Source organism: Equus przewalskii, chromosome 23 (genome assembly GCF_037783145.1).
Source record: "Equus przewalskii isolate Varuska chromosome 23, EquPr2, whole genome shotgun sequence".
NCBI classification, from domain to species: domain Eukaryota; kingdom Metazoa; phylum Chordata; class Mammalia; order Perissodactyla; family Equidae; genus Equus; species Equus przewalskii.
In genome coordinates, this window is record NC_091853.1 from 11959097 (window position 1) to 12103275 (window position 144179).

Genomic DNA, 144179 nt, shown 5'->3' on the forward strand with positions numbered 1-144179 from the left:
GCCTGAAAAGGCAAATAAAAGAGTTAAAAGGGCACCATTAGAAAGGCAGGCAGGCTTTTCAGGTCAAAGTTCTGAGTGGTCAGACAAATATTAATAGGAGGGAGAGAGAGCAGAGGGCTGCGTTTGCAAAAGACCCTCGGACTACCAGGACAACAATGAAAATTCCGAACAATGAAAGCCAGGAAAACGGGGAAGAAAATACTGTTTCTAAGATTCCCAATAAGACCCTTTTTACCCATCTGGAGAGACCACACACACACACACACACAACTGATGAGACTGTTTCCAGGCCTTGGTAACCTTCCAACAACCATTGTTGCCAATGCTGTGCCCTTGGTCTCAAACCACCTGCTTGGTGTGACACAAGCCAGCTATTCCAGCTGAGCATCCCAGGACTCTCGGAGTTCACATTTGCCAGGTGACTTCTGAGCCTGAGGAAAGAGCCAGCTCAAACATTTCACTTGGGATCATGCCAAAAAGCAGCTGCCTGAATAACAGCCCCATAACAAGCTCCAGGAATATTTTCCCACTGGATGAGAAGGGTCATTTATGCTGCCAGGATATGGGTTGCAAGGCAAGAAGAGATATTCATGTAAAAGAGGCTGACAATGTGATAAAATCTCTCTCTCTCTTCCTCAGAAATTTCAAACCTTCTTGGAACAAAGACCTAGAGATGTCCTCTGACATGGCTACGCTCTACCATTATACAGCTAACTCACTTTTCTAAAACAGCCAGAAAACATCCAACATTCTATGTGCCCAGTGCTGTTATAAGTATTCACAAGTATTAACTCATTTAATAAATGCAAAAAATTCTATAAGGTGAGAAATATCATTACTGCCATTTCACGGATGAGGGAACTGGCCCTGGGAGGTTAACTTGTCCAAGATCGCATGGCTCCGGGACCCTCTCTCTTACCCACTGCACTATACTGTGTCTTGTATTAGGATCCCAGGGAAACTGTCTTAGATTTTTATCTCACAGTCATCGGCACAGAGTGACCCCTTGGTCTTTCCACTGGGAATATATATGTCTTCCTGAGGATTTATTCAATTCAGCAAATCCACTGAAACCTTTCAGCACGTGCTAGGTGAAAATCAGGGCTAGATGCAGGGGCAGGCTCCCTCTGGTGTGGGAGACAGGGCTCTCCACACTGCAGCTCCCTTCCAAGGAGGAGCTGCACTGATGTGGGATATGGTTTAGAACCCCGCTGGACCGTAAGGCAGGGTGGCACATTCTGTGCGATGAGCAAGAAGTTAAACGCGCATGCATCCCTGACCTGCTCTCTCCCTTCCTTATTTAGTCCCTGACTTTATTTCCAGATTGTGTCCTCATATTTGGTGAGGGTGGTAAGTTAAACCTTCGGCTTCCTACCAACGTGCTTCTCTCAAGTCCCTCGGGGGATGACTTAGGCCAGCTCTGCTCTAGGCTGTATTTCCCCAGAGCATCTCTCTGATAGATTCAGTTGTCCTTGCCCTCTTACCTTCAGATTTGGTCAAGATTTGAGTGGGGGCCTCAGAGAAAGGGACCAAGGAAACAAGTTTTCAGTCTAGTCTTTGAGCTCTTTGGAAGGCCAGAGAAGCAGCTGTGACTCACACGGTGAAGCCTGCTCACCCGAGCTGTGGGTTCCGCACGGGGGTTTGGCCAACACCCTGTAGTAATCCACAGTGTGCTATTGTCTCTCCATGTCCTCCATGCAGGTCTACTTCAAAACCAGTAGTGGTGAACTGTGCCTGATTGAGGATTCTGGTTTTCAGGATCCCATCTACATCCATCTCCATCTTGGAGACATCTTAGAGATATAAGGATCAACGAACCGTGGTCCTTTCCCACCTTCAAGGAACTTACAATCTAGTGGGGCTATAGACACAAATGCAAGAGGTCAGCTATAAGGTAGACAGGGAACACACAGTCTGTCTAGCTGGGAACACAGAGGAGGGCATGACGGACTTCCACTCAAGCGTCAGAAGAGGCTTCACAGCCCTTGAAGAATGGACAGGATTTTGATGGCAAGGGAGGGGAGGCACACTCTAGGTCAAGAGAACAACGCAAGTAAGGGCTATGAAGCATGAAAGGGTGTAGGGTCTTGAAGAATATCAATGACTGAAGCTTCGCGTATAGAAGCTCAATAAGACATGAGGCTGAAACCAGCCCACAGAAAGACCTTAACGGTCACATTAAAGGGCTTGGCCTTTGTCCTTGAACAAGTAGGCAGAGATTACAGGCTGTGACTATTCGTTTTTCTGAAGACTTCCCCTATCCCTCCCTTGAGCTCTGGACTAGCAAATCCAGCTGCATGGACTGGGCACATCTCCACTTGTAATTCTCATACACATCTCAGACCTGATATGTCCAAACCAAACTCTCCATCTTCTCTCAACATCTGCTCTTCCTGCCGTCTTCCCCATTTTCCCACTGCAGAGCCAAAAACCCGGGGGTCAATCTTACTCCTTTCTTTCTCTGACATCCCACAGCCAATCCATCAGAAAATTCTAATAGCTCAACCCTGAAGATATACCCAGAATCCCACCACTTCCCACCACCATCTCCCACCGCAGCTACCACCATGGTCCAGCCGTCATGATCTATGGCCTGGATTATTGCAAGAGCCTCCCATCTCCCACCCCAAGTCTAGTTTCCACCCAGCAGCCAGAGTGATCCTTGAAAACTGTAAGTCAGATCATGTCAGCCACTTCTCTGCTCAAAACCCATCAGGAGTTTTCCTCCCACTCAGAGTAAATGCTGAAGTCCTTACCTTGGCCTCTCTGTCCTACATGCCCTGACCCTGCCCCCTTCTCTGAGCTCTTCTCCTACTGCGCCCACCCCCTGCATCTCCCCCCGCATGCTGGCCTCTTTGCTGTTACACACCAAGCCTGCTCTACCTCAGGACCTTTACACCTGCTGTTCCCTTGGCCTGGATCTTGAGATGGGAAGATTATCCAGGCAACTCCAGTGTAATGAAAAAGCTTCTTATAAGAGGGAGGCAGAGGGAGGTTTGACAGAGAAGAGAAGGCAGGGTGATGATGAAAGCAGAGATTGGAGTGATGTGGCCACAAGCCAAGGAATGCAGGCAGCCTCCAGAAGGAACCAGCCTGCTAACACCTTGATTTTAGCTCCCTCAGACTCATTTCAGACTTCAGGCCTCCAGAACTATAAGATAACAAATTTGTGTTTTTTCAAGCCACTGAGTTTTGGTAATTTGTTACAGCAGCAATGGAGAACCGATACACCTGGGGAACCACCAATGTCTGTCACAAGTATGAAGGGCACTGGACAAGTTTGATGGATCTGCAAGAATTCTTTTCCTGGATGTGGACCTAGCACCACTCATTAAGCCACGCTGTGACAGCATCCCACATAAAACATAGGTGGATTAGCACAGATGTTAGCTCAGTGACAATCTTCCTCAAGCAAAAAGAAAAAAAAGAGAAAGATTGGCAACAGATGTTAGCTCAGGGCCAACCTTCCTCACACACACAAAAGAAGAATTCTTTTACTCTTGAAATTCTAAGAAACTAAAGGAACTTTAAAAAATTCTTGCAGTCTCTCCTGCTCCTGTCTCCTTCCATGGCAAGACGGTGGAGGCTGAGCCAGCCCTGGGCCAGTCCCTGTCTACTCAGCTTGGCCTCTTTTGTAGCAGAAGCTTTAGGAAACACTGTTTCCAGACCTGGCATACAGAAATCATCTTTTTTTCTTTTAAGAGCATTAGCTCTCCTAGCTTTTTCTTTCTTTCTTTTTTCCCCAAAGGGAGGAGGAGAAAGAAAAGACTTGATGCCCTGAAGTAGAAATAATTACCTCAGGCCTTCGAGACCGCATTCCTGCTGCTTATGCCGTCCTCATCAAAGTCGACCAGGAACTAAGAGCAAACTGGAGCCTTCTATTCACTGTTTCTTTAAATAATCTTTCTGCCTCTCCTCCTTGAGAAAGAGAAATTTGAAAACCAAAGACTAGTATTACCCATAGTGATAATGGTTCGCGTTTATACTCCCAGAGAGCATCAGCATCATTAGGAAGTTAAACACACGACATTCTCTCGATGTGCCAGGGCAGTTCTGTTACTCCCTCTTAGCCACAGGGATCCAGCTGCTGGGAGACACAGCCCTCACTCCTACACTTGTCACCCATCAGTGACAGAGCCGAGGCTGGAAACCAGGTCAACAGGGTCTCAGAGCTTTCCAACATACGTAGAACCAGCAGCAGCCAACAAGATCCAGAAAAGACTGTGTTTACAAAAAGAAGTATCAATTAATAACAGGATTCAAGTAGAGTGTCCCCATTCTTTAGAGGAGATAAGACGTGAATAATAACGAGAGAACAGAAGACAGTGTAGAAACCACGGGCTATGCTGGGTGGCATAGACAGTAAGAGCTGCAGGAATTCAGAGAAAGGCGTGTGGCTGCCATTCGTGTGACTGTGGAGGTGTGTCTATGCCTTTTTTCCCCACGTTTCATACCAACTAGAATTCTCGTAGCTCAGGGAGGTGCTCCGTCCTTCCTCGGTCAGAGCACGTATATGTTCTCCCTAAAGACAATACAATAGATGAGAATGTGTTAGACATTAGGAGCTCGGGCCTCTGTGCTCCTCTGTTCTAGTGAGTGACCTGGATTAAAGAAATCTATTGCTTAGCAATGGCATTACTATAAGACTTAGGTGACCCAGCCCGGATCCCTGCTCCGAAGAGACAAGACAGAGAGGTACTTGTAGGACTGGAAGTGTCTTATCATTTGCCAAAATGAGCTAATTCTTTTAAGTAGCTTAGTGTCTCACTTAAGGCCAATAGGTGATTTCAGTGAATTTTTTTCAGAAGGACGGAAATGAATTAAACCAGTGGGTCCAGACTTTGGGATTTCACAGACCCATTAAACTTCCCCTCCTTCCTCGAAATAAATGTGGGGGACTTAGGAAATTTTTGTTTTGCCAAGTGAAGGCATTTAAAAAATTGCTATCATCTGCTATGACCATCATTCTGTAAAAGAAAGGGCGTTTTATGTCAAATAAAGTAAAAGGACCTAATCTCAGAATTCTAACAGAGAATTCATGTAGATCTACGAAAACACTACATTGTCCTTATTTTTCTCATTTCATTGCAGACTGTTGAAAACTTTGCAATATTCTAGCCCCAGGGCCAGACCTGTGTTTGGAAGTCTCTGGGTTAAATGCTCCTGAGCCCTCTGACGACTCTCAGTTTATAGATCTCATTTTACCGTTTGTATCCAGACTCAAGGAAAGCCGAGTCACGTACCTATTTTGTGCCTTGAAGCCACAGTGACAGGTAGACTGTGCTGGCACAGGGTAGTCTTTGGGGGAACAAATGCTTTCATCCATCCACCTACCCACTCATTCATTCACTCAGCATTTACAGAGCACCTGCTGAATGCCAGGAACTATTTTAGGAAATAGGGAGGGAAAGAAGAATTCTCAAGCCCTACTGGCACATAAATCATGAAACAAGGAGACAACGTTGCAAAATGCAGCAAGACCTGCAAACAGCAGTGCCAGGGCCCACGCAGGTGTGGTCAGAAGATGAGGGGCTTTGGGGCACAGGGAGGGAGGGGTCTGTGCGTGTGCTACATCCGCCGAAATTTCCATCTGCCATTGTACACGCCATGGTAACGATGCTGACAGCAGGCGTATCTTCAGATAAGGCAGACAATGATACATCCCACTGTTCTAATTCTGGAACTGCTATGCCACCTCATTAATACGTGAAAATGTGTTAAAAAGCTGCTGATAAACAGCTGCACGGAGGCAGAAATGGTGGCTCCCATCACATTTGCAAGCTTTATTGGCTCTCAAACATGGCATGAGAAGTGAAGCTTTGCCTGCATGTGTAAACGGGGTAATTTGCTGTAATACTCCATTTTATTGGTAGATGTTTTGCCAGATCATGTCTCCCCAACCACAGTTTAAGGACACTTCTGATTTGCACAGCTCTGTAAACTGCCTCTTTCTTAGAAAGAACTGTCATGTCGACTGGTATAGTTGTTTTAACATTCCAATTTATCAATAAAACGGAAGATTGACTAGCTTCCATGCACGCACAATTTCTAATAATGGAATTTCTGTTCCCTCAGACAACCTTTGATTAAGGAGTTAGATACAAATTACGTACAAATCAGTGCAAGCCTGGAGTCGAGTGGGGCAATGGAAAGTGCATTCTCAGGCGAGGGGAGTAAAATTTTATCCCGAGCCGGGACCAGACCGGGAGTTAGCAAAGAGGCTTGTCTGAAATGGTATAGTCAGAGCAGATTTTCATTTCTCACAGGCACTGTTGCCCAAGACCAGGGGCAAAAGGCCCAGTTTACCTTACTGTGGGGTTGGCTCTGCTCTGCATCTCTCTAGCTACACTTCCAGCTGGAGGAACAGGCCCCAGCGAACCTCAGTTCCAATTACCTCCTTTACCCCCCTCCTCTCCTCTTTCCAGTGACAGATTGATGGCCTCCTCAGGCACCTTCTGTATGCACCCGTGACAGGGGACAGCAACACTGAGCTCGCTGACTTGATTTCCACCGTGTCCCTTTTTAGACCGGGCCTGTGCAGTGATTTCCATCCCTCACCTCCCCTCGGCCTCCTCCAGCCCACAGAGAATGGCAGCCTGTAGGGGGCCCTCTCTTCTGTTGGAGGCCAGGTGGTGGCTGCTCCTTTCCTTCTGCGTTGGGGATGATGCATTTGCGTAATTTTTATACTGTGTTTGTTTTCTTGGCAGATGGCTTACTTCTCATTATTGGGGTGGCATGGTGGGGAGAAGAAGGGTGTAACTCTAGGGGCGTGTTCTGCCTGATAAAAGGCAGGAAAAAAGAGGATGGAGGTTTTTTTTTAACACACCGAGAACAAAACTATATAATTTAACCAAATGCAAAGAGCTTCGGATCCTGCAATTACCCAAGCAACTTCCAAGCGATGCTTGGAGCAGGGTAACTCAGAGAGGATTTTCTTTCTAGAAGCATTTAGATGATTCTCCTGGCACACACATCTCCTTTGGCCCAGCTCCCCTGGACCCCATCCCTACCCTGCCTCCTGGAAGAGTGCAAAAATGGGCTCTGGGTCAGGGTGCCCCCACGTCTAGAAAATGTGAATGTTTCCTGGCAGGGTCAAGAGTAGGGTGCCTTAGAATTGAAAATACAGCATTAAGCTATAGCCCTTGGTATTAAATTTGACCTAATTAAGACACTACCGGGGCAAAGCATTCCAATAACAATTACACAGATTGTAAAGGGGTGAAGTACCTTTTAAAACCAAGAAATGCTTCTGCCAGAAACAAGCACCCCTGAGGCTCAAGGGAGGAGTGTAAATGCAGGCCATCACTCAAGCAGGGTACCACCCTCCCGTCAGCTGCCACCAAGGCGGCCTGCCTGAGGGTCTCTGCGAGGAGCATGGGGCTCCCTCTTCTGAAGAACTGTCATCTCTCCTAGGGACACTTTCTCAAAAGCTGCAATGAGCCTCTCATTTGTGCCCCTTGCCTCCCTTACTAAGCCATTCATTCATTCATGGATTTTTTTTTTTTTTTTGAGCATTTACTATATATCAAGACCCATCTCAGCTTCTAAAGATGCAGAGATGGATCAAATAGGATGACCCAAATGGCAATCTCCTGGCAGAAATAATCTTAGACATTTTTCTGCAAACAGTTTTGAGGTTCTCCTGATGGGAAATTATTCATTCAGGTCTATTTTGAATATGGAGCCCTTATTAGGCATAGGCGTTGTGCAAGGTGCTGGAAATATAAAGATGAACAAGTTATATCTCCCCTGTCCCCCAGAAGTCACAAGTCTAATGGAAAAAACAGACATATGCATAAACACAAGATAGTGAGTAGCAGCCCTCAGCTGCAGGTGGGAAACAGAGGAACAGAGATTGGCCCCAGCTGAGACAGCACCATAAGCCTGGAATACGGCTCAGTGATCCTGCTTGCTTTGCAGAACAGGTACAACTGCTATGGATTTTAAACTAAGTCAACAAGAGGTAAGAGTCTAGGCTCTGGGGCCAGGGTTCAAATTCCAGTTCCTCCAATTACTGTGCACTCTTGGGGAAGTTACTTAAATTCTCTGTGCCTCCATTTCCCCATCTGTAAAGTGAGGCTAATAAAGCAACCTCTCTGAGTTGTTTTAGGATCAAAGAAGACAACATACGTGAGGCACCCAGCACAGTGCTCTCCCGGCTCCATCGTCAGCTGTGTGACGTCGTGCAAGTTGTTTAACTCTGTGCTTAGTTTCTTCAAAACACCTACCTCATAGCATGTTAAGAGAATTTAATGAATAAACACGTGGAAACTCTTGCAACAATGCCTAGCACATCTTAGTTATTATTATTGATGTTTTTATTACTACAAACACTCTCAATGAAATAATTTTAAAACTTTACATTTTAAATTATGTTCTCATATTCAAAGGAAAAGAGTATCAGCCTGGAAATCAGAAAGTTAATTAAGGGGATTTAGGAAAAATTGATTAACCTCTCTGGGCCGTGGTCTTTTGATGGATAAAGTTACCTCCTCCAGAACCCACCCAGTCGCCTGGTAGGCAGAATGAAGGCCTCCTCAACGGCGCCTGGAGCAAGGCCTATCCTGGGATAAGCCTGGCGGCAGTCTCCCCCCTCGCCTGTGAGCTTTGAGAGCTGGTGTTTCCTTTCACCTATCCACCTCATGAGAGGTCCTAATAAATGTTTACTGAATGAGCAAATCCAAGTTTTTAGCCGAGAACTTTGGGGACACTGAGAAATTCCACTAACTTCCTTCAAGTCACCAGTTTAGCTAGAGGAAGATGTGAGCCTAGAACTGAGAGTCTTATTCTGATTACAACGTCTTCCCTGAGACTACAAAGTCAGCCTCTACAGAGTGGAAAATTGGGAGCGATTGTTTTCTTTGCAAAGAATTCTTTATTTTCGGGCCTTAACATCAATTACTTTTAAATTGCAAGCTACTTTAAAAACTAATTTGATTTAGCAAATGTCAGTGTATCTGCAACTTGTCGGTGACAGACCTGTTGCACAAAGCAAGTGCGGCTGGATCCTGACTCACAGAATTAACGGGTGTACGTTATTGGGATGACTGGCACCATCTGTGGGCTGTTGTCGTTGTCTGCAAAGAGAAGCTGAAACATTACATAAAGAAGTCATGGCTGGAAGGCTCTGGTTTGTTCTTAATTCCTGGATATTTACCCAAATACCCAAAGAAGTGGAAACGAAATCTTGAAGCCCAAATCAAATTATTTCTACTCCAGGACAATGAGATCTCCTATGATCCCAAATGATGATCATAGAACACAAGAACAGTGAAAAAGAAACTGTTCTTTTATATTCCAAGCTGATGTCTTTTATATTCCAAAATTGCCTCTTAGAAATCAAAGACAAGTTTTAAAAGTCAAGGCCTTTGGGGGCTGGCCCCGTGGCCGAGTGGTTAAGTTCGCGCGCTCCGCTGCAGGTGGCCCAGTGTTTCGTTGGTTCGAATCCTGGGTGCGGACATGGCACTGCTCGTCAGACCACGCTGAGGCAGCGTCCCACATGCCACAACTAGAAGAACCCACAACGAAGAATACACAACTATGTACCGGGGGTCTTTGGGGAGAAAAAGGAAAAAATAAAATCTTTAAAAAAAAAAAAAGTCAAGGCCTTTGATTTCCAAGAACACAGTTCTGGGGAACATAAAAAAGTAGCTAAAATTTTCTAGCCAAAAGTTAGGATTTATTGACAGAGGATCTGTTACATCCTCTTCTGGTATGTGAGACTCCGTGGATATCTTACATAGTATCAGCCACTTGGAAGATGCTTACTGGAGAGGCCATCTTCTAGATAATCGTCTCTTAGTAGTAGTTGTGAAGAAGAGGAAATAAACAGATGGGGATGGAGCTTAGGTGAAAAGAGATTTAGATGCACTGCAAAGGGATCCTCAGGGAACGGCATCCATGCATGTGCGCACACACAATCACAACATTCCCCACCTTGGACCCTTCCCTTCGGAGAGTTCCACTGCAGTATTCACTGTCTTCTCCTGACTCAGAACTCAGTAAAGGGCAGGAAGAAGCAAGAAGGGATTCTGTGATAGCAGTTCAGCAAGATTAAATCGCATTACCTGCCTTTCAGATGCCGTTGCTCCGTGTTGTTCGTGGTCACAGTGCACCACTACCCTTGTTCCTTTAGACTTCATGTACATCCGCCACATAGTAACGCCACTTCAAACTCTGGCCAACAGGGTTGCTATTCTACACACTAGCAGTGAACTTAACTTTGATCTTAACCTACAAGAAGTGGTACAATGTGAACATATTACATGTTAGCCCCCAGATTATATAAATAGATGAAACCCCTATATTGTTAAGAGATATCAAGGTACAAAGTTCTTTGAATATATCTTTAAGTATAATAGTTCTCAAATTATGCAGTAATTTCTGTGTTTATATGTCTATCTCTCTCACTAGCCTACGAGTATTTTAAGTGTCAAGAGCATCTTGTTGGGAAAGCAGTGCAAAGCCTGACACATCATTCAGTTAATATTTGATGGATAAGTGAACCCATAAATGTACATATGTCCGGGGTCTATGTGGCTAAAAGCCCAGATTCGGAGGTCTGACTGCCCGGATTCTAATCCTAGCTCCACCTTAGTAGCTGTGTGACCTTGGACAAATTGCTTAATCTCTCTCTTGAGTTTTCAGATTCCCCATCTATGATATGTTGCAATAATACTATATACTTCATAGAATGCATACCACAGTGCCCAACACAAAGTAAATACTCAATAAACACTATTACTATTATAATTGAACTTCAGAATGTCTGGCCGAGGTAGCCACCAAAAGACAACACGCATTTAGCTCGTTTAATCCCCAACTTTAGTCAAGAAAAAGCCATTTTGTAAGCCTTTATTTCATAAGCTGAGACACAGCTTAATGGCCTTCCAGAACATGAAAGAGTTCCGGGTGCAGGTGGCAGTGAGCAGCTGTTTTCCATCTCTGTTGAAGACCAGCTGAGAGCCTTAAAGAGCCACAGGAGTGATTTGGGTATAAAGCATCAGGAATGGCATCCCAGTGTTTGAGAGTGCGGAACTCTAGGCGGAAGCTTCAAGGGAAGCCATGGAGTCCCCTCTCGTGAGATTCGTTAAAAATTGGATACTTAACCAGCTCGCTCAAAGATGGATAAAGACCAGGAGAGCATCTCACGTTAAAGTAACAAGCAGTTGGCTCGGGCAGTCAAGTTTGAGTTACTCTGCTGTTGACCTAGTTCCAAGGAAGTACTATCACCTGGAGATACATACAAAACGGAAAGAAAGTGGGGGAAGCAGATCCCTCTACTTACTGAGATTGTAACAAAAATATTTTAATATGCGGCTAATCCTCATTCAAAATAACTTCAAATCTCATTAAGAAACCATTTCCGAAGGACCTGGATGAATGGCGCCTGGTGTAGGTGCTTCATGATAGGGGGCAGCGCTGGGGGCCGTGTGCAGAGGAACCTCAGGTACATACTGACATCCTACTGTGTGCAGATCATGCTATACACAATTTCCAGGTTACGATGGCAAATAGATGAGGGGAAAGTCACTGCCATTCTACTCTCCGAGGGGGAAAGTGTCAGAGAAATTCCTGCAAGTGGAGAGACCCAAATTCCATACCTATTATTCTTTTCAAGCAGAAGAGTATTTTGCATATTTCCTCTTGGGAAGAAAATATTCTGATTTGAGTGAAGACGTGGATGCAGGCTGTTGCTCTTCTTCTTGGTTGCTCAGAGGAAGAGACCAAAGAGAAAGAAGATTTCTAGGGGGAAAAAAGCCAGCAGAGGCTTTGATCCTGAGCAGCCTGAAGCTGGAGTTAAGGCTGAAAGGGGAGCCTCTATAGGTGACTGAGGAATCAAGGCTTGTTTGCAGTTTTATAGCCATATAAGGGGATTAGACAGAAGGCTGGAATGTGATATGTGACAGACACAAGTGGAGTTCAACGGTTTGTTCTCTTCCAAATTATTAAACATTAAGTTTAAATGTTTTCGTATAAATATTAAACTATATGTATATAGCAGATGGCAAATTTTCACATTACCACTCAGTTTTTTAAGGAAAATGTAGCTTGTTTATTTCCTATAACCATTCTTCCTCCAAGCTCACACCCCACTGAGGAGTAAGGGAAAAAGACAAACTTGCCAATTAATAATATCTCAGTCTCTTCCCTTTTAGACAGTGTCTTTGGTGATTCCTTTTTTTTAAGAGAGAGAGAATTCTATTTGTTTTCTCTCCCCAAAATGGCTCATAGTGGTGGGAAGGAGGGCCAGTGGCCCATACGGGGGGCCCTATTCTTTGCAGTGGCTGGCCTGGCCCAGCGCTGATCCGGAGTCTGCTGGGGCATGACTGGTCCCTTGTGGCCTTTTGGGACACTGACGCAATCGTTCCCTGTCCACATACACCAGGCTGCAGGGAGCTAGAGGTTCTGCCTCAGACCATGGTCATCCCCAAGGTCAAGCTTCTACAGTTCCCGAGCCACGTTGGACAAAGTGCCAATGCAAAGCCAGCTTCTGCTCAAGGCTTGCAGCCTTTCCCCAGTCATGGATGCGGAAGGGGGCCACGAGCCCAGTGCTCTCAGGCTCCCACCCCTAGCAGCAGATTTCCATCACAACCTCCCCTACTCCCCAAGCTTCTACCTTGTAAAGCAGAAAAAAATTCTCCTCTTATAGCTGTACTTGCTTTGTTTCACCACAACTGGTTTTAACCAGCTGAAACTGTAAAATGGTCATGACCCTTAGCAACCTCACCACCACTAAAACTGACAAACAACTAAGAACTCCAAGTGACCCGGGTTCGTCAGACCCTTACTGGACCCAAATGACCAATGAACAACAGGACTCGTCTTAGCCAATCACACACTGATTCAGGGATGCACTCTGACTTTGCCAGAGTCCAAGCTTTCAGTCAAGAATTAGCATCAATACCGTGACCTCCTCCCTTTCTTGTGCATAAAACCCCCTGACATTCCCCCTCAGAAATTTCTTCACTGCTGTGTACCTTGCCTGGGAAGTAACTGAGCAGAGCGCTTGCTCTGTGGACACTGTGGCCACTGGTTTTCCATCAATCATCCCAACAGGAGGAGGAAGTGAGGACACAGGCATCGCACGTCTTTGCCCCGCTCTCTCGTCCTCCCTCTCCTCCTCCAAAGTGCTCCTTTGCAGGGGGTAGGTCTTCCCCTACGTCATTGTTCCCACGGGCACTGAGCCACATGGCCTAGCATGGGTGGCAGATGGGATGCAGGAAGAAAAACTGGCTTAGTAATAAGGACGCATATTGCAAAGCAGTTTTAAATTATTATTCCCGTTATACACCTATACCAGGAATGAAGGGTCCACAGTTTAATCTGGTGGGCAACAAGACAGTCAAGAGTTTACTCAGTAGATTGTATACTAATAATAAATGCTTAGAGTGCTCAGCACGTACCAGGAACTTTTCTAAGCCCTTGACTCACCTAATTCTTGGAAGCTCCCTACGTGGTAGGTATGATTGTAATTATCATCTCATTTTATACATAGCAGGACTGAAGCACAGGACAGTTAGGTCACCTTGCCCAACGCTGCAAGGTGAACTGTGGATGAGCCAGGATTCAAGTCTAAACAGCTTGGTTCCTACAAAACTCACATCCTACTGCCACAGTGCCACCACTGGGTGTCAGCATAACATCCCAAGGAGTAGCAGTCTGTTAAGGAAGCCTTTCCTGAGGGCCTTCTAAGTGCAAAATACTTATGCCTACATTTCCTAATTTAATCTGAGAGATGAATAAACTCTTTAGAGAACACAATAGGCACGGTTTAGTTAATGGAATGACTAATTTGCATCAGAGGAGCTTTTGTCCGTATTTTTTTTAATTGAAAAAACGACATTAGAACAGACTTGCAAGTTAAGAGACCGGTCCCTAGATTCTTTGTTAACAAAGGGCTCTTTCCAGCCATTCGCTCCTTATCACACAATGGAACCATTTCCAGAAAGACTTCAGAACACACTCACTCTGTCCTCTCCCTCTGCAAAAAACCAGCCAGAGACAAGCCTTTGCTATAAAATTATCTGGTTTAATCACCATTGACATCAGAACCGTAGTACATTAGAGTACAAAACCTGTATGTACAATTACACATGCAAAAAAATGTTCTTTGTGAGGAGCAATTTTCAGCAAATCTGACAAACAGCAAGAGTCATTCCTATTTTGGGTTTGAAAGGAGAAATGGAAATTTCCAAGAGGTCTCCCCCCTCCCTCTGGCTCCAGTGACCCTCCGAACATCAATTTGCAAAGGCCTGAGGTAGAAAGGGAGGTATTAACAATATCAGGCACTTATTCCTCCTCTCTTCTGGAAGGAGTGAATTTTTAGGAAACATTTTCCATCGTTTATTATACTGATGTTCCATCCATCTGCATCATTAGGTTCAGTAGTTACCATGACGATATGATGCCTACAGCAATCTAACTTGATAGCCAGTTGCCAGAATGTGAAAAAATAGGACCAGCTAAGAAAGTGAGAGAAATATAATTAATCTGAACCACATAAAAAATGTGCACAAAACTGGGACCAAGAGGGAAACTGCTGAAATGTCACTGGAGAGAGAATGATGACAGGATGTGCCAACCAAGTTTCAGGATAAAAACTTTGCTAACTAGAGCCGTGAATCAGTCTATAACTAAGACTGAGGGAGGAGGCAAAGTTCATTTAGAATATTGCTCTAAGCGCCTCCCCCTCAATAATTTCCTGCGGCAGAGCCCAGCGGTGTCATCGTTGATCCCAGCAGTGGTATTCGTAGGCTCTGACTTTCCTGAGGATCGGAAGCCACCACCCAAAAGCTGCCGCCATGGCATTCTGCTCACCCCCAGGCTGCTGCTATACTCAGCTTTTCCATCTGATGAAGTACCTTCCGTGGTTCTGAAGCTAATCTTAGGAGACTGGCCTGAGCTGTGTACTGGGAGACCCTGTCCCCTTGCCTTCTCCATGCCCAGGGGAGGCAATAGGCTAGCACCACCCTCTTGGGGGCCCCAGTATGGCAGAGGGGCTGGGAGGTTAGGAAAGGAGAGCAACATTAAAGTTGTGCCTCAGGGAGACCAGCCTGGGACAGGTGGCCGTTCTCCTCACGGCTGGGTTGGATAGCGGCGCTGAGCTAGGCGATTCGGCCGGTTCAGGCTGGTAGCTGTGGGGAGCTGGAAAACAACAAACGTTGCATCAGATTATTGCCCCAAGCATGACTCCACTGGGGCTGCCTGGCTGCATTGAGCTAGGGCATCCTGAGCGTCTAGAACAGCAGCTGCCTTTGGCTTCCCGTGGTGGTGTGCTAACTATTCACTTTCCCCCAACGCCGTCTTAAATATGGAGAAAGAAGGTGGATCTTATGAAGGGGGAGGCCAAATGATGCATTGGAGCGATCAGTCTGCCCCAGCTCACTGAGAAACAGGGAGTTCCGCTTCTCTCACAGTTTGCAATGATCCCTCCATGCCCAGGACAGAGGGACAACACAACCACTCCAGTGATACCAACACCAATTGTGTCTCTTGAGTCTTGAGACTTATGAAAGGTCAAAAGCAATATTAATCATAGCAACCTTTATGGAGCATCTTCTATGAGCCAGACCCTTCACATACATGCTCCCATTTAATCCTCACTACTACCCTGTGAGGTAGCAAGCACCAACCCCATTTTACAGATGCAGAAACTGAGACTTAGAGAGGTTAAGTCATTGCTCAAGAACTCACACGGAGGAAGTGATAAACTAGGATTGTAAACCCAGTTCTCCCTAATCTGAAGCCTGTGCCCCTAACCCCCCTCCCTCAGGGCTTCCTTACCTGGGGGACCTGAGATGGGTTGTAGAGAGGAACAGCCCCTTTCAAGGCAGGCGAGGGAGGTAGAAGCCCAGGGTTGAAGCAGAGCTCAGAGGAGACACCCTGTGATGGAAAACAATAGAAAGTGCCATCAGTCGCCACTTCCCAGATTCCAGAACGTCAAGGGCTTCCCTGAGCATCAACATTGGCCAAGAGATGCAAGTGGGAAGGGTTTCTTGATACAACTCAGGGTATCTCAAGCAAACGTGGCTCAATGACCCGGGCACCGCTGACCCCAGGGTGTGGGGTGGCATTGCAGAGGCTCAGGTGCTGCTGGAGCACATGAGAAGAAAGAAATTATATTAATAGCATCATAAAAAGTAATATCATATTCATGAAAGGCTTAATATACTACAAGAGTGCTCTAACCAGACCACAAGAAATAAAAACGTTTTCCTAACACTCAGCATGAAAACCATACCAGTGTGGACAATTCATTGAGAGTTTATCGCAGCCCTTGCTAAGGATGCCAGTGAACCCTGGCCCCTCCTGGCACAGGGAGAGAGGCCGTTCTCCAGACTCCACCTAAGGAAGCAGTAATGGGCTAAATCGTGTTCCCCCAAAACTTCCTATGTTGAAATCCTAACCCAGTACCTCAGAATGTATTTGGGGACAGGGTCTTTAAAGAGGTGACTAACGTAAAACGAGGTCATTGGGGTGGGCCCTAATCCAATGTGACTGGTGTCCTTATAAGAAGAGGAGATTGGACACAGACACAGAGGGAAGACCATGTGAAGACTCAGGGAGAAGACGGCCATCTGTAAGCCAAGGAGAGAGGCCTCAGGGGACACCAACCCTGCCGACACCTTGATCTTGGACTTCCAGCCTCAGACTGTGAGGAAATAAATTTCTGTTGTTGAAGCTGCATAGTCTGTGACGTCTTGTCATGGCAGCCCTAGCAGACTAACACAAAAGCTCTCTCCGTGTCCCCCGTGAGTCAGGCCCTCACAGGGTGGCACCTCCAGGCCAGGCTGAAAGTTCAGTCCTGACACACACAGGCATCTGGAGGGGCCGAGGCTTAGCCTACGGGTTGCTCACCTCAGGCCCAGACAAGCCTCCACTCCCAGTGGCCTCGGCTGTTCCCCCACTGGACGCTGATCCTCGGACCTCACCCTCACCTAGAAAGCAATGGGTCAGACCTGTTTCCACTGCTCAGGACTGAAGAGTCCCTACTCCCAGAAGGTACCCTCCACCCCCAGGGAGCACAGAGAGGACCACAGACAGCCCAGAGGACATGGGATTGGTGGTACCTGTGCCCCTGGAGAAGGCGCTGGTGCCCAGCAGAGACTGGGGCCCTGGGAGAGGTGTCAATGAGAGGCCCGGGCTAGCCTGGGGAGGAGAAGATGCTCTGGGGGTCTCCTACTTAGTGAAGAAAGAAAGGCAGCACTGGAGGTTAACAAAGTCACGTCCTCCTGCTTGGATTCCTGCAGCGCACACAACGGTGGCCTCCCCTCACAGCCTGCTGCTGGGTCCTCTCCCCAAAACTCCACTTTCTTCGCGCCACTTCTCTGCTCAACAATCCAAACTACTGCCAGCCCTCTAAAGTCAATATTCCTCATCCTAACTTGTAAGGCCTTTCGTCATCTGCCTTTCCCCTCACAGGACAAATTTATTTCCCACAATCTCCCATCGTAGAGTCTATGCCAGCTCTGGGTGCCCCAAGTGCTGAGGACACTTCATCTGAAGGCCCACAGGGGAGGAGGCTTCCCATCCCCCAGCGAAGCTACCTCCGAGTCGGGACTGTCAGATGAGTCTTCGTCTCCAGAGGGGGACACGACGCTGGTGGGCTTCGAGCGAAACCAGCTGAACCAGCCAAACCCTGAGCTCTGGAAGGGAAGGGGAAGTTTCATGGCCCACAGGTTTGCTTCTCCCCCTAAATACGAGACTAACCCCCCCAACATGATGGTGGTGAGACAGTGGGGGGACACAACCAAAGCCCAGGTTCCCACGTCCACTCCACCCTTTGGGAGGGAAATGAAGGGAGGAGAAGAGGAAGTCCCCCACCTTCGTGTTCCCTTTCACGTCTCCTGGCTTTTCGCTGTGTGCAGTATTTTGGGAAGATTTTTTATCTGCCTCATTGGAGGACTCCTCCTCATCCTCCTTGAATGAAATGGTGGAACTCTCGGAAATATTTCGTGCTCTGGGAATCAGTGGTGCCTGGAATTAAAGAAAATAAGAACTAACGTTTGTGTAACACTTGACAGGCTCCAAAGGCGCATTTCTGTGTACTCCCTCGCCTGACCTGCTCAATAAATTGGGGGAATCGTCTTACAGGATCATATTTACTGGTGACAGAGCAGGGCTCAGCCATGAGAGACGATCTGCTGACGGTCTCAGCACAGGGCCAGAGCCCAAACCCAGCCCTCATATTATCCCTAATCCTATGGGGTTTTGTTCGCTGTGCAACCTCCCCAGAAACAAGGTTTCCAGAACCACACCAAGGCCTGGAGCAGGGGGTGTGGAACTGCTAGGGATGAAGAGAGCCAGGAAACACTCCACAGGGACCCATGAACCCAAGCAGAGAATGCACCAACCACTGGACCTGACTCATCCGAGAGCTCACTTCCTAACAGACCTACTCCGGATCAACTGTGAATAAATGCACCAGAGGGGAGTACAGTGTGCCCACATCCCTTTATATTAACTTTTTTATTGTGGTAAAATATACATAGCATAAAGTTTACCAATTTAACCATTTTGAAGTGTACAATTCAGTGGCCTTGGTATATTCACAATGTTGTACAATCCATTCCCAGAACTTGTCATCAACCTCAACAGACGCTCTATTCCCATTAAACACCAACTTCCCATTTCCCCTCCCCCAGCCCCAGTCACCTCTACTCTTTTGTCTCTATAAATTTGCCTATTCTAGGTACCGCGTATAAGTGGAATCATACTACATTTGCCCTGTTGTGTTGTATTTACATTTCCCACTCTCAAAAAAAGGGTAATTGGGGGGCCGGCCCTGTGGCCGAGTGGTTAAGTTCACGCACTCCGCTGCGGCGGCCCAGGGTTCGGATCCTGGGCGCGGACATGGCACTGCTCATCAGGTCACGTTGAGGTGGCGTCCCACATGCCACAACTAGAAGGACCCACAACTAAGATATACAACTATGTATGGGGGGGTTGGGGGAGATAAAGCAGAAAAAAAAAAAGATTGGCAACGGTTGTTAGCTCAGGTGCCAATCTTTTAAAAAAAAAGGGGGGGTAATTGGTACAACCTTTGGAAAACACTTCGGCAAATATAGAAAAAGCTTTCGTTTTTATTCTGAGCAGAGAATTTCCTACGTACAAGCACTGTCCTAAGTGCTTTCTCTATAGTGACTCATCTAACCTTACAACTGTCCTGTGAGGTCAGTACCATTATTATCATCTCATTTTACGTATGATAAAACTAGGGCACAGAAAGGTTAGGGATCCTGTTGAAGGTCACACAGCTAGTAAATGGCAGAGCAAGGATTCAAACCTAAGCAGTCTGGCTCTCCTTCTAAGAATTTCTCCTAATGGAAAAATTCAAGAAATAGACAAGGGTTTATATGCTAGGATTCCATCACTGTGTTTTATATGAGAGAAAGGAAAGAAGGAAGAGGTAGATAGAGAGAAAGAGGAGGAAAGAAAGAAAAGGAAACAAGAAGCAACGCACTTGAAAGGTTTAACAATGTGAGAATGAGGAACTAGCATCAGAGCTCCGCATGTGGGAATGAGAATGAAAACCCGAGCTCCTCAGCAGGGCCCACCACGCCCTGGGTGGGTGGTCTTGCCTCTCCCCACCTCTCTGGCCTGGCTTCCTAGGGCTCCCCGCTGTGGCTTCCCACTTCTCAGTGCACTGAGTCCCTTGCTCTTCTTTGATGGCACCAGGTCAGTCCCATTTCAGAGCCTTTGTTCTTGCTGTTCCCTCTGCCTGAACACTTGTTCCTACACACTCACCTGGCTCATGCCCACGGCCCAGCCTGACCTAGCTGGAGGCGTCCTCCCAGACGCCTTCCCCCCGACGCCTCCCCCAGCCACCCCATCTAGGTAAACCCCCAGGAGTCAGCTGTTCACTTGCTGTCACCACCACTAAGTGGAGCACCAGGAGGGTGGACTCTGTCTGGTTCCTGTGTGTCCCCAGCACCTGTAACAGCGCGAGGCACACCGAGGAACTCAGCACGTGTGGACAAATGAATGAGCGGACGGCAATGCGTTCATACAATAGATTGTATCATTCCAACCTTAAAAATCATATTTATGAATGACATAGAAATCTCAGTATATAGTATTAAATAACAAATAGGAAATAAAGCTTCCACATAAACATGTTCTTAACAATTTAAAAACATGCGTAGAGGAATTTAAGTCAAGATGGCAGCGTGGGCAGACTCTGAACTCACCTCCTCCCACAGACACAACAAATTTACAACTACTCTTGGAAGAATTACCCCTGAGAGAACGGAAAACTGGATGAAAAAACCCCCACAACAAGGGACAGTGCTGACTGAGGTGGAAGAGGCAGAAATTCCCTTCTGGAGAGAAACAAAGTCCCCTTTGAACTGCGGCACCTCACAGCCAGCAGGGAGCAATCCCAAGGTACACGACGGGGGTGGGATCTGAGCCGGGGAACATCACCACAATAAGCAGCTTTTGGACTCAGCACAACCGAGATAAGGGTCACAATATCTGGCTTTTCTGGCTATTAACTACAATAGAGAGTACTCCTAGAAAATCTATCGGGCATATCAGGGGAAAAGCCAGTTCTTAAAGGGCCCACGGACAAATTCACCAGTTTCAGAAAGCAACCTAAAATCACAAGAAAGGTTCACAGTCCTTTGGTGAAAAGAAACTCACTTGACAGGCTCTGGAGGCATCACGGTGAGAGGTGGGACCTCCCCAGGGTCTGAGACATGGGTGGCAGCCATTATTGTGACCTAGTACAGGCATGCTGACACAGATGCTGGAAGATGCCATTGGAGTTCTTCCCCTGGTCTGTTAGCCCAGGAGTCTGCCCCACCCACTAGAACACCAATTTAATCCAGCTCAGACAAGGCAGGCAGCCCACCCTTAGGATGGCCCCGCCTAACAGCAAGCCCTCAGGCAACTTGTGGGCCCACATTGGCTGGATGCCTGGATCCTCTGCAGCCAGGTGAGTGGGTCTGCCTCTGTTGGCAGGGCATGCAAGAGGAGCCAGTCTGTGTTGGTGGAGTGTGTGGGGCTTCTGCAGTGGGTCAACTGGGTCTGCTTCAGTGAGTCGGGGTACACGCATGGGGCAGGACCGGGTTGATAGGGTGTCTGGCCCTGTGGGCAGTGGGGCTTATCAGCTGCAGCAGACTTGTGCTTCTCAAACAGCCATATAGCAGATCAGCCCCACCTTCCAAAGGCTGAAACAATGGGGTGCTCCCATGCCTGAGGTTGGCCCCACTCAGCTTCATCCTGAGAGAGCTGACAACAGCCTTGCAGGCCAGAGGCCTGCAGCAATTGTAAGCCCTTGAGCCTTGCACCCAGTCCCCCTGGGGCCTACTGACTTAACAGAAAAACTGCAACAGGAAAGTGCTATTAGACCTTGCAGTCAACTGTGCTGGGGCTTCCCACACACAATAAAGTGTTTGAAGGGTCCACAGCAGCCACATGCAACTGAGCATTACAACCAGCTGGCCAGGGGGACAGCCCAGCCTCCCCAGGCACCTGCAGCAAGAGCAACCCTGCCACAACAGAAGGACACACATAGCCGACACAGGGACACTCCTGGAACATTTGGAACTGGTGATGAGAGGGAAGTGCACTGTTGGGCCTCAGAAGGCATCTCTTACATAAGGCCACCTCTCCAAGATTGGGAGATATAGCTGACATACCTAACACATAGATATAAGCACAGAGAAAGAGGCAAAATAGGGAGGCAAAGGAGTACATTCCAAGTAAAGGAACAGGACAAAACTCCAGAAAAAGAACTAAATGAAACAGAAATAAGCAATCTACCTGACAAAGTGTTCAAACAAAAAGTCATAAGCTGCTCACTGATCTTGGGAGAAGGATGGATGAACACAGTGAGAACTTCAACAAAGAATTAGAAAATATAAAAAAAGAACCAATCAGAAATGAAGAATACAATAATGGAAATGAAAAATTCACTAGAGGGACTCAATAGCAGAGTAGATGATACAGAAGAATGGATCAGCAAGCTGGATGAAAGACTAGAGGAAGTCACCCAAGCTGAACAGATAAAAGAAAAAATTAAAAAGAACAGACAGTCTAAGGGATCTCTGGGACAACATCAAGTGCACTAAAATTCGTATTACAGGTGTCCCAGAAGAAGAGGGAGACAAAGGGGCAGAAATCTATTTAATAAAAAATAGCTGAAAACTTTCCTAAGCTACAGAAGGAAGCAGACTTCCAGGTACAGGAAGCACAGAACGCACCAAACAGGATAAACCCAAAGAGGCACACACCAAGACACATTATAAATAAAATGTCAAGAATTAAAGATAAAGGCGCCAGCCCCATGGCCGAGCGGTAAAGTTCATGTGCTCCACATCAGCAGCCTGGGGTTTCACCAGTTCAAATCCTGGGCGCAGTCATGGCACCGCTCATCAGGCCATGCTGAGGCAGCATCCCACATGCCACAACTAGAAGGACCCACAACTAAAAATGCACAACTATGTACCAGGGGGCTTTGGGGAGAAAAAGGAAAAAAATTAAAAATCTTAAAAAAAAAATTAAAGATAAAGAGAGAATCCTAAAAGCTGCAAGAGAAAGGCAACAAGTTACATACAAAGGAAATTCCATAAGGCTATCAGCTGACTTATCAGCAGAAACCTTACAAGCTAGAAGGAAGTGGCACAGTATATTTAAAGTATTGAACAGAAAAAAACCTATAGCCAAGAATACTTTACCTGGCAAGGTCATCATTCATAATGGAAGGAGAAATAAAGTGTTTCCCAGATAAGCAAAAACTGAAGGAGTTTATCACCAAGAAACCAGCCTTACAAGAAATGCTGAAGGGACTTATTTAAGTGGAAAAGAGAAGACCACAAATTGGAATAAGAAAATTATCACCAAAAAAAAGCAATAAAATCACTGGTAAAGGCAAATATACAGTAACGGAAGGAGATCAACCACCTATGAAGCTAACATGAAGGTCAAAAGACAAAAGTACTAAAATTATCTATTTCCATGATAAGAGGGTAACAGAGACACATGAACAGAAAAGGAGGATAGACATGATGTCAAAAATAAAATGTGGGAGGAAGGGAGTAAAAGAGTAGAGATTTTAGCAAGAGGTCAAACTAAAGAGACTATCAACTTCATAAAGATTGCTATATACGTAGGTTATTATATATGAACTTCATGTAAATCACAAGCCACAAACCTATAATAAATACACAAAAAATTAAGAGAAAGGAATCCAAACATAATACTAAAGAAGGCCATCAAACCACAAGGGAAGAGAGCAAGAGAAGAAGAAAGGAACAGCGAAGAACTACTAAAACACAGAAAAAAAGTAACAAAATGGCAATAAGTACATTCTTCTCAATAGCTACTTTAAATGTCAATGGACTTGGGGCTGGCCCCGTGGCCGAGTGGTTAAGTTCGCGTGCTCCGCTGCAGGCGGCCCAGTGTTTCGTTGGTTCGAATCCTGGGCGCGGACATGGCACTGCTCATCAAACCACACTGAGGCAGCGTCCCACATGCCACAACTAGAAGGACGCACAATGAAGAATATACAACTATGTACTGGGGGGCTTTGGGGAGAAAAAGGAAAAAAAAAATTTAAAAAAAAAATCTTAAAAAAAATGTCAATGGACTAAATGCTCCAATCAAAAGACATAGGGTGGCCAACTGAATAAAAAAACAAGACCCACATATATGCTGCATACAAGAGACACACTTCAGACCTAAAGACACTCACAAACTGAAAGTGAAAGGATGGAAAAAGATACTCCATGCAAACGGCAATGAAAAGAAAGCTGGGGTAGCAATACTTACATCAGACAAAATAGATTTTGAAACAAAAACTGTAATGAGACAAGGAAGGACACTACATAATGATAAAGGGAACAGTCCAACAAGAGGATATAACACTTGTTAAGTATCTATGCACCCAACATAGGAGCACGTAAATATAAAGCAACTATTAATGGGCATAAAAGGAGAAATAGATAGCAACACAATAATAGGGGAGTTTAACACTCCACTTACACCAATGGATAGATCATCCAAACAGAAGATCAATAAGGAAAGATTGGCCTTAAATGACACATTAGACCAGATGGGCTTAATAGATATACACATTCCATCCAAAAACTGTAAAATACACATTCTTTTCAAATGCACATGGAACATTCTCCGATAGATTACATACTGGAAGAAAATCACCACAAATATGTGGAGATTAAACAAAATGCTACTGAACAATGATTGGGTCAATGAAGAAATCAAATGAGAAATCAAAAAATACTTGGAGACAAATGAAAATGAAAATATGACATGGCAAAATTTATGGGATATAGCAAAAGCAGTTCTAAGAGCAAAATTTATAGCAATACAGGCCTACCTCAACAAACAAGACAAATCTCAAATAAACAATCTAACAGTGCACCTAAAGGAACTGGAAAAATAAGAACAAAGCCCAAAATTAGTACAAGGAAGGAAATAATAAAAGTCAGAGCAGAAATAAATGAAATAGAGACAAAAAAAAAAAAAGGAAAAAATCAATGAAACTAGGAGCTGGTTCTTTGAAAAGATAAACAAAATTGACAAACCTTTAGCTAGACTCACCAAGAAAAAAAGGGAGAAGGCTCAAATAAATAAAATCAGAAATGAAAGAGGAAAAATTGCAACAGACACCACAGAAACACAAAAGATTATAAGAATACTACAAAAAGCTATATGCCAACAAATTGGATAATCTAGAAGAAATAGATAAATTCTTAGAATCATACAATCTTTCAAAACTGAATCAAGAAGTAATAGAGAATTTGAATAGATCAATCACCTGCAAGGAGATCAAAACAGTAATCAAAAACCTCCCCAAAAATAAAAGTCCAAGACCAGATGGCTTCTCTGGTGAATTCTACCAAACATCCAAAGAAGACAATACCTATCCTTCTTGAATTCTTCCAAAAAACTGAATAGGAGGGGAAGCTTCCTAACTCACTCTACAAAGTCAACATTACCCTGATACCAAAACCAGCGAAGGACAACACAAGAAAATTACAGGCCAATATCACTGATAAACATCGATGCAAAAATGCTCAACAAAATAGTAACAAATCGAATACAACAATACATTAAAAGATAATACGCCATGATCAAGTGGGATTTATTCCAGCGAGGGTTCAACATCCACAAATCAATCAATGTGATATACCCCATTAACAAAATGAAGAATAAAAACCACCTGATCATCTCAATAGATGCAGAGACATTTGACAAGATATAGCATCCATTTATGATAAAAACTCTGAATAAAATGGGGATAGAAGGAAAGTAACACAACATAAAGGCCATATGTGACAAACCCACAGCTAATATCATTCTCAATGGAGAAAAACTGAAAGCTATCCCTCTAAGAATAGGAACCAGACAAGGCTGCCCACTGTCACCACTCTTATTTAACATAGCATTGGAAGTCCTAGCCAGAGCAATCTGGCGAGAAAAAGAAATAAAAGGGACGAAAATTGGAAAGGGAGAAGCAAAACTGTCACTGTTTGCAGAAATGATTTTATATATAGAAAACTCTAAAGAATTCCAACAGAAAACATTTAGAAATAATAAAAGAATATGGTAAAGTTGCAGGATACAAAATCAACGTACAAAAATCAGTTGCATTTCTATGCACTAACAATGAAGTAGCAGAAATAGAAATTAAGAATACAACCCCATTTACAATTGTAACAAAAAGAATAAAATACCTAGGAATAAACTTAACCAAGGAGATGAAATACCTGTACACTGAAAACTATAAAACATTGACAAAAGATATAGAAGAATACACAAAGAAATGGAAAGATATTCCATTCTCTTGGATCAGAAGAGGTGACATAGTTAAAATGTCCATACTTCCTAAAGAAACCTACAGATTCAACGCAATCCCTATCAAAGTTCCAACAACATTCTTCACAGAAATAGAACAAAGAATCCTAAAATTTTTATGGAACAACAAAAGACCCTGAAGCCAAAGCAACCCTGAGGAAAAAAGAACAAAGTTGGAGTTATCACACTCTCTGATTTCAAAATATACTACAAAGCTACAGCAATCAAAACAGCATGGTACTGGCCCAAAAACAGACACACAAATCAATGAAACAGAATCAAGAGCACAGAAATAAACCCACACATCTATGGACAGCTACTTTTCAACAAGGGACCCAAGAACATATAATGGAGAAAGGAAAGTCTCTTCAATAAATGATGTTGGGAAAACTGGACAGCCACATACAAAAGAATGAAAGTAGACCAGTATCTTCCACCATACACAAAAATTAACTCAAAATGGATTAAAGACTTGAATGTAAGACCCAAAACCATGAAACCTCTAAAAGAAAACATCAGCAGTACACTGTTTGACATCAGTCTTAGCATCATATTTTCAAGTACCATGTCTGACTGGGCAAGAGAAACAATAGAAAAAATAAACAAATGGGACTACATCAAACTAAAAAGTTTCTATACAGCAAAGGAAACCATCAACAAAATGAAAAGACAATCTAACAATTGGGAGAAGATATTCGTAAACCAAATATCTGATAAGGGGTTAATATCCAAAATATATAAAGAACTCATACATCTCCACAACAACAAAACTAACAACCCAATTTAAAAATGGGCAAAAGAGCTGAACAGACATTTCCAAAGAAGATATCTGGATGGCCAACAGGCACATGAAAAGATGTTCAACATCATTAGCTATCAGGGAAATGCAAATCAAAACTACAATGAGGTATCACGTAACTCCTATCAGAATGGCTATAATTAACAAGACAGGAAATAACAAGCATTGGAGAGGATGTGGAGAGAAGGGAACTCTCATACTCTGCTGGTGGGTGTGCAACCTGGTGCAGCCACTATGGAAAACAGTATGGAGATTCCTCAAAAAATGAAGACTAGAACTACCATACAATCCAGCTATCCCACTGCTGGGTATTTATCCAAAGAACATGAGAACAAGAATGCATAAAGATCCTATGTTCATCACAGCATTATTCACAATAGCCAAGACTTGGAAGCAACCTAGCTGCCCAGCAAGGGACAAATGGATAAGGAAGATGTGGTATATATACACAATGGAATACTACTCAGCCATAAAAAAGATGAAATCTGACCATTTGTCACAACATGGATGGACCTTGAAGGTAATATGCTAAGCAAAAATCAGTCAGATGGAGAAAGTCAAATATCATATGATCTCACTCATAAGTAGAAGATAAAAACCAACAACAATCAATCACACAGAGACAGAGATGGGATTGGCGGTTACCTGAGGGGGAGGGGGAGGGAGGGGGGTGAATGGGGTGATTAGGCACATGTGTGTGGTGATGGATGGTAATTAGTCTTTGGGTGGTAAACATGATGTAATCTACACAGAAATAGAAATATAATGATGTATACCCAAAATTTATATAATGTTATAAACTAATGTCACCACAATAAAAAAAAAAACACATGTGCATATATACATTTACACATACATACATATATATGGGGAAAATGTTGGAAGGAAATAACCAAAATATTTGACTGTGGGATTATGAAAGATGTTTGAGTCTTTTATAGGATGCTTTTTCTTTATTTTTCAAGTTTTCTATAACAATAATATACTACTTTTTCAGTCAGAAAAAAAATTGTAAAGCATAAAAGTTTTTTATGGCCTGTAGCCCGGTTACTACTTGAGAAAGTTACATGAAATCACCCTCCAGCCAGGCAAAGCCGAAGAACTTCTTAAATTTGGGACCAGCACTGCCCATTGTTGGGGGAAGAAGGGCATTCATTCAACAGCTGAATAGAATGATTGATTAGACACGGTCACCTCCAAGACCTTACAGCCTAACTCAGGAGCAAAGACACAGCTACTGTAGATCTTTCTTTGAAATAAAGCAAGGTAAAGATTAAAATAAAGAAAGAAATACCAGGAATTTTCCATGATGGGGCAGGGCATGGCGAGGGTTTGGGCATGGGGAGGGTTTGGTGCAACAGCAATAAGGTGTCAGAGGGGACAGATCTGTGAGGCCAGAACTAAGCCCAGCCCTGCTGTCCGCATAGACACAGGTGGGTGAGATTGAACATAAACACACAGCCCCCTGCCCGCCTCTCAGGATGCCGTGTAGAAAGAAACAGGAGGGACAGGGCGCAATGTGGAAGACAGAGCTGGTGCAAGGCCCAGGAAGGAGTCTGTGTGTGGCTAAGAAAGCAGGGCGTCTGGAAAAAACCTGAAGCTTCGGGTGGGCTTCCTAAGCTTTGTCCTCTCACCTGTGGTTTGGAAATGCCATTTTGATCATCAGGCTGCTGGAAGGTTTCTTGAGACACTGTGTTCTCTCCTGTGGCACAAAACACAAACAAAAATAGTGATTTGAAGTTGTGCTTTCTCCATCCATCGTGAAGAAGGGTGATGGGGACACTGTCAGCTTTCCTAACTGCAAAGCAGCTGGAGCTCTGAGCCCAAAACCCCAAGCAGATCACAGTAAACATGAAGTCCACGTGCATGGCCCTCTCAATCCTAGCCGCCCCCGGACATGCTGGTCACCCAACCTCTACCCTGAACACCAAGGTCCTTCCCTGGGAATCATGGAAATCAGAGCCACATCGTGCTACATCACAGGGATCCTCCCCCACCCGCCCACCCCCAGCCAACTGAGTCTCCCCTCTTGGACAGGACCCTCTCTTAGAAGGTCCTTATCCTCCTCCTTGGTTTCCAGCACTTTCCTGGCATCACTCAGCCTTGCTCACCCCACTTAGCCCCTGCTGTCCAAGGCCTGATGGGCCTGAAGAAACAGGACAGGACAAAAGCACGGGCCTCGCCTGGCAGTCCCTGCCAGTGAGCTCTTGGATGCAGGGTGACTTCAGAAGGAGGACACAGCCTCAACTGCAGCCTGAGGCGCAGGTGGCATTTTCTTGGCTTCTCCACTCTGTAGCCTCTTCTCCTAGGAACCATGTGATCCCGGGGAAGGGTGCAAGTGGCGGCCGTTGGCTTTGCTATGCTTGTCCCAGTAGAGGCAGACGGGAACGGAGAGCGCAGTCTCCCTCAGATGCATGCAGAGTGCCAGCGCTGCGGCTGACACACCATGGGCTCTCAGTCATCTGCATACCCACTGTTCAGGTCTCACCAGCTCCAACCCCACCTCCTCCCCTGAGTCTCTGCACCTTCCTTATCTGCGTCCTCCCCTCAAGACTCCTCTCTCTCAAGGCTTTCAGCCTTGCTGGCAGGTCTTACCAGAGGGTAGGTGTATCTGCTGGGTTTCCTCCCAGGCCCTTCTTCCAGGAGCCCCTGTCACTGCCTCGCTGCCACCAGGTCCTGGCAGACGGGTCTCGAGAACTGAGTACAGAGGCACTGGGACTGCCATCTGCCCAGAACCTCCTCCTGCTGGATAGGAGCTGGGCTGGAGGGGAAAGTGCAGCTGTGGGCTGGACCAGGCTGGGCCCGTCTGCTCCGGTGTTGGCCCCAGGGCCGAGCAGTCCCCAAGGGCTTCTGAGTGGCCTTGAAGTCCCGAAAGATCCTGGTAGAAAGTGTTTTCTAAGGACACAGGGCAAAGAAGAAGTGAGACCAGAAAGGTGGCCTTTGCATGGACATGAGCATTCCTGCCTGTGTCCTCTTTGGAAAGTAACCACAAGGACAGGCCGCTTAATGTGGCTGCCATTACTCTGATGGCAAGTACCACACAGCAGTGACTGTAACACCTTGCTGCTTATGACTGGAAGTTGACAAAATCACTCCCCTCACTGCCTTGTATGATCTCTGAGCCTTAAACCAGGGGGTTGGGAAGGCAGAAATTACCATCTCATTTAACTCCACACTTTTTTATTTTTGGATAAACTTTCTCCTTTAAAGATATCCTAATGGACTTAGATATTTGAAACTTAGTAAGCTTCCAGTTAAAACTCAAGTCAGACTGCAGAAGTGATGATTTTGCTTTCAAAGGATCAGAGCGTCGGCCCTGGAAGGGACCTTGGTGATATTCATTCTGGCTCTGCCATTTTGCTGATGAGGCGGACTAATGTGTGGACGTGTTCAATGATTGCCCCAAGGTCATGGGAATGGTGTCAGCAGCCAACCCACCTGCTCAGATGAGTGACAGGAGACACTGCTGCTTCCTAGCAGAAGCAGCCATTCAGAGACACCCAGCCTGGCTCTCCTCCAGCCCTTCACCTGCACAGATTCTGAGACAGAGCAGCAAAGCCAAGGAACACAAACCAAGGCCTGCCCTCGCTCATTCCCGAAGGAAGTGCTAAAGGCTGGGAAATGACTGCAAGTAAAGAAATGAAGCCGTCCTGACGTCACCATGGAGTGTACTTTGGGAAAAGGGCACGGAATTAATTGGGGTAACAATGTCTGCCCAACGCCACGCTCAGAGGCATGCTGAGGGGAAAGGAGGGATGTGTTGAAAACACTTTGAAACATATTTCACATTTATATGGAAATTGATAGCTCAAACATCTTAAGAGCTTCTAGGTCCCCAACACTAACATGAAATACAGATAATCCACCATCTCTGGCCTCAAGAAATGTATTCAGCTGGGGAGAAGGTGAAACAATTAGATAACAACATGGTGCAACAAGTATTAAAACCTGAATGTGAAACAGAAACTAGTAAACAGGAAGTTACAAGTGTCAGGATGCCTGTGGCCCCTGGAGCCGTGTGGAGAAGATGCCTGGACCAAGGGTCAGACTGACACACGCATGGAAGGCATTCTGGGAAGGGAAGGGCGTGTACATTATCTCATATAATCAGATCCTAAGAGTCAGCCATTTATACACTGAGTTCGTCAGTTTGGGTACCTGTTGTTCCTGTGGCTCCCAAAGTAGCTGAGTGAGCAGAACAAGGATCCCCAGCATCTCCTGGCTATTTAAAATAAAGTACAATCCTTTTAAGCAACACAGAGAAAAACAAGAACAGGGAACAGTGGTTTAAAAATTAAACCAAAAAGAAACTGGGAGGGTCATGGGAGCGGGGCTCAGCCCTCCTGTCCCTCGGGTCTGCTCAGAACAGGCAGGGACCAGGAGACCAGGGCCATCCATCGTCTCCCAGGAGAAGGGGCAAGTGGAAGGAACCAAACTGTGGGCCCCAGAGCGTGCAGTGCATGGAGGGAGTAAGGGCCGTGCATGTGTGCCTTTAAAAATTCCCCCGTGCTCGGGGCTGGCCCCGTGGCCGAGTGGTTAAGTTCGCGTGCTCCGCTGCAGGCGGCCCAGTGTTTCGTTGGTTCGAATCCTGGGCGCGGACATGGCACTGCTCGTCAGACCATGCTGAGGCAGCGTCCCACATGCCACAACTAGAAGGACCCACAACGAAGAATATACAACTATGTACTGGGGGGCTTTGGGGAGAAAAAGGGAAAAAAAATAAAATAATAAAATCTTTAAAAAAAAAAAAATTCCCCCGTGCTCTCTTCAGAGAAGTGGGAGAAAGAAAACGGAGGAGGCCTGTCCCAATTACCGTTGCAATTACTACCAGCAGCTTTTGCAATTGTCAGAACAAAAAGGAAAGGCCCGGAAGTCTTTTAGGCAATTGCCCTACATTACATGAAAGTGACATGGGTCCACTGTGATCCATTGTTCCTAACAGAGAGATGGAAGCTTTGATGGTCATAAAAAGTATTTTCTGGGACCACAGAGAGTGTGGCAAGGGTGAATTGGAAGAGGGCCCCACTGTCTCACAAGCAAACACAGGAGAGAGGCGGCAGCCAAGAAGCTGAGTGCCACCCCTTCCCGGGTCAGACCGAGCCTCCTGGGTGACGGAGGACCCCACGATGCTCCATGGGGTCAGTGCCTGCCTCCTCTGTGTCTAGAGGAGCCAAGAGGAAAACAAGCGGCCCACCCCACTGACCTGGCTCCAACCCCACTCACCTCCAGCTCCTTGAGCCGCCTCCGAAGGTGCACTAGCCAGTCTGGCTCCAGGTCCGTGCTTCCACGACGTCGCTCCAGAACCAGAGGATCTGACAGCTTCAATTTCTCTGCTAGCTGTGCCAGGTTTCCAGGCGGGTCAGTGGCAGACAGTAAAGGGTGGGGGTCGGGGGAGAGAGAAGTGAGAGAAGTGCAAAGACCACGGGGAAAGAGGCAAGAAGGGAAAAGAAGAAAGAGCGCCTCAACTCACTTGTGAATTAGATTAGAAAGAATAATTAAGAGGGAGCAAATTCAGCAGATATCTTCCCCAAATTGCACCATAAACAATTAACCCATCTTGGTGTTAGATACTAAATAAAATATGAGGAGAAACTGTGACTCGGCTTTATGTTTCTGCAAAGGTGTCTGCCCTGTAGCAGCACTTCTCAAACTTCAGTGCACAGAGAAACCCCCTGGGACCTTGTTAAATGCTAATGCAGATTCCAGAAGTCTAGGTGAGGCCTGAGAGTCGGCATTTCTAACAAGCTCCCCCGTGACGCCCATGCTGCTGGTCCAGGGACTACTCTGTGTTGCAAGACTCAATTCCATCATGAAGTCCCCTACTCCTCCAGTCTGGGTCCCTCAGCTCCCTACAACCATCATCCTGTTGGCCAAAATTTCTGGGTAAGGGGGCTCAGCACCACGGCTTTCACTGGTTACAGCATCCAATACTTGGGCCTCACCTAAAGGAAAGCAAAAAATGATGGTAGGCTGCCTTTTCACTCTCCAGCGAATAGATTTTTCCTCAATTAAGTGGAATAACTATTTGCCTGATTGTTTTCTTCCCCGGGAACTAAAAGTTGATCTGTTTTTGTTTTCTTTTTTAAATGTATCCCACATGTGATAAAAATTCCATGCATTTAAAAGCATTTTAATAAGGATCATTTCCTGTTTTAATCACTAAAATATACTTTCTAAGCCCAGCGCTTATAATTAGAATGGTTCACCGGAAATGCAGTTTGACTGTACCAGAAAAGCAGATGCAAGAAGGAATTTCTTGCGTAGCACACGCCTGGTTTCCAGGCCCCCAGTCGCACCACCCCTCACCCACAGCATCCTTCTTTGTGCAGTGTCAGGCCTCTGCTTATCACATCTGGGCATGCATACGTGGTCAAAGACAGCCACGGGCTCCAATTTTACAGCACGTTCAAAGAAGATGAAATGTGGAGTCTAAGCTGCTTTGCTTAGCTTTCTCTGAAGACTGAAGATAAAACACCTGCAGGGAACGCTTTGCGAAGCTCACCTTGATGAGTTCCACTAATAGCACAGGGTGACTGCTCGCTCCCTGGCTAAGGAGGGCCGTGCCAACAGCTTCGCAGTAATGCAAGGCCTGGGACGCAAGGCCGTAATCTGCCAGACGGGAAGCATAAAGGAGCTTATACACCTGTGAAGAGGAACAGGGCCGGTGACTCGTCCATCCAGGCAGGAATAGAAAGGGGGAAATGTAGATAAGACTTCTTGGAAGTCAGCTGACTGCCAGCTTCCTCTAACTCTGGCATCCAGATATCAAGGAGGGCTCTGTGCCATTGGGGCATTCTACCTGTGTGTGGGCACAATTCCAAACCCAGCCTGCAGTTCCCGCATCACAGAGAAACAGATGAAGTCCCATCAGCTCAACCTCCCTAGGCCCTGGTCACCATGGAAATGTGCCAGACCACTTCTCATCAGACAGCCCACATCTCTGGAAAGCCTGGTGTATGTGGGGCAGGACCAGGCCCCAGGGGGACAGGGAAAAGAAGAAAAAATGACTCTTGTGCAAGGGGCTTAAAGGCCAAGGGAGAGAGTACAGACAAATACAGTTGATCGTTCACAGAGGCATGAGTGACAGGGTGAGACAGAACATGAGGACCTGGGAATCAGACAGACCCAAGTTCAAATCCCAGCTCTGTGCTGGGTGTGGAACATTGAGCTGGTTATCCCTGCTCTCTGTGCCTCAGTTTCCTCACTATAACATGGGGATTATACTACTTACACCTTGATGTTTGTAAAGATTAAATGAGATAATCCACATAAAGTACTTAGAACAAATGGTGTGCAAGAGATGCGAGCCAACAGCATGTAACTCCTCCGAACCTCATCTCCCTCCTGCGACAGGTGGGCGGAACCACGCTGGCCTCACAGGGGGTCGAAATGACGCACTGAAAGCACGACAGCACACTATAGCCATGTCGAACACGTTCACTACCCCTAGGTAATCTCATTACCATCAGCCAAGGATAAGTGAGACGGGGGATGACTGAAGAAGGGAGGGAGGGAGACCGAAGGCCTGTACCGGAGGGAGCTGGCCGGGCAAGGCTTTGCTGGAGAAGGCGAGTCTTTGGTAAGATTCTTCAAGAAGATGCTAACTGGTTCATTTCCCTACACACGGTTACAGTAATTCATTCCTTTTCAAGGTTTTGTTTGTGTTGTGTTCGTGTTGTGTGTGAGTGTGCTGCCGCCGTCGTGCGCCCTCTCAAAACGGGCACTGAAGGAGTCTTTATGAATTAAGGGGACAACAGGCCTCAAGTAGAGAAATTGAGAAGAAAGGTTAGAACGTGCGACGTGGACACCACCTGCACAGCTGAAGCCCCGAGGGGAAGAAAGGAGGATGGGGGCCACGGACAGAGGAGGGAGGAACTTCAGAGTTGGACAGAGAGGTCCAAAAAGGATGGGAGGAGCAGGTCAGAAGGCAAGGGAGCAGGGGAGCAGCCCATAAAGGGTTAGGCCTTTATGCTCCTGCTCCTGAGGGCCGCAGAGAAGTAGGGCTGTTTGGGGAGAGAAGAGCAGGAGCTGCAGGTGCCAGCGCCGGGCCCCGGGCCTCCACATGGTTCTCATCGGTCAAGAGTGAGGCAGGAGCCTCCACAGACGCCACTGCAGCGTTGTGCTTTCATGTCTTAAAATGCAGACTTTCAGGGGGGCTGGCCCCGTGGCCGAGTGGTTGGGTTCGCGCGCTCCGCTGCAGGCGGCCCAGTGTTTCGTTGGTTCGAATCCTGGGCGCGGACATGGCACTGCTCATCAGACCACGCTGAGGCAGCGTCCCACATGTCACAACTAGAAGAACCCACAACGAAGAATACACAACTATGTACCGGGGGGCGTTGGGGAGAAAAAGGAAAAAATAAAAAATAAAAAAAATGCAGACTTTCAGGGAACCTAGAAACAAATTGCAACCCTTCCCGTTCTCAGGCTAATGAGGGAAAGTTGACTCAGCCCAGCTACTGTGCGCCAAACAGCAAAGCGGAACATGCAGCCGCCCGCGGCCGGCTGACACAGCTAAGGCAGGGGCCTCGTGTGGGATCAGTTACCTGGAAAGAAGGGATGAAGGCTTTGGGGCGGCCCAGCATCTGACAGTACTCGAAGATTTCCGTCCTCTGGATAGCCTCAGTTGTTGCAAATTTCAAAAACTCTTGACTAAAACCAGGGAATAACAATAAAAGAGATTGAGGTGGGGGCGGGGGAGGAATTTCAATCCTCATAGAGAGCCAAACACCAGCTGCACCAGCTCCTGGTGGAGTTTCTGTCCGCAGCCGATCCCTGGGGAGACTCCAAAGAGAAGAGAGACTCTGGGCTTCCCAGAGGGAAAGCTTTGCCTCCTTCGCTCCACCTCCTGGAGGCTGAGGAAGGACCAGAACAGAGCCTGCACCACAGGCGCTGGAGGCAGAGACTGCGGGGACGGGTCCTCCGCCTTCTTTGCTGGGGGGGTCACTTAGGCAAGCTGCTCTCCATCCCAGCTCGGCGGGGCACTGGGTCCTCCTCTTAAATGCCCTGAGGGCCAACCTTAGTGCCCTGAAAGCCTAGGATGTGCCCCTGTGAAAGGGCCCTCCTAGCCTGAGCAGAAAAGCAAGAAAGAGGGAGCAATGTGAGGCTTCAGGAGCCCTGGAGAAAGAAGGCAAGGCGGAGAATGGGGGGACTGCCAGGCCGAAATCAATGACATGCCTGCGTTGGAAGCTCAAGCAGCCAATGAGGAAGCAGACCCCGTGAATGTGATGTGAGAGGTCATCGGAGACCCCATGCACCCCAGTCTCCCCTCAACAACAGGGTGTTTGAAGTCACAGTCACCAGGGCTATCCCTGGCTTACGACTGTATCTCAGAAATATCCTCGTACGACATGGACACAGGAGGGAGAGCTACTAACCCAGGCACACTGACTGTCACATGTGGCGGATCAGCTTCCTCGACAAGCTAACCACACGCTGTCAGAGCCCAGGGCCTTGAGAGTGCAGACCGTGAGAGGGACCTTTCCACAGTGCGGGCAGTTTGGGGCAACAGCTGAAAGTAAGGGCTCTGCAGCCTGACAGTCTGAATCCCAAGTCCAAATTGACCCCCCATCAGCTATGCTATCTTAGACAAGTTCTTTAACCTCTCTGTGCCTCGGTTTCCCTCCTCTATAAAGTGAAGATTAAACATACACCTTCATAGAGCAAATTTGAAATGATTAAATTAAATAGTGAAAATAAAATGACTGACACAACATCAGAGCTTAGGAAATCATAACTGTTACAAAGAGGGGGAAGGAGAGATCCAGAACGTGGAGGAGCACCAGGGAGCAAACTGGTCTTTTCGCCTATTATCCATTGTCATTAAGGTCCTTCTGTGTGAAAAGCCTAAAGTTATGGCCAAGAGATAAAAAGTGACAGGAGACTTTGAGTAGCTTGTGCACCCAGTCAGTATAGGACTGTAGCAGCTAAACAGAAACTTCGCCCACTTTCCAGTTTTGCCCAGAGTGGTCTCTCAGATCAGCCTCAGGGCTGCCTAACACAGAGCCACAAGCCACTACGCTCACGGTATTTTCTAAGAGACAGTCTCCGGTCGTGGAGCCAGGGCGCCACCGAGTGGCCAGAGGGGCACAACACAACCCAAAGACACCAGCTCGCAGCTTCCGGGAACAGGACCTGGGGTCTGAGGCCCCCTGGTGGTGTGATGCTGCACCCACTGGGCATCTCCTTGCCCCGACCTGTGCCCAGACCCGCAGAGGAGGGGACCAGCGGTTGCCGAAATTCACACGAGAAAACGGAAAATGGAGCCATGAAACCCAGCAAGGGCTAAAAAAATCCCATGGAAAATGTTCTTTCCACTGCCTTTCCCCCCAGAAGATTGCATACCTGTGACTACTGCCCAGCAAGGCCAGAGGGTCTGTCTTCACGGTGTAGTGGCCGAAGGGCACGTGAGCCATGAGGTAGCAGAAGTGAGCTGCCTCCACCAGCCCCTTCCCAGCTGCAGGAGGAGAACAAGCCCCAGTCATGGAACACGCCCACGTGGGAACCCATCCTCTGGGTGGGATGGGAGAGAGAGGGGAGTGTGGGCTCAGAGATCAGAGGGGAGAAACCTCAGGGAATAAAAGAATAAATTTCTCATAGCATGAGTCATAGACCCCAAGCCCCGCTCCCTCTCCCACCCGCATCTGCGGCCTCAGACATTACATTTCAATTCTCTTCAACCAGAATAAGACACCATTTCACGTTCCCCCTAACAGGTTTTCGATTAGGAATTCTCTAAGCATTTCAGTCCTTCCTGAGGGTGAGAAGTGAGCAGAGATGCCTACACCTGAGCGAGGATGCGGGCCACTGGGAGCAGCACTTCTTAGACTAGGCTTCTTGGGGCGCTAACGCCTCCCCTGCTAAAATCAAACAATAGAAGACTTTTCCCGGTGCCCATAAAAATCACATTAATTACCAAATTGTTCCCAATTTTAAAATGCTCTCCCGTACATGTTCCATTACCTCAAATTGGATTAATTCGAGTAGATAAAGTAGCCAGCAGAGCCTGGCATCCAAGAAATTCTCAACAAAAGTCAGTTCCCTTTCTACCCGGGGGGTGAACAATCTGCCCTCTGACTTGGCACAACCTCCCACATCACTGTTTTAAGTTTAACAAAGCAATATTTCACAAAGTTCCACAAAGAGTACCACACTTTCTAGATGTTCTGTCTCTTGACTAAATTTGAGAGCCACTGATCTGGAACATTCAATAGCCCCCATGTGTTTCCAAGGCCACGTTCACAGGGAGATGACGGAAATAAAGATTATACAATGACCCAGACAGTTCAGGCAATAATAGAATTTCCTCTCTGACTCAGCTGGGTCACTGTGAGACTAACGGTAACCGGAGGCAAGATGCCCATGTGTTAACTCTGTCTTCAGGGGAATCAGACAGGGACAGAAGATCAGGGGCCAAGGGGAGCCTCCCACCGCAGCACAGCACCAGAGTCTCAGGGTCTGGCCTGTTCTGGCTTGCAGCAGAAATTCCAGGAAACAGAGAGGCAAGAAGGACACTCCTTTCCCTGGAGTTTCTGTTCCCAAAACACTGAGGCTTCTGCATCAAAGGAAAGCCTGAGGCATAGACTTGGGCCCTCTCCAGAACCCCAGAACCCAAGGACAGAATGTTTAAAGCTGGCCTGGAGATACCCTAGAGGAGAGAGGGACAGTGCTGCCTTCTACTTACCCAGGGTGTCCCCCATGGTGACAATCGTGCGCTGATGCAGCTCCAGGTCCCCACCCTGATTTGACAGAATCACAGCCAAGTGAGGCCTCCAGTCTCCCCACTGTTTGTCCCCACAACACTGAAAAGCAGCAGAAAGAATTGAAGATTTACTGAATAATGTCATACTAGACACAATGTAGGTAAAGGTTGTTTTCTATTTCCTGGTTTGGAGGAGTTCAGGGAACGCCCATTATACCGCCTGCAATGCTGCTAGTCATTGATTTCAAGTTCTCTTTTTAAAAAAGCAAAAATTCTGGAAGGATGGATAGGCAGACAGACAAATACATATATATATATATATATATATATATATATATATATATATACATACATACATACATAGGGATATTGGGAGATAAATAAAATGACACTATTGCTCACTTACTAATTTCCAAATTTCTTCCTGGTGCCCCTAAACCCAATAGCTAGGGACAAAATTTTTAAAAATTAAAAAGTTTGGAAAACCCTGATGTTCCAGTGAGAGAAGGAAGATCAAGCATCCTTGGCTCATGAGAAGAAGAGCCCACATTAGCCTGTTAGAAGGCAGGGGAACACTGAGCTCCTCGATACCTTACCCAATTGCTTGTGTCTTCTGGCTTTACAAAGCCCTTTCCCACACATCACCTTATTTAATCTTCAAAACAACCCCATGAAGTCTAATTCCTATGGCAACTTGAGGAAAGAGAAAACCAAGCCGAGTGGCCCAGCCAGCACTCAGTCCCCAATCATCTTCCTCCCAACTGAGGACTGTGCCGCCTCCCTCTGGTGACAATGCAGCAGCAGAACTCCACAAGGGGGCAATAGAATGCTAGCAGAGAAGTGGGAAGAAGCCCCACACAAATGGGGCCAGGGCCACGCTTCTCCCGAATGAAGGGGAATTTCAGGGCAGAAAATATCAATAAAGAAACAACATAATGTCACAGAAACAACCCAGGCCCTGAGTTCAACTGGAGCCCTGCCTCTTACTAGCTGTGTGACCTTGAGCAAGTTTCCTAATATCTTTGAACCTTTGTTTCCTCCTCTCTTAAATGAAGATAATATTCCTACCTAACAGGGTTATTGTTGATAATAAAATAAGACAGGTAGGTAAAGCACATAGCATAATGCTTTACACTAGGTTTGCACTTTATAAATCACATGTAGGTATAAATGCACACACACACACCCATGCACGCACACGGAGGGAAGCCCAGCAAAGGAAAGAGGTGATCTGCAGACCCGTCTATCTTCCAATTTGTTGCAGAGAACGAGTAGAGCAGGAGATTGACAGTAATAGCTAAGACTTGGAGGTCAAACAATTCACAGTGATTTGGTCTTTGCAATTATCCCAAGGAACAAAAGATGCTTAATTCCACTCCATTTTATAGTTACTCTTTGTTTATCTGGGCAATGCAGTGTGAATGAGGATGATGATAATAATAACTCACAAAAATAATAGCCGGTCTCACTTATTGCCTCTGACCATGAACCAGACCCTCTCTGTGCTAAGTAATTCTCCTGTGAACAGTCACATGCACAGGGTCCTATTATTATCACCATTGAACATGTCAGCCAGGCCCTTTCTTGCTAGAACTAAAGGAACCAGCAAAGGAAAAGCCCTTTTGCTAAAAAGAACAAAAACTTGGAAGTCATTCTTCTGTCTCCTCCCCAAGTGATTTGGAAAAAAGTCAAACTATGAGAAGCAGAACTATAAAGAAAGAGAGAGAGAGAGCAATGGGCCGAGCGTGGTGGTTGATAATGTTCAGATATTGTCTCCTTTAATTTCCACAATAACTCTATTGGTTAGGCACCAAAATGCCTATAAAGATGAAAAACTGAGACTCTGAGGTTAAGGAACAAGGCCAAGTTCACACAGCAGTAAGAAGAGTGGAGTTTAAACCTGAGATAGAAGCCCAAGTCTGTTTCCAGCTGCCATGTCTGTTCCACTTCACCACTCATTACAAGTAGCTAAAGTCTAGCCTTCTACTGGATGCTACGATGCTAGGAAACTCTCCGACACTAAGATCAAATACTGCATCAGCACATCAACTCTGGCTCATCAGTTTTCTCACCTAAAAATAAGGAACATTTAGCTAACTCTACCATTGCAGTGAGACCCAATGGACCATAAGCTGATGACATCATTTCCTGCATTTAGTGCTTCAGGACATGACAGAATTTCATTGCAGAACACAGGCCATTCAGCTGAATTGTGAGGCGCGTTCTGTTTTCCAAAATAGCCAGTTGGTTTGATGATGGGGCATGAAAGTTATCATTTCTCTTTTCTTTTCTTGGAATTGTTCACAAGCAATAAGAAGAGTAAAAAGCAAAAGCGTGAAGTCCATTTTCATTAAAACTAGCTGTCAGCAAAAGCCCAAGCCTCAAAATACAAGAAAAGGTGGCCAAAGGTAACGGAGATGGAACAGAGGTGGTTCAAGAGGAAGCAGAGAGAGAACACCAGAGGGAGAGGACCCCATAGCCATCTCCGCTGGCTGGGGAAAAGCAAAGGCTACACAAGTGCTCCCAGAAAACTCTAGGTCGTGTGGAACTTGCCAGATAGCCTGGAATCTGGCCCCAGCCCCTCACCAGCACAAACTTCCCATAAATAACTGGTCCAGGGAAGACTCGGCTCCTGTAAAGGGACAAGCACAGGATCTGTACAAACATCCTAGAAAGATAAAAGGAGGGAGGTAACTGGAAAAATAAACAGAAGATGGAGAGAACATTTGCCAGAAAAAATGTTACCACAAAACAGACGAAAACTGGTCACCAAACTCTCATCATGAATTTAAGTACGGAAACCATTTCTTCTCTGAAGCAAGGGCCTCAAGCTGAGCTCTAAGAGCTCAGGAAAGAGACGGCAGACAACACGAGGGGATAAATGTGACCTGCAGAGGTCAGGAAAGAAGTGGAGGAAAATCAAAGAAATAAAGACAGAAAGGGAAAGAGCACGAAAGTGAGGAGACACTGATGAAAACACAGTAAGGGCTACAGGATGGAAATGAGAAAAGCAAAAAAAAAAAAAAAGCAAATAAGAAGAAATGAAACAAAAAAGGTTTTTTTAAAGAGAAAATTATATATAATTCACATATATATATACGTAGTTCATATATGTCATGTACATATATATGTAAAGTATATAGTGGAGTTCCTGAAAAGAAAACCAAATAATGAAACAAAACAAACATTAGAGAATATAATTCAAGAAAATCTTCCTGAACTGTAGGATATGAATGCACCTAGTAAAAGAGTAGGGTGTGCCCCAAGAAAAAACTGACCTAGACAGTCAACACCAAGATATGTCCTAGCACAGTTATTGGACTTCAAAGATAAGGAAGGAATACTTAGGGGCAAAAAGATCAAGTCTCTTACAATGGGAAAACTATCCAGCTGGCCTCAGACTTCTGAGCCATAGGCAATTCTAGACGAGAGGTCACATCTCTGTCCAGCTGTGAAGGATCCATGAGCAGCGGTGCAGGAGAAGGGCAACCTTGCTGGGGGAAGCCTGGAGGGCAGTTTTCTCGCTTCTCACGACAAAGCAGGCAGCCAAGGTATCATGGAAAGGGCAGGGTCTTTAGAATCAGACAGACCTGAGCTGATCCTGACTACACGACTTGCTACCTCTGTGATCTTGGGTCATTTTACACCTTTGCACCTCAGTTTCCACGTGTGCAAACCAGGGATGAGAATTTCTGCCTCTGTACATTGAATGAAATGATATGCATCAAAGCCCTTTGCACAGGGCCAGGCACATGGTAGGTGATTAACAAAGAACTACTATTTATTTTTCGTCTTCAAAACCATCACCTCGTGCCTGAGCGGTCCCCACCCCCGAAACCCTTAGGAGGCTGGGGTGTTGGAGGAGTCCTGTCACAAAGGGTACCGTGGCCGCTTGTGGGATCCTCCCCGACATGAGCTGGAAAAGGGTCTGCAGCGGGTCGTTGAGCGCCAGCGTGCTGGTGAAACTGCAGAGAGAGGGGACCATCAGTGGGGACCACGCCAGAGAGCTTTTTACCATCACCAGCGAGGTATAAGTCCTCGTGAATTTCTATTTGATTCCTGCAGCTTCTTCTGGAAAGGGAGCTTTTCAGTTGTGCCTCTGTCACACCCCCTTTCCTAGGGAGTGAGGGATTGGCAGGATCTTTATTCTACCGCACATGCCAGGTAGATCTCATTGTTGGGGGATATTTTCTGCACCTTGGCACTGACACCCTGACTCTCGAGTAACCATTTCTGTGGGCCTTCTTCCATCACAGAGATGACCCACCAACATCTCAGAGACCCCTGGAGAGCCCTCGCAGTTAACCTGACCTCTTCTCTGTGGGTCCCTCCTGCCCAGCGACCCTCCACTCCCCTCCCCGACAGCAGCCCTCCTCCACGACAAGCCCACAGCGCTTGGTGCTGTTTTTCTGGCTCATCACTAGCCTAGGTCTGTAGTGCTTTTACTTATAAGCACTAAATAGCCATTTCAGTAACCAAAGAGGCGTAGAACAGGGACCAGAAATGATCCTGCTGATGACAAACCGTGGGATATGTCTAACAAGGATATAATAAGCTCTATAGCTGATTTGAGATTTAAGCATACTCAGTAAGAGAGATTTTTCACAATTCACTGGGCCCCATCAAAAATCAATGGCCCAAGGCAAAAATCTGTAACGGAGATGTATGCTACAACGTGGGGTTGTGGGATGTTCATTTCCAAAACCCAGAGGAAAATCGTCCCTCAGAACAGCATCTTTTATTTCATAGCACCCTTGCCCGGGAGCTCGGAGCACTTATCATAAAATTCAGTGCCCTTTGCCCTTCCAGTCTCTGAACATAATGAAGTGCACAGTGGTGTTCCTAGTCTGGGAAGACGAGGGTTAGAGGAATGAAGACGGGGGCCATCGTGAAGAACAGGCTTCTGAGAGTGTGACAGCCCTTACCCTTGCAGAACTTAGAGTGTCGCTCTCTCAGCCAGATCTCCACCCAACAGGGTTTGTGGCCGCTTCAAATATAGGTTAAGCTGAGAGGGTAGCTTCACAGCTTTAACCAACACTAGAAGATAGACATTTTGAGGTAACATCCTTCTCACCGTCCGACCCAAGCCTGCTCCTTATAGGAGGGTCCCCCCACTCCGGTCTCCCCACTGCTGCCACGTATCTGTCCTTGCCACCCATGGATACTAGAGCAGCCTGAAGGACTTACTGCAGCTCCCCCTACACCCACCATCTCCATTCGATCCTGATTCTCCTTGCTGTTTCACCCCGCTAATTCCAAACTCCTGGTTCTGGACTCACTCCATTCCTATCTTGTCCCTGTTTGGGCATTCCTCCTGGTCCAGCCTGGCTCCTGGATCTTAGTGTGCCAGCGTGATTTCTGACTAAATGCACCCCTTCAGTCTCGTCATCTCCCACTGCCCTAGAGGAAGACTTCTGGGTCTAATTCCCAGCCCTATAAACCCCTTTGCCAGAGTTTATGGTCCTGCTACCCAGTATCTCTACCTTCTTCTCAGCACCCACATCTGCACTGCAAGACTAAGCTGTAGACAGTTACTCACCGTCAGTCCTAAGGCTCCGTCAGTTAACCTGAAGTGATCACCTATTCCCTCACTGATGGAACTATCTAGAACAGCCCCTCCCAAAGAGAGAGGGCTACTGCAACGCAGAAACTTAATTTTTGGAAACTCTGACCCTGGGAAATACTACTAAAATCTTTTATTCAACTTAGCAGGTAGAAAGAATGTGTCTGTGTCTAGGTTGTATGAATCTGGAGAAGAGAAACGCTATGTCCAGCTCAGAAAAGAGAAATTGGAAAGATGTTTTGAGCATGGGGCTTCTCAGTGCATCTGGCACTTCTCCCCACCCTCACCCCCACCTTTGGCAGGGGGTCTCTCTGCTCCATTGGTCTCCTTTGCAAGTCCTCAACTCACCCATTCATAACCCAGCTGTAGGTCCTTGCGTCCATCTTGCTGGCCAGGAACAAAGCGTGGCCCCACAAATGGTTCTTCATGGCCCACTCCAAGGCTTCCTGACAACAGAAGCATCACATTCAGTACTGCCTTACTCGCCTTCCTCTAACAACAGCAACAAATGACTGTGCTCAGGTCCTGCCGCTCCCGAGCAGTCAGGGCTGGGCTTCCAGGAAGACTCTGAGAGCATCACAGGTGAATGTGAAAAACAATAGTGGGGAAAGAGGCCTCACTGGCACATATTTCTCTCTAAGTTGTCCCCTTCTCCAGTCTTCACTTGATCAAAATCCATTGTGCTATTTCATTAGCATGTCATGTCTCCCCCTCAAACATAGTTTCCAGTTAGCTTTATCTCTTTAGCAAGAGTCACACAACTCTTATGAATCGAAGCATCAAAAGGAAGAGAAGCACCGCACCCCTAGGACTGAGTCTCAGATCATGAGTGGCAAGATGGCATTCGTGGAGGCATGTCAAAGGATGAGTTTCTCTTTATAACTGTGGCAGAAACCACTAGTTCCTCACCAAAATCCACGTTCTCCTTCCTGCACAAAGAGTTAGACTACATGTTCCCACCTCCCCTGTGTCTAGATGTGGCTGAGTTCTAGGCGGTGGGATGGGAACGGAAGTGACACGTGCCACTTCCGGTCTGGCCATAGACCCACCCCCACCCCCCCGCTCAGTCCTCCTTGGCCTTTTCCCCAGCCGGCTGGCTGGAATGAAGATGCTTCTGAGAAACCTTAGAGACTATGTGTTGAGATGGTAGAGCCTCCTATATCCTCAGGCCCTGAACGACGACATGGAGGAGGGCTGCCCACACGTGGAGACTTCCTGCCCAGTACTCTCACACGAATAGAAAGAAGCTATTACATTTGAGCCAGTACACATAGCAGTTAACCTGCCCACCGAACACCATAACTGTTTGTTAACTATCAAGTGCCTTCATATGCCAAATTAATGACACCATTAATGTAGCAAGATGGACTAGAACTGTAAATTTTAAAACATACACATATTCACCTTTTCATTCAATTTTCAGAACTCTTTAGTAGGGGCTTAACTTACTTGTGAGGTTTTGACCTGGTATTAATAATTTCCTTAGTGCCCCCAAATAATGTGATTTGGGGACAGGAAGTCACTAATGAGGTAATTCCACCTCCAAATGAAGATGTCTTTGATCATCTCAACATCTCCCCATGTTTTCTTATTTGACGAGAGAAAGAAAGAGAGAAGAAATTTAAACAGCCACAGGGAATTCAGCCTTACATCCAAAGTAAATAAAAAATGACATTAAGAGTTACTCTGTTTGTGTGTTTAAACTATTTCATAATAGGATTTTTTTAAAAAGGAGTTAGTAATGATTGGCTTGGAATCACCAGTTTACTCAAAAATCTGCTCCTCCAAAACATATAATTTAAGAATAAGTGAAGAAATTGAGAATTTATATCGAGGCTATCAATCTCGCACAATGCCAGAAATAAGACGCCAGTCAAATATTAATAAAGCTTTTAAAGATATTTTGGTATCCAGTTCCTCATGAATCTCTCTGATCTCCCATATCTATCCCGCGCTCACCTTTGGGTCAATGTGATGACACTGGTGTGGCGGGTGGTGAGGAGCCCAAACTCAGGCATCCGACTGCCTAGATCTAAACCCCGGCTCTATCACTTACTAACTTTCCTCATCTGTAAATACCTAAAACAAGTTTAGAACCTAACTTACAGGGTTTCTGTGAAGATAAATGAAATAATGTATGTAACATGTTAAGTGAGCATCTGGCACGTAGAAAGAACTTGTTAAATTTTTGCTTTTGTTATTGTGGTGGTGGTGGTCATTATTTATCTTTCTAAAGAGATCATCACTGATATATCTCTGTGTCCCCCACTGGATTCAATACCTTAGAAGTAGGAGCTGCTTAATAAATATTTATTGAATAAGTAAATCACTGGTGAAATTGCAAGTCTCTACTACATAGTGAATATATATATATTGCTGTTTCACCTTATATATATATATAGGATGGCTATAATTTGATCCCACTAATTTTCACTGAGTATCATGTCTAACACTCATTTAAAAGATAACATCATAGGGGCTGGCCCCGTGGCCGAGCGGTTAAGTTCGCACGCTCCGCTGCAGGAGGCCCAGTGTTTCGTTGGTTCGAATCTTGGGCGCGGACATGACACTGCTCATCAAGCCACACTGAGGCAGCGTCCCACATGCCACAACTAGATGGACACACAACGAAGAATGTACGGCTATGTACCGGGGGGCTTTGAGGAAAAAAGGAAAATCTCAAAAAAAAAAAAAAAAAAAGATAACATCATATACCAAAAAACCCAGAGATTAAAGATTTAAATGAAGTACAAAAGTACTTCAGCTTTGGGGCTGGCCCCGTGGCCGAGTGGTTAAGTTCACGCGCTCCACTGCAGGCGGCCCAGTGTTTCGTTGGTTCGAATCCTGGGTGCGGACATGGCACTGCTCATCAAACCACGCTGAGGCAGCGTCCCACATACCACAACTAGAAGAATCCACAACGAAGAATATACAACTATGTACTGGGGGGTGTTGGGGAGAAAAAGGAAATAATAAAATCTTTAAAAAAAAAAAAAAGTACTTCAACTTCATTTTCATAAATTCATTTTGAAGTAGGAAAAGTCTTTCTAAATATGGCCCCCCCAAATTAGATTTTGGACAGACAGTCGTAAAAAAAATAAAGAGCTTCTACAAATCAATAAGTGAGGATAAAAAACCCAAGAGAAAAATGTGGAAAATCCATGACAAAAAAATTCACAGATTAAAAGATATTCAACTTCATTTACAACAAGAGAAATGCAAATAACTACACTAAATTATATATTTTTTTCACCCCACAGATGGGCACATATCAAAAGACTGGAAACACAGAGGGTTGGTGAGAGTGTGGGAAAACAGGGAGCCTCGTACAGCACTGGTAGGGTACGGGTCATCCTCTAGAAAGGCAATTTGTCACTATCTATCAAAATTACAAACCACATACCCATTGACCCAACACCTCTACTTCTAGAAATCTCTCAGAGATAGAGTCCGTCACACTGGGCAAAATGACAATGGTTCTTCACTCCAGCTGTTGTTTGTAATAGCAAAAGACTGGAAAGAATCTAAACATCAATCTAGAGGAGTTTGGTTAAATTAATTATAATTTATCTATAGAAACCTGTGTGGCTATAAGAAATAGTGAGGAAGGTATTTATATATAAGGAACAGGGGTCAGCAATATGTGGCCTGAAGGCCAAATTCAGCCCACTGCCTATTTTGGTAAAGCCCACAAGCCAAGAATAGTTTTTACACTTGTAAGCGATTGGAAAAAATTAAAAGAATAGTATTTCATTATCCATGAAAATTATATATAATTGAAATTTCTATGTCCATAAATAAAGTTTTATTGGAACACAGCCGCACCCATTTATTTACACAGTGTCTGTGTCTGCTTTCACACTACAAGGGCAGAATTGAGTAATTACAACAAAAACACTATGGTCTACAAACCTGAAAATATTTACTGACTGTCTTTTTACAGAAAAAAATTTGCCAAGCCACTATATTTTCTAAGATATTTTTTTAATAAAAAAGAAGTTAAAGAGGTGGTAATATAGTATGCTATAAGAAAAAAAAGAGGAAATAATTGGATATACGTAAAATATCTCTGGATATTTCAGAGAGAGAAATTGAGTGGCTAGGGGTGGGAGCATCATGGCCCCTATTATATCTTTTATCTTTTGATTTTTGAATCAAATTGATTTTAATCATATATTCAAATATTTAAGTTTGCTTTAAGACTTTTCTGAAATGTGAGTTCAACTTCAACTTTTAAAAAGTCATTTAAAAATCGGTAAACGTGAGGTGGTGGATGTGTTAACTCAGTCGGGGAATCCTTTCACAATATATACATATATCAAATCATCACAGTGTACATTTCAAATATCTTCCAATGTTATCTGTCAAATATGCCTCAATAAAAATTTTTTAATAAAAATAGCCCAATTTATACATCAAAAAATTAAACGAAGCATCATTCTTCATCTGTTGAATTAAAGTATTCAATATTGATAGGCATTCCTTAGATATAGCCAGTGGGGGTATCATTTGTAAACAAACTTTCTGGAAACTAATTTAGTGTATATAGGAAGAACATTTTAAAAGTGCATACCCTTTAACCCAGTAATTTCACTTGTAGGAATCTATCCTAAAAAAAATAATAAAAAGATCTGCCAATGACTTATGTAACAAGATGTTCAAAATGAATAATTTATAATGGGTGACAAAATTGTAGCTAGCCTATATATTCAATAGTGGATTGGTTAAAAAAAAATATGATACACTCATGCAATGGAATATTGTCCAACCATTTTTTTAAGTGATGCATTTTAATGCCATGAGAGTATTTCACCACATAATCTTAAGTGAAAAACAGAAATAATTGTGTATGTAACTTAATTTGATTTTTAATATATATGCATAGAAAAATGCTAGAAGTAAATATATCAAAATGTTAACAGGCACGATTATTTAATGGTAGACTGTGGATGTTTTTTTCTTTGTAGCTTTCTGAACTTACAGTGCTGTAAAATGAGTATCTGGTACTCATATATAATTGGGGGAGGGGGGAGTAGTGGGGATGGTGGTGACTTTTGAAAAACAGCGTGCGGGGGCCCCGACTTGCCTTCTTCCTTCCATAGTACAGCAGCTTAGTGAACTTCTCCACGATCTGCGCGGGCGTCTCCACGCTGGGGGGAATCTCCCCGGTGAGCAGGTTCCGGCTCCCCGAGCTCAGCACCGGCCAGTCCTCATCGGTCAGGTTGATGAGGTTGGCCACAGCGGGCTGCCTCTTGTACTTCTCCAGCTTCTTGCAGTCTTGCATCAGCAGCTCCGCAATGTCAGACCCCACCATGGACTGCAAGGCAAAGAGAGACAGACATCCTGAGGAACACTGCTGTTCGTCCCCACGCTGGCAGCGCAGGCTGAGAAAGGAGGCGCCAGATCACCTGCCTCCTTCATGAGGAGGCCAACAGGCAAACACAAGGCAGTCCTTTCTTGGATTGCTGTATTTCAAGCTGCAGCTTCATTCTCATGGTTATTCTCTGCCTGTCAGAGGCCACAAAGGTTCTGTGAAATATTCACACTCTCACAGGTGTATTGCTTGGTTGGGGCGGTAACCCAAGAACCGTACAATAACCCCAGGCCACGGCAGAGGGCAGCGGAAAGGTTAGCAGTAGCAGACTGGCATTGCCATCTGAGCAATTTTTCCCTTGAGGCCATTTGTTGCTTCTTTAATATCACCTTTTATAATCATCCCATAAGCCGAATCTTATCCGTCCCGGGAAGACTTCAACTTCAACTCAGCCTGCCTGTGCCCACGCGTCAGGGCGGTGACACTCACCCCATTCTGCCGACAAAGAAGAACCAACAGCCGCCACAGCAGAGCCGAGTCTCTGCTCCCCAGTGTGTCAGTTCTGCGGCTCTGAGCTGCTTTCTGCTGGCAAAACGTCATGATATCCACCTTGTGTACGTCTTCCCTGGGGAGAGATTCAGGGAGCAAAGAGTGAGGGGCAGACGGTTCCCCGGTTCCCCGTACAGGGCCGCTGGCCCCTCCCACAGCGTGAGGGCGCCGGGGGCGCTGGGACTGAGGTGCAAGTCTGACAACCCGGGACTGGGGAATGAGCCTCTGGCTACAGGCTAGTTGTTTCCTCGTAGAACGGGAGGGGACTCCAGACATTCTCTCACACACCCTCTCCATTTTCCGGATGAGGAGGCTGATGCCCAGGTACCGGAAATGACTACAGAAGGTAGCAGGTCAAAGCACAGACTTTGGAGTCAGATACCCCGGGCTTAAATCTGGCCTGCGCTTCTAGGCTTACACGATCTCTTCTCTCCTCTGAGCCTCAGTTTTTCCCCCTAAGATAGGGATAATTTTTTTTTTAAAGATTTTATTTTTTCCTTTTTCTCCCCAAAGCCCCCCGGTACATAGTTGTGTATTCTTCGCTGTGGGTTCTTCTAGTTGTGGCATGTGGGACGCTGCCTCAGTGTGGTCTGATGAGCAGTGCCATGTCCGCGCCCAGGATTCGAACTCACGAAACACTGGGCCGCCTGCTGCGGAGTGCGCGAACTTAACCACTCGGCCACGGGGCCAGCCCCAAGATAGGGATAATTTTTAAAAAATCTATCTCCATACAAAAAGGCCTTAGCAAATTGTGTGGCATATTTGAAGTGCTCAATAAACGGGCATTATAATTTGCTCCAGATCATCCCATAAAATCAACGCCAAGTTGGGCCCAGTACTCCAGTGTCAAAATACCCAACTCGTCTGTCCCCCACATCTGTGTACCTGTGTGGAAGAAATGGAGACAACACTCATTTTCACTAGAAGGAACTGTCAAAATACTATGTGGGATTTTCTTGGAGGAGGAGATTCAGGATAAGAATACATTTATATAACAGTGATGATATTTAAAGGGCTTCCACGTGCATAGTCACTGCCTGGAGTAGGCACAGCCGGTTTTACATCATTTCTTAAACAGAAAACTAAGGCTCGGAGACGGCTAACTGACCTGTCCGCCATGGTACCTCTAGTTAGCAGGGTGCCTGGGCCTAGGACCCAGGTCCTCTGACACAGGCCAGGACTCTTCACAACAATGGCCGCCCTAAATACTTAGCAGAAATGACTAGGAATTTAAAAGCAGTTCTAACTCAATCCTGCAGAGGGCAGACTTGCACACTATCCAGTAACAAACTGACTGTGTTCTCTCTAGAACAAGGCAAGCGCTTTTTCCACTGTGATCCATTTGACTATGATTTCCCAGGCTGTCCTCCGCTTTTCCATTAATATCTATTAAGTACACGGAATGCTAAAACTTCCTGTCATGTAGCCCCTGCAAAATGGAACTGATTTCAGATATTTAAACCTTTAAGTTAATTTTTCTTTCTGCCCTTCAACTATCGAATTGCTTGTCAAAATGGCTCAGGCCACATTGAGCTCTATCTTGTAGCACAGAGAATTCTACTCCAATGGGGATAGACATTTTCTTTCCAGGAAGCCGAGAACAAATCCCAAAATGCTGTTCTGGAAACATTTGCTGTGCCGGAAGATTCTGCAGCTTTCAAAAGCCCGTACTCGGCAGCTCGTATGGCAGTTTACCTGATCAGGGGTCCTGAGAAAGTCCTCATCTCTTCTTGTTCCTCAGAATCATTTAGAATAATCTGGAACAAAAATAAGATTTGGTCTTCAAGACTATGGCCACTCAATGCTCCTTTCAGCCAAGTCTAGTATCAGAAGCCAAGCCGTGGTCCTAGGATGTGGCTCAGTGCCTCATGGAGAAAGCAGAGGATGAAAGTGAGTTCTCCAGTTGCTGAAAATGAGCCAATAGCATATCAGGAAAAACATAAGTCTAGCATCACTTCTTTCAGAGAAGAGCCCCACCCATTCCTTCACACACATACACTCCCCAATCCACAGGGTGCATGGCCCAGCTCCCCATGAGAGCACCCCGTTCCTGGAGATGCCCAGGCTCAGGTAAAGGGAAGCAGGGAGCAGCGTGCTGGCATTCCAGGGACACCAAATCTTGTTTACCTCCATGCTGTGCAGTTCAACAAGGGCCGTTTGTCCATCACGGGGAGAGCTGGGACTCACACACACCAGCTGACCTCCTGGTCCAAAACTCACAGGCACATGAGGGACATAGAACTTCATGGGTGCCTTGGGACCAGCTGCCGAGACTTCCTCTGACCAACAGACACAGGTGGACATTGTGAGCATTACTGGCACTGCTCTTTTTTACTTTAGAAATAGACCACAGACACCTTTCTGTCCAAATTCCATCTGGGACCAAGATAAGATTCTGGAAGGGCTACATCATTATAAGAAGACCATGCTCCAAGTCAGATTTAAGCCTCTAAGACTATGTCAGAATATAATGCAAGGATTTGATGGTTTGGTCCAAATTATAATGCATCAGGCCCAGACTCTCAGTGACAGTGAGAGGCTGGGGACTCGCTGGCTTTCATAGCCCCGATACTCCTGACGAGTCTCCTATATCCAGACAAAGCAGTTACGCCCTGTGGGCTGCCTTTGCTTTACCACCTTGACTCCGGTCTTCACTGTCTTCGCCTGGTCCTTAAAAGTACCTCCGAGGGCCTCCTCTCCCAGCCTGAAGATGGCTAGGGGCACTGTTCCCTTCCAAGAATCAGCTGTGATGCAATATCCAGTTCAAGAGAAAAGGTGGGAAATGGAGCCAAAGTTGGCCTCTCTGCCCAGGAGACCTACATAAGCAAATGAGGTGGACAATGATCCACTCTGGGAAACACAGGCTAAGGGCGACTTTCCAAGAGACTTGCCACCCAACCCTCTTCTCATCAGACTCAACCAACTCCTTTGATCTCTTCAGGACCCACCAGCCTGAATGGGACTCCAAGCTGCTGAAGCCATGCGGTCATACGGCTCAGAGGCATCTGCCATGTACTGACTGAGCTCATAGCTGCTGGAGCTGAGACCAGACTCGTGCTGCCGGAGAAGGTTGGACTCGTCGGTCGGTGATAACTGAGAGTTAAAAACAATGAGAACATAGGAGAAGAATCAGAAGCAGTTTTAAAGAGATGGTTCTCCCAAGGGTTCCTCCAAAGCAACAAAATTCAAACTTTCAAATAAATACAGTTAAGGTGGATGTATTGAAAGGAGAAGAAGGGATAATTCAACTGACATGTGTTTGCTAAAGGATCCATTATGTCCTAGGGGAATGAGTGCAGGTCCGGCGGCCTGAATTCAAATCCCAGCTTTATCAACCCTTAGCTGCTGTGACTTTGGACAAGCGACTTAGGCTTTCTGAGCTCAGTACCCTCATCTGTAATATAGCTGTCACATCTGCCCTGTACAGTTCAAGTACGTACTCGTGCATTCATTCACCAACTATTTAATGAGCACTCACTATGCTGCAGGCACCGTCCTTCCCCTGACGATACAGGTGTATGAGAAATTCACGGAACTTACATCCTGGGAGGGTACAAATGAAATAATGGATGCAAAAGCTCTCCGTGCACTGTAAAGTGCTGTACACGTGTGTGGCTGCTGTTATTGTGGTTGTCACTCTTAGTCACATGAGATGTGCCCTGCCCTGTTCAGCATTAGGTATACGGAAGAAACTGTTCTCAAAATCATGTAAATCCAATCAGGGAAAGAAAATTAACACAAGACTGTCAAAAATTAAAGAGCTGGTTTCTATAGTATCTTTGCAACTTTTCTGTAAATCTAAAATTATTCCAAAATAAAAGTTTATTTTTATAAATTTAAGATCTCCAAATTAAAGCCCAGCTGGTACACACAGTAAGATTTTAGAAGAGATGGAAAAGTCAAGAAAGGCTTCAACCTCTGCTTTTCAGACCTAAATTAAAAGATTCTTGCAACTCCCTGGGTAAACCCAATTGCTAGTCCACTGGAGTATTGGTGGCAGCCTCTTCTCCTCTTTCCCAGCACCTTGGAGTGACTTGGGTGACATTTCCTGATCCAGCCAACTTGACATAAGTGCAAAAAGGTCAGATCAGGGCCCCAGACCCACAATACTGAGACAAGAACGCAGGGAAAGGAGGAGGTGGGAGTTGAGGCTCTGCCGAGAGAGGAGGAATGGGACCTCTCAGACTGATGGCCGCTAGAGACCCCCATCCCCAAGGGCCCTGCCCTCCCACCACTGACGATGTCAGTTTTGATGCACTGTCACAGGCCACCAACCCCCATGTCACTTCAGGTTACCTTATTCTTCTGGGCCCCAGTTAGCAGACTTTCTGGAAGCAGGTCCCCAGGCCTCTCCTGTCCAGAGTTAGAAGCAGGACTGTCTTTATAAGGGTTCCGACTCTGAGATCTGCAGCAAAATGACAGGAGCAGATGAGAGGGGGTCCTGGGCAAGCCAGCAAGGCTGAGCTGCTCTCTGCTGGAGGCTGTTCTTCTGCACCGGCAGGTGTCAGGTCAGCCTGTGTGCCACAGCAAAAAGCACTGTCCTGCTGTTCAGCTCCTCAATCTATCAACACCAGAAAAACAGGAGCTCCTGGGTTCAATACTGCAGTTGCTAGAAGCGGCCCCAAACCCCGTAGAGAAGGGTTGGCCTCTGCAGCCCGACAGCCAGGAATGGCTTTTATGGGAGGAGCTGGGTAGGTGAGTTCCAAGCAGGGTAAAGTCACCAGGCCTAAGGGCACCAGGACAGGTACTTGCGCAAAAGACACTTCCCTGCTCGCCTCATCCCACTCTCGGGGCACAGGAGTGGGCAGAGGAGAATCACCCCAGCCCCAGGCAGGACCCAATCATGAGGACGTTTGCAAGGCCACATCTGTTCTGAGGCCAACGTAAATTAAGGCCCTCCATTAGGATGGACCTCAAGTAACCTCCCAGGACTCGGACTAGCCCAGGTGTGGGAACTTCCTCTCAGAGTTAAGCATCTCTCCTCCCAGGGTCCCTCTTAAGAGTCCCAGGCCATCCTAGGCTATTCCCATGTCCCTGTGGCCAGAACAAAAGCAACAAGGCATCCAGAGATGAGGGACCAGCACCAGATGCCATAGATTTGCCTAACATAGTCTGAGTTTGGCTGAATCGTGTTGAACTAGCCTCTCCTTTCACACTTACTGGAACCGGGTCTCACTGTTTGTTCCAAACAGATTATTCTGGGTTTCATGATGATGTTCATTGAGGTACTTTTGATCTTGATAATCCTCATGCCAGATATAAGGACTCCCTTGCCTTGGCACTGCACCCTCAGAGAAAACAAAATAAAGACAGGTCACTTCCTCTTCCTAGAAGTTCAGAAAGACACTAGCAAGCTGTGAGGCTGTTATTGGTATAAAAACGTATTTGCCAAATGGAATAAAATTGACAAGTGAGAGCTACCAATGAAAGTCCATAAATGCCCCTCAGTTCTCTCTGAACCAATAGCATGGCTTTGTACAACTGTACAACGGTGGGGATCGTGTGTGTGTGTCTATTTGTGTTTTCTATGTTGAAACAGATTTCGCTTTGCCAGCAGGTCAGAAGCTGCCATTAGCACATACCTAAAGCCTTACTCTTGGTGTAGGGTATAAATTTCTATTGGTGCATTTCTGCCACCCTCAAGGTAAATAATGGTCAGACTCATTACAGCTCAGCCACACACTGGATGACATCACGGTTAAGAACTGACTTCACTGTTACTTGGTCAGAGACTATAATCTTGGCTATAATCAGGAGCAGAACAAAAGATGTGGATGAAGTACAAACTATCCACAATACTAGTAACATAATGATAGTTTCAGTACTACCATCTACATGTACAAACAAAAATGACTCCTTTCTATCTCTTCTCCTCAGGACATCTAGCAGCAGTGTCTTTGTCATGGCCTGGTCTGGCCAAGAAAGAAGCAGCTGGGGGCAGGAGCTGTACATCAGCCGAGCAGGATGCCCAAGCAGAGGCTCTGAGCACGGCTCCTCTGGCCTCTGCCCTGCCTATCAGACCAGCCGCACCATCCCAAAGGCTTCTTGGCGATTATTCCATACCTCTTTCTTCCTGTAGCTGCCGTGGATATCCATGGTAATAATAACTTGCATAAGCATATTCTTCCCTTGGGGTTGGAGAATGATAGCTCTGATATGGATCCTCGATGCCTGGCCTAAAATAGCACAAAGAAGGCTGGTCATTCAAGGATGAGTGTGGTAAAGAGAGAAACCATTGGAGGACTTGACAAACTAAACAATTTTAGAGGACAGAATTACTACCCCACTCAAAAATCTGCTTTAAGGGGCCGGCCCCGTGGCCAAGTGGCTAAGTCCACACGCTCTGCTGCAGGCGGCCCAGTGTTTTGTCAGTTCGAATCCTGGGCACGGACATGGCGCTGCTCGTCAAGCCACGCTGAGGCGGCGTCCCACATGCCACAACTAGAAGGACCCACAACTAAGAATATACAACTATGTACCGGGGGGCTTTCGGGAGAGAAAGGAAAAAAAATAAAGTCTTTAAATAAAAAAAAAAATCTGCTTTAAAACCACAGTTAATTCTAGATCCTATAAACACAAAATTCAGAACCAGAGCAGGAGTAGGACCTCTGTTTCAGAACAAGGCTGGAATTTTTATAGCAAAACCGTAGCCGAGTGTCTCATTCTCCTTCCCCATGATCCCGCTTTCTCCTCAAATACACACATCCAATGTTATCTTAGAAAACACTGCCCTGATATTATCTTAGAAAACCCCTTCCTGGGATGACGATATAAGTGCTCAATATGCCATCGTAATTCCCATGCATATCGCAGATGGAAAGAGATGAAAAAGTTAAGTTGGACTACCTTAAATCTGATTGCTTTTAACACCTCTGAGTTTAACCTATCTTCCTTCGAGAACTCAACAATACAGAAAGATTGGGGAAAGGAACATCCTGTTGTTAGTGTTTACACCAATTAATAATTCTTTAGTATTTCATAGGGGCAAAATTCTTTACAATAATTGTCATAATTTGAACCCTAAATCTGTAGGCAGGTAAGTATCACCCCACCTCAAAAGCTTAAGTATAACATAGATGGCTTACAATATTCCATAAAATATTAAGTCCAGTGCTATCAGTCAGAATTAGGAGCAGAAATTCCAGATTCTCCCAGAACAACCTCACCGAGACCTCTTCATTCTGAACTTGAAGGCTGCACGCTTCTATCTGCTTTCTCAGAGGCTGATTTTTTCTAAGTTCCCTTTCCTTCATTCCACGCTTGTTGTTCTGTTTGCCCATCACTCTAGGTACTGTCCCAGGCACCACAGCTCTTCGTGGTGCTGGTGGTGTCACGCTCCCCCTGGGTCAGAGTCATCCAAAGATGGCACAAAACTCCGTTTAGGAGGAAAGGCTTTTCCATAGTCTACAAACATTGCCTTTTGCAATCCCAGAGTAAGAGGGACCCCTGTGCCATCTTGAATTTCACTGTTCTTACCCTCTCCCCAGCCCCCAACACCCAATCACATTATGATGGCTTCCTTAAGAAGCCCCACTAGGGGATACAGAGGAGGGAAATACTATCTTCAGTCGCCAAAATCCAATTTGGGAGGGGAAAGGGTTTAGCTAAGTCAAAGTCGGAGGGTAGAGAAGGAAAAAGAAGAAAAAGAGGAGAAATAAAAGGAAAAGGAAGAAGGAAAAGAACAATCTGTTCATAAGCGTTTAGGAGAGTTGGGTCAATTCCAAGCTCTAAAACCGTACCTTGAATACACCTGACTGGGATAATAACCTTCATAATAGTCAACCCCAGACCCAGGCTGACGCCACTCGCCAGGCCTGGATGCATAAGGAGGCTGCTGGTGGTCTGCCCTGGGGTCCTGCTGTGGCTGGGGGCTCTGGCGGATGTCTTGCCATTGCTGGAACCTCTCTCCATCGTGCCAAGAGCGAGGAACAGGCCGATGATATCCATCTCTCCAAAGCCCTCGGTCTGGATCCTTTGACGGTGCTGTGGGCCACCCCCGGGGCCGAGGTGGCCACTGGGGGACCCAAGGTTCCATCCTTGACTCTCAGAATTTCTCTCGTGTTTTGAGTCAGTCGTATAGTTATTTTATCTTCCTGTAGACAAAACAAAAAGACAAAAAAATTATCATCATTTTAGGCCTATATCCAAATGTGATGGTTGATTAGGTTTGATGAAAAAAGCACCTGTGAGCCTCAAAATCTTCTATCTAAAACAAACCACATGGGCACTGATACAGAGATATCTGGGAAAAAAATCTCAGGCAGATACATGAAATAATTAACAGGCTAGACGATTACGTTGATGTGGCTTAAAAGATGTTAAAGTCTATTTGGAGCAATAATGGATGTGGGAGGCGTGGGAGACAGAGAAGAGAAACTCCAAAACACCGTCAAAGCATTCCAGTTAAATAAGCGTTTGTTCATTTACTCCACCAGCAAATATTTATTCAACACTTCCCAGGGAGGCCCCATGCTATCAGAGAAATAGAGTGGGCCTTGGAAAGAGTTCAGATCCTTCAAAGACCAGAGTTCAAATCCTAACTCTGCCACTTACTAGAAAATTAATTTTTTCAAGCCTCCATCAAGAGATAAGGTAGGAGGGGCTAGCCTGCTGGCGTGGTGGTTAAGTTCGCACACTCCGCTTTGGTGGCCCAGGGTTCGCAAGTTTGGATCCTAGGCATGGCCCTACCCACCGCTCATCCAGCCATGCTGTGACAGGCATCCCACATACAAAATAGAGGAAAATCGGCACAGATATTATCTCAGTACCAATCTTTCTCACCAAAAAAAAAGGAGATATATGAAAATTGCCCAAAACACTGCCTGGTAAACAGTAATCATTCAATAAATAGTGGTGTTATCAGAGATAAAGACAGGGTAGTGTGAGTGGCTAAAGACATTTTAAACAAAAAGAAACTTAAATTGACCTCGGAGACCTCGTTTCTAAATCCTTAAATTAACCTCTTAGAAAAACTAGGCCCTACGATGTGGGCACGCCTGCCCCTCTAGGTTTGGGATTGCTTACATGAAAAACCAGAGAGTCACGTCTCAGTCATCTTCCTGGCTGGAGATTTTTAAACCCTGGAATTCTCCCCAAATCAAACTAATATTCTCCACTTATCCTCCAAAATGGGACATAGCGCCAGAGCATGGATTGCCTTCCGAGCTCGTCTGCCCACATCAAGAGGAGCGCCTGCCTCCAGCTGCTCCCAAAAGGCAAGCACACAGACCCCACCCCGGCTCGGGGATCCTCCTGTGTCAAGAACACACGTTAGCTCAGTCAGACCCCGCGTTTTTTCTCCCTGGGACTGTTTTCGGTTGCAAGATTCTCCTTGAATCCAGTTAACTTGCTCCCGCTCCTGAAACTCCCAGACTAATATAAAAATTCTTGTTGGAACAAAAGGTCAAAGGGTGTGTGTCGAAATCAAAACGTCACTCTGCTTGAATGCCATGGAGCCGGGGTCCACAGCTTTGAGCCAAGAGCTGTAAGCAGAACATGCCAGAAGAGCAAGGCGCAGAAGTGACTTCCACTTCAACATCAATCACGGTTCAGGGAGCTGGCACTTTCCTTCCGTGTCAGCCCACTTCCTTGAAAAAACCAGGTGCAAAAAAGCTTTTTCCAGTAAACCCCAGCAAAGGCCAAATGCCCCAGACACAGGAAAAGGGTGAGTAGTTCTTCCCTGGAGGCCCACGGAACTCGGCACCGTTTGGACGCAAGTAATCTTAACAAGAAGGAAGCCTCTTTCACCTTGTCCCCACGTATTTTCATCAGCCAGCCTTCCCCGACTGCAAAGGCACAATACCGGATCTCTCCACCAGAATCACATCATCTTGTTGCCAAGATGTTTCAACTCCAGTAGGTTAGACCTCGGATTATAATTAAAGACACCAAGAGAAAAGCACCACAGACTCTCAAAATGAAGGAACTACGTCTACGTTGAGAAGTCTCACACGTGCATTCACGTAAATGACCTTCCCTGGTCCCAGGAAGAGTAATATCGCCTTTCCTAATCTACAGCACAGCAAGCACAGCTAAAAGAAAGAAAACAACGGAACCAGCGCTCCCACACACCTGCTCTGACGGCTCCCCACCTTCCTTCGGCACAGCTCCGGAACCTGGCCCAAGAGTGTCTCCTCTCCTCTTGGAGACTGTCAAAGTCCGAGTGCCACATCTACCAAGACTTACCTGGCCCTCAGATCTACAGCCTGGCAGTTACCTTTGCAACCGCCCGGCCTCCAGGGAGCTGATTCACTAGGGCAAAGTACAGCTCAGTTACCTCAGTCTGGAACTGACGTGACTTGACATATTTGCTCAGAACACTGTCGGAGACTCGTGTTTCTGTTTGCCTGGTCGAGGGCTGAACCAGACATACTCACATGAGAAAGGATCCAAACCCCACACAAACAAGGAACAGGGACATGAGGAGAGGACATCCAGAAAGCCCTGAGGCAGCCTGGCCTGGTGAGAGGGGAACCATCTTTGGGCTGTTGACTCATGGCTCTCCCACTGGCTGGCTCTCTTACTTAACCTCTCTGAGTCTCAATTTCTTCTTCTCTGAAAGGAGAATAACAATGCTTAGCGTATCAAGGTCAGTATGAGGATTAAATGTTGGTAAAATGGCACCTGATATATAAATATGTATGCTCTATACATAAGTAGTATCTTTTCCTTTCAAAAGAGATAAGCTATTCCACTGAGTGAGGCAGGGGTACTCACAGGTGGGGAATAAATACCCGCTTTGTCTGGTTTGGGATTTTTTCATCCATGTTTCTATCCACTGGGTTCTGGTTGTATATCAACTGTGTTATCCAGATGGAAGGCAAATTCCAAAGCCCAATATTGAACTGAAGGCACTGAAAAGTTTTCTCTCACAACAAGAAAATACTTTTCATGTTCAAAAAATGCATTTTTTCATCATTATTAAGGTAAACACAGAGAAACTCGTGTCTACTTTTGAGTTACTATTTAAAATTCAGCAAATCATCATGTTATTACACCTTTAACTTACACAGTGTTATATGTCAATTACATCTCAATAAAGCTGGGAAAAAAATAAACAAAATTTAGAATTTGCTCTAAAAAGGCCAAAATAGTCTATTCTTTTTTTCAACAAACACTTACTGAGTCCCTACTGTGTGTCATGATTTGACACACATAAATACATAAGACACAGTCCTTGCCCTCAAAAAAGCTTCGAGCAGTGGCTGGCCTGGTGGCATAGTGGTTAAGTTCGTGCACTCTGCTTTGGCTGCCCGGGGTCACAGGTTTGGATCCCAGGCACAGACCTATGCTACTCATCAACCATGCTGTGGTGGTGACCCACATATAACGTAGAGGAAGATTGGCACAGATGTTAGCTCAGGGCTAATCTTCCTCAAGCAAAAAAAGAGGAAGATTGGCAACAGATGTTAGCTCAGGGCTAATCTTTCTTAGCAAAAAAAAAAAGCTCGGAGCAAATTCACTTCTCATGTTGTTACTAGTCCAGGGAAGACCACATGGTTGGTCTCGTGGTCAGATCATGTAATGAACCTAAACTATATGATTTTGTCTCAGATCCTCAACTGACTCCTAGGACCTGACAACTGAGTGCAGAATTCTCTGACTGTGGCTAAGGATTTCTTACCCCACTGGTAGGCTGTGAAACTTGTCTCATTAATGGCTACACTGCCACTTTTAATCCTCCTGGGAAGAGATAACTGGAGAAGGGCACACACCTTAAAAACAGAAATCAGGGGGCCAGCCCAGTGGCGCAGCGGTTAAGTTCACACATTCTGCTTCTTGGCAGCCTGGGGTTCGCCAGTTCGGATCCCGGGTGCGGACATGGCACTGCTTGGCACGCCATGCTGTGGTAGGCGTCCCACATATAAAGTAGAGGAAGATGGGCACGGATGTTAACTCAGGGCCAGGCTTCCTCAGCAAAAAAAGCAGAGGACTGGCAGTAGTTAGCTCAGCGCTAATCTTCCTCAAAAAAAAAAAAACAGAAATCAAAACTTGATTGATTATGACACAAACTCAGATATCAAATTATGTGCTCTGATATGTCACAACAACATTCATGAGAGTCTGCTGTAACCCTTTTGACTTATAAGGTGATGTTAGTCCTGCCCCTATAACACCAGCTACATTACCAGAATGTTAACTTTGGAGGGCACCTTAGAGGTTATTTTAGCAACTTCACTTTATTGATAATAAAACTAATATCCAGAGAAGTGAAGTGATTTACCCAAGATCACAAAGCTAACTAGAAGCTCAGGCAGCATTATATTGGTGTGCTGGAGTTAGCTCGCACCAGAATTACAAGAGCTGATTATTAAATATTCAGGAATCGTGTGTACCGATAGTTAAAACATTGGTAATTTGAAATCCACCATATGGGAATATTTACACAGAAATTGGCAAATGCTACAAAGCAAGGTTGTTGTTTTCAGAAAGCCAGTTTACCAGCATCCTGCTTATAACCCCAAACTCCTGGTACCTAATTCAGTGTTCTTTCAACTACAGAATTGTCATTCTGTGACTAGCCTTCATTGCACATCTCTAGTTGAAACATCTAGCCCAGTTATTCCAAATGCTCCTTTTGTGACATCCCAAAGCATCTCTAATTATCTCAAGAGTTATTATGAAACTCTTCAAACATTCACTAACCAAAATTAATTTTAATTAGCTTTAATTATTTTATATAGACATATGGCATTCAACAGTTATATGGGTCATGGAATGAAATAGGTTGTAGTGGGATCTTATCACTCCAAAAGGCTTGGGATTTATTTATCAGTCCCTGCTTTCCCCAGTCCCACATATCTACAGTTACTAAGTCTTTCAACTTGGGAGCTCAATTCCTCCTGATTTCCAATCAAATGTATCCAGCTTGACAGTACATGAGCAGCTCCTCTCCACCAAGAGATAGGCTACAATCAGTTTTGCCACCCCAAGTCCTGGTTGCAGTTCCCTCCCTGGTGCCAGAACAGCTATAGTCTTTATGGGATCCCTCCCCTGAGTGTCCTGTCCTCATGCCTGACTCCTGCTTTGCATCCCAACTAGTCACCAGAATTGGAGCCCTGGCCCCTTGCTGAATTTCCTTTCCCAGACCCTGCTCCCCTTTCCAAATGCCAAACCACTGAGAAGATCTTGCATCAAACAAGAGTACCTACCCTAGTTTGACATCTAACAAAATTACCATCACTACTAATGATGCTGCTAATCCCTACCCACCAGGTCAACACTGCTGGATGTGATCACCTACCTAGATCCAGGTCAGCTTTGCCATGAATCCTGAGCACTATGACTTAATGACTAGTTACACTTGCAAGGGACAGCTCAGCAGTTGAGACATCCCTCAGACTTGATCTCATTCCTCTACTGAAAGTAAAAATTTAGAAAACAAACCAAGAGGCTCTCTGTCAGCAGGTTAACAGCAATTACTCCAGTCTGGGTGATGGCATTGTGGATGATTTTGTTTCTCTCTTCTTGCTTGTCCGTATTTTCTAACTTAATTTTCTACAATAAGCATGTATCATTTTGAAAGACAAAAATCAACATTATTTTTAATCAATACTATATCCAAATGTGGTACTGTCACATCATTAAGTAATTACGCACCCAAGTTGCTAAAATGGGGCAACGACTCCCTAAAGAGTTCGAGATTAGTTAACTGTGCTCACACTGCTCTTCTAGAAAGAAGATTCTGGAAATCATGCACTAAACAAATGTTTATGGAGCAGCCACTCTATGCCCAGCATTGTCACATGCATTGATGATACAAAGATAAATAACATACAATCTCTGTCCCAAAGAATCATTCAGTCCAGTGGAGCAGCAGACACTCAAATATGCAATCCTTATGCAATGCAATCACTACTCTATGGATATATCACTGATTTTTCTAAAGGAAGGATGCACAAGAGAAGGCACGAGAGTAGAAACCGGGAGGTGTGCTGTTCAAGGTTATTCCTGACAGAGGAACACCTGAACTAGGGCAGCTGCAGAAAGGCTGCAGGAGAGGGGAGGGAGAAATATATACGTATACACATATTATATGTTTATAAAATAGAATCAACATGAAACCACACTCTGTTGAACGTAGAAAATGAAGGTGAAGGAGAAGTGAAGTCCAGCTCCATTTTCAGGCTGTAAAGAGGGGACCACGCTGCCTTTTTTTGGATAATCCTCTTGGAAGAAGAACCGCTTTGGTAGGGAAGAAGATGGCTCCAGTTTTGGACATGCTAATTGTGAGGGGTCTCTGTGTGTTGACAAAGGTAAGGATGGTCGATAAGTAGTTGGCTGTAAGAGTGTAGAGCTCAAGAAAGGTCTGAGGAGAGAGATGTGATGAAGCCGCAGGCATAGATGGTATTGCCTAAGAAAAGCTTAGAATTCGAAGACAGGTCCTAGGAAAGAGCTCTGAGGAACACCAACGTTTAAGAGCTGAACACAGAAAGAGGAGCCTAGGAAAGACAATAAGCAGATGCCAGAAAGGTAAGCAGACAGCCAGGAGAGGATGGTGTTCCCAGAGCCAAGAGAGGTAGTGGCTTCAAAAATGTGAGAGTGGGGGCCGGCCCCGTGGCCAAGTGGTTAAGCTCGCACGCTCCGCTTCAGCAGCCCAGGGTTTCACTGGTTCAGATCTTGGGCACGGACATGGCACTGCTTGTCAGGCCACGTTGAGGTGGCGTCCCACATGCCACAACTAGAAGGACCCACAACTAAAATATATACAACTATGTACCAGGGGGCTTTGGGGAGTAAAATTTAAAAGTAAAATAAAATCTTTAAAAAAAAAAAAAAGTGAGAGTGGTCAACAACGCCAAACTTAGGAGAAATATTGAGAAAGGCAATAAGCAAAAGCATTCTCTTCCTCACTGGATTCAACAATTAGAAGGTTTGATGATCATATTATGAACAATTTCAGTAGAATTAAGGTCAAAGGAGTGAGGAATTAGACACAGAAATCACTTACACAGAGAATGGAAAGTCAGGAAATGGGGGCTCCAAGTAAAATTCATCTTTCTAGAAGCCTGAGTGTGAAGAAAAGGGGGCAATAGCTGGGAAGACTGAGGCAGCCAGGTTTGAAGAATGGGTTTAGGACGGAAAAGACAAAAGAGAGTTACATGCTGATTCATATGGAGATACAGAAAAGAAACATCATTACTAAAAGAATAAATCTCAAAAGAGGCTGGTCACATGGGATCCAGAGTATAGGAGCAAAAATTAAGCCCAGGTGAGAGGAAGGGCACCTCTTCCTCAGAGAAAGGGATAATGAAGGGAGGTGAAGGTGGGCATAGATGGAGGCCCATAGATTTGCACGTAAAGGGACCGGATACGGAGAACTCTCTGTGGAGCAGACTGCCGAGCTCTACTGGCTAGAGATCAGGGTGAGCATTTGGCAAGAGCCTCGAGAAACATTGTGAAGACTTGGACTGGCCGGTGTGGAAGACGGAGGTGTGCTTTAACTAGGAACACGTGCTCAGAGTAACCAGCAGGCTGGAGATGCAGCGTTAGTGCTCACCTAACAGACTTGAAGCTCCACGGAGACACTGACCGTCTGTGCTTTGCTCTCTGCTACACCCTCAGTGCCCAGCACAGGGCCTGACAAATGACAAGAGCTCACAGATTTCATCTTTGAATCAATAGACAGCTAGAATGTATAGCTGCAACAGCCTGGCTGTATGATGGCATGCAGCAGTTTTCCTTCTCGTTATCCTAAGTACAGAATTAGACTCTGACAGGCAGTTTCTAGAGAAAGTAAAAGAGAAAGTTGAGGCAGTGAGTTAAGGGGACTGACCAGAGAATGGTTAAAGAGATGCCATCTGGGACACAAATGAGACAAAAACAGATGCAAGTTATCTGCATACCTGGTTAAACTGAGGTCCCTACCGATACTTGAGACACTCCAATAGGACAGTGAAAGAAAAACATGAAACCACAACTGAAAAAGCAAAACAAAACCTCAGTCAAATTGGGAGTGACTGGCTAATGTCCACATCTGCATTTCCCACAACATCTGATACATTGAGGCTCTTTTCAGTCAGCAAGTGTCTCATACCTGACTCCCAGAATGAGTCAGGGGGTGAAGGTGTGGTGCAGAGCAGCCTCATGACTCCAGGAAAGCCACCACTTGGAGCCAGCTTTACAGCTATGGAGCTCGTGGCCTTGGCCAGTGATGGGTGCCAAGGCTTTGACCTCTTCCTTCTGGTGAGCTGCGTGGCATGCCAGATGCAGAGCAGCAGGCGCCAGTCAGTATTCCATTTATCAGGAAGGACTGCGCCAGGAAAACATGGTCTGAGGGCCAGAGACAATTAGCCTGGCACAGGCGCCATAAGCTACCAGTGCCAATCCTGGAACTGTTGCTCTTCCCTCAGTCTTAGATGTGAAAGTTTGGGCACAATGCAGGTTTCCTACAGGCTCAAGGAACCCTGTGAATGAGCCCCAACAAAAGGGCTCCTTTAAATGTCACCTACCTGGCTGCCTGCAAACCTGCCCCCTGCCTCCACCTCTGCTGCCGAGAGCTGGAGAAGTAGCGCATTCCGTCAAGAGGAAGAAAACCTCCATCCTTCTTTCTCAGCCCTGGGCTGGCAGAGGCCGCCCCAACTTCACCTCTCTTCCCCCCTCCCATTTTATTGACGCCCCTGAACCCAGAATAAGTGGGGTGGCAGATGGACGCTGCTGTGACTTCTGACCCCACATGCGCAGACATTGGTGATTCACACACCTCCTAAATGAAATAAAGGGCTGTAGCATGCTCTGAGTGTTCTCTGAGCCCCCGGGGCCAACGGGACATAAATTCCCCAGAGGTGTGGTAGACCTTGGTGGCCCCAGAATAAGGCTGCGTGGATGTGCCTCTCAGCTCCACCATCTGCTGGCCGTGTGAACGTTGGCAAGTTATCCTGTATCTCCTTTACTTCGTCTATAAGATGGGAATAATGATGCAATCCACCTCACAGAGTCATTACAAGGGTAAAATTAGATTAAAAACCTACAAAGGGGGCCTGCCTGCTGGCGAAGTGGGTACGTTCTTGAGCTCTTCTTTGGTGGCCAGGGGGTTCGCAGGTTCAGATCCCTGGTGCAGACCTACACACGGCTTATCAAGCTATGCTGTGGCAGCCGTCCCACATACAAAATAAAGGAAGATTCGCACAGATGTTAGCTCAGGGCTAATCTTCCTCACCAAAAATAAAATGAAAAAAAAAAACCTGCAAAGTACTTGGTATTTAGCAAATGCTCAATAAATGGTAACTGTTATCATTTCCCTGGAAATACTGTAAAGCGTCTAGGAAGTTTTCTGCAGAAGACATCAGAAAGGGATTGATGATCCATTGCTGCTGTGAAATCCACAGCTCCTCCTTAACTGTTAATTCAGTGCCCCACTGAGCCATGAGATCAGGAGAAAATAGAGAAACTATATCACATGATTACATAGGAAAAAGGAATGGGTTAAGTTAAGAACATCAGAATTAGAAACTTCAAGAAAATATAGCCCAGTGCTTCTCACACAGGAGTACTTGTAGCCCCAAGGACAATGCAGGATGCCACAGGATAAGCATTAATTTTATTATATAAGCAATTTTAAAATGTATTTTAATTTTAAACAAATGCTGTATTATTGACTATTATGGAATAAAATTCAAATTTGTATTAATTTCTACAGTGAAGAATGAGACTTCAAAGAAATTTCATGCTTTCAATGGGACAGAGCACGCCTTCACCTACACACAGCCTGCACTCCCAGAAGTCGCTGCCTGCCATCTGGTGGAAATGTTTGAGAACCCATTCTGAACAGGAGCAGACATTCAGACGCATAACTGATGAGCTGGAAAAAGGCCATCCCTGCAGGTGAGGCAGTGTCCACGCCAGGGGCCAAGGCCCTCGGGCACATACAGCTCTTTCATTTACAGACCCAGCACTACAAGCTCTCTAAGGCTGTATGAAAATCTTCTATTATACAAGACAGTCTGGGGGACCCAGGAGTCCAGGGACTTTCTCGGTTCACCTGGGCAGGGAGTGTTTATTCTCCAGTGAAGAGAGGTCTTCAGGCTCCTTACAGAAACACACCCCAATATTTTAGCATCAAGATGCTCTTCCTGCTGTATAACACATGGGTGACAAACTCTCATTTGAACTCTTGAATAGGGGAAAACAGTCATCGTGCCCCTCAGCAGCCTGCTCCTTTCCAGGTTCCATCATCCCAATCCTAGTAGGTTTCCTTATAAAATTTCCTTCCCGCAATCATTTTGCGTGGCAGCAAAGGCCCAGGGAAAAAGAAATAGGAATTTAAACCTGGATTCAGTTTTAACTGTGTCATTTCCCAGCCATGAGACTTGGGGGAAAAAAATGACAATCTCTATGAGCCCCAGTCTCTTCATCTTTAAAATGAGTCTAAAAATACCTCGCAGGCTGCAGCATAGATGAAAAGAAATGCTATATGGAAAAACACCAAAGTGTCTGTTAAATAGAGGAGTGGGTTTTCAATCAATCTTTGCCTTTCCCTCTTCCAGGCTCCTTACATTTCGTTAAAGGTGTGACAAGCTGAATGTACCCAAAGCTCAGGGTCTGGTAGCAGATAGTGGTGAAGAGGCAGGCTTTGCAGTCAGAATTGGAGTGACTCCCAGTCCCTCCACTGACCAGCTGTGAGTCCTCAGGCAAGGTGCTAAACCTCTCAGGCCGAGGGTTCTCATTTATTAAATGACTGTATAACAATAGATATCATCACAAGGTTGTTGTAGGATAAATGAGATAATGTATTATTCATGGCATGTGGTAGCTGCTCACTTAACATTCGATGAAGAGATGAATGCATGGTCAAGGAAAAGCACTTAGCACAGTGCCCACACACAGTAAGCATTCAGCAAATGGTGTTGTCAACTTTGTTGTTGGAAAGAGCAGAGCAGAAGAAGCACTTTCTGGGCTATTCAGGGGATCTGTTCTTACTTAGCTTTTATCATAGCAATTGATATTTAATTTTTATCTCAGCTGGGTTTTTTTATCATTGGCATAGAATCTAAAATGAGGTGATTGTTTTTATTTTTATTCTGCCCTCTCTCACATCAAAATAATCCATTGTGGCTTGAGGAGTGACATCAGCAACATGGCAGAGTGAGCAGTTTTCTTTGACTCTCCCCCTTCGAACTACAGCTAAATGGACATTCGTTGATCAACAGAGGATACTCACACAGCACCTCAGGCTGCCAGAGAGACCCATGCTGCTCTACGTCAGAAGATAGATGGACTACCCCAGGGAGGAGGTGGAGATAAGTGAGAACTCTGGGGCCCCCAGACAGCCTAGTACCTGTGAGTGACTCTCTCCCAGTTGACATGCTCATAGCACTGCCATGGCCCCAAGGGTGGGCATGCACATTTATACGACTGTGGAAACAGGTCACCACAGCCCTAAGCCCACCATGATTGCTCTGTGGACCAGTGGGAAAATCTACGGTCCCACAGCAGCCCCAGGGAGTCTCCACTTGGCCCTAGTGGAGAGGCCCCGCCCACTAGGCACAAAGGCTGGAGCAGAAGTGGCTGGGCTGGGTTAGCTACCCACCAGCTGCGTTACCCACCCATAGCTCCGCTGCAGCCCTGAGGGGTCAGGTGAGATCCAGTGGGACCACATGAGCAGGCTGTGACAATCTGGAGCCCCAGCATGATTGCTTCTTGGTCCAGTGGGAAAATCCACAATCTCACAGCAGCCCCAGGGAGAGTGTTGGCTCGGCCCTATTGAGAGGTCCCGCCCACCAAGCACAAAGGCTGGGCAACCTAGGAGCAGATGAAGCACAGCTGGGCAAGCTAACCACTGGCTACGTTAGATGCCCATAGCTCTGCTGCAGCCCAGAGGGGGCAAGTGAGATCCAGAGGGACCAGATGGCGGCAGAGCTGTGAGTCTGGGCAAACAAGCTTCCGGCTGCCATGAAAGCCCACAACACTGCTACAGTCCCTAAGGAGGGAGTGTGTCTAGGCAGGTCTGTGGGAGCAGGCAGCAGCACCCCAAAGTCCCCATGTGATTGTGCCCACAGTTTACAGGAGACACCAACGGACTACTGAAATCCCAAGGAGTGTCCCAGGCTCAGTCAGGAACAGCTGACAGGGATCCTGGTGGGTGCAGATTACACAGCTCCTGCCCCCTCCCCCCACTGGCAGCAAGTGGAAGCAGTAGCCAAACTCTATCTCTATGCAGAGGCACAAATCCACACCATCAAGCAGTATGAAAAAATATATTAAATCTCCAGAACAGAAGGAAAATGACGACTACCCAGAAAACAATCCCAAAGACACAGAAATCTATAACCTAAATGACAAAGAATTCCAAATAGCTATCATTAAAAAAACTCAATGAGTTAAAAGAGAATACAGATAGACAACTCAACGAGTTCGGGAGCTACAGCACAAAAGAGGTTAATACTATAAAGAAGAACCAATCAGAAATCTCAGAGATGAAAAACACAATAGAGGAGACTAAGAAAAATATGGACTCCATGAATAGTAGGGCTGATAATATGGAGGACAGAATTAGCAGTCTGGAGGATAGGAATATAGAAACGCTTCAGATAGAGGAGGAGAGAGAACTAAGACTAAAAGAAATGAAAAAACTCTCCGAGAAATATCTGACTCAATTAGGAAATGCAACATAAGGATTATTGATATCCCAGAGGGAGAAGAGAAGGAGAATGGAGCAGAAAGCTTATTCAAAGAAATGACAGCTGAGAACTTCCCAAACCTGGGGAGGAAGCTGGAAATCCATGTGACAAAAACCAATACATCTCCAAACTTTATCAATGTAAAAAGACCAACCCATATATAAAAAGACCAAAGGCATATAGCAGTGAAGTTGGCAAAAGTCAACAACAAAGATAAAATATTAAGGGCAGAAAGACAGAAGAAAATAACCTACAAAGGAACCCCTATCAGGCTGTCAGCAGATTTTGCAGCAGAAATCTTACAGGCTAGGAGAGAGTGGAACAATATACTCAAAATTCTGAAAGACAAAATCTTTCAGCCAAGAATACTCTATCCAGCGGAAATATTCTTCAAACATGATGGAGAAATAAAAACTTTCCCAGATAAACAAAAGTTAAGGGAGTTCATCACCATAAGACCCCCCTACAATAAATCCTCAGGAAGGCCCTAATACCTAAAAAAAAGAAAAGAAAAGAAAGGGGTTACAAAACCCTAAGCAAGGACATAAGTAGAAAGACAAAATCAGAAAATTGCAGCTCTCCATCAGAACAGGTTAGCAAATGCTTAAGTATAACATTAAAGATAAAGGGAAGGGCAACACCAAGAATAAATATAATCTTGTCATTTTAACCACAAATTCAGGACACAAGGAGAAAAAAAGATGTGATGATAACAACTTAGAAGGGGAAGAGGAAATGGATGGAACCAGTTTAGTCTAAGGAAATAAGAGGCTATCAGAAAATGGACTGTCTCATCTATGAGAAGTTTTATACAAACCACATGGTAATCACTAAACAAATAATTAGAACAGAGACACAAATTACAAATAAGGAGGAAACTAAGAAAACCAACATAGAAAACTACCTAACTGAATTGGTAGTCCAAAATACATGGGACGATAAACAAAGGAAATGCAGGAGAACCGGAAAATGAGCAATAAAATGGAAGCATTAGGCCCTCACATTTCAATAGTAACTCTAAATGTAAATGGATTGAATTCTCCAATCAAAAGACACAGAGTGGCAGGATGGATTGAAAAACAAGACCCAACAATGTGCTGACTCCAGGAAACACACTTCAGCCCCAAAGACAAACACAGACTCAGAGTGAAGGGATGGAAGACGATACTCCAAGCTAATAGTGAACATAAGAAAGCAGATGTCACCATACTTATATCAGACAAAGTAGACTTCAAGCCAAAACAGATAAAGAGAGACAAAGAGGAGCAGTATATAATGATAAAAGGGATGCTCCACCAACAAGACATAACACTTATAAATATATACGCACCCAACACAGGAGCACCAAAGCACATAAAGCAACTATTAACAAAACTAGAAGGAGATAGCAACAATAATACAATAATAGGAGGGGACCTCACTCACTCTAACACCAATGGATAGATCATCCAGATAGAAAGTCAACAAGGAAATTGTAGAATTAAATGAAAAACTAGACCAGGTGGACTTAATAGATATATACAGAACACTCCATCCAAAAATAGCAGGTTATACATTCTTCTCAAGTGTTCATGGAACATTCTCAAGGATAGACCATATGCTGGGAAACAAAGCAAGCCTCAATAAATTTACGAGGACTGAAATAATATCAAGCATCTTTTCTGACCATAATGCTATGAAACTAGAAATCAATTACAAGAATAAAGCTGGGAGAGGGGCAAAGATGTGAAGATTAAACAACATGCTACTGAACAACCAATGGATCATTGAAAAAATCAAAGAAGAAATCAAGTATTATCTGGAGACAAATGAAAATGGAAACACAACATACCAACTCATTTGGGATACAGCAAAAGCAGTCCTAAGAGAGAAATTCATTGCAATACAGGCTCACCTCAATAAACCAGAAAAATCCCAAATAAGCAATCTCAAACTACACCTAAAAGAATTAGAAAAACAAGAATAAACAAAGCCCAAAGTCAGTAGAAGGAGGGAAATAATAAAAATTAGAGCAGAAATAAACGAAATTGAAACAAAAAAGGCAGTAGAAAGGATCAATGAAACAAAGAGCTGGTTCTTCGAGAAAATAAACAAAATTGACAAACCCTTAGCCAGGCTTATGAAGAAAAAAAGAGAGAAGAGTTGAATAAATAAAATCAGAAATGAAAGAGGAGAAATTACAACTGATACCACAGAAATACAAAAGATTATAAGAGAATACTATGAAAAACTATATGCCAATGAATTGGACAACCTAGAAGAAACGGATAAATTCTTACTCTTACAACCTCCAAAAATCGAATCAAGAAGAAATGGAGAATCTGAATAGACCAATCACAAGTAAAGAGATTGAAACAGTAATCAAAAATCTCCCCAAAAATAAAAGTCCAGGACCAGACAGCTTCTCTGGAGAATTTTGCCAAACATTCAAAGAGGATTTAATACCTATCCTTCTCAAACTATTCCAGAAAATTGAGGAAGATGGAGCACTCCCTAACACATTCTATGAGGCCAACATCACCATGATCCCAAAACCAGACAAGGACAACAAAAAGAAGGAAAACTACAGGCCAATATCACTGATGAGCATGGATGCCAAAATCCTCAACAAAATATTGGCATACTGAATACAGCAATACATTAAAAAGATCACACACCATGATCAAGTGGAATTTATACCAGGGACACAGGGATGGTTCAACATCCACAAGTCAATCAATGTGATACACCTCATTAACAAAATGAGAAACCAAAAACCACATGATCATCTCAATAGATGCAGAGAAAGCATTCAACAAGAACCAACATCTACTTATGATTAAAACTCTCAATAAAATGGGGATAAAAGGAAAGTACCTCAACATAATAAAGGCCATATATGACAAACCCACAGCCAACATCATACTCAATGGGGAAAAACTGAAAGCCATCCCTCTGAGAACAGGAACAAGACAAGGGTGCCCACTCTCCCCACTCTTATTCAACACAGTACTGGAGGTTTTGGCCAGAGCAATTAGACAAGAAAAAGAAATAAAAGGAATCAAAATAGGCAACGAAGAAGTAAAACTCTCAGTGTTTGCAGACAACATGATCTTATATATAGAAAACCCTAAAAAATCCATTGGAAAGCTACTAGAAGTAATCAACAATTACAGCAAATTTGGAGGATACAAAATCAACTTACATAAATTGGTAGCATTTCTATACTCTAATAATGAACTAACAGAAAGAGAACCCAAGAACACAATCCCATTCACAATTGCAACAAAAAGAATAAAATATCTTGGAATAAATTTAACCAAGGAAGTAAAAGACCTATGCAATGAAAACTACAAGATTTTTCTGAAAGAAATTGATGACAACATAAAGAGATGGAAAGACATTCCGTGCACGTGGATTGGAAGAATAAACATAGTTAAAATGTCCATACTACCTAAAGCAATCTACAGATTCACTGCAATCCCAATCGAAATCCCAATGACATTCTTCACAGAAATAGAACAAAGAATCCTAAAATTCATATGGGGCAACAAAAGACCCAGAATTGCTAAAGCAATCCTGAGAAAAAAGAACAAAGCTAGACGCATCACAATCCTGACTTCAAAATTTACTACAAAGCTACAGTAATCAAAACAGCATGGTACTGGTACAAAAACAGGCACAAAGATCAATGGAACCCAACTGAAAGCCCAGAAATAAAACCACACATCTCTTGGCAGTTAATCTTCGACAAAGGAGCTGAGAATATGCAATGAAGAAAGGAAAATCTCTTCAACAAACGGTGTTGGGAAAACTGGACAGCCACATGCAAAAGAATGAAAACAGACCATTCTTTTACACCATTCACAAGAATAAACTCAAAATGGATCAAAGACTTAAAGTTAAGACCTGAAACCATAAGACTTCTAGAAGAAAATATAGGCAGTATACTCTTTGACATCAGTCATAAAAGGATCTTTCCGGACACCATATCTTCTCAGACAAGGGAAACAATGGAAAGAATAAACAAATAGGATTTCATCAGACTAAAGAGCTTCTACAAAGCAATGGAAAACAGGATTGAAACAAAAACACAACCCACCAACTGGGAAAAAATATTTGCAAATCATACATCCAACAAAGGGTTAATCACCTTAATATATAAAGAACTCACACAACTCAACAACAAAAAATCAAACAAGCTGATCAAAAAATGGGCAGGGGATATCAACAGATATTTCTCCAAAGAAGATATACAGGGGCCAGCCCTGTGGCCGAGTGGTTAAGTTTGCACGCTCTGCTTCAGTGGCCCAGGGTTTCACCAGTTTGGATTCTGGGCACGGACACGGCACTGCTCATCAAGGGAGGCTGAGGTGGCATCCCACATGCCACAACTAGAAAGACCTACAACTAAAAAATGTGCAACTATGCACCGGGGGGCTTTGGGGAGAAAAAGGAAAAAATTTTTTTTTAGTTTAAAAAAAGAAGATATACAGGGGGCCGGCCCGGTGGCGCAGCGGTTAAGTTCGCACGTTCCGCTTCTCGGTGGCCCGGGGTTCGCTGGTTCGGATCCCGGGTGCGGACATGGCACTGCTTGGCAGCCATGCTGTGGTAGGCGTCCCACGTATAAACTAGAGGAAGATGGGCACGGATGTTAGCTCAGAGCCAGGCTTCCTCAGCAAAAAGAGGAGGACTGGCAGTAGTTAGCTGAGGGCTAATCTTCCTCCAAACAAAAACAAAAACAAAAACAAAAAAAGAAGATATACAGATGGCCAACAGGCACATGAAAAGATGTTCATCATCACTGATCATCAGGGAAATGCAAATCAAAACTACACTAAGATTTCACCTTACACCTGTTAGAATGGCTAAAATAACCCAGATAAAAAATAACAAATGTTGGAGAGGTTGTGGAGAAAAAGGAACCCTCATACACTGCTGGTGGGAATGCAAACTGGTGCAGCCACTATGGAAAACAGTATGGAGATTCATCAAAAAATTAAAACTGGAACTACCATACGATCCAGCCATCCCACTACTGGGTATCTATCCAAAGAACTTGAAATCAGCAATTCAAAGAGACTGATGCACCCCTATGTTCACTGCAACATTATTCACAATAGTCAAGATGTGGAAGCAACCTAAGTGCCCATCAACTGATGATTGGATAAAGAAGATATGGTGTGTATATATATATATATACAATGGAATACTACCTAGCCATAAAAAAGGATAAACTCGTCCCATTAACAACAACATGGATGAACCTTGAAGGTATTATGTTAAGTGAAATAAGCCAGATAGAGAAAGACAAACTTTGTATGATTCCACTCATATATGGAAGATAAGAAAATACATGGACAAAGAGAACGGATTAGTGGTTATCAGGGGAAAGGGGGGTAGGAGCTGGGCACAAAGGGTGAAGTGGTGCACCTACGACACGACTGACAAATAATAGTGTACAACTGAAATTTCACAAGGTTGTAAACTATCATAACCTCAATAAAAAAATAAATAAAAATAAAATTAATTTAAAAAAATAATAGTAATCCACTGCATTCACAGCTTGTCATCCCCAGAGACACCCATCCTTGGCTCATTATTTTCACTACCCAGTGTCATCAGTAGAGAGTTTGTCCATTTGGGGAGTAATTAGAAGTGAGACCAGAAAGGGTAAGAGATTTCACCAAGCTCACACAGTGTCAATATCAGTGATCAAACGGAGGAAAAGCAATCACAGGACTTCTAGTCAAAGCTTTCTTCAGAAAAGGACACTGGTTAGTAATAGCCTGGTGATAGATTTAACACAAAAATGCAATTATTTAAAAATCCGTTCCATGCAAATACAACGATTACAATCTTCAAAGCTACCAGCCAGTGTAAATAGGTTCATTCAACCTGATATATATAAAGAGAGCGAGAGAATCACAAAATAAGAACTCAAAGATTAATTTCTGTATTTTCCCCTTGTCCCATTTGTCAGTCAATAAAGGTGCACAGCACTTCGCTGCTCCGATTCTCTGCCCACTGTTCCATGTACAGAAACAGCCCGTGTGTGTGCACAGCATGAGTGCATGCACGTATTTTAGTGGCCCTCACAGCCCTATTCTCTCAATCTGGAATAAGTGACTGCAGATAGAGCAAAGATCCCCAGGAGTGCCATTCTAATGCTGAATTTAGCACATCAGGGCCATTCCCATAGGAGCCAAAAACACAAAGTTCAAATTTCAATTTCTGGAGGACATTGAAGGGCACAACAAGATGATGGAGAAGTTTCTTTTCTAAGCACAAATATCTGCAGCCATCACAAAGGAGATGGACAAAGTTCATCATTTTCTGGGAGCATCCCATAGATGAATGCTATAGATTCTCTGCATGCTGAGTAAGTACATATCTCAACATTGCTTCTGTGACATAGTTTCCGTACAAGCTTCCCAAGAATATTTCCTATTTCACTAAGGATGCAATATTTTGTATGCCCCATGACATTATGCCACTATGACACCACGTCCTAGTGCTGGTCTAAATGTCATTCATTGAATGAATGATGTCACTAAACTAATCTGACTGGGGTATATTGTCTTACCCCTGGAGAGAAAAAAATTATTTTCTTCATTCAACAAATAATATTTTAGACAAATTTTGTCATTGTTCATTATAATAAAAGTGTTTTCTCCTGTATGAGCTGACTCTCCATGGCTCCTCTAATAAAGCTTATAAGCCCCTGGACTATGCAGAAGAAACCCAAAAAGACCCTGCTCCTCTTTAATAACCCAGGAATGGGTGAGAAACCGAGTACTTCACTCATCATGTATCTATCGGTGCCTACTATGTGCCAAGCATTGCTTTAGGTGTTACATGCAGGCCACACTAAGTGACCAAGGTGAGCTTCTTCCTTGTCCCCTTGGAGCCAACTGCCTAATAGAGATGCAAACAAGGTAACGGGCATTTCCAATGATCAGTGCTGGAAGAGGATGCCAGTGAAAAACAGATGAAACACACAGCAAAGGTGCCAGACCTAGTCAGAGAACCTTCCCAGCAGAAAGAGATCTCAAGTAAGAATTGAAGGGTGCGAGAGCATCAGCCTGGAAGGAGGGGAAGGAGAGCAAGAGAGAATTTGTATGTTCCCGGCAGAGAGAGGGATACAGAAGGGCTCCAGGGTGAAGGAGGGCGTGTGCATTCATCACATCGTCAATGGGTTTATGTTCAGTGCGGTTGGAGCCTAGAGCGCAAAAGGAAGTTGCTATAGACTGAATGTTTGTGTCACTCCAAAATTCCTATGTCGAAACCTAATCCCCAAGTTGATGGTATTTGGAGGTGGGACCTTCCGGAGGTGATTAGGCCCTGAGGGTTGAACCCTCATGACTGAGATTAGTTTCTTTTAAAAAGAGACCTCAGATGAAAGATTTGTATACTGAAAACTATAAGACATTCAAGAAAGAAATGGAAGAAGACACAAATAAATGGAAAAATATTCCATGCTCATGGATTGGAAAAATTAATATTGTTAAAATGTCCACACTACTCAAAGCAATCTATAGATTCAACGCAATCCCTGTCAAAACTTCAATGGCATTTTTCACAGAAATAGAACAAATAACCCTAAAATTTGTATGGAACCACAACAGATCCTAAATAGCCAAAGCAATCTTGAGAAAGAAAAACAAAGCTGGAGGCATCACACTTCCTGATTTCAAACTATATTACAAAGTTATAGTAATCAAAACAGTAGGGTATTGGCATAAAAACAGACACAGAGATCAATGGAACAGAATAAGAGTCCAGAAATAAATTCACACATATGTGGTCAATTAATTTATGACAAAGGAGCCAAGAATATACAATGGGGAAAGGACACACTCTTCAATAAATGGTGTTGGGAAAACTGGACAGCCACATGCAAAAGAAACTGGACCACTATCTTACACCATACACAAAAATCAACTCAAAATGGATTAAAGACTTAAAAATAAGACCTGAAACCATAAATCCCTTAGGAAAAAATATAGGAAGTAAGCCCCTTGATATTGGTCTTAACAATGATTTTTTTGGATTGATACCAAAAACAAAAATAAACAAGTGATACAACATCAAACTAAAAAGCTTCTGCACAGCAAAGAAAACCATCAAAAAAATGAAAAGACAACCTGCACAATGGGAGAAAATATTTGTAAATCACATATCTGATAAGGGGTTAATATCCAAAAATATAAAGAACTCATGCAACTCAATAGAAAAAAAAATCTGATTAAAAACTAGGCAGAGTTTCTGAATTTTTCCAAAGATATAGAGATGGCCAATAGTTACATGAAAAGGTCCTCGACATCACTAATCATCAGGAAAATGTAAATCAAAACCACAAGGAGATATCACCTCACACCTGTTAGTAGGGCTATTATCAAAAAGTCAAGAAATAACAAGTGTTGGCGAGGATGTGAAGAAAAGGGAACCTCGTGCACTGTTGGTGGGAATGTAAGTTGGTGCAGCCACTATGGAAAACATGATGGAGGTTCTTCAAAAAATTAAAAATGGAACTACCAGGGGCTGGCCCCGTGGCCGAGTGGTTAAGTTCGCGCGCTCCGCTGCAGGCGGCCCAGTGTTTCGTCGGTTCGAATCCTGGGCACGGACATGGCACTGCTCGTCAGACCACGCTGAGGCAGCGTCCCACATGCCACAACTAGAAGAACCCACAACGAAGAATACACAACTATGTACCGGGGGGCTTTGGGGAGAAAAAGGAAAAAATAAAATCTTTAAAAAAAAAAAAAAAAAGGGAACTACCGTATGATGCAGCAACTCCACTTCTGAGTATTTATTCAAAGAAAACCAAATCACTATCTCAAAAAGATATCTTCACCCCCATGTTCACTGTGGCATTATTTACTATAGCCAAGACATGAAAACAACCTAAGCATCCTCTGACGGATGAATGGATAAAGAAAATGTGATAGATACACACACAATGGAATATTATTCAACCATAAAAAGAAGGAAACCCTGTCATTTGCCACTACATGGGAGGACCTTGAGTGCATTGTGCTAAGTGAAATAAGTAACACAGGGAAATACAAATACTGTATCATTTCATTTATATGTGGAATCTAAAAAAAAACAACTCACAGGTACAGAGAACAGATTGGTGGTTACCAGAGGTAAGGAGTGGAGGGTGGGTGAAATGGGTGAAGGTGGTCAAAAGGTACAAACTTCCAGTTATAAAATAAATAAGTCCTGGCGATGTAATGGACAGCATGGTGACTACAGTTAACAAGACTGTATCGCATATTTGAAAGCTGCTAAGAGAGTAGATCTTAAAAGTTTTCATCACAAAAAACATTTGTATCTATGTGTGGTGATGGAACATATTGTGCTAAGCATTTCAGGATATATGCATATGTCAAACCATCATGTACACCTAAAACTAATGCAATGCTATATGTCAGTTATATGTCCATTAAAAAAAAAAAAGAAACTCAACAACAAAAAATCAAACAACCTGATCAAAAAATGGGCAGGGGACATGAACAAACATTTCGCCAAAGAAGATATACGGATGGCCAATAGGGACATGAAAAGGTGTTCATCATCGCTGATCATCAGGGAAATGCAAATCAAAACTACACTAAGATTTCACCTTACACCTGTTAGAATGGCTAAAATAACCCAGATAAAAAATAACAAATGTTGGAGAGGTTGTGGAGAAAAAGGAACCCTCATACACTGCTGGTGGGAATGCAAACTGGTGCAGCCACTATGGAAAACAGTATGGAGATTCCTCAAAAAACTAAAACTGGAACTACCATATGATCCAGCCATCCCACTACTGGGTATCTATCCAAAGAACTTGAAATCAGCAATTCAAAGAGACTGATGCACCCCTATGTTCATTGCAGCATTATTCACAATAGTCAAGACGTGGAAGCAACCTAAGTGCCCATCAGCTGATGATTGAAAAAGAAGATATGGTATATACATATACAATGGAATACTACACAGCCGTAAAAAGGAATAAAATCATCCCATTCACAACAACACTGTTGCATCTTGAGGGAATTATGTTAAGCGAAATAAGCCAGATAAAGAAAGACAATCTTTGTATGACTCCACTCACATGTGGAAGTTAAACATGTAGACAAAGAGAACAGATTAGTGGCTACCAGGGGATAGGGTGGGGTGGGGGGTGGGCACAAAGGGTGAAGTGGTGCACCTACAACACGACTGACAAACAAAAATGTACAACTGAAATTTCACAAGGTTGTAAACTATCATAAACTCAATAAAAAAAATTCTTTTAAATAGGAAAAAAAAAAGAGAGACCTTAGAGAGCTTCCTTGCCCCTTCTGCCATGTGAAGTGGCAGTGAGAAGATGACTCTGTCTCTGAACCAGGAAGCAGGTCCTCGCCAGACATCGAGTCTGCCAGCGCGTTGATCTTGGACATCCCAGTCTCCAGGACTGTGAGAAATGTTTCCTTTGCCTATAAGCCACCCAGCCTATGTTATTCTCTTATAGCGGCTCAAACATACTAAGACAGAAGTGCTGAGCACTGATGCTGAAGACACTGTCCTAGCTGCCTCACCCGGCCAAGAAGAGCAGAGTGCAGCCCAGCTCTCCCCAATATCTAGATCATGTGCACACACTTATGGTGAGCACGTGCTATTTCAGCCTGCCCAGCATCCTAACCTCTGGCTTCTGGTAATAAATCATCAGTTTTCCTTTGATGAACTTCCCTGCCCCCTCTCAGTTTATATAGCATGTGTGGGACTGACCCCATCCCTTGCTCTAAGAATGGACACAAAATTCATACCTGGATAGTAAGAGTTTTGCAGCTCCTTGGCCATAGTGATTAATTCAGTGGCTAGTGTATGTCCAGGGACATGTCTAAGAAGCATGTGCCCAGAACTTATGCTTGAACTACTAGGAAAGAAGCGTGCTTTCCATTAGGGTTCACTGAGATGACAGAACACCGACCTGGAGCTGCAGGCAGCCATCTGTCCTCCAGTCCTTCAGTCAATAATAGTTGACTGAATAACTATTACATGGCTCATGCTTTTGTAGGCATTAGGGATACAGAAATAAAAGACATGATTCTGTCCTTTAGGCTTTCACCATCAACTGGAGAGGTAAATAAAGTAAACTAATCACTTTAATAACACGTGATCAACGTTACATAGATTATTATTTGTGCAGGAAGGCGCAGCCAACTCAGGCAAGGCTTCCCGGGGAAGAAAATACTCATTGAACTTGTTGGATAATTAGGACTTAATCGGGTCAATTTGGGCATGGGGGTGGTTCCAGAAGAGGAATCAGTAAGCACAAAGTCTTGGAGAGGGGGTTCAGCTGGGCAAGTTCTGGTGACCCACCATATTCAATCAGACTGGAAGATAATCCCCATTCAGGAAGGTAAGTGAAAGGAAGCCAGATGGCCAAGCTGGGACTAAGTCACGGAGGCCTTGGATTCTTACTGACGGAGCTTCTGAAAGATCAAAGCAGGTGAGTGACTCCATCAAGCTGGCATTTCAGAAAACCACACAAGTCCCATTGTAGAGAATGGCTTGGGGACCCCCAGACTGCAGGCAGCGTGAGCCTTATGGGGCAGTTGCCATCATCCTCCTTTTTGAAGTCAATGCAAGCCAAAGGAAAGCACTGGTAGAGGGGAAAAGGTGAGCAGGGGGTGGGTGTCAGAATCAGGAGAGAGTGATGAAGCAGAAAAAATGGGATTTGGAGGTTGATTGGATTTACGCAGCTCTGGCCTAGTGATGGTAGATGGTAATGTCCCTGAACAAGACTGAAATGCATTTTACTGGAAGAAGCAGATGTTGTGAGGCAAGGTAAGCTCAGGCTGGGCCACGGTGAGTGGAGTTGGCTGCTGGACAGTCTACTGGAGGTGTCTCAGGCAATGGAGATGAGTCAGGAGCTCCTGAGAGATGTCTGCAGGGACTCACATTTGCAGTGGGTAGTACTCATTTGTTTATACGTTGCTTCTTTCCTGAAGATTTGTACATGCTTTGATCAGCACACAAATCATAATTAAAACCATGGATATGGATGAGATTGTCAAGGAAGAGCACGGACTTCAAAGTAAGAAAATAATAGTTCAAGGTAAAAGGCAGAGAAAGAGAAGTTTGTGAAGACTGAGAAGGCAGAGTCAAAACAGCATCCAGGAAGTGAAGGGAGGAGTGAGGTAAAGAGAACAAACACAATAAGAGATCAAGCTATATAAGAACTTGAGAGCATACACTGGATTACATAGGGCTGGTGGGATGCTCAGAAAAGGATAGGACAGTAAAGAGGGACCATGAGTGTTTGTTCATTGGCTGGCTGGTTGGTTGGTATAAATGGGGGACATTCAAATGCGTTTTTACCTATGGTGGAAAGCCACTGTAGGGGAGAGACTGAAGAGATGGAGGAATAAAGGAAATGAGGGATGGACGTGGTTCCCCAGGAGGCCAAGGGTCATGGAGCTCATAGCCAGAGAGAAGAGATTACTCGGGCGTCAGGAAGCACACGTCTGCCACTGCGGAGCAAGGAGGCAGGAAGGGATATATGAATGCCCACGGGGATATTTTGTGAGCTAGGCTAGGCAAGGCCGATGGGAAAAAAGTATGCGTACTAATTATGTTAAAGAAATTGATTTTACCCTTCATTCTATTAAAACATGCTAATGAGACTCCCACAATTTCCAAAGCTAAAAATGACTGAGCTGATGGTGATGAGTTTCAGGAAGCTAACGATGCACAGCACAGTCATCAGTGGTGGCTATTTGCTTTTTTTTTTTTTTTTTTTTTGGTAATTTCTATTCTGTTTGAAACCACAACCTGGCTTTTTTTTTGACTCAGTTTAATTTCTTTCAAGCTGCAGCCTATGAATAACACCTATTTCAAGCAATTTCATTTTCCTTCGTGTCAGGCTCTTGTGTCTTTGCCCCTCAACAATCAGCAGCAGTTGGAAAGGTATTTGTTCCAATCTGTAACCATTTGAAAACCAGAACACGGATATTTAACATGAGTCTGTGTGGAATCGCTAGCTTTAAGACATCTTTCTCAGAAGCAGCCTTTCCTCCTACTAGTATCATATTGTATGTGGGCCCATCCAGGAGGACCCTTCAAGTTTCTGTTACAGAAACTCACAATCTGATGAAGTCTGGTTTGGTGAGATGTGAGGTCCCTTTCATAAATAAAGCACCTGTTTCCATATTGGATGGGGAGCACACTCAATGCTGTGTGAAAAGCTGTTCAGCAGGGGAAAAACTCACAGAGGGTGAGGAATCCATGACTGAAGAGGTTATCCTTTCCAACCCATTCATTTTATAGCACATAAACTGAAGCCCAGGGTGCCATATGGTTAATTGGGATCAGGGCCAGGACTCAAATCCAGGTCTCCTGCCACCCACCCACTATTCTTTCCTCCTCTCAGAACATCTGTTTTTCCTGCAGGGCAGCAAATGACACAGGGCCAGGGACCTCGTCCATCTTGTCACTTACGTATCCCCAGCATAAGGGTGACCATCAAAAATATGTGTCAGTAAGTTGACCACACTCAGGGTGGATCACAGTTCGTCATTTGTGAGGTTTCACGCAGAGCTGAACATCAGAGCTAAAGGTCTCCACAGAAAAGGAAAAAAATCACCAACCCATAAACACATGCTTTATGAACTCTGAAAATTCCAGAAACTCCAGACAGGACTTCCAGGCTGGAAACCTTGGGAACAGCAGCTGTAGAGCCACCTCCTGCTAATGGATCCCTGCCAGGGTTTCGTTTGTCATTGGGTTGGCAGGCACCATGCCCCTTGTCATCTGTACAGCTGGAGAACAGAGGTTTCCACTTGCCTCTAAGTCGGCTTTAACCAGCTTGAATCCTCCTTAAAATATTTAACAGGCTCTCTCCTCTCCCCTAAATGCTAAACCCGCTAAGCCTCCTTTCATCTTCCCATAATCACACCTGCCTAAAATCTTGATGTAAATTGAAATTACACGTCCTTTAGCACCTTAGCCACACGTTCCATCCCACAGGGACAGCCCCTGCCAGAGTGCAGGCACTTCGAGGAGTTAGGGTTTGAAAGTGGCATTAACCACTGTCGAAGTTTGTTTTTCAAACAAGACCCTGTGAGGTTCTTCATTTTGCTGAAAACCATGTGCTGGCTTGACGCTTTACTAATCTGGTTGAGAATAAATGCTTCTCAAATGAATCTGCTGGAAAGGTCTCTGGCGGGAACTGTATTCCCTCTTAGTATTCTTCAGTTTGGGTTTGATTTGGGTTAACTGGTTAATGGTAAAATAAGTACTTACATCTTTTGCCCCTAAATCAGGAGTTGCTGCTGCTGCTGCTGCCGCTGCTCTATCCCATCATGACAGCCTGCTGTTACTCACAACTGGCAGACGCTGTAAACTGCGCTGCCACGTCAGCCGCCCAGAATCTTTCTGCTTCAGCAACAGTTTCCCAACGGAATGATTTTGTATGTAGAGCCTGAGGCTGGAAACATGATCTGACCTCCATAATGAGAAGGTCTGAGTACAAGAGGCCACTACCTGAGATCACAGAAAGAAACCACGCAAACCCCTTGTGTGTTTAAATCAGAGTTCCAAGGAGAATCTAAATATTATGTTAGCTTTCTAAACAATCATGACAGCAAGTTAATAACTGGCAGAAAAAAATCAGGATTAGAAGGTGAAAAAGTAAAATTTAGAGACTCTTAACATTATAGGATTTTAGGTCATTAAAAAAGTATGGGCTTAAGCTGGAAAAAAAATTACAATCTTGGAGTGGCAAAAAATGAAAAAATGAGTGCTCATGATAGAGAAATGGTTGAATAGATTGAGACATTTATGTTGTGGAATATTAGGATATCTAATAAAAAATAATAAGTTAGAGCTATACCAGTTGACTTGGAGGGGTTTCTATGGCATATTACTGAGTGAAAAAGGATAATATTATCCCATATGCTATTATATATGCATATATGTTATTATATATAAGTATTTTGCATCTATATAGATAAAAGTATACAAAAGATATATATCTGGTGGGATTCCAGGTAACTTTTATTTTATTCTCTACACAGTTAAGCGCTGCCTAACGACGATTCAGTCAACAACAGACTGCATATATGACGGTGGTCCTACAAGATCAGTACCATATAGCCTAGGTGTGTAATAGGTTATATCATCTGGCTTTATGTATGTGCACTCTGTGATGTTCACACAATGACAAAATCCCCTAATGATTCATTTCTCAGAACGTATCCCCCTCATTATGTGACGCATGACTGTAATTTCATGTATACTTCAATTTTTTCAAGAAAAAACTTTTTTTTTTTTTTTTGGTGAGGAAGATGTCCCTGAGCTAACATCTGTTGCCAATCTTCCACTTTTTGCTTGAGGAAGACTGTTGCTGAGCTAACATCTGTGCCCATCTTCCTCTACTTTGTATGTGGGACGCTACCACAGTTTGGTTTGATGAGTTGTGTGTAGGTCCACGCCCAGGACCTGAACCCATGAACCCTGGGCCGCTGAAGTGGAGCATGTGAACTAAACCACTACACCACTGGGCTGGCCCTCCCAAAATTTATTTATGTAATCAGAAGAAACAATAAAGCTGTTTCTATTATGTAAAAATTATTGACAAGTGGTAGCTCGCCTGGACTCTTGTGCTTCTGAGTTCCTCTGCTGAATCTTAAACAGATCCGGTTTTTTTCCTCTCTGTGTTCCAAATACACTCAAGAATTCTAAAGAGGTTCTTGTGCTTATCTGGAACAGACAGGCCAGGCCAAGGAGAAATGTAAAACCCTTTTCTAGCCCAGACCTCACACTGCCCGCCTGTCCTTTGAGATTGATGTCAGAGGTGGGTCACATCTTCACGCCCTTCCATGATGTGTGGTGCAGGGGGAGGGCCCCACAGCACAGGCACACAGAGGGATATTGCTGACAGTGCTGTTCAAGCCATACTGTCTCAGATGATGCCTCTAGGGGTAACTCAGAAATCACTCGGGAAAATGCCAATTGAGGAAAAGAAGAAGGGAGTTGGAATTCACCAACCAATCCCTGTATTTCAGCAACAGAGCCAGGAGCTGGGAAATAAGCTCTTATTGATCAATCACCAAATAATCAACACATTTTACGTAATTAGAACACAAGAAAGGCCACTATGTGTTCACAGCCACATTTTCTGAATTAAAATGAAGGGAGGTATATGAATGTACTCGGACATTACATTATCTTAATTTTATGGACATCAACACAGAGGTTATTTCAATTGGAGTAATCGTAGAAAATTCAAGGTATCCCATCATCATAAAGGCTGTGTAGGAAGTAGATATGTGATGAAACAGAAGGCATATCTTGTTTGTATTTATCCATTACCCTGGTGTGGGGGAAGCTCTCAATTTTAAACTTAAATGGGGAAAAGGCCTGAGTTAGGTAAAATGTCTGAATTATAGAACTGTTTTAAAAATAACTTTTTAAAAAGAAATATTGCTCTTTTACTTTCAATTGTAAAAATAATCCACAGTAGAGTCCAAAAAAATTTTTATCCTAAAAGAATCTTTAATTCAATCTATCATTTTACATAGAAATAATTACAGATTCAGTAGGACTGAAGCTCACACAGTAGGACCTTAGAACTTCTGACTCTCAGAGGTCATCCCACAACATTGTGCTGTAAATATTAAGAACAGACCCCAACCTGACTTGTCATAACTAGAGAAGACACTCATAATTATCACATTCTTGCTTTGTATGCATAGAGCACCTCCTCAGATTTATTCATAGTTAGCTATGACCTGCATGTGCCATCTTGTCTTACAATTAGTTTATTCTCCTTTATCTTGTTAATAATCACTCAATTAGATGAAATGAAGAATACAAACAGACATCCATAAAACCAGAATGTAGACAAATGCCAAATCTGTGATGGCAGCCATAGGTGCTACAAGAGATCAGGAGAGGGAGATAAATCTCAGGTAATTCTGAGGGTGAGAAAAGAAATCAATGAAAAAAGAGTTAGGAAAGAATATTAACAATACAAAGTTCCTTTTTGGAGAAGTTTTCTACTGTTCAGGTTATTATTGACAATATTGGGCCTTAGTTTACACAAGACTCATGACCCTGATCCGAAGACAATCCAGCAGTCTCATTTTCCACACATTCCACTCACTTAAAAGCAGACACATTTGAAAAGTGTGCAAAAAACCTACACTCATATATTCATAAACTTGCATTTTCCTTGGCTCAGACATCTCGGGTAAATTGAGGAAGTTACAGACTTGTCTGTATGTAACTAAACAACTGACCACGAAGTGGAAAATGCAGTGACTGCTGAGCTCACAGACACATACATTTTGGGTCTTGTAGGCACATTCTTCCCAGCTTTGTCAGCAGACTGGAGGTACCAGCTCAGGCTTCGCTGTACCAAAACCAGTGGCAGGAAACAGGTATAAATGTCTCTCCTTGAAATAATTCTAAGCTCCATCCCTTAAACTAAGTTACTTCTATAAGACAGACCAAAAATCTCTTGTTTACCCACCATGAGACTGAGTCCGGTGATGAGAGAACATCTGGAACTCCCCAGGAGAGATTATGCAAAAGGTTCTGAGCATAGGCAACTTACCTCAGCGGTTCCGTGCGTGGTCTCTGGATCCACACTGCCAGGCTGGGGTCCTGCCTCCACTACTCCCTAGCTTCACTGACATCGGGCAATTCACTGAATCTCTCTGGGCCTCAGTTTCCTTATCTGTAAGATGGGGTTGATAGCAACTACCCCGAATAATTGGATCGCTACAGGTAAAGAACTTAGAAAAGCACTGCAGTCTGTGCTTCATACCTCCAGCCTAATAATCAGCCTTATTCTATAGCCTTATTACTACTGCTACTATTGTTTACCATTTGTTGAGCACTTACAATGTGCCAGGCTTTGGGCTAAGTGTCTTTCATATATAATTTCATGTAATCCACACAGCAGCCTTATGGAGTAGCTCCTGTTATCCCCTTTCTCTCTCTTTTTTTTTTTTCTTTAATTTTGCTCATTTTAAACTTTATTTTTGTTTTTATTATTGATTTGTAGAAGTTCTAGTTCTGGATGTGAGTCCTTTGTCAGATATATGTATTGGGAATATTTTCTCCCAGTCTATGGCTTGACTTTTCATTTATTAACTGTCTTTTGATAAGCAAAAAATTTTAATTTCGATAAAGTCCAATTTATCAATTGTTTTGCTGTTTTACCTGGTGTTGGGGATCTGGACATGAACTAGGCAGACCAGGAGGAACCGCCTTTATGAAACCCACATGCTAGCGAGGGAGACAGACAGGCAAACAGAAATAAACCCATCCGGTAATATCAGATGGTGGTGAGTACGATAAAGACGATGAGAAAGAGTCAGAGGACAGAGAGCGTCAGGGTGGAGGTGGGAGGATATTTCAGGTAGAGGAGTCAGGGAATATTCCCCTGAGAAGGGAGATGAATCCAGTGAGGGTGTCCCATGGCAAGATCTGGAGGAAAGTGTGGAAGGCAGGGTGAACTGTAAGTGCCAGGGTCCCCAGGCAGGAACGAGTTCAGCCTGTTGGAGGAGGAAGCCGGTCAGAGGGAGCAGAGGGAGCTGGTTCCGAGACAGAAAAACGTAAAAAAGCCTCTCAAAGATTAGGAAAGGGGATTGACCAGGGAAAAGAGCCAGCGCTGCCAGGAAGCACTGGGAGTCCACGTGAATCTGTGTCCATAAAATTAAGACCAATATCATCTAGCCACTTTCTGAGACTTGGTGCTTGGGGCCAGGCATGAACAGGTGAGTACAGTGTTACCAGGTCCGGGGCTTTGCCAGGGGAGAGCAGCAGAGGGAGAGAGAGCAAGGGAGTTGAGCCAGGGCCATGGACTCATGTTGGTGTAGGGAACGCTGTGTCTCAGTGAAAATGTGTAGGGATGATGGACTGGTGGACCTGGTGAGGTCAAAAAACGATTGGAGTTGGCGTTCTAGAGGGACTGAGCTGGAAGTGAGGAGCAAGCGGTCAGAGTGGGATGCTGGAAACACACATTTCTGAGTTGGGGCAAGTACTAGTAAGGACAAGCTCCAGGGTATTACCGTAAGAGTGGGCAGCTAAGGTGGGATAAAGGACTGTTGGAAATAAAGAAGTTAAGGATCCAAGAGGCCAGAATATCACTTGGATCACCTAGGCCAGTAGTGTCAAACCTGGTGACATACTAGAATGACCTGGGGAGCTCTTAAAAAATACACAGGTCTTGGGCCCGCCCTGTGGTCGAGTGGTTAAGTTCGTGCGCTCTGATTTGGCAGCCTGGGGTTTCACCAGTATGGATCCTGGGCCTGGACATGGCACGGCTCCTCAAGCCATGCTGAGGTGTCATCCCACATAGCACAGCCAGAAGGACCTACAACTGGAATATACAACTACATACTGGGGGGCTTTGGGGAGAAGAAGAAGAAAAAAAGAAGATTGGCAACAGATGTTAGCTCAGGTGCCAATCTTTGGGGAAAAAAAAATACACAGGCCTCCAACCCCCAAAGCTTCTGGCTCAAGTGGTTGGGAGGCAGGGGGTGTAGTCCCTGGGCTTTTTCAAAAAGTTTCCCAAATAATTTTAAAGTGCAGCCGGGGTTGGGACCAACTGATCTAAGTGAACCAACCACCAAGAGTGAGGGAAGAAGTGGTGGGGAAGAAGGTGAGAGTGAGCCAGTGGGGCTCAAAGCATCCCTGGATGAGGACGAGTGACCACAGGTTGGCAGAGGACCACAGCATGGGAGGTTTATGGAGATTCAATGGCCTGTGCTTCAAAGCTGGGGTGCAGAGGGTGGCTAGGGAGGAGCAATGGCCTGGGAGTGGCCATGAGGAACAAAGCAGACACCTACCCCACCGTCAGGCCCTGGGACACTTGAGGGGTGTCCCCATGTCCCCAGGAGTGAATCAGGTATCAGTAAGAGCAAAAAGGTGAGGGGGACACTCAGAGAAGAGGCCAAGGACATAGGGGGAAGGGCTTGGGGCTCAAGTGGGTGGGAGATAACATCAAATGAGATGTACAGAGCTGTGTGGCGAAAGAGGATCCGGGGGTCTTGGATTGAAGTGATGACAAGGGAAGACATGATGGAATTAGTACCGAGGACTTTCAGGGGAAGATGGGTAACCAATTGTATTTGGAGCCTCCCTTTCGCATTTCATTTAGACTCTTGAGCAGTGTATTAGTTTCCTAGGGCTGCCATAAAAATTGCCAGAAATTTGGTGGCTTAAAACAGCAGGAATTTATTTCTCACAGTTCTGGAGGCTGGAAGTCTGAAATCAAGGTGTCGGCAGGACCACATTCCCTCTGAAGGCTCCAGGGGAGAATCCTTCCTGACTGTTGGTAGGTTCTGGTGGTTCCCACAATCCTTGGCACTCCTTGGCTTATAGATGCATCACTCCAGTATCTTCTTCCGTCTTCACATGGCCAGATCTTCCCTGTGTGCATCCAAATCTCTCTCTACTTAAAGGACCCCAGTCACTGGATGAGGGCCACCCTAATCCAATATGACCTCATCTTAACTTGATTACATCTACAAAGACCCTATTTTCAAATGAGGTCACATTCACAGGTATCAAGGGCTAGAATTTCAACATGTCTTCTGGGGGGACACAATCCAATGCACAACAGGCAGTTCCTGGAGGTGATGTGACAGCTGGGAACAGTGTTCTTACCCAAAGAACAAAGGCTCTTCGGGCTGCTGTTAAATCTGCTGAGAGCTTGTCATGGCAGAACAGGGCTGCTCTGGGCCTCCCTTATGGACCTCAGTGCCCGCGCAGAGCAAAGGGTGGTCTCACCAGGCACACAGGCAGCTTGGTGGGCCATCCTCAACCCCGCCCCAGTAGGAAAACAATCTGATTCAGGGAAAAGCCATCCTCATAGTTGGTAAACAATTCAAACAAAGTTTGTGTTCGTGGCAGGCCAGCAGTATCTTTGAACACACGTGTATAGCATATATTTGATGAGAAGCTACAAATTGACAGGATAATGAAAGCATAAAAGATTTCCTGCTGTCTCACCATTAACAACAAGCAGTGAAACTAGAGAGACAGAGACAAAGACAATAGCCTGTGTCGTGCTGCAGAACCCAAGTTTAGTTAAATGGGTAATGTCCTCTGGCAATCAGTTATCAAGGATTGAGAGCCTATTATTGCAACATTGACACAAAAAAAATAAAACGCACAGCACCATCCTGCAAAGAACCTGTCTGCCAGTTGAGCATGTGAAGAAACTAGAGCCACATATGAAAGAGAAGGTACAGTTCGTTGTTAAATTGTCCAGTGTAGACAGACTCAAAAATACAGAATTCCAAAAATAAGAGAGATGAATGATTCCAGAATTACTCAAATTGGCCTTTCTGGACTTTGATAAGTATCTCTTCGGAGCCTATTCTGTGCACCCCAGTCACTGGGCTGGACCCTGAACCCTCAGCCCTCACTCCAGAAGATCATCAGCATCTGTTTCAAAGGTGAAGAAAGTGAAGTTCACATGCATAAAGGACTTGCCCAAGGTCAGATGGCTTGTGAGTTTCCAAGTCAGGAATTAAACCCAAGTCCTTTGTCCTTGAGTCCATGACTTTTTCTACAATGCATTGAAGGATGAGTTGGGTTTGGATAGGTAAGGAAAAGTGAGGAGAGTGTTTTATGTGTGGGAAATAGGATTAATATTTTATTATTACATTTAGCTAATCGGCTCCAGAGAGCCGGCCTGCATCCCCAGATGAGAAGCTGCTGTCAATCCTCCAGCTCTTAAAATATCTGGGTCAGTGAGAAGAGGATCACAAGGTCTCCTTATGGGTATTTTTAACTTAAAAAAAAAATAACCTTTAAAGAAAAGGAGAGGATAAAAATGAAAAAAATGTCAGAAATTTTACAAGCTGAAGTCAAAAGGGAACCGCTCAATAGGAACAGCTAGGTTATTGACCCTGACTAGGAAGCCGCAGGGAGGGGTCCCTGGTGGGTCATAATGGTTCCTGGCTCCATCAGAACTGGGAAGGGTGGCCTGGAATCGACATCAGAAAGTGGACCTGAGACATGAGCAGCAAGTGAAGGCAGGAGGCACGCAGGTGCCAGCGCCACTTCCCCATATCTGCCTTCAAAAAGACATTGCCCTGGATCCTTTCTTCAGAGAAAGAAGTTCAGTGACTGTGTTCCAGGTTCTACCATTAGCTTTTGCAATTTTCAGAACAAAAGGAAAGGTCAGGGAATCTTTTAAGCAATCGCCCTGTGTTACAGCAAAGTGGCACCAATTGACATGTGAATGCTGTTCTTATGAGGTAAAAAGATATTCTGAGTGCTGCTTTATGTTTTTAAGACTAATCAGCAATAATACAAACCCCCTGCACAGCTTTCCCATCAACTCAAAGATGCCAGGAATGAAGCAGCTGTAAGTGCCAGAAAATCTGTCTCCCAGGACCTTTCCTGCAAAGCATCCCACTGTGTCACGTGTCAAAAGCAGCACAGAACAGGCCAGAGGCAAGATGGGCACTCTCCTGCACTGAGTCCCGTGTTGGGGGAAAGTCTCTGATATAGGTCCTGAGTCTAAGGAATTTACTCCCTGGTTGTATCTCTCACCCAGCGCCCCGGTCACAGCAAAATGTTCACTAACTGTTGAACATCATTGAAGGATAGACTAACCTACACAACGCCACAAGACAACTCTTCAAACCCATGGCTGTCTCAGGGCGCAACTGTGTGCTCTGGGAGGTCCTAGGAGAGCAAGATCAATGCAAGCTGGTTTCACTGAGGAAGTGAGCCTTCAGCTGGGCCCTGAATGGATACAACTCGCAGAGAAAGGGAATGACAGGTTCCTGGTGCCAAGAGATTTGTTTCTTTAGGCGCTATGCGTGCACCACAAACACAACATGAGCAAAGCATATCCTGGTCCCTGCTTCTTTGTGTCAGGAAAACTGACCCTGAGCTAATATCTGTGCCAATCTTCCTCTATTTTGTACGTTGGATGCACCACAGACAGCCTGATGAGCGGTGCATAAGTCCACACCCGGGGTCTGACCCTGTGAACCCCGCGTGGCCAAAGCAGAGCGCACAAACTTAACCACTACACCACCGGGCCGGCCCCAACCTGGTCCCTGCTTTTACAGAGCCTGTAGGCTGGCAATCAGTCTCCCTAGAGTAGAGGTGCTGCTGGGTCACAACAAAAGCTGGCATTGATGTAGGGCCTATGATGTGCCAGGACTATGTGGAGTGCTTCACAAATATAATCTCGTTTGATCCTCACTGCAACCCAAGGATGAGGGGGTTACTATCATCCTCATTTTATGGATTGGAAACTGAGCTCGCAGAGCTCATTAGTGGTGAAGCCAAATTCAAATCCAGGGCTGCCTGGCTTGTGGGCCATTCTCTTTCCACTATACCCCATGGGAAATGAGGTCAGGTGAGGTTGTATGGTGGTGGGCTGGGAAGCCAGGTAACACAGTTCACATTTGCTATGGAGGAAATAAGAAGTTATTTGTTATCAGTTCTCTCTTCCTCCTGTCACTATACCTTCTGCCAGAGTCAGATTCCCAACAGCTACACATGAAACTCAGAGGACCCTCCCAGTAAGACATACTCTCTCCCTCCAGCTCTCCATCAGCTTTCCTACCATAGTGAACTGCAACGGCCATCTTGAAAGGAGACTTTAGAGTCATATTTTTCTCTCTCCCTCAAATCCTAAACCTATGAGAAGCCATAAGAAACCAGTCCTCACGGTTTTCCTCATCTGGCCCCTGTACTGGCCTTTTTGTTTTCCTAAGATCCCCAAGAATCCTGGAAGTCACCCAGACACCAGAACCCTCCAGTCTTTTAAGTGGCATTTAACCACCCAAAACATCCAAAGGAGAAGAGATGCTTGCAAAGTTCTCCTTACCTGTGATTCTCCACCTTCGCAGGGAGGAAAGGGGGATGAGAGAAGAGGGTCTGCGCTCTCTCTGCCTCCCTGGAGGACAGGGGACTGTTCCCTGCCCTCAGTCCTCTCCTGCATTTCCGAGTTGGGAAATACTGCTGCCTAATGAGGTCAGGATCAGAAAGCACAAGGTGAAGGTCAGTCCACCTGGAGGACACAGAACTGGAAATGCTACAATAAAAGTGGAAATTCTTATGCTCCTACAAATAATATCTGTTTATCAACTACAAAGCACTTCTAGAAACATCCCTTCATTTGAATCTCTCACAATAGTTAGGCAGGTTTTATTGCTGATATTAATTTTTGTTTAACATATGAGGAAACTGAGGTACATAAAAAGGAAGTGACTCCCTAAGATCAGAGAGGTCAAACTTGCAGCCACACCCTCTGAGCTCAAATTCTGTGCTCTGTCCTCTCCGGCATATCCACTCAGAACTCCTGATTTGGACAAGGAGGCCAGATAGGGATGGGAAAGCTTAATGGTCACTGCCTATGGTGCCATCCTCCAAGATCAGGGAGATTTACCCAAATAGTTTTAATTTTATTTTATAATCTCCTATGAATCTATCCTCCAACAATTTAAGTCTTTCTCTTCTGTTTGGTTTCGGTCCTAGCAAATTTTGAGAGTCGTTAAGTTCCATAGGCTTACTATTCCTGTGTAAAGAAGTGCTATTTTTACTTTGCCCTAAAACTATTTCTTTAAAATGATAAAGTTGTCCCTAGTTCTTGTGCTCTGGGATTTAATAAGTTCATATTTTTATCCTATGATTTTCATTACTTTACAAATTTCAATCATATTCCCCTCTCAGCCTGTGTCTTTCCAGAATGAAGAGCCCTAATTCTTTTATCATCCCTCACAAAGAACACTCCCTACCCTCTGGATCAATTGAGGCGTCCTTGCACAGGCCTTGTCTGGCTCTGTATGTCTGAGGTACATCAGATCACCAGGCCCCCATTACTCTGTCCATTATTCTGTATAAAAGAACACAATGACTTCAGCTAAAATAAAATGTAGAAATATTTGAGAGAGACTTTTAAAAATCAAACAACTCTTTTGCTCCACGCCATCCCAGTGCATGGTGAAAAATGCACATTTTGCTTCAACTCTGAAATGACTTTGAACACACTGGTACTAGGCGAGCTTGTAATCTATTATGAAAATGATAATTTGCAAAGCACTTTCACATACATTATCTCATCTGACCTTCAGATGAACCATATAAGGTAGAAAACACATACTATTATCCTCATTTTTCACGTGAGAAAAGTGAAAAAATGAGTCCATCCCAAGGTCAAACAGCTGGAATCAGAGCCCCAGACGCTGGCCCTCCATAGAGAGAATGCAGTGTTATCCACTGTGCAATACAGCATTCCTTATAACCACTTGGGATTTATTTCAAATCACCAAACTACACCTCTCTAAGTCTCTTTCAGTGGTCCACAGCACACTCACGAAACACTCTGTAGTTCTATTGAAAGGAAAACTGTTTAAGGCTAGTCTAGACCCTCTTTGCTCTCTGCAGGCTCTCCAAGGGCGATCTTAGCCATGTCACGGCATCAATAGCACCTCCATGCACGTGACTCACAAACGTGTATCTCTGGCCACACTTCTTCTCCAAGCACCAGACAGGTATATAAAAGTGCATACTTGACATCTCCTGGATGTCTCACTATGTACAAAACTTAATTTTCTGCCCCCATCATATTCCCTTCCACTGCCAAAACCCAATTCTCTTTTGATGTTCCTCCTCTCAAGTATCTATCCGGGAACCTAGGAGTCCTCTTGACATTTCCCTCTCACTCCCCCTCACCCCGCCCCTATACCCAATCTAACACCAAGGTCCATTTCTCCCCTTCCCCATCATCATCACCTTAGTCCAAGATGCCATCATCTTTAATGTGGACTTTCACAGACTCCTATTGGTCTATTTCTCTCCAATCCTTTCTCCCCACTCTAGCTGGAGGGATTCTTCCAAAATGCCATTCTGGTCATGCTGCCTCTGCCCCACCCCTGCTTAGAACACTTCAATAGCATCCCATTGCTTTTAGGGTAAAGGCAAAACTCCCATAACTGGCCCACAAGCCCCTGCCCAATCTGTCCCCACCTCCCGCCTCATCTCACAGCACTTGCCTTCATCTCTCAAGCTACAGTTCCACCAGCCTTCTTTCAGCCCCTTTTACTTGCCGTGCTTTCATTAGCCATGGGATGCTAGTCTTTCCTCTCTTCCCTGCCTATTCAAAATCCCTAGGATTTAATTCCTGGAAGCCTCAATCTTCAGATAGAGGTTCAAGGTCTTTCCTTAGGGAAATCTTTCTTGACCTTCCTGAGTTAAATTTCCCAATGATGCTTTATACGGCACTAGATTGGCAAGGTTTTGTGAATTTAGTTAATGTCTGTCTCCTCCACTAGAGTTGTAACCTTTCCCTCACCATTGTATGCCCTGTGCTGTGCTGAGCTTGGCACATACAGGCACATCAATAAATGTTTGTTAAATGAATGCATAAGCCCACTAATAAGGAAATGGTTGTGTATGATATACATCCTCATTGTGGAATACTAAGCAGCTGTCACAAAGAATGAGATGTCTATATTTACTAATATGGAATGATGTCCATGGCATATTATTGATTAAAAACAGCACATTACAGAACAGCATGTGTACTATGATCACTCATTTTTAAAACCTATGTACGTCTTTATTTAAAAAAACCAAACCTGTGTGTATGAGTTTTAAAAGATCTGCAAGACTAACACCAAACTGTTTACAGTGGTTTCCTTGGAGAATGGGAATGAGACAGGATAGAGGAAAATAGAACAATTTCTACTCATAAACTTCTGGCTGGTTTGACTTTTTTCAATGACCATGCGGTATTCTTGTAATTATTTTAACAACACTATTTTAGAAATAAGGATGCAATTCACTAAAGTTCAGGAAACTATTTCTAAATACATCAGGAAAGAAAAACAGTTAAAATAACCACTTTGTATATATATGATTCCTCAACAATGATAAAGTTCCAGAAACCAGCATATTTCCAATTCAGATCTTCACTCTAGCAAGAAGCTGTGATAAAGAAGCCAAATGGAAAAGAACAATTAGACAAGCCAGTATTTGATCATTTAATTAGGTCTTCCCCTCACATGACTTTATAAACAATAAACATTTTGAAAACTCACTGCTTTTTGATTCTCTTAGACAACCTTAGAAGGAAAAATAAGAGAAAGAAACAATAGCATGAATTTTTCTTAGTTTACTTAGATTTTTTGGTTAAGTAAAAGTGATTATGTGAAGACACCTTTATTTTCCTTCACTTGCCAAATAACAAATCTTTTGTTGGCTATACCATAGCTTCAAGAGAAAAGACAGCTTTCTAAAACCATGCAGATTGCAGGGAAGGAGCAGGGACAAATATACTGGTGATGTGTAGACAGGATTTTTCCACAGCTAATAGGACAAAACCTCACTTCAGCTGTTGATTGAAGTGTGTGCAGGTGGCCAGACCCTCAGCTACTGAAAAAGAAGAGGCAGGTATGTGGGAGCGATGTCTCCAGCAGCCAGCCTGCAAGGGAGAGCTGGGACAAGTCTGTGAATACAGAACCAGTGCTGTCACTTGGAGCTGCATTGATTCTTTTTTCAGACTAACTAATGGCTCAGATGGAACCACCAAACAATGACTAAAATATGAGTCAAATGCTTTCACATCAAATCATTCCAATGAAGCTGGAACACAGGCGAGCAGAGAGGAGGTCATTAGGGGTTCTAACCAATACTTGTTAAACCTGAGGAAACTCGCTCTCCTTAATGACTGCCTCTTTCAATCTAAGTCACTTTGACGTTAGTGAGCTGGGGACAATCGATCTTTATTACTAGTGACACCTACTGATCAGCACGGAACAGTGGGACAGGTGGCTTCCAGCAGGGCCTGTGCACTTTTCCCAACCCTGGTTTCTCTTCTTTCTCTCCCGGGGTCTCTCCAGCATGTCTTCAATTATCCCAAACGGTGTCAGGAAATTCTAAAATTAGCCTCAAAGTTGGTGTCTTGATATTTTTGAAAACCAACTTTCATTTAAATACAAAAATAGCTCACAGAAGTAAGTTTGGGGAGAGGCATATCATTAAATAGAACCACAGGGCATGCAGCCCCCAGCAGGTGAAAACGTGGCAACTGGGCAGGAAGAGGCACGGCAGGTGCTCTGGCCTCACAGGAGCCCCCCCGCCCGTGGCCCACAGCAGACACCTGGGTGGTTTCCCTGACAGCTTTCCCCTCCCTCTTCCTCCTGCTAATTTCTCGGTTTCAAATTCTTTCTCTAAATGTTCGCTAGCTAGTTTACAATTCTCCCAAATGCTCTTTTGGTGAGAAGACCCTAAGAAGATAGGTGTTTTCAAATGGCCTGAGGTACTTATCAGAAAACAAAGCGTCTTACCCCATTTATTGGAACAGGACCTCATCAAGAATAAGAAGAACCCCCATCCCTGTGGTGTCAGGTGTCTGTTTTTATCTCCACCACCCTTTTTGGGAATTATCACTCATGCAATAGGAGGAGTAGAGAACGTTTAGCACGCAGCAAAGGTAGAGGACCTCGCCCCACAGACGAGGACTAGGACAGAGACGGGAGCTTACTTCAGCCAGGCCCTCGACTTGCACTCTCTGTTCTCTTCTCTGAATGCATTCACTTAAATATGAGGGTAATATATTTTTATTTTTTTAACATCTTTTATTGTAGTAAAATATACATAAATTTACCATTTTCACCATTTTTTTTTTAAAGATTTTTTTTTTATTTTTTCCTTTTTCTCCCCAAAGCTCCCTCGTACATAGTTGTAATATTCTTCATTGTGGGTCCTTCTAGTTGTGGCATGTGGGACGCTGCCTCAGCATGGTTTGATGAGCAGTGCCATGTCCGCGCCCAGGATTCGAACTAACGAAACACTGGGCCGCCTGCAGTGGAGCGCGCGAACTTAACCACTCGGCCACGGGGCCAGCCCCACCATTTTCACCATTTTTAAGTGTACAGTTCAGCGGCATTAAGTGTATCCACACTGTTGTGCAGCCATTACCACCATTCATCTCCAGAACTTTTACTTCTTCCCAAACCGAAACTCTGCACCCATTCAACAATAAATCACGTTTCCTCCTCCCCCAGCCCCTAGCAACCACCATTTTACTTTCTGTCTGTAGGAATCTGACTACTCTAGGTACTTCATGTAAGCGGCATCATACAATATTTGCTCTTGTGTGACTGGCTTATTTCACTTAGCATAACATCTTCAAAATTCATCCATGATGTAGCATGTATCAAAATGTCCTTCCTTTGTAAGGCTGAATAATATTCCATTGTATTATATACAGATACATTTTTTTCCCGCAATTTAAGACTTGCAGATAGTTCAAATTCAATTCAATTTATTGAGTATTTGCCAAGGGTAACTCACTGTGCTAGTATTGTGGGAGGTACAGAGGTGAGTCAGACATGGTACCTACTATCAAGGAACTTAGGCTACCTTGAGAAAGGAGGAGAGAAAGAAGTGAAGGTAAGTAGCATTTGCTAATCGCTTCCCGTGTGCCAGGTGTTTGCCCAATCACTATGCGTATTGCTCACAACAACCTTGTGAGGTAGATATTGTAATATCCACGTTACAGTGAGAAAAATGAAGATTTGGTTGGAGAACTTAAGTAACCACCTCCAAAGTGGTGAGACTGGGATTCAAAACCACATCTTGGATTCAGAATCCTGAGTTCATTCCACCGGACATGCTGCTCCATTTGGTGCAAGGCAAAATGAGACAAATCCTGGGAGAGAATCCACAGGAAGGAGAAGGGAAGAGAAAAGATGAGCACCCTCCTGAGGGGAAAGGCTCATGGCAGAGGTAGGTCTTAGAGGTCCAGAAGGCTTATGTTTGACAGAGATAAGGGAGTAGAGGAAACTGCTTGAGCAGAGCAAAGTGGGGAGGCAAAAAATCTAAGTACATATGAGGGACCAGTGGAGTTGTGGAACATAAGGCTGCAAATCAGAGAGGGGCAAAATCATGGTCAAAATGAAATGCTAGCTCAAGGAATCTGAACTCCACCATATAGACAATGGTGAGCCATTGTAGGTTTTCTGAGATGAGACATAATCATAGCTGTGTTTTAGGAAGTAAAACATGGCAATAATGGATAATCAGGATGGAGGGGGTGTGGGTAGTTTAAAGATAGGAAAGCCATTTAGGAGGTCACCAGAATTAGCACATGAGACAGAATTAACCGAAATGGAAAACAGGATATGGAGGTGAGAGATACCTCAGAGGTAGAGACGACAGAGCCCTGGCCATTGATGCATACATCACTGACCATACATCCTGGTTTGCCTGGGACACCTGTCTTCCTGGTGTAATTACTAACAGCAACCTTTCCCTCTCAAACAGGTCGAAGTTTGCACAATAAAGTATATGATCACACTAATTATGAGAAATTAAAAAACAGAATCAAAGGTGACTCTAAAAGATTTTTAATCTGGATTAATAAGGAAGGTGGTAACACCTTTAGAAACACAGGAGGCAAATCAGGTTTTTTGGAAAGATGATGGGTTTGGATTCAGACACGCTGAGTTTGCTGCTGGGGTGAGTCTTTATTTGAGAGAGAGAAGCACCTTGCCCGTGGATTTGCGCTGCATCACATGAAGGAAGGCATCATTCACCTAAAAGAACAAATCCCCAAAAAAGTGGTCAGACTTGTACATAGGCATATTTCAACAAATATTTGTTACTTGAGCTATTTTGAGAATTGAATCAGCATTAAGATGTGTCTCCAATGAACTGTATATTGCTAACTACGCAATACTAACCAATTAATCACCACAAACTCAAAGGAAAACAGTAATATTTAAGAATAATGCAACCCCAGAATTTTTCTGTTTAACAATAACTTTCAAAGTTGTTAGATGAATGACAGCAGGTAAGAAGTCCTCAGGCCTGTCTATACTCTACTGTAGTATTTCTATGTGTTCTAGCTTTTGAAAGAACAGAGCCACTGCCAGAAGAATCAATCCTTTAACTTCTTACAGTTTTTATCTCTTTATTAAAATTGTCCTGTTTCCAGTGTAACTGAAATTGCAGTCTATCTCAAATCCTTTTTTAGAAGCACAAGCTTATAAAACATGAATTAAAAAGCAGCCGCAGTAATCATGGCAGTGTGGTATCGGGGAAAGAAGAGACTAACAGATCAATGGAGCAGATTAGAGAGCCCAGAAATAGACCCATACAAATATAGTCAACTGAACTTTGATAAAGGAGCAGAGGAAACTCAATGGAGAAAGGATAGTCTTTTCAAGAAACGGTGCAGACCAACTGGACATCCACATGCAAAAAAATGAATCAACATGCTGTCCTTACATCTTTCACAAAAATTAACGCAAAATGGATCTTACACCTAAATGTAAAAGGCAAAACTATGACATTTCAGAAGAAAACAAAGGAAAAAAAATCTAAGTTGCCTTGGGTTTAGCAATGAGTTTTTAGATATAACACTAAAAGCATGATCTACGAAAGAAAAAATTGGTAAGATGGTCATCATTAAAATTAAAAACTTCTGCTCTGCAAAAGAAACTTTAAAGAATGAAAGCACAAGCCACGGCCTGGGAGAAAATCTTGGCAAAACACATATCTGATAAAGATCTTGTATCTAAAATATACAAAGAATTCTTAAAACTCAACAATAAGAAAACAAACAACTTAGTTAAAATACGTGGGGCCAGCTCCGGGGCTGAGTGGTTCAAGTTCCCCACACTCCATTTCGGCAGCCTGGGTTTGGGGGTTCGGATCCTGGTTGTGGACCTATTCCACTAACAGGCCACTTTGTGGAGGCAACCCACGTACAAAGTAAAGGAAGACTGACATGAATGTTAGCTCAGGGCTAGTCTTTCTCAAGCAAAGAAAAAAAAAAGAGGAAGACTGGCAATGGATGTTAGCTCAGGGCGAATCTTCCTCACCAAAAACAAACAAACAAACAAACAAAAGTGCCAAAGACCTTAACAGACATCTCACCAAAGAAAATATACAGATGGCAAATAAGTATATGAAAAGATCCCCAATATCATATGTCATTAGGGAATTGCAAATTAAAACAACAATGAGACACCACTACACACCTAACAGAATAGCCAAAATCCAGAACACTCACAACACCAAATGCTGACAAGGATGTGGAGCAACAGGAACTCTCATTCATTGCTGGAGGGAATGCAAAATGGTACAGCCACTTTGGAAGGCAGTTTGGCAGTCGCTTACAAAGCTAAACATAATCTTATCATATGATCCAGCAATCACATTCCTAGGTATTTACTCAAATAAGTTGAAAGCTTATGTCCACATGAAAACCTGCACACAAATGTTTATAGCAACCTTATTCATAACTGGCAAAACCTGGGAGCAACCAAGATGTCCTTTAATAGGTGACTGAGTAAACAAACTGTGGTACATCAGACAATGGAATATTATTCAGTGATAAGAAATATGCTATCAAACTACAAAAAAACATGGAAGAATCTTAAATGCATATTGCCTAATAAAAGCAACCAGTCAGAAAAGGCTACATACTGTATGATTTCAACTACATCACATTCTGGAAAAGGCAAAACTATAGAGACAGTAAAAAGATCAGTGGCTGCCAGGGATTTGAGGTTGGGGAGCAGGAGTAAATATGTGGAGCCCAGGGCATTTTTAGAGTAGTGTAGCTATTCTGTTTGATACTGTAATGGTAGATACATGACATTATGCACTTGGCAAAACCTTTGAACTGTACAGCACAAAGAATGAACCCTAAAGTAAACTAAAAACTTTAGTTAATTATAACGTATCAATATAGGTTTACCTATCATAGCAAATCTACCACACCAATAGAAGATGTTAATAATAGCGGAAACTGGGAGGTGGGAAAGAGAGTATATGAGAACATGCTATACTTTCTGTTGAATTTTCTGGCAACCAAAAACTGCTCAAAAAATAAAGTCTATTGATTTTTTTAATAAAATAAATAATAAATGCAAAAATTTTAAATTTTAAAAGGCAAAGAAGATTGGAAGGAAATAGACAAGAGTGTCATTATTTGCAGACAATATAATAACCCACATAGAAAATGTAATCAAAGCAACAGACAAACAAATAAGAAAGGGCAGCAAAATTGTGAAACACAAGATCAGCTTACAAAAATTACTGACATTTCTCTATATCAGAAATAATCAACTAGGAAATATAACAGAAATAAAATACTGTTCTCAAAGGCAACCAAAACAGTAAAGTACTTGCAATTAACATAACTAAGAATAATCCACAAGACTTTATGGAGAAAAACTTTAAATTCTATTTAAACACATGAAAGAGCTGAATAAATGGCAACATATCCTCGTTCACAAATAAGGCTGTTTAACATTATAAAAATATCAACGCTCCTCCAAATTAATCTACAAAGTCAACGCAATTCCACTGAAAATTTCAGCCAGATTTTTTGAGAAACTGAACAAATTTATTCCAAAATTTACCTAAAAGGATAAAGATTCACAAATAGCTAAGGCAAATTTGAAAAAGAAGAACAAAAGTGGAAGAGTTCCCTTCCAGATACTAAAACATACTTTGAAGCTATAAACATAAAAACAGTGTGATACTATTATAGGAACAGATATGTGAACCAAGCGATAGAATGGAAATCAGAGAGCAGACGCATGTACAGCTGGGAACTTGAAATAAGATTAAGGTAGCACCACAAATCAATGGAGAAACAATGAACTATTTGGTCTGAGAAAACTAGCTCACCATAAGGAGAAAAAAAATTGATTACCTAATTTATACCCAATACAAACGTGACTTCAGATGGATTAAACCCTTAAGTGAGAAATAAAAGTGCAAAGTCAATAGAGAAAAAGAAGAAAAATCACTGTGACCCAGGGATGACAAAGGACTTATTAAATAAGTCCCAACGAGCACTAACCATAAGTCAAAATATTGATGTGTTTGATTACATTAAATCTAGACAAAGGTGACAGGTACATGACAAATTTGGAAGGACAGACTTTTGTAAAGTCTCAAGCTAACATCTAGAACCTTGCTACTCACAGGGTGGTTCCAAGACCATAGTCTTCCGCACCATCTGGGAGCTCATTAGAAATGCACAATCTTGAGATCCATCCCAACCCTAGTGAATCATAATCTGCTTCATAACAAGATCCTCAGGTGACTCATACACACATTAAAGTTTGAGAACCACAGATTATACAAGGAACTTTTGCAAATTAGTAAGAAAGAGACAGGAAATCCCACTGAAAACTGCACAAAGGGTTTAAATCGCAATTTAAACGATTGGAAATATGAATGGCTAGCAGATATAGAGAGATGCTTAAATGAATTAGAAACCAGGGGAATGCAAATTAAAACCATAGGGTACCACCTTATGCCTATCAATTTGGCAAAAATCAGAAAGTTGGACAACACTACACATTGACAGGGTGGCAAATAAACATGAATTCGCATGGATGCTGGTAGGGGCATAAACTGGTCAAGTCATTCTGGAGAACAGTTGGCAATCAAATGCATACAACCTGTGACCCAACCATGCTACTCCTGGGAAAATACTCCCAGAGCAACATTTGCACAAGTCCCTACAGTCACCTATGAGACTGTTTATTATAGTATTGATTATGGTGGGAGGGAATCAAGTCAACCTAGAAGTTTATCAGTAAGGAATGGATCTGTACACCATGGTGGACGCACGCCATGGACTACGATGCAGCACTGGGAAGCAACGACCTGAATACAGGACCAGCAACACAGATGGATCTTAAAAAGACAGCACTGCATGAAAAATTAAGAAACAGAATGAGGTCTACAGCACAACACTATTTACGTAACTTGAAAATAAATTAGCATACAAAACAATCCTATGTTTTACAAGGAAATACAAATCCAAAGATATGTATTAAACACATTATCAAGACTGACTCTGAGGGCAGGAAAAGGAGTGAATGACAATGGGAAATGTGGATAAAGGGAATAAGTAAACTCAGACACCCATAAAGACACAGACATAAAAGCAAAAGATGGGTCTTACACATCCAACAATGAAAATGTGCTTTGAAATGAGGATTCTGATTACCCAACCCTTTCCACTTGAAATCCTCCCCAAAGAGCCTAAGAAAAATAAATAAGTAAAAATAAGCATAGAAACAAATCAATCAGGGCAATCTCTGTGCAGCATGAAATCCCCGGTTTCAAAAACATCTGTCTTTCAGGGCTCTGTGCCTTACAGAGACCTTTCCGATGTAAGTAAATTTAGACGCACTCAGAGGAGATGGAGAGGTCTAAGACAGATGTTTGAAACCCGCATCCCCGCCATGTCAGTCACTCAAAGGTACAGCTCCAAGCGACTCACAGCTGCATCACTCTCCCTGTCAGTTAGAAGGCACTTGTTCCCAGAGATCTGTCAGAGCCCAACAACAGAAAATCCTTGGGAAAACAAGCATAATTTGAGACAGTGATCCTTTTTTTACCTGGCATCCTAGAAAAATGAGGAGTCTCCTGCAAGTAAACGCTAACATAAAAAGAAAGTTGTCCCTTCAAGTGCTAAGGCTTATTCTTAATCATTTTGCAAATAAATGTTCATAAAAATGGAGCACATATTGACCTGACTTCTTTAAAAGATAACATTGGGAAGAAAGAATAACCTTTTGGTCCATGACTTGGGAATTTCATAATTTTGAACATCCAGTATTTTCCCTCCTGTCTCTCAAATGTTCTGTTACTTCTATGCCCAGTTGCCACTTCTGTTGTGATTGTAGCTGCTTCTAAAAATAACCCAACTCTGTCCCTTTCTACCGTGTGGTTTCTATCTGCACTGGGAAAACAGACAACCAGCGGTGTTAAGGACTGGATGTGATAAGGCTCTGGGAGAGAGACTAAGAAGAAAAGCGTACCACTTTAGGCCAGCGTCTTTGATAGCTCATTCAGATGCCTGGGACATCGTCCTCCTGGATTGGACAGGCTGCATCAGAGACAGGGAGGCTTCTCCATCCTGATGCCTGGACAGACACACAGGCTGTTCCCAGAACCCTGGTTCTCTGCCTCGCAGTGGATGAAGCCATTATTAAATTTGTCTCTAAAGATATACAACCTGGAATTGAGAGGAAGGGTGAGGATATTGTTTTTGTTTTAGGTTCTGCTGTTGGAATTTTTAATTAGCTCATCAAGCGGGAATAATCACAGTAACCTACAGTTCCCTAAATACACTATGCTGATTCACGCTTTCATTAGAAACCAGCTCTTCCCCCCAATCACAGCACTAGTCTGAGATCATCCCAACTAAAAGATAAATTGCTTGTCTTACTTTTTATTGACTGGCATACAGAATGTACCCAGTGAATGTCTGATGAATAAAACAAACTCTTGAATGAGCGAATATATCTGGGACTGAGTGGGATTGTTTTTAAAAGGTAAAAATATTTAGTTAGTGATACACTGTCAAAGTTAAATTATATTCATCATATCATTGCTCTGATACAAGTTGATCTGAATTTTCTTTTAAAGTCAGTCAATGCATTTCACCAAAAAAGACATACAGATGGCCAATGAGCATATGGAAAGAGACTCAAGATCATTATTCAATACAGAAATGCAAATTAAACCCACAATCAGATACCACTACACATCTGTTGGAACGGCTAACATTAAAGAAACAACTGACAATACTAAGTTCTGGCAGATGCAGAAGAACTAGAACTTTGATATATTGTTGGTGGGAACCCAAAATAATACAACCATTCTGCACTTGATCTTAGCCAAAAGGCCAAGAAGCAATGACACTCAAATGAATAGCTGGTAGTTTACTAAAAGTTAAACATAGCGTAGCAATCAGCATAAACAGAATCTTGAAATGTTCAAACAGATCATGTATGCTGGAGCACCAGTTTCTAATCCAGAATGCACCAAAAAGTAGAAAACCTATGTGCTCTGGGCTTTGAGAGGAATGCAGTAATTGTGGCCTTGTCTTAAAAATCATGAAGGGCAGAGACTCAACAGAATTTCTACTGAGTAACTGAGGCACAGAGAGCTGCTGATATAGTCAAGCTCACCCTTCTTGAGGAGCATCAACATCTCTTATTTGTAGGATTCTGCATAGATTTCTTTTAAACTGACATTCTATCTAATGATATTATCTGGGCAGCATTGGAGACTGGGGGTAAAAAAAAAAAACCTGCTCTGTAAGTAAAGTCAACTAAATGTCTGTGTAAATTTTTTTAAAACATACACTTAGCACATGACCCAGAAATCCCAAGCCCAAACTAGGAAAAGCATATGTCTCTACAAATGTTGTACACGAATGGGGCTGGCCCAGTGGCGCACTGGTTAAGTTTGCACGTTCTGCTTCGGTGGCCCGGGGCTCATCAGTTGGGATCCCGGGTACAGACATGGCACCGCTTGGCAAGCCATGCTGTGGTAGGCATCCCACATATAAAGTGGAGGAAGATGGGCACAGATGTTAGCTCAGGGCTAATCTTCCTCAAAAAAAAAAAGTTGTACATGAATGTTTACAAAAGATTTATTCATAATCACCAAAAACTGAAAATAACCAAACATCTATTAATGGGTGAATGAAAAAACGAGTTGAGGTATATCCATACAATGAAATACTATTCAGCAACAAAAAAGAAAAACTTCTGACATATTGTAAAAACATGGGTAATCCTCAGAAGCATCACACAAAATTAAAGAAGCCACACTCAAAAGGCTACGTCCTGTATGATTCCATTTATAAGACATTCCAGAAAAGGCAAAATTATGGGGAGAGAAAACAGATCAGAGGTTGCCAGGGACAGTGGGGTAAGAGAAGAGGATTGATTACAAAGGGGCACAAGGGAACCTTCTGGAGTAATAGAAATGTTTTATATTTTGATTGTAGAGGGTGGTTACATGACTATATATGTTTTTTAAGACTCAGAGTGAATTTTAATATATGGAAATTATACCTCAATAAACCTGACTTATTTTTTTAAAAAAAGTCAAACTACATATTATGAAACATAGAAATAAATACATTTTCAAAATTAAATGTTACCCTGGGTTCCTTAGAAAATAAAGCCAAATCAAAACATATGCCCTAATGCTTCATTGCAATCCCAGGGAGGGAAGGGCGAGAGAAAAAGTGAAGGGAACCGAGGAAGAAGGAAAAGGATACGGTGCGTGTTACTGATCCTGAACTGGTCATGGCTTCAGGGGGCACACAGCTAGTAGTTGCTCACACAGGACCTCTCCAGAGGGGCCGTATGGAACCCACTGCACGTCAAAACAGTCCATCAGGAGGGAAAAAGGCAGCAATTTATCTCCTGTCTTCCATTTGTCAAAGCTCGCCCCATGGAGTGAACTCCCCACACCCTGGGTTGCATTACCCAGACCCCTGCATCCAGTTTCCCCGGAAGCCAGAGCTTCAATAGGTCCTCCGGCCCAGACTCTGCATCGGAGCTGCAGCAGCTCCCCGCCAATGAGCAAAATGGAGACCTTGCCTAAGATCAGCTCTCCCCCCGGGGAAAGCATGAAACGATCAACGATGTTAGGAGTGGGCCCTAGGCACAGAGTCTGGGCTCTTTGGCTGCAGGGATCAGCGGCCTGAGCCATCACTGGAGAAGTGTGACAAGTGTCCAAGGCCTGGGGCTGGTAGGGCTGGCAAATATGGGGAGGCTCATAAACTGGGTCTGGAACAATGGGTTAAAATTAATATACCATCTAAACTAAAAGAGTAATTTAAAGAATATTCCACAGATAGACTCAGGAAACTTCGAGTAAACAATTTCTATCCACTAAATCTGTACATGTGGTGATCTCACCTGACCTTTATATACTAAACAAGCTCAGATCTGTGAGGTTTAAGTAGCAGGTCAGGTCGAGATGTGTGTGGGCAGCTCCCTACAGAAAACAGACTCCGCACATCTAAATAATGCCATCCTCTGAACAGATCATGGGCTCATCCATGATCCACCCACCATGGCACAGAGACAACCCTTCAGAGGACAAATTCTAGTTAAAATCCAAAACCTAAAGACTGTCTCTCTAATCCTGCCCTCCGAAATGTCAATGCAAAAGTGTTACAGTTCACGGGAACTGAAAAAGCTCAACTCTGGATTTAATAATGGCTATATATTTTGCTTTAAAAAATATACTAAGTGTTTACTGTGTGCTTTTACACGTATTATCTTACTGAATTCTCATAACCACCCTAGCATGTACAGTATATTACTCCCCTTTATAGAGGGGGAAGCTAAGGCACAAAGATGGACGTCATTTGTCCACAGCCAATTAAGTGGCAGATCTGACCCTAGAGCCCCAAACTCTCAATCAGTCATTCAACAGATGCGTACCCACCAGAATCTGGAGACACGGAGGTGCAGACAGCACACGGCCCCTGCCCACAGGGAGTTTATGGTGTACGGGAATGACGGGCATCGAACAAGTGATTACAAGTAGATGAAGGAGACACACAGAGGGCTACGAAAATTCGCACCCTGTGCCGACTACGAAGGCTATGGGACAAAGTATCTGGTCATAGTAATATCAACTATCAAGGTCAAACCTTTAAGTCCACATATGCAGGAGAAAATAGAAACTGCAGAGCACCCTTATACATGAAAAATATTAACCAGGCTTTAAGTTAAGTGAAATTAATTATATAGTCATTTAATCATCATTTTAAAAAATATATATACATAAATTCTGGTACTGCTCGGGAAAATTCAAGACTCCTCGTAGTTTTAACTATGAAATAGTTCTTTCACATAGATAATTCACTGATAGATGGATAAACTTCATTCTCTAGAACGAGGTTTCTTTTCTTTTTTTTTAAAGATTGGCACCTGAGCTAACAACTGTTGCCAATCTTCCTTTTTTTTTCTTTCTGCTTTTTCTCCCCAAACCCCTCCAGTACATAGTTGTATATTGTAGTTGTGGCCCTTCTGGTTGTGCTATATGGGACGCCACCTCAGCACGGCCTGATGACTGGTGCCATATCCACGCCCAGGATCCGAACTGGCGAAACCCTGGGCCGCCGAAGCGGAGTGTGTGAACTTAACCACTTGGCCACGGGGCCAGCCCCCTAGAATAATGTCTCTAAGAAGAAACTTCCTGGCTTTTTTGAGGAGAGACCTTGACATGGCCATAGGAGGCCAGATTCTGACGTCAGACCAAGCCGGAGTGGATTCCAGGTCTGTCACTTACTACATTTCACTGGCCAGCTTTCTTAGCCTCTACAAGTCTTGAATTCCTCATAGTAAAACATGATAAAAATGGTTCATATCTCAAAGGGTTGTTGTGAAGATTAAATGAGAAAATGCATATAAAGTGCTTAGCACAGTTCTTGACCCAGAGTAAGCACCTAATGTTTGGAAGCTGCCTATTATTATTATTATTATTATTATTATTCCTCTAAATAGTTTGCATATTGAAAGAAACAGAAAGGGAAGAAACAGTAAATGGATGGTGTGTGAATGAGATGGTTGAAATTGTTGAGGGGCATGGCCTCAGAGAGCCGGCTGATAACAGGAAGGTCAGCAGAGGGGGAGGAACTTGACAAATCCTATGTGTACAGCCCTCACTGGAAAGGAGAAAGGCAAATGGAAGCTGACAGGAGGTCAGTGAGCAGATAGTTAATTCGTGTGTAAGAGGAGAGAGCACTTCAATGTGGGTAATTAAAACAATAATCCACCTCTGGCCTTCTTTCATGCCTGAGCAGCACTTAGAAGACGTCAGCGGAGAGAAGAGACCGTTCAAACCAGCGCGCGGTTCCACCCCTCTGCTGCCTGATTGTCCTTACCCTCCAGCAACAGGTATACGAGGGCCTCAGGTAAAGCAAACGTCAGTCTACAAGTCATAGGATAAAAGCCACAAGATGGAAGGGGACTCAGAAATTCTCCAAACTGGTGGTTTTCAAGCTTTTAAGCCATAAAACCTTTTCTAAAAGTATGAACAAAAACGTAACCACATGCAGCTACTCAGGCCCCAGTGGAGATGGGGTCCCAGAGCCCCGGCAGCTCAAGTCTACACCTGCCTCCCCCACATCCCAACTGCGGCTCCTGAAGCCTAGTCTGAAAGCCACTGATATTGTCCTACCCCTCAATTTTAGAGACGCGGAAACTGAAGGTCAGAAAGGTGAGGGGGCTGAACAGAGCTGTACCTAGAGGGGCCAAAGCTGGAAATAGAACCCAGCCAGTTCTCTGACGGCCAGTCAGATTCTCTTTCTACCTTCTTGACTGACACACCAAAAAGATGAGGAAGAAGGTAAACGGTGTTTGACAAGAATGTGCCTCATCATGGGAAAAAACATAAAAATGGAAGGCTGGTGAGAGTGAAGTCTGGCACTGACAGCTTGGGCTCCGCTAATCTGCATATGAACAAAACACCACCTCTATCAATGGCTGACAGCAGTTACCAAAAGAGCTTTTTGTACATTAAAACAAATTAAGCCCCCAAAAAAACTTCACAGTGAAAGTCTAACAGATTCACATTTACAACTATATTGCACATGCATGCACACAATTACACTTTGGAGGAAGCTTAAGCCACATTAACGGGACCGTGGGGGAATGCAAAAGGTAGTGAACGGCCAACAAAATTAACTGCAGTGACTAATGGATGAATTATAGTCTTATGATGCTGGGTATGATTTAGTGTTTTGTTCACAGAACCCCAGCTTAGATCATCTGGTTGCACTTTAAAGCGTCTGGATTCTAACATCAAAGGTCAAGTTAAGTGCTTCCTTCTTAGACTCGTATGAGGTGGAGTTCAGAGTTCATATTAACACGAGTAAATTATTTTCTAAAGTACCATCACTTCCCTCTCTTTGAGACACTAGTTAAGTACATAGAGTCCTAAAAATCCAGCTCCTTCATGGCCTTTGCAGATTCAGGTTCCCAGGTGGCTCACTACGCCTGAGTCTACAGTCATACAACCTAGAAGACAGGAAGAAATCCTGTGACACTGCAGCCTGTGAGACCCCATTAACTGTGCTGCATTTTCACCTTTTCATTCCATAGAAGGAGGATTTACGGTATCCAGGGAGAAACTATCCAGGAGTTTGACACAGATTATTTCCTAGCCTTATCTGCATCACATCCCTTAAGAGCATCTCACTCCTTAAGAGCATCTTACCTCCTCCAGCTTAAAAACCGCTCCAATGTATGGCTGGATGCGCCCTTGCTGGCAGTACTGAAGAGCCGAGGAAATGCTTCCAGAGAAGAGAGGAAAGTTCTGATCTTTGTATCGGCCCCAGATCACCCCCATGGCAGACACATTCTTCAGGAGCAAGAGGTTGGCTGGCACAGAAGCGATGGTTCCTCCAGCAAAACCCACCACCACAATCCTGCCCTCCCATGCCAGGCTAAGGAGAAAAAGGAGAAGGAAAAGAAATTATAAAAAGCAATGTATATTCATACCCATTAGAATGGCTACTATAAAAAAATTTTTTAATTGAAAAAACAAAATAACAAGTGTTGACAAGGATATAGAGAAACTGATATCCTCATGTACTGTTGGTGGGATTGTAAAATGGTGCAACTGCTATGGAAAACAGTACGGAGGTTCCTCAAAGAATTAAAATAGGACCACCATATGATCCAGGAATCCCACTTCTGGTCTATATCCAAAAGAATTGAAAGCAGGGCCTTGAAGAGGTATGTGCACACCCATGTTCACAGCAGCACTGTCTACAATAGCCAGGAGGTAGAAGCAACCCAAATGTCCATCAATGGATGGACGGATAAACAAAATGTGTTAGACAGATATTTATACAATAGAATACTCTTCAGCCTTAAAAGGAAGAAAACCCCATTACATGTTACAACGTGGATGAAACTTAAGGACATTATGCTAAGCGAAACAAGCCAATTACAAAAAGACAAATACCGTGTGATTTTACTTATATGAGGTACCCAGAGTAGTCAGATTCACAGAAGCAGAAAGTAGGATGACGGTTACGAGGGGCTGGGGAAAAGGGGAAAAGAGGAGTTGCTGTTTAATGGGTACAGAATTTCAGATTTGCAGGACAGAAAAGTTAGAGATCTATTTCACAACAACGTAAATATACTCAACACTACTGAGCTATATAATTAAAAATGGTTAATATAGCATATTTTATGTTATGTATTTTTCTACCACAATAAAAAGGTAGAATGAAATAAAAAGTAATGTACATGAATTCATAGAGACAGAAAGTAGAATAGATGTTACCAGGGTGGGGAGTTGGAGCAGAGAAAGGAACAGTTACTGTGTAACGGACAGAGTTTTTGGTTTTGGGGTTTTTTCTGCTTTTGCTCCCCAAGTCCCCCCAGTGCATAGTTGTATATTTTGGTTGTCGGTCCTTCTAGTTGTGGCATGTGGGATGCCGCCCCAGCATGGCCTGACGAGTAGTGCCATGTCCGAACCCAGTATTCGAACCAGCAAAACCCTGGGCCGCTGAAGCAGAGCGCAGGAACTTAACCACTCGGCCACGGGGCCAGCCCCTGGACAAAGTTTTTGTTGGGGATGGTGACACAATACTGTAAGTGTATTTAATGTCCCTGAATTGTACACTTACAAATGGTTAAATGATAAATATTAGGTCATGCATATTTTATCACAATTTAAAAAAAGAAAAGCAACAATTAAACTCCCAGCTGAGAATTCCACTTGACCTTACAAACTGGCAGAGGTGAACCATCCTGTACCACTTTGGATTCCTCAGTAGGAAAATATAAAAATAAGCCATAAGCAGGTCAGTAGGGGGCCAGAAGAACTAGCCAGTTTTTTAAGGGGACCCACTTTTAGAATCAAGGCTGTCTGTCTAACCACGGTCATGCATCACTTAACGACGGGGACACATTCTGAGAAATGCATCATTAGGCGATGTCGTTATTGTGTGAACATCCTAGAGTGTGCTTACACAAACCTAGATGGTACAGCCTACTACACACCTAGGCTGTATGGTACTAATCTTAGGGGACCGCTGTTGTCTACACAGTCCATCATCGACCAAAATGTCCTTATGTGGCCCATGATCACGTCAACTACTTTGTGGAAGGGAACTGAGTGTAAACAAATATCATTCCACATGCTCTCCTTCAAGACAACTCAGTTTGAAGATTCGGAACTTAGGAAGCAGGAATAAGAAGACAGGCAGTTTAAGGAGGCATCATTTGCTCTACACAAAGACTTAACTTTAGTCATGTGCTTCTCTAGAGAATTGTGAATAATCTACAAAAATTCACACAAATTTTCTGCAGGCCATTATGAGAAGTACCATACAGTGCACATGAAGCAATGAGTTCCAAAAATAAATTCTGTAAGCATCTTAGATATAAAATATGCGTATGTTTATTTGGTTTTTGATTTTTGCTTTTCTTCTTCAGAAGGCAAACGAGAAGCTGTTGTCAAAACACTATTATCCAGAAGGCAAGAGAAGGGTGAGCATTATTAGCAGCAATCTGTGCTGGCTCTTCATTTAATCAACACGCTCCTTCCTTCACTTCTTCTCCAGCACAGTACCAAGCACAGCAAGGTGAGACTCAGGGGCTACAGAACCAACTGGGCCCCTTCTGTGGGTAAGCTGCTCTCTCTGCTTCTGTTTCTTCTACTTCAAACTGAGATAAACCACAAAACTGTGCTTGCCAGGATGACACGAGAAATGAAACCAATATTATCAGAGCACTCCAGAGTCCCTGGTCGAAAACAGAATGAGAACTGGTGTGGATACAGCAGTCGTACTAAATCTTCAGTGATATTTTTTTTAATAAAACAAATTGAAGAGACACCTACACTGCTGGCTGCTTCAGAAACCAGCAAGATCAAGAGTCTGTACCTTAGTGCATGGTGAACTAGGGAACTGCCACCCCAGTAATTCTCACATCTGAACGATGACCTTCCCGAAAATTACCCACACCATGTATATAAATTAGTTAGTGGGGGCCAGCATAGCTGAATTTAACACATGCATAATTTCTAAAGCATTTGATATTGCCAACTAGAGAGTCTGCAGTCATTTTTTGGATATTTTCCAGTTGGATATTTTGTTTTTGCTATATTTAAGCATTTCCTGATTTTCCCTCTGCTTCTATTCCTTTCACCACCCACTCAGCTGTTCTCGTTGATGCTGATGCCTACAGGAAAAGTGAGCAGCAAAGACGAAAGAGAAGCAAGGCCAGAAGGAAGACAGAGGCCTGAAAAGGTTTCAACAGAGCCACAGGTCCAGCCCACTATGGAAAGCCCACTTCATGCACCTGTGGAGAGCCTCCAGGAAGACATCTCCTCCCACGGTGTCAATGACCACATTCACCCCACCACTGCCCACCAGCTTCTTCACTGCCTCCTTCAGGCTGCCCTGACTGTAGTTCACGCTGGACTGTGCACCCCTCTGCATCGCCAGCTTGCACTTCTCGTCACTTCCGGCTGCAGCTATTACCTGCATAAAGAACACAAAGCTTCTGATGGTCCAGAATATATACCAAGAGGGGCTCACCCCACCCACTCAGACTCCAACCAAAGGGTACTAATCAAGGAAACCAATGTGACCTTGATATCCTAGCATCAACAATCCAACATATCAGGCCCAACACAATCCATCCATCACTGGCCCCTTCATGCCCCACTGGCCAGGGGTTCTACATTTCCAGGAATCCTGGAACCCCAATGGGTCTAACTAGGAGATGGTTCAGGAGACACTCAGAAAGTCTTCTCCAAATGCAAATTAAAGCCACCATTTATTGAGCACCTACTATGAGTCAAATAGTAAGGATACAAGCTAAATACGAAGCTTAGAGTCAAGAAAGCAAGATACAGCAGTGTGATGGGGGAAGTACAGAGGGTTCCAGAAGTGCAAACAAGAGGTATCCAACCTAGATCCCGAAGATCAGGAAAAGCTTCCCAGAGGGTAAAATATGATTCAGTGGAAAGATCTTGAAGTCAGACGGACCTGAGTTCAAATCCTGGCTCTGCTACTAACTAGCTGTGTTACCTAAGGCAAATTACTTAGTAAGAACTAATATTTACATAATGCTTACTACGTGCCAGGCACTATTCTAAATGCTTTATGTACATTAATAACTCATTTAAGCTCAATAGCCCAATGATAGACACTATTATCTCCAATTTAGAGATGAAGAACTTGAGGCAAACGAAGTTAAGTACCTTGCCCAAGGTCACACAGCTAACGGGAAGCAGAAGCGGGATCCAAATCCCGGCAATCTGCGTCCAGAGTTCACGCTTTTAACCTCTATCCTGCCTGCCAACTTCTCTTAAGCTTCAGTTACCTCATCCATAAAATACAATTTATTTTAAAAATTAAATGGAATACTGTATATAACGCACTTGGAAAACGAAGTATTAGATAAATTGAATCTACTATTACACCTATGCAATCATTTATTCTATTTAAACCTCAGAAGAACGTTATGGGGGAGGTCTAATTACTCCCATTTTATAGATGGAGACACAGGCCCAGAGAGGTTAAGTAATTAAACCAGGATCATCCAAGCAGTAGGTGGCAGAACAACTAATCAGACTCACTGCTGCCTGACTCCAAAGCCCATGCTTTTGCAAGCCCTCACCCCAGGAGTAAACCACGCTCAAGGCCTGGCATAGATGGCTGTGGGCCATACTTTGAGGTGGCCTGGGGTTTGGAAGTCTTCAGAAAAGTTTCAAATACTCAAGCATTGCCTAGAGGGACCTTATCACTGGGCAGCACCCAGCAGCCCAAGCACTTGGCCCCAAGGTGACATTCAGAACTTGCATTCAGGCACGCAAGAACATCAGGGCCCTTAAAATACTACAAACTCACTCAGGACTATTTGAAACTGAAGCGACCCTCAAATGCTCCCCAGTGAAACCCTCAAACAGCTGCAGTTCACCGCCGGCTATCAGCACACAGTGCCTCGGAGGGCGGACACAGGCTAGGGCCCGGCCTCTGAGTCCAATCCAGGATTCTCACTAGGTCCCAGCCAGGCCTGCCAGGAATCACTGTCTCTCTTGATGCCTCACTTTCTTTATCTGTGAAATAGGGATAACAAACACTTACATTACCCAACTCCTAGGGGTTTTGAGAGGATCAAGGGTAAGATAACAGCTGTAGAGGCACTTTGAACGCAATTGGAAACGCTGTGAATGGAAGGTGTTATCAAAATGACCTGTTCCAAGCAGGTGGCATGACGACATCATTTTCTTTTTTTGGTATTGTTATTTTTTTTTTGAGGAAGATTAGCCCTGAGCTAACATCTGCTGCCAATCCTCCTCTTTTCGCTGAGGAAGACTGGCCCTGAGCTAACATCCGTGCTCATCTTCCTCTACTTTATGTGCGGGACGCCTGCCACAGCATGGCTTGACAGGTGGTGCATATGCTCACACCTGGGATCTGAACCGGGGAACCCTGGGCCACCGAAGTGGAACGTGTGAACTTAACCACTGCGTCACCAGCCTGGCCTCTATTTTTGTTTGTTTGTTTGTTTGCTCGCTCTTGCTGAAAACTATTATTGATGCTAAAGAAAATACAGCTTGTATTCATTTTAATATATGGATTGAAATGAACTTTTCACTCTACTTCCTATAACTATTTAAAACAAATGTACAATTTTATTTTCCTAGAAATGTTAAATAATCAATGGTTCTAGACAATGAGACTAATTTTGGTTCCCCTCCTACAAGAGGTGCTAAAAGCCCTTGCTTTTGACATGAAATGTGTTAACACTCCGTGAGGAGCCTCCTGGTATCTAAGATTGCTTTCAGAACTCACATGTCCTTCCCAAAAGGAACTGAATGTGAGAAAGGAGAGATGCCACCTGAAGAAATTGCAGACCAATCTAATTATCTCCAAACCTGGATATCTTGGTGCCTTCTGGATATCCTCCCAAGTGCATGGTCCACAGGAACCTCACACTCAACATGTCCAAAATGGAACTCATCATTTCCTCCTGTGTTCTCAACCGCAAATAAATGGCAAATCCACAGGTTAACCTAGTTTGCTCCTTCCCACTCAATGTCTAATAATAACAGGATTCCTTTTTAAGAGATTCTTACCGATGTGCCATTCCCTCTAACAGGCGCACTGCACGTGTAATTTCAATATTCCCACAACAACCCTAGTAGGAAAGCAGTATTTTACCACTGAGGAAACTGAAGTGATTAAGCTAGAGGAGAGCTGGAATTTGAGCCTGGGTCAGGCTAACTTCAAAGTCTTTTCTCCTTCAACTATTTTAGGATGCTCTCCAGTCACCAAATGCTCTATTTTCTTCCACTTTAGTATCTCTTAATTCATCGCCTCCACCGCCTTGTTCAAGTACCATCACCTCTGGCTTGGACTTCTCTGAGAGTCTCCCTACTGCCTCCAGACTACCCTGGCCTTGCCCCTACCCCTCATCCCCACTGCTACCAAAGAGAACTTTGCAAAATGCAAAGATGATCTTGTCACTTCCCTACTTAAAATCCTCGGTAGCTCGAGAGCTTCCGATAAATGTTCAAATTCTTCAGTCCTCAAGATCATATCTCTGCCCACCTCTCTAGAGTCATCTTCCACCAACCCCCAGAGATCCTTCGCTCCACATAGACTGCCTGCAATTCCCTGAACGCATTATGTTAGCTCCCACATCTCTGTCTTCTAATATGTCCTCCCACCATGAAAACGGCCTTCACTTCCCTTCTTCCTCTATTCAACTGCTACCGGTCCTTCAAAAGTCAGCTTAAATGTCCACCTTCTCTAAGAAATCCTCCGTCTCTGAACCCCACAGCCTCACAGAGATGCCCCTGGAGAGACTTGGGTCTTCCTTTCATTTGTTTATTCATTCACTCAAGAAATAGACATGGAGTGCCCACTATGGTCTAGGCACCATGCCAGGTGCTCAGACTACAATAATGAACCGAACAGACACTGTCCCTGCCTTCACGGGGATTGCAGTCCAGCAGGAGGAAGACATTCATCCAATAATGACAGAAGTAAAGGACTCACCACACTCTGAGGTGAGCACTATGAAAGAGAAATGTAGGATGCTACGAGACCACACACAAATAGTGGGGAGGGTGGGGGATTAACAGCTCCTGAGGGACCAAAAAATACTTCCCTGGAAAAGCGACATGTGAGTTTAAATTTGAAGTGCAGGGCATTACAGGTAGAAGGAACAGAATCTGCAGAGGCTGTGAAGCAAGTCGGAGCTTGCCAAATTCTAGTCACCAGAAGGATGAGTGACTTACTTCTGGGTCCCCTCAGGAGTCTGCAAGCAAATCGATGGCAAGAACCTACTCTAGATTACTCAAGATACCGAGTGCCTTGCACATGATTTTTAATAAATGAATGAATGGATTCCATGTTTGAAAACTGGAGGTATGATTTTTTTAAATGGAGAATCTCACATGCAAATACCTTGGCCTGAAGAACATTTGTTGCCACATCTATCACAGCAAGGCCTGTGGCTCCAGCTGCTGCTGTCACTAAAACCGTTTCCCTGTGCCAGAGAAAGACGAACGTTACTCCAGAAACCAAAAATCATCCAGCAATATGATTTCATGAATATTTTGAAACTAGGACATCTTAAGGCAAGAAGAGAAATTAGTGGCAGCTCATTCAACGCTTCATGGACAGCCGTTCTCCAGCCTTTAGGTCTGGGTTAGGTTGGCGACTGCTGAACCACTGCTAATCTGATCCAGTTTTGAAGATGTCCCAGGAAAAAGATCCCTTAATCTCTCTAGGTAGCCTCTTCCTCACGCCAGTGGCAACCTTCCTTTGAGCTACCACTCTGATTTCTGCTTCAGAAATTCTGTCCTAAAATCATTCTCATACTAAACGCTGCCAAATTTTAGAAGGTGATTTTCATGTCCTGGCCACTGCTCCACTAACCCCACTCCTCTGGAACAATTCTGAGGCTCTCTGAAAAGAGCAGAAGGCACATGCTCCAGGTAAAGCGGGAAGCTTCAGCACCGCTGAGTTTTAAATACCCGGATTAGGCCCACCCAACCCAGCCTCACAGAAGCAAATACCACTGGCCTCCATTAAAATCAGAGTGAAGACAGTTTAAATAAACCAACTCTCTAAACTTTAAGGTTTTCTAGGAGGTGACCTCCAGAGCAGTCAGGTTTGAGACAGAGATTTCTCCGGATTCATACTGGCCAAGTGCACAGTCTACTGTGCCCTCTCAGACAAAAGGACATCTCCACCATCACCAGACCCCAACTGCAGGTCACCACCTTCCTTTGGCCTTTCCTCAGACAGGCTGAACGTGAGCTAAAGACCAGGGAAGGGAAGGGAAAGGACAAGGTCTTGGTGGGCACTTCTGATATCATAGAAGGGTCCCATCTACCCCTCTGTTGTCTACACAGTCCTCACCCAGGCTGGGTACAGGCCCGACGCTCCAGGGCCAAAATAGCAGTGCCATAAGATGCAGGCAAGGCAGCAGCTTCTCGGAGGGGGATGCTTTCTGGAATCTGCCACAGTCTCTATAAAAAGAGATAACAGTGACTTAGGAATTAAGTCCATGTACCTGTTCATAAAGGCTGCTGTACATCTTATGATTTGATTGATTTGCAAAAGGAAACACATCAGGAACCAAGCCCAGTGGAAGTCAAGACCAAGCAAGTTGTGACAGAGTTCAAGACTGTTGCATCAGTCTTCAAAAATCCTAAGGCTGGCATCTGACTCAGGAAGGAACCAACTTACAGAGAACAGAACACAGACCACTATACTGTAATGGGAGAATTGAATGGTGCGTAAATGATACCTCAATAAGGCTGTGGGGGGAAAAAATACGTACTGCTCGCCACTAGGGGGCACCATGCACACCCTGCACAACCATACAGGGCCACCCAGGCGGGCTCCATTCCCGGGGCTCTCTCTCAGAAGCTTCATGTCAGGGAGAAACCCATTACATCCAGCTCAATGCCCCAAACCAGTTTTCCACCAAAATTATCTAACTAGGGTCCAACTGGACAACCAGCCAGTTGCTCCAGGACTCAGAAAACACAATGCCCTGCTTCATTAAACCACTCCAGACAAAGCTCTGTGCAAGGGTTCTCACACCAATATAGAAAAGGGGTTTAGCATTTGAAAGAAAGAAGTGCTTGGCTGGGAAACAAGATATGACCAAAGGAATACAAAGAAAAAAGGGAGAGAGAAGAATGAGGAATAAAGGCTAGGAGGAAATTAAAGAAAAGGAAGAAGGAAAAAAAGTCTCCAAGCAGGGATACCTTCTGGTCAATGACGCATTCTTCAGCCATCCCATTCAAGCCACTCACGCCAATGACTCGATCTCCCTGAAAGGAAAATGCCACTAAGGGTATGTTGAAATGCACGACCTTGCCATTTACCTCTTCCCGAATTAATCAAAAAAAGGAAGAAAACCTTTCTTTCTGACCCCATAAGACACAAGTTTGCCTTAATTACCTATTGAGTTAATGTTTAGTAAATAATTCAGCCTTTCCTCAACGCCCTCCCCCCTCCCTGCCCACCACCACCAGGCTGCCAAGTCAATCTGAGCACATTGTGGACAGTGATAGGATAGAGCAAGGAAGGAAAAGGTTGAGATGAATTAGAATCCAGTGTTAATTTCTTTCATAAGAAGCTGCAACTTAAGAATTTTCTATCCCAGTAACTAAAGACCAAGGTGCTGCCTTCTATTAGTAACAAAAAGTTTAACAAAGCCAAGAGCTTCTACTGGCTTCCTTCTCCCAATTCAAAATTAGGTTCTTCCCCCTCCATCTCGGTTTCCCTTTGGTGTCTGCTGGCAAAGGCCAGGAGAAGCAAGACCCTTAGGCTAAAAACGAGGTTTGCACATTTCTCATAGCTACACACACGTCAATTGCCTAGATTTCAACTAATTTACCTGTTTCACTGTGCAGACATCTGTGCCTGTCTCCAATACTGTCCCAGAAAACTCCATTCCTAAAACAAATTGTGTCAAGATTAGGTTATCTGTAAAGCCCAGTACCATGGAGATGAGAAAGCCCCGATCAACAGGCTATCCTACCTGCTTTCTGGAGCGGAAAGGGTTTAAGTGTTCCCCCACCCAGGGAAGAGGGGTAAGAGTGTTGTACCCAAAGCACAGGAAAGTGAACGTAAGACTTCATGATCACAACCCGAAAAGCTATAGCAGTCCCATTCTTACCATGACACAAATGAAAGTTTCAAGAATGGGCAAAAGCACAGAGAATCTCAGATACACAAGTACTTTTGACCCTCAGCACTGGGACCTTGGGCTCCTACAGCACCCCACTTACAAAGTTCGTCACATCATATTTCTGTTTCCATGCCTCCTCTTCTGGACTAGGAGGCCCTCAAGGACCTGAACTATATTTATTCATACAGTACTTGGCTCAATCAGATGAAGTGGTGTTGTCTGCCCTTTCCTCTTCCACCTCTGAAATTCCTGAATTTAATGATCATGGTTTTCCCACTTGAGCTGCCAGAGGAATAACTCAATTGAGTATGACATCTTCCCCCGATCCAGCATTTCAGCAAATACAGAGGGAAATGGTTCCAACTGTTGAGACACAACCAAACACCCCAAGGCCAAAACACAGCAACTATTTTGCAATCACTACATCCTTAACAGTATATATCTGTATAAAATATACATGTTCTGTACACATGCTAAGCTGTACTTCTATCTCTTTAAATAAATTTCAACAACAAAAATCAGTCCTTTGTCCACATATTCAGGATCTAAACATAATCAGATTGGGCATAATGAAAATCAGACAGTGGGCTGCTAAAAAATGTATGAGTTCTTTTTCTTCTTTCTGATTGTTTGATATCAGGTTTCTTTGGGAATGTGATTGTGCGGACTGAGAGTTTTAGCTACAAACAGATGTTTACGATCCTTCAGTGAAAAAACAAACTTGAGGCACTGTTGAAAAATGAAAGTGAATGACTAGGGCAAATGATGATTCTCATCAGAATCTTGGTGAACATTATGATATGTAAAAATTCATTTGTTCATTTCTTCATTTTTAAAGTATTTATTGAGCATCTCCTATGAACCAGGTACAATGCTAAGATGGGGGTTTAAGTCGGGGCAAAACAGTCATAGAAACTTCCAGGACTCACAATCTAGTGCTTCTAAGTAGTGGTGAGGCTGACATATCTGAGATATCACTGACAGCAGGCAGTCACTGCCAGGGCAGTGCCTGAGACGGTGCACACAGTTCTGAAAACTCACTGTATCTTCTTTTTTTTTTTTTTTCCTTTTTCTCCCCAAAGCCCCCCAGTACATAGTTGTATATTCTTCGTTGTGGGTCCTTCTAGTTGTGGCATGTGGGACGCTGCCTCAGCGTGGTTTGATGAGCAGTGCCATGTCCGCGCCCAGGATTCGAACCAACGAAACACTGGTTCGCCTGCAGTGGAGTACGCGAACTTAACCACTCGGCCACGGGGCCAGCCCCTCACTGTATCTTCTTTTCCTGAAACAGTCACTTGGCCCCTTCAGACTCACCAGGTGTGAAGGGAAGATGGGGCCTTTCCTGATACTGACCACGGCAGACTAAAATATCAGCAAAATTAACTCCACAGAAATGGACATCAACTCTGACCTGCAAAGGAAATAGAACCAGAAAGCAGAGCAGTACACAGCCGTGGAGGCAAAGTTCATTCAATTATAACAAAATATTTACTGAATGCCTACAATACACCAGGTATTGAACTAAATGCCTGTGTACAATCATGAGGCAAAATGGACAAGGTTCTTGCCTTCCCAAAGCTAGAAGTATGGTAGAGAAGACAGACATTAGCCAAGTAATTATGATGAGTTATACATTAAATTACAACTCCTGCACAAAATGGCAAAGATAGAAACATATGGTGCTCTGAAAGCACCTAATGGGGGGATCTGAACTTTGGGGGAAGTCAGGAAAACATCCCTGAGAAAGCAACACTTCAACTGAGAACAACTAAGAGTTAACTATTCAAAACAGGAGTGGGAAAGCCTGGCACGGCCAAAAACAATGGTATATACAAAGGCCCTGTGGGGGGAACAAAAGAAAAACCAGTGAGCCTAGAGCACAAACAGCAGAAAGAGATGGGACTAGAGAACAGGGACCACACCATCCAAGGGTTTGTAGGCTTTGTCGAGGATCTTAGTCTTCATAGTAGGAATCAGGGGAAGCCACGACAGGATTTTAAGCAGAAGGGTAACATGATCAGCTGTTCTGGGAATCAGGGAGTCATCCTGGAGGCCAGTCCTGGATCCTCGGCTTCTGTGTTTCATGGCAGTGTAGAGCTGAGGAGGCTGCAGCAGTGCAGCCAGCAGTTTCTTCAGACCTTATAAGCCAGTGCTTCTCAAAGTATGGTCCCCAGACCTCCAGCTTTAAAGTCCCCGGAGAACTTGGTAGAAATTCAAATTCTCAGACCCCAGCTCAATCTACTGAATCAGAAACTCTGGGGACAAAGCTCAGCAGTCTGTTTTAACAAGCCCCAGGTGATTCAGATGCAGGCTGAAGTGAGAGGACTACTGCCGTAGACCAACCCATCTCAGGGGGCTTGGAATCCCAGGAGGAAATGAAGGCTGAGAGAGAGAGTCGACGACATTCATTTATTTGTTTGTTTACATTTCAATTTAATACAGAAGTGGCCATGTTGGTGTGAAGACCTTTTTATGGACAAAATGCATTCCTTCAACAATGTTTTAAGCATCTGCCATGTGCCAGGCGCCTTTCCAGACTATGAGGATTTAATGGTGAGTAGACTCGCACAGACCCAGCTCTCACGAGCTAATTCCTTACAAGGCAGTGTCTGGGCAAATAACAGAACAAAGGAACTCAGCCTTCAGCCTGCGCATATTGTGTGCATGACACATTAGTTGTTGCCGTGTACGGCATGCATACATCCCCAAGCCACTCCACCTTGACTCAAGGATGATTCAAAGATGAATGTCTTTCAGTCCGAGAATCCCAGGAAGCACACTGGCTGCCATCATGTACTCAACCAAATAATCCACTTAGCCCCTGGGTCTGTGTTAGTGACACTTGAGGGCTGCGGCCACATTTCTCCCTCTCACCAGTGGTCCCCAACACTGAGGCTCCCTGCCTGCTTCACCTCATCAGAGGTTCTCAATCTTCACACCAGGGTGATCAACAGGCAAGGCCAAAGTCACTTCTACATTTCAGTGGAAACGCCCACAACCCTAAACTAAGTTCACCCCAGACACTGCAGCACCCCAGAGGAGGGCACAAGGCACGTATTCACGTGGAAATACGGGGCATTGTGGGGCTGGCTCGGGGAAGCTGGAATGGTGGGTAATTAGATGCTGACACTAAAGAGGAAGCTAAAGATGGGGTCCATTTATCCGTGTTAAATCAATAACTTGCAAGTGATTACGCAAAGTTGGGTGCAAATCCGAATTCTCTGTTTCTAAGGCAACAGCTCTGGGGCCATCAGAAAAGGCCACATTTGTGTTTGGGGGAGCAATCTTTCTCTAGCGCTTTTGGCCTTTTTGTGAACCCTGAAAGGGCCCTTCCAGCCCAGGACGAAGTTGGGCTCCAGTCTCCCAGTGGCGCCCTAGGGAAGCGCTTGGAACCCTGATTCAGGACGGGAGCCTGCTGTGTGTGGTGTGGTGACCGAGGGAAGAGTGAAGGGGGTATCAAGGGGTCCCGGGGATAGGCCGGTCACCCTACCTCGTGAGGTCGGACGGGGCGGGGGGTGACCTCCTCAATGGCCAGGGGCTGCTTCAACTCGGTGCAAACCGCGGCGCGGTAGTGTCGGCCGCAGCCCGGCCCGGCGCTCCTGCAACGCGGAAGAAGAGCCGGATCACTCGGGGCGACCCCCGGGGAGGCCTTTTGGGGCCCAGGGAGGTGTGGGGGTCGCACCTGCGGAGCCAGGCCCGAGAGAAGCCCCGTCCCCAAACCACCGCCGCCATGGCCCCACGCTCGGCGTCGCAGCAGGCAGCGGTCCGAGCGCGGCAGGAAGAGCGCGCCCGCCCCCGCCCCGCCGCCCCGCCCCGGCAGAGCCCGGGGAGCGGAAGAGCGTCCGCCCGGCAGCCCGGGACGCCACCCGCCCCGCCCCGTGTCGGGACCGCGCGGCGAGCCAGCTCCCCGCAGGGCGCGGCGCCTCGCCGGGAGCCCGAGCCCAGTCGTCCCCCAGGCCTCCCCGCAGGTGGAGCCCGCTCGGGCGGGCGGGCGGACGGACGAGTGGAAGGAAATCGACTACCAGATTAACTTTTGGGGATTTCTGTAGCAAATTTGGGAGACTTTTAAAACCACATTCGGCAATATTTAAATAGCGGTTCTCTTTCCTCTGCACGTGTGAAATGCTAAATGCTTAGGTAAAGGCTTTAATGTCTGCATTCAACACGTTACTAGAGTTCAAGTCTTGTTGCTGATTTTTTCACACTTACGGGACCATTTACACTAAAACTACACGGTTACTAGTAATCCAGTGTTGAATGACCCTACACAAATCCAAAGAATACTTCCAATTAAGATCTGGCCAAACCCTTGTAGTTTTCATATTCCCAATGCCTGTATTACATCGGGCACGTAGTAGATGCTTGATAATTGAGTCGATGACCACATAATTCCTAGGTGAACAGGTATGCTCTAGAAAAACTGGAAACATAACGGTATAATCTGTGGAAATATCCTAAAACTGGGTAGATCTCTGTTGCAATAGTAACCAAATATTTATATACTAGCAATATAAGAGGGGCGCATGTTAGCCTGAGAAGAATGTTTCATTTGACGGGCAGCTTTTAAAGACAGCATGATGTCAAAGAGTAGAGTGTCTCAGGTTGAAGCCCATCTCTACCACCTATTTGTGTGGCTTTGACGTTGACACCTGATGGCTGAGGGCCTCCGTGTTCTCCTCCATAAAGTGAAAGCGTTGGGCAGGATAATTCCCAAGTTTCTAAACTCTGTTTCTATTTTTTGGCAGAAACCAATATTCCAAGATAGCAAATGACCTGGAAGGAATGATTGGGAATGGAATAAAGGAAAAACAGAGAGCAAAAATGAAGTAGAAATTTCTGAGATTGTGACCTAAAGGCTTTGGTGGGAAAGGAATCCAAGAACAAAGTCCCCACCACAGGTATGTAGCAGAGGCCACAGTTATCTTAAAAGCACTCATCCAGAATTTGGAAAGTCATTTTTGCCCCAGCCCCCTCAGGAGGAAGCTCAGACATAAGAGGAACAAGGCCTGAAAGGTGAGAAGACGAAAAAATAATTATTTCCAATGAGACGCTTTGTAAACTCTTAGTCATTAGGCACATAAATTCAAATGAGGAATAATGGAGAAATACTAACATTATCATCACCAAAATGGACATTCTGGTTGCCAAATAACAGTGAGCAACAAGAAATCTCAAGTTTATGAAGCATGAAACCAGGATTGATTGTTCTCAGGATGAAATGAGTTGTTACATATGGAAAATGTTTTGTAAAGTATTAGGTATTTACACAAGATATAAAGCAAGCAATTTTTAATTGAGCCCCTTGAAAGCAGCAACCATTTCTTAATCTCCTTTACGTTTACAGTACTTTGCACAATGCAACACTTTTAGGCAATTAATACGTGCTTATCTAATGAATTGTTGAATAAGCACTTAGTTAGCTAGTATCAATTTTCCAGATAATTGGAAGTATCTTTAAGCATCAAGTCTTTTATTTTTTATTAAGTACTTTTATGGAAATTTTTTTCTATTGTGGTTTTCATAACATGCTTGTCATTCTCAGGGAATATGAAAATCAGTGAGTTTGAAGAAATCTATCAATACCACGTTCTACATTCATAACAGTATCTGAAGAAAATAGTAAAAGTCCCTTTAAGAAGAATCTTGGAGAGAGATGAAAGTGTCTTAGGTAATTGAGGTGATTTTAAGCACTTATATACAAGATAACATTCACATTTCCAAAGAGCTTCAAAGAAAGTGCCAAGGCATTTAATTGTAGTTGCTATAGTAGCAAAAGAAATATTTAGCCTGTTCATCAAAGTGCTGCCACCACACCATACTGCCTACTTTTGATTATCATTTCTGGTTATTTTGTTTTGTTTGGGGGTAAAGTGGAGAAGTGCATGAGAAGGATAAAATTTGAGTCCTGGGGGAGAATAAGACCAAGCCGCTGAATCTGAACTGATTGGCCCTCTGGGAAGAAAGAGAAAGAATCAGTAACTGCCCTGCAAACCAGTGTGAGGGCTCCTTAGCAAGTGAAAGAGTAACAGATGACTCTTCCTTCTGGTACGACTCACATGGAGAGATAATATTTAACATCCAGAAGCTCCTGGAGGGCTGAGGGTGAAGAAGCAAATCTGAGCTGAATACACAAACAGCTATGTTTTCACAGAATAGTAGACAGACAAGATATAAACAATATAAGCACCATGGAGGACTACGCTGAAAGTGTAAAAGTATCCCCGGCTGTTAAAATGCCTTATCCAATGTTTGTCAGCTCCCTGAGAACAGAGACTGTGTCTCAGGGGCCCGGGTGTGGTTCACCACCATGTCTGGCATGCAGCAGGTGCTCAGTGTGTTAGGAAGGTAGGAAGCAATGGGGCTCTGCAAGCTGTGGGAGAGAGCTACTAGCACAACATTACTAGCCAAAGCCACATCCAAAAAATGTTGAGAGGTCTTGCACCCAATTCCCTAAGTATACAGCTGCTGGGCAGAATCTGAAGTTTTTTCTGACTCGGTCAGTATTGCCATTATAGATGTGTTATTATCTTCTGCCATGATGATGTGCTCCAAGATTCCTGAAGTGTATATAGTTTGCCTTTTCATTGAATTCCCCCGGAATTCTGTTTCTGATTGTTGCAGTTGGGGTTAACTGTTACCAACCTCAGAGGTGAGCTTTGGCCGTTGGTATGTGTAGTACACATTGGCCTTCTATTGTATTCCAAGGCTGTGTGAGGTTTGCTGCAGAACTTCTTTGCTCCAGTGCTCATGGATTCATAGAATTTCAGAGCTGGGATCGATCTCCAAGAGAATTTAATCAAACTGGGTCATTTACAAGTGAGAAAGCAGAGGCTCAGAGAGACAGTGGCCCAAGCTCACACTGCAGGTTAGTGGCAGTAGTAGCATTGGGATCTGCTTTTCCCGGTTTCTTGTTCGCTTCTCTTTCTACCAAGTTCTTTGGATTTCACTCAACGGTATACACAATGATAACAACATTTCATAATTTCGTAGCACTTCACAGGTTTGAAATCACTGTCACTCAAACAGCTTCATTCTGCCAATGATGAGAGTAATAATAATCATTACAACCAGCACTTAGGGCCAGCTCCTATCGCCTAGGGATTGTGTTCGGCTCACTCTACTTTGGTGGCCGGGATTTGGTTCCCAGGCACAGACCTACACAGCTCCGTTAGTGGCCATGCTGTGCTGGCGGCACAAGTACTAAAAAATAGAGTAAGATTGTCATGGATGTTAGCTCAGGGTGAATCTTCCTCAGCAAAAAAGAAAACAAAACAAAAAAACAGTGCTTACTGGTAACATAACAAACCAGCCACTAAGTGCTTTTGCATTATTCCATTTGTCCTCACAATAGTCCTATTACCAGGATACTATATTTTCACTCTTTTATAGATCAGGAATGCAGGCTTACGGAGGTTAAGTAACTTGCCCAAGGCCACACAGCTAGGAAATGGACCAGTTTAGAAGCCTCCTAATTGCCTGATGCCAGAGGCCCGACAATGGTATTGGGCTGCCCACTGTGCCTTCGCTCACAAATGCCCTCCGGAGCAGACAAAGAAGGCATTGTACCATAGATTTTAAAGCCATGCTTTGCTTCTAGTTATAAGTTTAATTTTATAGGAATTTTACAGTAGTTCAAGCCTAGAAAATAGATGGCTTTCCTGAAGGAGAGTCTATAGAGAAAGCAGCCTGCAAGGATGCCTGCAGTTGAAAGACAAGAGCAGGAAGAGAAGCTGACACATAATTAGGAGTTACTGCCCTATTCCATATGGCCACAGGCTTGAAAATGTATTGATTTCATTTAAATTTAAAGTACAGTGTGTAAGATTAAAACTGTGATTATGTAGAGCAGTTTTCACACACACACATGATTTTCATGAAACAATGCGCTGTGTTGCCTGGTTACCAGTCATCACTTAAGCAGGTACCTGCAGGAGTTGGGCTAAATTCCTGGCATCCAGATGGAATAATTTGGAAGCAGTGGTGACCTGGGCAATGGCTGCCATGGCCCCTGAAACTAACAGTCAGTGTTTGATGCAAGGATCTATTTTCCTCCTTAGACCGTCATTATGGAAACAGTTTACAAGTTCCCGAGCATTCTGGTAACTTTGTGAAGCGTTTCCAACCCCTACTTCCCCCAGAGAGAACAAATTCTTCTCTTCCATATGTTCCCCCAAAGAACTTTGTGTAAACCTGTATTAGCTCGCTAATCTCATTGTTCAAATGGTATTTTTCTATTTATGTATCCCAGCCGCTAAGCTGTGAACATTGTGGATGGTTCTGATGATAACATAGTGAAGTGAAAAGAATTTGGGGCTTGGAATCAGATGTACCTATGTTTGATTCCCGGCTTAACCACTTACCCATTGTGACCTTGGGGAAGTTATTTAACCTCTCTGAGCCTCTATTCCCTCATCTGGAAAACAAGCATAATAATACCCACCTCAGGTGGTAGTTGTGAGAATTAAACAAGGAAAGTGAGTACATGGCAGCACTCAATAAAGGACAGCTCTTACTAGGAAGACAGTCCCTGCCCTTGAACCTCTCACCATCTAGAGGAAAGAGGCACACATAAATGGGCGTCTAAAATGCCTGTGATATGTCCTGACGGAGGGCTGCAGAGGGGGCTTGAGAGCACAGAGAAGGTCAACGTACCCCATCTGGAGAGCATCGTTTCAAGAAAGCCTCCCTCAGGAAGAATGAGGAAGAATTAGCCAGACAGAGGGTACAGCTAAGTATATCCCAGGCAAAGGAGTGCATGAGTGAGAATGCGGCATGTTCAAATTATGCTAAGTGGTCAGTTACGACTGAGGTAGTGGTTTGAGCCAGAGAAAGATGAGGGATGTGGAGCCGCCCCTGACACAGGAAGGGTTAATAATCACTGGAAAAGGCTTTCCAACAAACTGTGACCCGGAGGTGAGAAGGCCGGTTAGCCAATGACGGGTAAGACCTCCGGGTGGGGGGGCAACCTAAGCCAGGCGGCGGCCGCCCAGGGGCACAGATGGAGAAACGATATCAATATTGGGAGCAGGAGGGACCGTTGCCTAAGAGACCTTGCCTGCTCCGAGATAAAAATATAGGAGCACAGCAATAACATGATAATATCAAAACAGAGGCCAAGGGAGGGCTCCTTGAGAAATCACTAAGAATTCTTGGCATTCGCTAATTATTTCATCCAGAACACCTGTGTATGTCTAACAGATGTAAGCTATGTATATATTGAAACGCTGGTTACAATAAACTCAGAGTGGCCATCAGCCCTCTCCGCATCTATCCTGATGTGTACACTGGATTGCGACACCGACAGGATGTGGCTGGAGAAGCAGGTGGTTGTGCAGAAAGAGCAAAGACTTTGGAACCAGGCAGTGAGGAATTCCAGCTTCACCACTTTCCAGCCGTATATTCTCAACCACGTGACTTCTTTCTGAGTCTCAGTTTCCCCATTTGTAAAATGATTATAAGTACACACACCAATGTATGTAAAGTGCCTGGCACAGAATGTACATTTTTTAAAAACATAGCAAGTATTATTTATCTCAGTTTATCTAGATGAGCTTGGTGGTATACACTCATTTTTTACTGAATCAATGGAAGGGCAAATTCATTTGCTTAACACATATTTATTAGACACAATTCAAGTGCCAGACACTGTCCTGGTCACTGGGGATACAGCAGTGAACAAAACAGACAAAAATCTCTGCCCTACTGGGACTCTCAGTTCATGGATTAAGATGGAAAAGGGGGCCACAGGTGTCTGTAAGGGGACAGTCTACTTCACAGCCCATGTGGCCCCAAGGTTATCTGATGAAAAGCTAATAAACTGAACAAGCAAGGTTCCAAGAGGTCTGCTTGTGAGTTCCATCTCCTCACAACAATGAGGAGGCTCTTGTCCCCTCCCTTAATCGCCTCTCACTTATCAACCCCCAGCTTCCTGTTGTGATCCACGGGAACTGGTGAGTTGTGTTGTTTGGCAGGAAGAAATGTCAAGAAGGGCTCAGTTCATTCTTGGGCTCCAAGTCTGAAGTGATGGCAGGAGGAAATAGGAAAGCAGCGCACACAAAAAGGCTATGGAGAGGGAGATTTGCCTATCTCAGCAGCCAAGTGATAAGTGAGCTCAAATGCCTCCTGATGCATGGGGGTTTTATTTCAATAGCAGGATAATCATAGTCACATGTGTGTATCTCTTTACAAAAAGGTTCACCTAGGGGATCTCATTTAATCCTCAGAAGGACTCTACAAAGTAGGAATTAACCCCATTTAATCCCATCTTTCTCCTTTAAATTAATTTCTCCTCCCTCTCTACTACCTACTTTCCTGTGGTGGATACCAATGCCCAAGTTTCAATCATAAACAAAAATCTCCCTTCATCCCTCATCCCTCTCTAGCCAGCACCCTGTTCCTCGCCTCCTCACAGCCACGTCCATGTTAAGAATACGCTCATTAGCTCTGTTGCTCTCCTCCCATTCACTCTCCGCTGGGATCTTCCCCTAAAATGCCACTGAAACTGTTCTTGCTGAAGTCACCAGCGATCTCCCATTTGCCCAGACCAATGGATGCTTGTCAGTCCCCATGGCAGTTGGCTGCTGTAGCACTGAAGCCAGGCTCCGCTGGTTCTCCTCTACTTTTCAGCCCCTCCTTCTCAGTCTTGTCCTCAGATTATTTATCCTCTGCCACCCCTTTAATGTTGTCGACCAGGGTTCTTTCTACCACCCTACTCTCTCCCTGTAAGTGAACTCTTTTTCTTCAAAATCCTGCTCAAGCTTCTGATTTGTGAGGCCTTCCCTAACCATGGTTTCACCGCCTCTCACCTTCTCACTCTTCTCTCCCGCCTCCCAAAGATGCACAATCCCCTCCTCTTGCTTTCATGGCAACTCTTCTGCTATCACATTGTGCTGTGACTGTTTATGCGTCTGTCTCCCCAGGAAATTATGAAAAACTTCAGAGTGGAGCCAGCGACGTCTCTGTTTTTGCATTCTCAGGGCCTGGCACAGGGCCTGGTACACGGGGGACACTGAGATTTAGAGGTGTGTGGCAAATTCTCAAGAGTCAAACAGCTAGCAGATGATAAAAGCAGGACCTAAACCCTGGTTCTCTGACTTTAAAGGATGTAGTCTCTCTACCTCAGCACAGAAAAGAGCCATGTTGCAAGTATTTAACTGTAAGTACCTCAACCCCAGTGAATTATGTAAGTCAAGGGGCAAGGTGGCAGCTGGAAGGATTTCCTTTTCCCCACAAACATTGCCCCAGCTACCAGGTGTGGAAGGATTGTTTGGAATTTGTACCTTCCCTTTTGCAAACTCCAGGATAAGAGAAGAAGGAAGGAAAAAATTTAAAAACCCGCCTCCCATCTCTTCCTCCCAGTGGACAATCACCACCATCACTTCCTTTTGAGCCAGGAGGCAGGAAGCGTATCTGAGCTCATGAAATTCCCAACTTGAGAGGAGTGGAGTGACTTAGCAAGACACTTTGTAGCTGGGCCAGGCCTGAACATGATCACTGCCATCCTGAAGCAATACTCTTGAGGAAACTTTCATAAAATGGTCACAGATACACAAGGAAGGAAGGAAACTTGCCCCTTCCCCAGGAACAAACAAGCTTTCTAGGGAGAGCCTCTAAAATCAGACAATGCGTGCATTTGCCAATTACAAGCTCAAGTTCCACCCAAATACACAGAATCAAAGGCTTTACCAAGGCCATCATTACATGCACAGGGCCCTCCTGCTGTTTGGGCAGCATTTTGGTGCTGCAGTGAAGCGAGATAAATGTCATCAAAGCAGCAAGGTAAAGATAGACCCATTCGGCAGTGCCTTTTCTCGACCTGGTGACTCACTTCAACTTGTCGTTTGTAATGCTGCAGCCTGGGAGGGGGAGAAGGAAATGAAGAGGAAAACAGTGGGCTGTGTTGTGCATGTAATTTGTTTCCCGATTTCAGGCGGCTTTTTAATGAGCTTTCTCATTAAGGGCTCTGTGAGCCTATGCTGAAAGTTTTCCGGACAAGCAAAAGAGCAGGACTGAAATCAGATGGCATCGGGCCAGCACCTCATGTTTTGTTTTTAAAAATATAGTAATGGGGAGGAGGGGGTATGAACAAAAACATTGTTATTTGTGACAAGAGAGATTTAATAACTCTTTTGTCCAAGATAATCTGAAAATGAATGATGTGGTTTTACCCAATCCCCATGAAAATTCTGATGTTCATCAATTATTAGAGTATTAGAGTGTATCTGTGATAGCATTTCTTTATTCAGCTGGTTCCCATGGAGAGAAGTAATTGTCCCCTGCTATCCTAGCCCTGGGTTCGTATTTCTGGTAGAGTACTCATCACATTGCATCAGAGATAACGTCCCGTCTAGGCTCTGACCCCTGTGGGGTAAGCACTCAGCCTTACCTAGCCTCCTTTATATTTCCACAGCCTAACACAATGTCCAGACACATAGTAGACACTCAATCAATGTGATTTTGCCATTTAACTAAATTCGTTAGGTGCTATTAATACATGAAAAAGTGTGTAAAATAATTAGACCTGAGTACCAGACTGCAAATCAGAGTAATTTATCATCTTGTAAGGTTCAACAAACATTTTAATGCACTAACAGCCCCTAATTAAAGCAGCAGCCTTCAGTTGAAATTATCAAGAGGGAGGAAGAAAAGTACTGGTGGGGATTCAGAGATGTAATTTTTTTTTATCGTTGATGAGCATTGTCTATAGGGTTCGTGAGCATGAATTAGCTCTTTTTACAATAGAGAAAATGATGTGGTTGTTGCTTTATTTATCTTTCTAATGAGTTTGCTTAGATGAACATAAGTACAGAACACGTGAAAGCAAATTCTAGCTATTGCCTATGCTTGAACCAGTTGTCTGGCAATCCTTCCCTCTGCTTGTGGGGCATAGAGACTGCCTCCCTTTCGAAGATTCCAGGGACTTTCAGAGACGATATATGTGAACAGTCTGACACAGTGTTGGCCACGGAGTGTGAGCTCAGTGGAAACCAGGCGCCTTTGCCAGGAAGGGCACAAGAAGAGGACAGGGGCTGCCCACCACTGGATTGGAGAACAGACATCGAGAGAAGGTGAACATAGTCCCCCTTACAACATTTCCTCAGTGGTCCCGCATTTTTATGCTGCTGACTGTTCTTGTGTGTCTTGGACTGTATTTCATACCAGAGGTCGAGGCCGTCTATGTCTGTCTGTCTTTCTCACTCAAGTCCACACATGAGTAGTCAGCAATGAGTCAGCAATCCATCCCTACAAGGGAAGAATGAGCTCGGGTATTCTCAGACTACATAACTGGAAAGATTTTCTTGTGGGCATCACCTAATCAGTATTTCACAAAGTGTGATCTGAGGACCATGCATCAGATCCCTGAAGATGCCATTAAAAGGCTTGGTTTCCCAGCTGGCTTGGCCTCCTGGCATCTATAGTTTTATCAGGCTCCCCCCGATTCTGCTGCGTGCTGAAGTTCAGGAGCCTCTGGGCCTGGCTTCTGACCTCGTGGCACCTTAGATCACTAGAGGGCACCCTGGAACAACATTTTCCCCAGGCTGCGGGCTTCCTGCTCCTGCCAACCGACCAGGGCTGTGGCGCCCACATAGTTCTGGGCTACGGTTTCCAAGCCCAGCCTGGAACCACAGTTTCCTTTAAGAAACTTAGTCCAATTGCCACATCACCAAATATGTCCAGCATGCGTTTCCACAATCGCACTGTAATAAATTCAATTTCTAAAGAAAAATTAGACTTTAAATCATCCTATGTTTATTCAGTAAATACTTACAAATTGTGTACTGCAACAGCATTAGGTATTAAAAGGATTGATAAATGAACACGTTCTTCCTACTCTCAAGAAAAATGTGGGAAAGATAGGGAATAAATATGAAATCGTTTAAAAATCATTATCATTAATGTTAAATTAATTTTCAAAATAATAACAAATAAAATAAATTACTAAATCTGACACAGACAGGTGCCAGTATATGCACAAACAAGGAGCTCCACGAGTGGCCCTAAGCTGACTGGGATGACTACAGACCAGGAAACCCTGGGAAGACACGTGGAAAAGGTGGGATGGGAGAAAGAAGGAGGAGGGAGACCAGGCCTGCCCTACTGCAACAGGTCTTTCTAACTCAGGGTGCTTCCTTGTGTCCCAAAAGACACTTAACGAAAATAAACATGGCAAATGCAAATCTGGGAAGGACCTTTGGGCCTCGTATTGTCACACTGGCATAGTGCCCATTTATTCAACAAATACTTGTGGGGCACTACCGTGTGCCTGGCTCCGGCCATGCACTGTGAAGACATGGTGGGCAAGACAGACGCCTTAGTGCTGCCCTCCAGTGTTTACGCTCCAGTAAGAGACAAATGAACACATAATTACAAAGTCCTGCGTAAGTGATAGGTTAAGTAGGAGGCTTGTGGGAGCTCATGGGAGAGAAACCCCACCGAGTCAGGCTGGTGAAGGCAGACTTCCCTGGGGTAGAAATGTTCCATGGAAGAACAAAGCATCAGATAAGAGCAGTGAGAAAAGCCATGTTTGAAAGTTGGGGAAGAGAAGAAGCAGATCATATTTGAGGAACTGGAAGAAATTCAGTAGAGCTGATGGAGTGGTGGTACGGGCAGGAAAAATGTGCTAAACAGTGTGAGGGGCTGAGGACCTGAGGAGCCTGGTAAATCCTAATGGGGATATCTGGACATTATCATAAGGGTACTGGAAAGCCACTGAGTGGTCAGGAGCAGGGGTAGTGCCCTGATCCGATGTGCATTTTAGGAGGATCTCCCTGTGCCAGGGTCAGTGCTCCCTTTGTATATTAATAAGCCAGGGAAACCAAAGGAATCAGCTTCTCCCTTTCATTGGACCTCTCCAGTTTCCTTGCTCCATCCCCTGCTCACCAGCTTCCCAGGAAACCATTCAGAAAGGGAGGTCTCTTTTTAACGTCTGCTTCACATGTCAGACAGCAGAGAAGGCAGGAATAGCCTAAAAGATGTGACTCTCACAAGCTGGACTGCCCTTCTTGGCATACCCTGTGGTCCTTGAAAAAGTTGACCTCTGCCAAAGTGGAGAGAGACGCAGGGCCACACTGAATTGAAAGGAAGAGTGATCTGAGCCCCATTTCCTAGGTTGGATGCCCTAAACCCCACTATTGAACTGTTCAAAGGCAACACAGCAGGGCAACATCAAACTTGTGAATCGGTGCACAAAATTTATGCAAAATGTACAAAGAGAGGCCTTATCTACCTAGGTAACTGCTGTTTTATTACGCTTATTACTGACTTATGACTTTCACTTGGCCCACACATCAAACTCTTAATCAGACCTCCCATCCTTATCTACACGGCAGCCGAGAGGCAGGTGATGGCAGTAAACCTAAATGACCAGAAGAAGCCCAACAGTACTGCAGCTGTTTGGACTTTCCAATTAAAGTCTAGTTCCACACTTGTTTGCCTAGAGAATAATCAGAGAAGTACTTTTTTTTTTTTTTTTTTACCAACTCCACGCCCTCAGGCCAGTGGGACAGCATCCTGCATTATATCCTTATTTCCTAAAATGGAGGCTGTATGGAAAACTAGGCCTTCGAGTAACACAGGTCCCTCAATTCCGGCCTCTGTGACAGGAGGCCTCACACCCAGTTTCCTTTCCTTCAGAATAAGGAAGAGTCTGTATGCAGAGCCTGGAGCCTGTGGGTACAAAAATAGAATATTTGAGCGTTTGGATTTTCCTTTCCTGACAGTGGACTTACTCAGGAAGAGGCACTTAAACAAGACTGTTTTTTTCCTCTGTGTTTTTCAAAAAAACACGTTTAATGGGGAGAGCCAAACTGTGTGGAGAGAAGACTTTTCAGCCCCTCCTCTTTGGTCCCCAAACAGGCTTAGGTGAGGTGGTCCTTTCCCTCTAGTTGGTGTTTCTGCTTCCCTCCCCGTCCCCCCTCCCGCCCCCAGCATGCTTCCCGACTCCGTTGCACAGCCCCCACCAAGTCCTAAAAGCACCAGCATCCCTTCCATTGTTGGGCTCATAACTGAGACTTCCCACACAGTGATATGAAGAGACATATGATTCAAGCATCCCTGTGCCAGAAATATTATTATAGTCTCAGGAAAAAATAGGGGCCTGCTCTATGTCTGTCACCTGAAATAAACTCCCAGTTCCTTCCCTCCTGCTCCCCAGATGCTCAATTCTGAAGATTATTCCAGCTTACTTTGCCACCCCCAAGGTTCCCAACCTCAGCTAGGGACTGAGGGAGAGGGAAGAGGAAAGGGGCCCTCTGAAGTTGGCCACCTCAGGGTGTGTGAAGCACATGCTTGTCACGTGGAGAAAAAACGTGCCGGCTAGCCTCTGCAACTCCCTAGAGAATCCAGAGTTTGTGTCTCTTTGCAGAGCTCAGAACAGCCTGTATGTTCTCCTCTCCCTGTTGTGTGCCTGGCGCTTCCCCAATGAGATATCTCCTGGAAAAGCTTTTCCTGTGAGGGGTGGGGAGCTTTTGTTCTCGGGGAAATATGGTGCAGCTAATTAAGGGCATTGTCCTGTGAGGGGGAGGTTTCGGAGGTCCTTTCCACCAGGGGTGAGTGTAGCTGCCTCTGATCGCTATTGTGATGTTCTTGATCTCTCTGCCCTGCGGGGCTAACCATTTTGGGGGGAGAATGTGATAAAGCCCAATAAAATAAAAATAGATATGTGAAGTGAAACCTGTCTTTTTTTAAACACTCTCTCTGCAATGAATTGAGTTTCTATTGCTAATTCATTTCAGAGATGGGCCCTCCAACAGTTTGGGTTTTGACCCCTACCCACCTAGTAGAAGCTGGAGGTCACAGGACTAAAGCCATTTTCTGTTTCACCCCGTCTCCTACATATTACATGCAGGTGTCCAGCTAATTTCTAGCATCTATTTTGCTTTAGCTGTTGGTTGTCAGTGTAGAAGTAGTTCACCAACTCCTAGTTCTTGATTTGAAAAACAAAGTAGCATATTTTATGGCATTTGTAGGATACAGCACTGCAAAAGTCTTAAAATATAAGCTGTGATTGTTCCTGTAGTGGCAAACCCAATCAGGAGGGAACTTTGTTTCCACCGCCTTCTGCAGGGTGTGTCACGCACCTGGTTTGTTCTCCCTGGATTCAAGAATCTTCATTCATTAAATGCTACAAATATTTAATGAGCACTTACTGTGTGCTAGGAAGTGTTCTGGGTGCTTGGGATATATTAGGAAACAAAGCGTACACAGATTCCTGCCCTGTGGGGCTTACATTCTAGTGGGGAAGATAAACAATAAACAAAACACAATAAACAGATTTTATGTTAAAAGGTGATAAGTGCTTGGGCAAAAAGGAAAAAGTAGATCAGAGGAAGAGCAATTGGGAGAGTTGGGGTGAAGGAGGCAGCCTGCAGTTGAAATAGAGGGTCAGGGTAGTCAGGAGGTGGTCATTGAGAAGGTGACACTGACTTGTTGGAGGTGATGGAGTTAGCCCTGTGGATGTCTATGGAGGACAACTTTTCTGAAAGAGAAAAGAGCTGATGCATGGGACCTGAGATGAGAATGCCCCCGAACAGCAGGGAGGCCGCTATGACTGGAGTAGGAGAGAAGAGGAGGAGAAAGCAGCGGTGGCAGGCTCTAGGTCAGCAGAGCCCCCAGTGCTGTGGTAAGGACTTTCCCTTTTACTCTGAGTGAGGGAGGGAGCCACAGGAGGTTTTTGAGCAAAGGAATAGAATGATTAGACTTAAATTTTTTAACAGAATCACCCTGGCTGCTATGTAGAAAAAAAAAGACTATATTAAAGAATCAGCAAAAGTGATGAATCCTAGGTATAATGAGCATTTCTTTTTCCTGGTTATATTTTGAAAGTAGACAGAGCCGACAAGATTTGCTGATAGATGGGATGTGAGGTGTGAGAGTAAGAGTTAAGCCAAGGACAACACGAAGGCTTTTGGTCTGAGCAACTGGAAGGAAGAAGAAAGCTTCACCTGAGAAAGAGAAGGCTGCACCAGGGTCCCCTGGGGTCCATTTGATCCGAGGAACTTTGTCCGCGGTTCTCATCCACGTGTGCTCATTAGAATCGCAGCGCGGCAACTTTCAGTTACTCTGGCCCAAGAACCCCAGAGATTCTGCTTTAGTAGGCCTAGAGTGGAACCCCAAAATATATATTCGATGTACACTTTAGGTTGAGAACCACAGAATTGTAAAACAGTAGTTGGTGGGGTTTTGTGTTTAAAATTCTGGACGTTATAAAGAAATAAGTGAAAGGATTTATAGACAATTCTCCCACTTTCTGGGATGAACTATATCCTGCAGGTCCTCCTTTCAGAGTTTACTCCAAATGAACTGCATATAGCTTACTAAAACAGTTAAAGCTTAAGCAAACAGAAATGATAAATGATACAGAATGAAACTGGAGGTTAAATTCCAATCTCTCTCGCTAGAAAATTGGTTACGGGGCAGTTGTGCCCAGAGTATATTTAGGTTCCTTTGATGCTTACCTAGCATGGGCTATGTAAACATCAAGCCAATCACCATCCCTCCAGCAGTGACCAGAAGAGAAGAGATGGAAAGACAAACCTCCAATGTAAAATAAACAGGAAGACAAGCAGGGCATCTACAGGGAGATTTGGGGTAATGGTTAAAAAGTGGCAAGATGGCATCTGCAACTCAGGCCCTACACGTAAGCATAATCTAATGGTAAAGATTATGGATCCCCGTTTCCAGATTTAAAAAGGAGACTCAAGCAGGCCAAGTTCACTTGCTTACACTCAGCTAATAATTCAGTGATAGGACTCAGCTTCAAAGCAACAAATCAAAGGCTAGCTTTGCTGGTTCCCAGGGCTGTCAGCACTTCCTCGTCACAATTGGTTCCACCAAGAGTTGGAATCCTCAGTGAAAGGGAAAGTTGCATAATGAAGCAGCATTCAATGGGAACCTTCTATTCAGTCTGACTCCCAGCCGGATCGTTCTTTTATCCTGGATCATTTTCTGAAACTATTTATTTCTGTGCGGTGGTGGTGGGAACATTGACGACAAAATGGCACCTTCTTACTCAATTCTGCTGCTCCCTGTGTGTCTGACTCACACCTGCTGACAGGAATGAGCCTCAGCTTCTTCATTCCCCGCGGAGCTGGAGGTGGATTTTAACTTGCCCTTGCCCTCCCCGTCGTCCCGAAGACCGTCAGCTTAGTTCTGATTTAAAAACAAAAAAAGAAAGAAACAAAGCAACTCCACAAACCTTTGTTACTCAGCAGGTCACTAGAGGCAGAGAGAGAGCAGCTCAATTCTCCAGTCTCACGTGGAGGGACCAGTGCTGGCAGTTGAAAGGCCACCTTTTGACTTGTAAAACAGCAGCTATATTGGCCACAGAGGCTCTTATGCAAGGAGGAACAAGGGGCTCCCTTTTCTGTGTTCAACCTTTTGATGAAAATATTCTTTTCACTGGATGGAATGTCCACTTGATGACATTTATTTGGGGGACATTTAGAGTACCGGTCCTGTTGCAATCAAGATTCATTTGACCTGAAAAATAATGCTCACGTCTATTGAGAACATAGAACAAATTAATGGGAGGTGCTATTCATATTGCCAATAGGCTGTGACTGTGAGTTGCTACTTCCTTTCCTCATTAGTGACAATAAGCTGGTATTCATTCTTAGCCTTCTGCCCACCCCAGACATTTTAGAGGATGGTCATTTGCAAGATGGCTAGCCCAGGAGTAAGGGCTGTGCTGGTCACTCTTGCAGACAGCAATGGTGACTCGTTATATGTGGATTAAACCCCTCACCTTGTTTTCCTTGGTACCTTGATCTATGACACCAAGACAAAGACTGTTTGGCACAGGGCGCTGCCTGTGGCATCTATTCAGATTTAGCTGATCCTGGGAAATAACTTTCTCTGGAGGCAGGACTCAGGTTATTTTCCCACCATGTTGGAATATTTTGCTTTTACTTGCACACTCATTAAATGGCTAGTGATTGTGCTTTTTTGCCTCTCTCCCAGAGTTGCTTTGGGATATTGGGAAAGGGGGCACAATTCAAGAGCAAATTGCTCTGATTAATATTGTATTTATAGTTCAGTCTATCAAGGTCATTTCCCTAGATGCCAGCCTTTCTTTATGAAGATAGAAATAGTGTGTCAGTGTCTGTCTATCCCTAGAAGAGGCAGAAGGCCAGTGAGAAAGGCAAGCAATAATAAGAGTGGGATGCACATTTCTTTATTTATGTATATATAGATTTGGCAGCCTGGTGCCATATGGATGTCTGGTCCAGCTCTTTCTCCTACTCTGAAACTTCTCTTAGGTCACCTCAGTTCCCTCTTAGACTGTTTCTTTGGAAACAAGCCCACCCCCGTTCAACAATTTTATTCTGCTTCTGTCTCTCCCCTGACCAAATTATGCATCTGGTGGCACTACTTTCGTTATTAAAAATTGACTTTTAAATCACACGAGCTTGTGAATCTCGAACTAAAGCCTAGCTTCTAGGCCTTTGAAAGAGAAAGCACCCACAGAACACAGCCCTCTCCTTGGGCAGATGAGAGAGATTACAGGTGTCTGTGACACTGGGAGAATGGAGGGCCCAGTAGTCTTAAATTACTGGAAAACAAGTTAAAACAGTTACCTTAATGTTTTCTTGCTTTTAACAGTCACGTTTACGTAAAGAAGACATTACCTCAGTCAGTCACGTGCCTTCAGGAACCTTGAGGTGTCCTGTTTGATTCAGACATCCCTCCTCAGGGGAGCGTCATTCCCTGAGAGCTTGGGTAGAAATAGAATGACCTCATTTCCAAAAAGCTGCAAGTGACCAGCAACCATATTGGTGTATTTTAATGAACGGTGCCTAGCGTAATGGATTTAATATTCACTTTGGGGTTAATGTTAAGAATTTTGGTGACAAGTTTAGAAACAAACATTTCCTTCATTTATTCATTTCATAAATATTTAGTGAGTAGCTCTACGGAGATAAATGATATAGTACCTGCCTTCAAAAGTAATAACAGCCTTCTTCTGAGTCCTCACTACATGTCAGGCACAATTCCAAATGCTTTACTTAGCTTTTCTCATTTAATCTTCAGAACAATTCTGTGAAATAGATACTATTATGATCTGCATTTTGCAGATGACGAAACTGAGGCACACATTAGCAAGTTGTCTAATGCCACAGAACCAGGACACTGCAGAGACTGAATTTGAATCCATGCAATCTTGTCCAGAGCCTGAATTCTTAACCATTGTACTTGATTGCCATAGTCTCAAGGGCCTTGGGTCTAAAGAGAGAAAACAGACAAACGTACTACAATTGAAGGAAGTGTAGGGAATCAGAGAGTGTTTAAGAGATATATTGACCCAAGCTACCTATCACCATGACATACATTTTTAGCCAAATTCCCTAATTTGTATGAGACTCAAAAGCATGCCTGGGAAAGCACTTCCACCTAATCCACAATAGGTAGAAACATATGCGGACATACAGGTTGGTGGAGGAGAGATGTCCCAGAGGAGAGTTACTCTAGATTGAGATTAAGGACAGTTTTCTAGCAGAGAATCCAGTATCAGTTCATCAAGTCCAGATAGAAGACTGTGGGAGGGAAGTGAAGGCAAAGGAGAGCTTGGTGACAGATGGTCAGGTCACAAGAGGCTGTGTATGCCATGCTGAGAAGTTAGAGTTTTAGCTTGAAGGATTTGCACTTTAGAGAGATCACTGTGGCTGCAGGGTAGAGAATGGATTAGAGAAGGACACGGTTGGAGACCAGTTGGAAGATGCTTGCAGTAATCCTGACCAGAGGAGGTAGGGGTTTGGCCTAGGTAGTGGTAGTGGGAATGGAAATAAGTGAATGGATTCTAGAGATATTTAAAGG

At 44.3% G+C, this 144179-nt stretch overlaps 2 protein-coding genes across 22 annotated transcripts; both read right to left on the minus strand.

The window, feature by feature from the left end:
* Positions 1-14011: 14011 nt before the first annotated feature.
* On the minus strand, positions 14012-84753 carry SEC16B (SEC16 homolog B, endoplasmic reticulum export factor). 16 transcript variants are annotated; one of them, XM_070591603.1, is made up of 26 exons: positions 84631-84753; positions 57490-57843; positions 55814-55926; positions 54911-55031; positions 54047-54155; positions 52699-52843; positions 51878-52029; positions 51446-51507; positions 49691-49826; positions 48974-49204; positions 44236-44333; positions 42208-42289; positions 38307-38424; positions 36968-37079; positions 35170-35275; positions 33129-33269; positions 31850-31963; positions 30785-30848; positions 29222-29521; positions 28261-28328; positions 17827-17979; positions 17550-17648; positions 17073-17151; positions 16861-16940; positions 15787-15885; positions 14012-15147 (listed from the first exon to the last, which is right to left on the minus strand). In XM_070591603.1, exons 2-26 carry the CDS (start codon positions 57783-57785, stop codon positions 15079-15081), a joined length of 3147 nt encoding a protein of 1048 aa, XP_070447704.1. In that variant the 5' UTR covers positions 57786-57843; positions 84631-84753; the 3' UTR covers positions 14012-15078. The 16 variants fall into 16 exon arrangements, with proteins under 16 accessions (XP_070447704.1, XP_070447699.1, XP_070447709.1 ...); XM_070591598.1 differs by having other exon boundaries at positions 17073-17181; XM_070591608.1 differs by having other exon boundaries at positions 17073-17181; positions 54911-55038; positions 84631-84699.
* A 15958-nt stretch (positions 84754-100711) lies between these two features.
* LOC103554872 (quinone oxidoreductase-like protein 2) lies at positions 100712-126308 on the minus strand. 6 transcript variants are annotated; one of them, XR_545827.2, is made up of 11 exons: positions 126049-126243; positions 125857-125965; positions 123681-123777; positions 122073-122131; positions 121438-121503; positions 120581-120690; positions 119621-119702; positions 115497-115678; positions 112396-112624; positions 106179-106375; positions 100712-100916 (listed from the first exon to the last, which is right to left on the minus strand). XR_545827.2 is itself a non-coding variant. In XM_008526153.2 (10 exons), the coding sequence occupies exons 1-10, from the start codon at positions 126096-126098 to the stop codon at positions 100848-100850; spliced, it is 1053 nt and encodes a 350-aa protein (XP_008524375.2). In that variant the 5' UTR covers positions 126099-126308; the 3' UTR covers positions 100712-100847. The 6 variants fall into 6 exon arrangements, 3 of the variants coding, with proteins under 3 accessions (XP_008524375.2, XP_008524377.2, XP_070447714.1); XR_545828.2 differs by having other exon boundaries at positions 115568-115678; positions 126049-126195; XR_011532232.1 differs by lacking the exon at positions 121438-121503 and having other exon boundaries at positions 126049-126195.
* Between the last annotated feature and the right edge of the window lie 17871 nt (positions 126309-144179).

Bases quoted from the DNA above. Each gene is read 5' to 3' on its own strand.
- SEC16B (XM_070591598.1), bottom strand. From the start codon at position 57,785: ATGGAACCTTGGGTCCCCCAGTGGCCACCTCGGCCCCGGGGGTGGCCC. The intron at 49,827-51,445 runs GTAAACTGCCAT...ATCTCTCCCCAG, and splicing joins TTCTCAGGACCCCTGATCAG to GGAAGACGTACACAAGGTGG. The intron at 28,329-29,221 runs GTAAGACCTGCC...TTTGTGCCACAG, and splicing joins GCAGATACACCTACCCTCTG to GAGAGAACACAGTGTCTCAA.
- LOC103554872 (XM_008526153.2), bottom strand. From the start codon at position 126,098: ATGGCGGCGGTGGTTTGGGGACGGGGCTTCTCTCGGGCCTGGCTCCGC. The intron at 120,691-121,437 runs GTATCCCTGCTT...CTCTTTTTATAG, and splicing joins AATGCGTCATTGACCAGAAG to AGACTGTGGCAGATTCCAGA. The intron at 100,917-112,395 runs GTAAGATGCTCT...TTGTTCTTTTAG, and splicing joins CGGTTTTTAAGCTGGAGGAG to GTGAATGATGCCTTCCTTCA.